The sequence below is a fragment of the Apteryx mantelli genome, chromosome 5 (genome assembly GCF_036417845.1).
Source record: "Apteryx mantelli isolate bAptMan1 chromosome 5, bAptMan1.hap1, whole genome shotgun sequence".
Taxonomy (NCBI): domain Eukaryota; kingdom Metazoa; phylum Chordata; class Aves; order Apterygiformes; family Apterygidae; genus Apteryx; species Apteryx mantelli.
The window spans coordinates 11,786,408-11,928,655 of NC_089982.1; the positions used below are offsets into that span (position 1 = coordinate 11,786,408).

The following is a 142,248-nucleotide window of genomic DNA, read 5'->3' on the forward strand; positions in this document are numbered from 1 at the left end:
CTGGCATAAGAAGGCATAAGCAGGAATATATCAGGAAGAATGATTTCTCTTAGAGCTGTTCACAGTGTTACACCACTGGCAATCTTATCAGGAGCACTGAGGTATTTAGTGTTTCCTTAAAGTCTCAGATTTCAGATTATTTATGACTGTGATTATGGAAGAATCCAACCTTCCATTTTCATTGAGGAAAGGGCAGAAAAACAAATGTCTAGCCCAGGTGGTTGCAGAGAGAACCTTAAAAAAGTGATCCTGTGGAATGAAAAAAATAGAATATGTAAATAAAATTTGGGATTATTAAAGGGTGAAACACAGATTATGATTTTGGGATATAACTGGTTTTTAAGGCTGAATTTTTTTTCAAGGCAGAAGTTAATACAAATGCTTCTGATGAGTATCTCTTCCTTTGAAGTAGTTGGTATTTGTTGCAAGTAGATACTGGTCCAAGAACACCTTTTCTCCATTATGTGTGATCTAACATAATAAAACAAGAACAAAACCAAAAATCCCTTCTGCTGTCAATATCGCAGGTTAATCTACCCCATAGTATCCCACTCTATTGTATTTAGTTTAAATGGTACCCACCTGTTTTTCTTTACAACAACAACAAACTGGAGCAATACTGCATTTTTAGTTTGTTATTTATTTATGCTGGCAGCAAGGTCTAATGTTTCATCTCTAACTCTTCCTGGTAATTGTGATACACGGCTCTTTATATGAAGTCTCATTCCTGTGGTTTTATCCAGTTCTTAAGAAGAAAAGAAAAAACCTCATTCATCAGTGGAATGACTTCCTGGTAGAATGAATGACACAATGATTTTTACCTGCCTTTGTAGGGGGCTAAGACAATTGATTAGCTAATGTTTGTCGAAGTCACATTTTAAGTGCTGTAAGATGCATGAGCTTGAATACTATTGTTCAGAAGAACAGATCTTTGCCTATGAGAAATTGCCATTTGACATTGAAACTAATGTACTGGTAAAAAGTCTGGGTAATATGTCTACATGTGCTGAATTACATGTCTGAGTTATGGCTCAATTACACTTTACCTGGCATAACTTGAAATAAGAGTAACTTCCGGAAGTGTGTGCACAATTTCACTTCTCAGAAAATGGCACCCCTGCAAATACTCAGCCCTTCCACTGACTGAATCAGTCTTAATCGATTCAGCTGCATTTTTTTGTTTCCGTGTAATGCTAGGGAAGGTGAAAGACTGAAGCGAGAGATCATACTTCTAATGTGCCACATGGTGTTATACTTAAGTGCGGGTGACATGATGATTGCTTACACAGGTTGCAGCTTCCGTTGAACATGGACTGCCAAGTGCTTTGAGTATCAGATTTTTGTGGTGGCAGGTTTTGTAATAAGAGCCATTTTGGTTGCACTTCAGTCTCCAGAAATTCAGGGTTCACAGTGCATTAACCCATGTATAACCTACTCTCTGCTAATACTCAGTATTACTGTGCTCATGTGCCTTTCCAAGGGTAGTGCACTAGTGCACAAGGGTGGGAGTCAGAGATTTTCTTGTCTTCTGCTTTGTCACTTGGCGCATCGCTGCTGGCACGCTGCTGGGGAATCAGTGTGCATGAAGGACCACACAATGGGCACGATGGACCATTCCAAACAGAAAGGAAAATGCCCTGAGATTCTCTTTGGCTTTGCCACTGCATAGCCTTGGGCAAGCTGCTTACCTTCTCATAAAATGAAAATAATTCTCTGCATTCTTTTATACCGTTCTTTGAAATCCTTAGCTGAAAAACACTACAGAGCTGCTGCATGCCATTAACTACATGCACCTATGTGCGTCTGCTCTACTGCTGGCCTGTAAGCAACAAGCTGTTGTTAATGAGCCAGCTAGATCATGAAGAGGAGCCTGAACAGAAAATCATACCAGGCTCTTCTAATCCAGGCTTTGTACTTGGACTTGTGCCTGGGTGCTCTTATCAGGAGATGTTCCATGACTGTTTTGCTGACTGCTAACGGTTTACTGCTTCCAAATACCAAAGACTTTTTAGGCTTATTCAAAACAAAACTTCTTGGCAGAACTCATTTGGCTGCCAAGCCCCAGCTTCTATCCATATGAAATGTAGGGGGAGGTAAGCACAGACCTTTCAGGAAGCTGGCTGGAAGAGGGAGGTGATGTTTCTTATTTGGAGAGCTGAGTTTTGATCTGGGAGACCTAGTTCCTTCAACAGAAGTTCATGTTCAGCTCTGCACATGACAGCCAAACTGTGGCAGGCATGTCCCAACATTTCTTTCTCCTCTCTTTCCTGTGTAGATCGAGGAGGGAGGTAAAGCGGACTCCCTGCCTTCCAAGCTGCAGGCTGGTGACGAGGTGGTGAACATCAACGAAGTGGAACTGAGCAGCTCCAGGAGAGAGGCCATCTCCCTGGTTAAAGGGTCCTACAAGAAACTGAAGCTAGTTGTCCGCAGGTAGGCAAGATGCAACACTCCCTTGCTCCCTCTTAGCCTGTAGAGTGTCACAGCCCCCCTCACATATCCTTCTGAAAGCCTATGACTTGGCCTCATCTAATGTTGGCAAGTAGCCTTGTTTTAAGCACACAAGCATAAGCCCAAGGGCAAACGTTTGTTCCTTTCAACCAACATTTCAATGATTCCTTTGTACTGCAAGGTCCAAGCATGTGAAATATTTATCTGACTCTCTTCCACTGCTCCCCTGCCACATGACGATCCAGGATTCATATTCAGTGATTTACAGGCAGCCCGTTCTTCCTTACAAGGGTTTGGGGCTCCCTGTGAGAGTGTGGCAGTTCTGTGCGTAGCTCCTACCTCACTGTTGGGTTTTATCACTGTCGCTCTGACAGCAGAAGGATTCCCACTGGCCTCAACAGGGTTTGGAGCCGTTTTATTCTCTGTAGTTGAGTGACAGAGTGACCATGCGGACAGAGAGTAGTCTGATCAATACTGGCCTTGGGGTGCGATCTCAGGGAAGAGCAGCCACTTCACCTGCATCTCTTGAGCAGCAGCCTCTGCGCTCGCACTGAGAGTGTGACCTGTGGTGCATTCTGTGTGTCCCCTCGCCAAGGTGCTCGAAGCCCTTCGTGCACATTTAAAGCTCAGCGGAAATGCACCTTGTAAACGGTAGTGAGTAATGAGGCCAGCATGCTGGGTCTCAGGCAGTGTATTGAGCTTGACTCAGCTATGCAAATTGTGCCCATCTCCTTTGGAGACACGCATGATAAAGAAATACGTTTGTCTTAGGGACAGGCCACAGAGCTTTAATCTTAATGCAGATTTTGAATCAGAGGTGTCTGCACCTGGAATTTCAAGGTTTTTGTAAGACCTTAATAGGGAGGCTTCTTGTATATTTTCTACTGTGGGTATGTCCAAACACTTTTTTCTGTGCCAGTTAGATGATAGCTAGTATCACCTTATGGAGTGCCCTGTCCTGAATTTCCACACTGAACCAGAGTGGAATCTGGGTCAAGATCAGCATAGCTGAGGAGCTGTTGCTAGCCAAGCAAAAGGCACCAGCTTGAGCCATTAAGTTGGAACAACTGGCTAACATCTGAGCGGTGATGTTCAAGTTGGGCAGGCATGAACAGCTCGGGCACCATCCTGCTTTCTCAGTTATATTTCATGCTCCTGCTGGCTACATTATGTTGCTTACCTAAAGTATCATTAGGTATTACAATGACCTTATGACAAATTCTGGATATTCATATATGGAACTGGTAGATGGTTTGTGTAGCCAGTAATTTTGAGTGTTTTCCAAAAATAAATCTCTTTTATTTAAGACCCATGTGAATTGTAACCTAACTGTACTGATTGAACAAAATGTTGAATTCAACCTAAAATAGGAAAATTGTGAAAATACAACCCTTCATCACATTTTAATTTCATTTTGCTGAGATGATCTAGTAAAATATCTGGTTTCGTTTGGCCTAAAGTGAAAAATGTCTTCAGGGTTGATCTATCCACCTAAAAGAGAAAAGAAAAGGAAAAAGCAATGGAAAGGCAAGAAAAATTAAGTATGCAAAGCCTGGAGTCCTACTGCAATCGTTTCATCCCCAGATTTTTCTTTCTGTCCACTCCACTTAGGTATTTTCATTAGCAGCATTTCTCTGGTGGGATCTAAAACCTCTGCTTGTGTTGTGGAAAGCCCTTTAGCATCCTACAGACTAGAACAAATACATTGGGCAAATGAGGCCCTGTGTGTCTCAAACAATACCAGAAGTGGATGAGTGCTTTCCCTCTCTCTATATATACATACACACATACATGTATGTACACACATGTGCACGTATATGTATATATGTGTATACATATATATCTGTTTACACACAGAAGTGATTTACTCAAGGTCGGCAGTGTCAGAGCCAGGCAAAAACTCAGCAGTTCCTAATATTTCTCTGAGAGATGCCTGAATTGCTGGGCCACATCTGTCACAAAAGCTTTGAGGCCTCTTTTTTCAAGTTGAAAGAGAAATTGAGGCACTTTCTCATTTCCTTGGCTGGTTTTTCACCTGCAGTAGGAATCAAGCAGAGCGATCTAAATGCACATTGATCACATTGTTCTTGTGAAAGTTGATGAGTTATTGAAAGCGGAGGTGATCCAGCTCTGAAAAAATTAACTGTTAGCCAGCAGTGTCCTGTATTCCAAAATTACACTTCAGAGTGTAACATAATAGTTTCTCTCTCCATTATTTTTAAGTTCCCAAGATCTTTTTACCCTTTCTTCTCTTTTTTAATGGGCATGGAAGGGTATTTCATGTTTTTCTGGGGGGAATGCCATGGTGAACTTGAAGAAAATTGCTTTAGAGCCTGTCATGGTTTCATTTCATCACCACTAGAAGATCAAGCACACTAACTCTAAGGGGTATTTTATTTGCATACTATCTCCTTGCCAAGGTACTTCAAGCCCTTGGTGCACATTTAAAGCTCTGTGACAATCCATGCACTTACAGCTGAAAGATTACAGTTAAGAGCTGAGAGCCCAACCCTCAGTTCAGGTAATTTGACACAGTCCCAGCTGGCCTTGCAGTGCTGGCGCGGGCTGAGGAAGTAGCAACAGAACAGAAATGTGAGGTCCTGGCTGCTTTGCGGGCAGTGGGTCAGAAGTTGTCCTAATTCTTCCGGTCCCCAGAGGTGGCACGACTCAGCTCTCTGGCCGGCTGGTGGCAAGGTAGAAGACAAAGATTTTGTCTCCAGTCCAATGGGGAAAGAGGGTAGGAGGGGATTAAAGAAGGACCCCAAGGGGTATGGTGGGAAAGAGGAAAGCAATGAAGGGAAAGTGAATTTCTACATTAAAAAAAAAAAAAAAGCTTCCAACAATATGGAGTGAAATGCAGCAAGATAAAAAAACAGACTAATTAAGGAAAACATCTCAATACACAGCCTGAGCTACGTGGAGCCTTCTTCTCAGGTAAGGGGATGCTGCTGGGGAGGCTGGTATCTATGTGATGAAATACAAACAAACGTTTGTAAACCAAATTCTGAGATAAAGCTACAGTGCCGAGGATATGCAGATTGTCTTTACCCCAGACCTAATGAGTTTAGCCATTAAGCCTGGCAAAGAAAGCCCTAGTGTGCTTCCCAGCTGGGGTTGTTCGTTATGTTACACGGACAAGAAGATGGTGTTTTGCAGTGCTCCATCAGCTGAAAGTAAAATGTTTTTGGAGTGCCTAAGAAGTTGATTTTTGTAAATTGGTCATAATGAGTTAATTCAAGTGGATCAGGGATGCTTGCTACAAACACCAGCTGTCTGAAAACTCACTGAACAGTCATTTAAATTTTAGGATGAGTTTTCAGTGATTTCAGTGTTCATGAAAGCGTTTGCCTGGGAAGTGACAAAAACTCACACTGCCATGGACTTTACCCCTTAAAAGTCACATGCAAATAATAGCAAAGTCTGCTTGGTGGCTGTGGTTTTGGTTTGTTCCAATGCATATTCAAGGTCAGCATGCTTTTGAAGGTTGGTTTGTTTGTTTTTCATATTAAAAGCTCAGGAGCTCTCTATAGCAGTATGATGATGCCATCAAAAATTATAGCGCAGAGAAAGCTGATATTTTATTCAGACATTTTATACAAAGAACATCAAATAGAGGGTCTACAGAATGTATTTGACCTTCTCCATATATTTGCATGGCCCCCATAGCATACTCAGATTTTTGTTTCATCTCAATTTTTATATCAGGATAAAGGTAAGTTTATAGTACCCACGGCAGTAGAGTAAGTAAGTCTGAGCTGTTGAAAGATGAATTGATACTTTCTGTATTGAAAGTCAATCAATTAGCAGAGAAGTGAGTAATGTAAATGCATAAATATATCTGTGACTCAAAAAAGGGCTGTGGAAAGGGTGACTAAAATCTGCCACTCTCAACTATAGAAAATAAGCCTGTAATCTCACTGTTGATTGTTGAATTTCTTTCTTATGGGGATAGTAACAAAACGCAATTCTGCTGCAGTTGTGCGATCTGGAAAATCAGTTGTGGCAAAACCCTTTTGATTAGGCTCCCTTAAACATCCTTGTGTCAGTATGTGTTAGTGGGACTCAGCTACTCCATCGCTAAAATGAAAGCCTGTGCAACCAGCACTGCCAGCTGTAGTTTTCCCAGGGGTATAAAACTGCTTGCCTTGATTTGCTCAATGTCAACCGTTTACAGTTTCGCTGTGTGTTATATGGTCATCAGATATATTGGTGGCCAGAGCTGGGCTGTTTTTGATTCCTATTTGAGCACATCCAGCTTCTTGGATTGTTATGAAAATGATTATTTTTGTTTTTATACAGTTTTGCAATGTAAAGGTCAACAGACTGGGCAGGCGTGGATTGGCATATGTGGAGCTGTCACATACTGAAGGAAATTAAAGTTAAGCAGTCAGAATAACTGTATTTCAGATGAGCTGCATCGCTTCCCATGAGCTGGGAAGGAGCCTTTTGTGCTAGTCTCTTTGCAAAGTTGCAATTTCTCATCTGGAGAGCTAACAACCTTAACAGCCAGAGAAGGTATAATTGGTCCCATTTACAGGTGAGAAACTGAGGCAGAGAATGACCGAATGATTTGCCTGAGACTGCCAGGTCTCTGCAGGAGTGGGAAGTGAAACCTTCTGTCAAATCCTGTGCCTAATCCCTAAAGCCCATCCTTATTTGGGAGACATCTGTTAATAAATGATTTTTCAAGGATGCTCCCTCGTTGCATTTGCTTTGTCTCACCCTCAGCTCTGGAGTCCTCCATAGCAGTTTGCAAGGGTGTTCAGCCTGCTGCGCTTCCATAACAGGGCTGCATGTATCTAACTTGTCTAAAAGTCTTTTCCTGAAGCCCATTCCTTCCTTTCAGCCCATTTCTTGTTTTCTCCCTATAGCCGTTAGGCCCATTTATTTCAAGGGCGCCAGAGTAAAAACTACTTTGCGTGTCAGGGAGTTACAGAGTCTTATCAAGTGTATCGTAGGTGCGCTTTCCACTCTCTGCTAAATCGAGTTATTTCCTGCCCCACATGCCCAGCCGCCAGGATCTCTTGTGTGCTTGCGCCTGGCAGTGGTGGATTCAGTTTGGTGGTCTAGTCTAGACCTTTTCCTGCCATCTGCTTCTTAACATGCTTAGCATTGCACAAGAAAATTACCTTCTTTCTCCTTCCCTTTCCTCCCTTTTTAATGCAGGGCTTTGCAGAGCTTTTAATTTTGTCGAAGGAGGCTTGCCTACCGTCCACAGCAAACTACCTTAGGAAAAGGTTTTTTGATACCCAGTTGATCTTTAACTAGATGGAGGAGGCTGAGTGTTTGACAGCTAAAGCTACAAGCCCTAAAAATAAGGCTCAGTTGTTTAACTGTGAAAGATGAATTTCACTGCCGTGCAAGGAAGACGATTCCTGTTATTTTTTCCAGCTTTGTTTCTTCCGTCACTTCTTCTCCAGCTGCAGCATTTGAGTAGGGCACAATTGAAAAAGACCCAGACCTTTTTTGTCATTTCAGTTGAATCCAATTGTGTTGCCCATGCTTACACCGGCTGAAGATAAGGCTCAAAATGCGTGCATTGCCTTGTCTGCATTACCACGACCACAGTGGCCTACAGCAGTTGCCAAAAATAGACTTTTCCACAGGTCACTAAACAAGAATGGCTGTCAGAGCGTCACACTGTTTACACAGTTTTACATTCAACATGTTCATAACAGCAGCAATTAGATCACTGAGGCATGATGGCAAATGTAGCCGTTCTGTGAATATCATGCTGAAGGCAACCAGAGTCACAGGGACAACAGCTCCCAGGCAGCCTTTCTGACACGGCCACTGTTGAACTACGGCCTCTTACAAGCCATTCCTGGGAGTTGCTGTGGCGTTCACTGTTGCCTGGCGCGGGGAGGGCTGAGGTGAAAACATGAAGTCAGTGTTGCTGAGACGTCCAGACATAGTGAAATGAACTTTCCACGGGCTGTTCGGTCCACATTCTTGGTGTGAGTGTAAACCAGCACAGCTCCGTTGACTTGAATGGACTTCAAATGAGTTACCTCAGGGCAGAATTTGGCCCTTTGGTTCTTTATTCTGGGACCTAGCATCAGTCTTGGTTAATGAGTGAAAAGCTCTATTAAAAGTTTGCTGGTGGAACAGCAAGACTTATCTGGGGAGAATTACCCATGTTTTAGGCCCTTACTCTGTACGCTCTGACATGCAGGAGTCCTGCAGAGCTCTTCGAGGGTTTTGCTCTTAGCGTGCAGGCCAGCACGTAGTTTCTGACCTGTGATGTGAGGGGCTTTGATGGTGACACTTGCATTTACAGAGCTGAGTCTGCATGAAACATAAATCTTGGAAGAGCAGCATCCTAAAGCAAAACCTATTGATAATTTCCAAGGTGTGTGTGCAACGTGTGTCTCTTCACATGTATCCTATCTCAGGGATATGAGCTGCCACAGGAAGCCCGTTCAGGTGTTATTTATGTAATGTATATAATATTATATCAAAGATGAAACACATTGAATTCCTGTAGCATATAGTTGCCCTAACATCTCGTTGCACTCTCGAGGCTCAGCGTAGGACCCAGTGGCACACAAGCATAGCGCTTCTGAGCTGCCTGCAGTAAAAGCCACCCATCAGCTTTGTTCTTCTCCAGGACAGCCCCTGAGTGACTCCTCTGCTAATGCAAATCAGCAACCGCTTGAATGGGGAGTTGGTGCCATGGGCTTGGCGCTAGCTTTCACTTCTGAGATAGATACTGCAATTAAAGTGCTTGGCTGCCGCTGCTCCTGATGCCTGCTAACAGCTTTACCTACCCCAAGGGTCTGCATTTGCCCCGTTCTCATAGTACACTTTATGTAGAGCGAAAGACATTTGACTGTATCATCTCTTGCTTTCTGGGGCAGCTCTCCAGTGAGATCTAAGTAAACATGGAGATTTTCAGTGTTAATGGTAAGTAGCTTGTGTCTGTCCCAAACTTAGTGGTGCCTGCAATTAGGCTGGGAATGGCTCCCTCAATATGTGATTAACTGAAGTGATCAAAAGCTGTACTTAGCTGGCCGAAGGGACAGTGAGCATGTTGACAGCCAATGGCTTTTTCACAAATTGTACTAGAATTCCAATCCCTCCTCTCTCTAGAGGGAGAACATGTTTTTTTATAGACTGATTCAGACCTTACTCAGCTCTCTGTTTAGTTTATCTTTCAGCTGTTCAGGGCTGGAAGATAAACTGGAAGGCTGAAGTGAATGCAAAATGAATTTCTGGACAATTTGAAATACAGAAACAGGCAATCCGAGAAATTTCAAACTTCTCAACCGAGGCAAATTGTTCTTTAATTTCAGCCAAGTGATGATAGTTTACACAGCTGAGAATCTGCCTTTGTGAAGCCAGTAGAAGGTTAACACAGGAACAGCAGAATGCCAGTGTAATGCAATGGGTATGGCATATTGTTATAATAGGAATTGTACGCGCCATGCCATAGATATATGTATGAAATCTAGAACGCGTGCAAGTTTGGCATGCACAGTTAGTGTTACTACCGTTAGTATTATTTCACTGCGTCACAGCAGTACACATAGGTCAGGGTAACATTGTACTAGGCACTGCACATTCATAGAACCAAAAGATGCTCTAAACCTGAAGGATTTAAACATGACTTTGTAATTAAAACCATACTCAGAAGTAATCTGTCACAGTGAACTGGTTTTCCTGAACAATCTCAGGTAAAACCACTTTGCCGTTTCTACAATTCTCTGTTCTTTTTGTACCACCAAAAGCTATTTTTTGAATACTCCAGATTATTTTTAAGATGTCTGTTAAAGATTTCTTTCTACATTTTTCCCGAGTAGATCCAGGCACCATAGCAGTTCTGAGTCAATGGTATTGTTTGTAAGGAACAATACCTGTAGAAGTGATGTAGGGAAAAAAATCACTGTTAAAGTTTGAGGTCTCAGGGTCTTACTCAGAAGCAAACAACACATAAGGCAGGTGGAAAATTGTGTAATTAGCAGAGGAAGGAAAAATTTTAGGTGAATTGATTTGTAAAGAGAAAAGCAGGTCTGTGATTCTGGGGATACCTAAAACTTTGGAGTAAGTGCTGTGAAAGAGATTAGGGGGCAAGTGACATGGAGAAAGATATGCCAAATCCCTTTGCTAAGTAGCTGGTTCCATACATTGCATGGAGTGCACCTGAGCAGTGAAATCTGAATTCTTTTGCTGCAGTATGCTACCTGGCATTGCCTGCCTCGGACACTTGCACAGAGAAAAGTTAGTGCTTATTTGAGGAATGGAACTAAATGTTTTGGGTTACTGTCCTAGGCCTAATCCGCTTGACTGTGCTGTCATTAGAAAAAAGCATTGTTCTGGGCAAAAGATAATTTTATGTGACTGAAAGTTAGGTCATGGAGATTGGATCTATAATGTTTATACTTGATTTCCTCATATGGTTTTAAAGAGTTGCCATTATGAAGTGTTTCATGTTTTAGTTTGAAGTGGTCTTAGATACTAGAAGGTAAAGTAATCCTGCTTTTTTAAGGCAAGTATGTCTTTGTGATGCAGGGGAATTAAATATATTTATTTATATAAACAACATATACATATATATGTGTGTCGGTATGTGTGTGTCTACATGTATAATTTTATTACCATGTTTTTCTGCATCCTTTTATTTTATATTCAGCTTTGAAGCCATATTCTAGAACTTTAAGTTCATATTCTTGCTTTTCCTGTCCAGCTACTTTGTTTTCAGTTCTGTAGAGTCATTTACTGTGCTTTTTCTTAGCTTATAAGGCTCAATGTGTTTCCTTTTATGGCTTAATAAGAAGAAATGAACTCTAGCTTATGCAGTTCACTCAGTAGTCTGATATGAGGGCTGTGGTGCTTGGCTGATTGCGTGTTTAGTAGCAGTGCAATCAGCTCATTTGTTCTCCTCTTCTGGCATATCATAAATGTGAACACAGTTCATCTCCTTTAGTTAATAAGTGCTGAAAAAGGTAATTGTTAATGACATGCTAAGAAGGGTGTAACACAGGGACAGAAATACTCTTATTCTCCCGAAAGTGATATTTCATATTTTTGCAAAGAATCGTATTACCTGTAGGTAAGGGGAGATTCCTCTTCCATATTTCTTTCTCAGTTACTGTTAGTGTTAAAGTAATGTCCCAGCATTACGATAGGCCCCAGCGGGAACTGAGATCATGCTGGGAGAGGCACGGTACACGTATATGTTCAGTGAGAAGCTATTTCTCTCTCCAAGAGCCTTGAGGCTAACAATACAAATCAGATAAAGGAGGGATTGGGGTAGAAAACATTATTCTTATTTTCCTGTTGTGCTGAAAACTGTACGAAAGGAAAAGATTAAGCTTATCCTTGGCTATAACTTTAATCTGCACGTTCATTTTTGTACTTCACTACAGATTCCCCATGCGACGTGGGTCACATGGTTTATTCTCTTGACACATCTGTGTCCCCATCCCCCCTTGCTGAGCAGTGATACTCTGGGGAGATGCTGGGAGGAGAAGCATTTCACAGCGCTCAGATGTGGTGACAAGCAGGCGTGTCAGTGGGAAGCTGCCTAATTCAGGACTGAGAGCCCAGGCAGGGCTGCACCCTTGCAAACACCAGCCCTGTGGCAGACGCTGACCTGCTGCTGAGTACCGGGATCGCCTCATGCTTACGCAGTCCCTGAGCTGCAAACTGCTGGGGGCCAGGAGGGTATTTGGCGTAAGGGTATATTTGTGCTGTTCTCCTCCTCCTCTCAAGGCTCCTGGTTGCTGGCAGGGAGAAGATGCTGGGCTACATGGGCCTTCGCTCTGCCCCAGCAAGGGCCAGCTGTACGTTCTCAGACAAATCTGGTCCTAAGCACCTCACTCAAAGACCTCTGTGGCAAAATCAGGAATTAAACCCAGACATCCTGAATACCTAGACCTGTGCCATAGTTACAAAGTTGTTCTTCTTTCAGCAACAAATTGCTATAGCTCAGGATTTTAAAAAAAAGGGGAGGGGGGAGTCTTCCACTCTGCCTGATAAATGACCACATTGAAGTAGGAAAGTGTGGGAGGAAGATGTCAGTAAGGCTCCTCCTTAGAACCGATTCAAGCCCACGGAAATCAGTGAAAAGATTCCCACGGACTCAAAAAGGCTTTGGCTCAGAGCCTCACTGAGCAGTGATTTCCCTCATTGACCGGGAGAAAATGAGCTGTTCCTAGAGAGAGGGGAAGCTGCTGGCATTTTTACAAAAAGCCAAGTGCCAGCACGATTCTTCAAAGAACTCTTTGGACTAATCCTTTCCTCTTATGACACTAGTGTAATTTTGTGTTGTATCTGACAGAGTGCCAAAAAATTACCTCAAATAATTCTAAGTTTTGTGAATGAAATTAATTAGAATAGGGCTTGCCTCAACTCCCCACTCTTTAGTACTGCAGCAGCATATTTCCAGAGAGCTGCTATCCAGTGTGGTTATTTTTTCTTCAGTGATGATGACTGAGGAACTGTAGAAAGGAAGGGTTGGTGCACATGGAAGTTTTAAGACTGACAGCTTGAGAGACCAAAGCTGGCATTAACAGTGTTTGAGGACTGAGGGTGGTCTTGTGACTAGCACTGTTGTAGGTTTGGTTGTGGACTCCACAGCTTTCTGGTGCGCCCTTGGTAATGTCTTCTTCTTGTCTCTTGGCTCCCTGTCTGCCAGGCATCACGAATGCTCTGCTGCCCCACCTCCCCCGTTGTGTAAGGTCTTTGGGCAGGGGATTTGCTTTTACTGGGCATCTTTCTAACATCCTAACAAAATGAGTCTTGATTTGGATTCTTAAGTGATTGCTAGAAATAACAAGATGGGTCCTCAGTGGATGTAAATGGGTCTGACTGCCAAAACCCATCAGGGTCCTGACACATTGTTTGTGCAGCTTCTCCAAGGTCTGTACAACACGTTTCTTGGTAAGTAGATGCTTTAAAATTTGTTTATGTGTAGGATCAAACTGGTAAGTCTCTAACTATCTCAAGTATCTGTATTTTCATTAGAGATGTTTTCTATGCAGTCATCAAAATGGTTGCAATTCCTGTCTCATTAGGAAAGACCAGTAATAAACATGGAGCAGACAGCTGAGGGAAGAACAGAACATAATTTTGAAATCATTGGCAACAGGCTTCCTGTCTTGGATATAATTAGCTGTAACTTAGGGCTGTCAGGCTTTTAAGGAATTTCCCACGGTGTCTGGTTAATGTGGAGAAGTAGATCTAGATATGACTTCTGAAAAAAGATTTAGGCCACAGCGTGGACAGTGTGAAAATGCCTTTGCTTTCTAAAATCAGATGCCAGCCACCATAATGTGTTATCCTGTATAGGGCCTGAAAGACTGACCCCTCATACAAGACTGTATTAGAAACACAGCAATTTCTAGCCACTGCCACTCTGCGGTAGCTGCTCAGTGCCACCAAGTGCTTCTGGAGTAGTTTGCCTTCTTCAGGCAATAGTCAAACTGTCAGCAAGAAACACTGGAGAAGCTGGGAAATCTCTGTGAGTGCTGTACAAAGTGCCCTTTAGGGTGTGAATCTCCCTCTTTTGGAATTTCCTGAGGATTAAGTTGGAGCTGGATCGGGATGCGATAGTATGAAAATCTGAACAACCAAGCCTGTGTTCCTGGGCTGGTCTGTGCCTCCTGTCTGTACCTGCGCCTGTGCCTGGCCTGACCCTTAGTCCAAAGGGCAAATACCTGGACTTGAGTGAGGTGCTGGTTGCCTGCACAGGTGCAAAGGGCTGCAGGATGACAGCTTCAAAGGGCAGCTGCAGGGGGAGCACTGGGAATAACTGGATTTCATCATCTTTATTGTAACGGTGCTCTAGTTGCATTGCTTTAATTTCAAGAGTCAACTATAAATATGATTGTTTTACAAGGGGTTTTCAGTTGCGTGACATTGATATGTCCTGATGTATACATATTCTTAGCTTGGTTAACTGTTTATTTTGCTCAGCTATCCTAATTACCCTTGAATATAAAACAATTTCTCCAGTACTTTCCATCACTTCGTGCTTGAGTCAAGGTTTCCTTTGGAAGGGAGATGAGGTCAGAAAAGGCTAATGAAAGCTAACGTAATCCTAGATTTACTTCAGTAAAACAGATGTTGGTGTGAAGCGGTCACTGTATCTACCTTCCTTTTTTTAATGAATGGGCTTGTATGGGTCACCCATATCCCATGGTGTTGTTTCTCCCTTGTGGCTGCATAAATGAAATATCTCAGTCAAAAGAATAATGAAGAACAGAAAGTGCACAGACAGTATCGAATGATCTTTTATATGCACAGGTCTTCTCGTTTGTAGCCAAAAGGCAGCCTAACTCACTCGCACAAATGCAGGTGGACAGAGAGTAGTTGTGTGTGTGAGCGTGGACAAAACATTGGCGACATCAATAGCTCTGGAATAAGGAACAATTTTTTCAAAAACTCCTCAACTTTCTGCCAGTTTTCACTTTGGCATTAGAAGGGAGACAGGGTTGGTCTTTGTTACATGTATGTAAATCATTTTCATGGAGGTTATACCTGCGTAAATAGACCAGAACTTACTTTTTTCTGTTCAAAAGTATGCCTACGCTAATTAAAATCAGTAATTTTGGTTAAAAAAATCATGTTTCAGAAGCTGGAAAGAGCCAGGCACCTCAGCTCGCAGTTACCTCTCCAGTCTTCTGTTTACCAGGCTTTTAAAAATGCCTGCTGCTCTGAGGTGAACTCAGGAGAGGAGAGGGGAGGTGGGAAGCCCCTCCAGCATGCCGGTGTTTTGCCTGGAGAACTGGCTTCAGTGGCTCAGAGCCTGGTGCTTTGGTGCAGGAGAAGAGGCAGTGGGAGCCACAGAGCTGCCGGGTGGGCAGAAGGGAACCATCGCAGGGGTCATTTGCAGCCCCTGAACCTGCGGTTGAATTACTGTGCCCCAACTCATGGGCTAGTGAGCAGCCGAGACCAATGGTCCTGCTACGCCTCTCCTCCATCACGAGTCTTTATCCCCACTCCTCACTCCCAGTTATTTTTTCCAGATGAAATTTGGGTGGTGAATTTCAGAAGAATCAGTAAATAAATTCTGGGTGACTGAAAACACTTCTTTATTAAATACAGTTTCTTTTTTCCTCCCTCTCCCTAAAGCCTAATATTAATTATAACAGAGGGCCAGCCACCCGTCTGCTGGAGCAGGAATACGTGAGGGTCATGAGAGAGCTGACTGGCACTTTCATTCAGCAAATTTCCCCTTTCCTCACGGTCTCTGCTCCTGTCTGTCAGGCCTGCTGACGACTGCTTGGTAGGAGGGCAGTAATCTGAGCTGCCTCCACTGAACAAACCTCCTGCTTTTTACTGCCAGATTAGTGCTGAGGTGCCTCTGCGCACAGCACCTGTATCTGCGACTTGTTATCTTAATCGCTGTGCTCCCGTTTCTCCGCTTCCCGAGGCGGTGCTGTCATTCCCTCCTCAGAGGACCGCGCTCGCCAAGTGGCAGGCTGCCCCCGCCGCGAGGATGGGAATACCTGAGACTCGCTCTGGTATCTCGTAAGGTAAGCGGCCTCTCGATGGCTACAGCAAAGCAAGCTGGGCACGGCTCTGTGCCTGCGGCAGCAGGCGGAGCTCGGGGCAGGGCTTTGGGAGAGGGGGAACAAGCGTCGTGTGGAGCCTGCTGGTCCTAAGTGGTGGGGGTCCTTCAGAGCAGACGGGTGTCTGGGCGATGCCGTGGGAGATTATTCAGCCACTGCTGTGAGCGAGCTCACTGCAAACGGGGAGCTCAGGTCCTGTTGCTGGGAAGGGTCTTGAGTTAGTCTAAGAAAATCTAGTTATTGGACTTTAGGCTTGAAGTGTGCCAGAAGCCCAACATGAACTTCTGCGAGCCTCCAGAGTTGTGCAGGATGTTAAAGCCTCTCCTCCCCTGATGTCAATGGGTATAAATAATACCATGCGCTTAGGATGCTGAATCTCCTGAGCAGAGAGTCTGACTTACATGCGCACGATGATGGGTAGTGTACGTTTTACAGTTTTACAATCTGGAATATATGCATTTTGCCTTTTTTTTTTTAATCTTTTATTAGTTGATTGAGAGTTGTTTAAGTTAAGTGTCAAACCAGGCCAACACTTTGCGTCAGTGTTTAATGCAGGGGGGCTAGCCATACAGACTAGGATATATTCTTACTGTTTGCTTAATACAGTAACAGTGCAGACAGTGGAAAGAGAATGTGACAGAGACTGATGCTTAAGAGATGGCAATCAGTATAGCTCTTGTACGGGCGTGAACCCGTTTATATTAGTTGGAGGCCTGTCATATATTATACACACCTATATGCCCTGTAGATTGTTTGTGGAAATCATAAAACTAAGTTCGTTGAACTTTGATTTTGATTATTTCCTGAGATATTAGCTCCTTTAGTAAACCAATTAACTAGTCTTTAAACTCATTACTTGCTTTATTACTGCCAGTGTATCTTTAACTTTGGGTTTTTTGTTTGTTTGTTTTGGCAAATATGGGCCAAATCTTTTGCTGGGCGCTTCCATCGTGGTTGTTTCTGTGCTGGTTTTTCACAAGGTGGTGAGCCAGTCCATCCGGTGAAGGTTGGCCGGGTGGCTAAGAGCAAGGTTGAGTGGTGCTAGTGAAATACCAGCGTCTGTTCCCTGACAGTGTAAGAAGGAGTTTTCTGCTGTAGGTTATCTACTAAAGAAAATCGCCCTGAAACACTCTGTCCTGAAGTCAGAGAAATGGCAGTGGTTTATGAGTACAGCGTGCTCTGCCTTGTCTAATACACACTCCTTAATGCAAATTTTAAAGGGCAAGGAGATTGTGACAGCAAAACTGGAAATGCTTGCAGTAGCAAATGCCCATTACTCCAGATAAGAGATTGCCCCAAATTTTCTCCTTTTGCCTTCCTTATAAGCCAGCTTTTATAATCAAATTCAAAGAAACATCTAGTCAGGGGAAAGAGTAACCATGCGCTGTCGGCTGCAGTGCTGGGAGCCCCCCTCTGCCCTCTCCCAGGCCGGCAGCCCAGCCTGAGGAAGACATGTGCCCGGAGAGAGCGGGCGCTCATGCCTGCGTGTGTGTGCCTGCTCTCAGGAGCACATTTGCTTAAGTACCTGCCCTCAGGAGCAAGCCTAGTCCGTCCGTGAGCAGCCCTAGTGATCCCCAAGGCCGGGGAACTGGCAGAGATCCACAGCAGGTAGAAAAGAGGCTATTTTACAGCGCTGATGCCATCACCCCAAGACATGCCCACAAGCCAGTGCTGGTGCACGAGGACCCTCCTGTCCTGGAGGACCCGTGTACACTAACCGCGAGGCGGCAGGAAGCTTGGCAAGGGAGGGGGGTCACATCTTCCTGGCTTGCGTCTCTCCAGTGCTGTGGCTCTCCCCAGGGAGGGGCTGCAGGCTTGCAGTACTGCAAGCCAAGCATTCGGCAAGAAATTAGTGTGGACAATCTTGTACGGGCAAAGGATTAGTTAGGGTCCTAATCTACTGCCCATGTGAGTCATTTGAAATCTCCTGTGGCCTTCCTATCCGGTCCTAGGTGAACCAGCCATATATTTCTCCTCTGTTCCCAGGAGTGATTCGAGTGGCATGATTGCATTAGGTACGTTGTACCTGAGATCTGAAGAGGTGCCTAAGTGACCTGAATTACAGAGACTTGGTGGTCACTTCCTTCAAGTAAATGGAAAAAATCATCTAGGGTTGAGACTACTGTTTTATCTGATACGTTTTGTAGTGTCTTAAAGATAAGTCTCTCTGAAGCCTTCAAAGGGTTAAAAGCAATACTTCATAAAAACACAAGTGGCTGAACAAATACCATATATTAACATTTACTTCAGTTGCCAAAGCTGGACGTTTCTTTCTGTTTTTTTAGAAATTACAGCCTGCGGGGACCATTTAACAATAAATCATAGCAACTTGGCTGTTATAGGGCAACCCATGTGCATAGGCACTCACAGGCTGTGCCAGCATCTCCTTTGTGCAATAAAAGTAACAGCAGGAATTTGATTAAACACTGATAGAAAAGAGAGGGAGAGAGAGAGAAACGTAGGAAGGATTAAAGAAAGAAAGAGCCACCTGGAAACTTCATTCCTCCTTTATTTCTAACTTAAGCTCATAAATACCAGATCTGAACCATTGTGTGTGTGTGAGAGAGGTAAAATTTCCTGCATGCCTGCACAGAAGAGACTGCGCACACAGTCCCACAAGCGGACTTCTAGCAAAAGTCACAAGTACTCTTTTCTCAAACGTCATGTTTGTTCCTTGTCTGCCTCAGAAAAAAAAAAAAAAAAAGAGTGAGAAAAAACCTTTATCCCCCGGTGCTTTGGCATGGCCGCGTTCAGGATGGTCAGGCGAGGCACGGCGGCGGCTTTTGGCTGGCCCTGCCGACGAGCGGAGTGAGCGCGTTTCCCAGGCTGCCCTGGCGCGGCCTTGCCGCTCGGCACAATGCGTGTGGCCAGCTGCACGCGTCCGGGGCCGCGCGTCGCCAGTAGCCTGCAGCATCTGCCACTTTGTCTCCTTCGTTGTTATAAACCCCCAAAAAGGGGGGGGGGGAAGTGACTCCAGCAGCCAAATGCAGATGAGCCCCAAAGAGCCCCCTTATGCGTGATCAGCAAGCGACAGGCAAATCACGGTCAAACTCCTCGCCTGTGAGCCAGGGTGCCGGCTGTTTGGGTTTAGGGGACCAGAACAGTGCAAGGAAGTGTCCGGTGTGCGTGCGAGAGCAACAGCCGACCGACTTGTTTGTTTGCCTCGTTTGGCCGGGAGCTGGCAAGGCTTTGCTGCCTGCTCGGAGGCACGCTTTCCTCCTTGTGCAGGCTTTCGCAGGGAGTGGAGGGGCAGGCTGGAGCCGCGAAACCTCCAGCAGCGGAGGTGGCAGCAGGTTTCGCTCCAGGGCCTGGCATGTTTTGGGTGCTTTGGCAAGTAACCTTGCCCGAGCCCAGGCTAGATGAAGCAGCAAGTGCAAGGCTGTGCCGGGGGTGCGTCACTGCTCGGACTCTCTCTGCCTCGCTCCTGTCTTACCCTCTCCAGCAGGCTGGAGGCCTGGGCCTCCGCTTAACAAATTGGAGAAGTAAATCACTTTCTCCCAGAGATTCAGACCCTCAAAAGAAAGTGCCAGCTCTGCAATCGGATAAGGCAACCCAGTTGTTACGTCTGCTGGGAAAAAGCGGGGCACAGGGAGGGCCGGCGAAAGGCAGAGGGGGCGGAAGGAGCGTCTGCCTGCTGCTTGAGTCGGGTCCCGCGGCGCGAGGCGGCTTGGCGCGGGCACCTCGAGGAGAGGCGCCGGCGAGCGTCGAGGGGGCTGGGCGGCCCTGCCCCGGCCAGAGGTATGCGAGGAATGCGAACGGTATGCTTGAGTGGACGGCTTCAGAGCGGGGCGCGGGGTGGCCCTCGCTGCCATCTGTTGTGAACCCTGCGGGCCCATGGCAACAGCGTCTCAGGAATGGGTTGGGGCTTTTTTTGTGTTTCTTCTTTTTTTTTATGAAGAAATTCTTCCCGGCCTTCTTCCCCGCTTCTGCACACGCATACTCATGAATAAGCGGGGTCGGGGCTCAGATTCCTGCTATGGTGATGCATGTTAAAGGAGGAGAGGGTCCTTTGGAGCTCAGCTTGCTTTTGGGTTGGGGAGGCGGTTTTCTTTCTGAGCCATGACATTCAAGGAACTTGAACTGATGGTTGTGATCTGTTGGCGGTTGCCAAAATGTCGTTTTGTTCAAATCAGTAGTAGGTCCATATTTGCCATGAGGTATTTTCAGGAAAGTCTATGGTGGGTGTATAGCCACCCAGTTTTCCTTCTTGGTCAAGCAGAGACTTCTTCTGCCTTATTATTACACATGCCAAGGTTATAACTTCTCTAGCTAACCCCTATTTATTTATTTATTTATTGTACCTGTCATTTTCCTTGGGCCCCACAAAAGTCCTGTTGTACCTGAGGGTTTTGCTGCAAAGTCTAGGGATGGGGCCAGATCCTCAGAGGTTATAAGCAGTGGGACTCCACCGGTGTCATTGAGAGATGCAGACTTTTTTGCCAGGAGAGCTTTTGCTGCTGTGTCTCCTAACAGTGTTTCAGTGGTGTGCTGCCTGGAAGGGTTAATGCTGAAAGAGCCTTTGTACAGGCAGCAGGGGCAAGAACAGGCTCCTCAGGCGGAGTGGATGGTTTTACCTCTTCCCTTCCCCGTGAAAATCGCTTCTCAAATGCAGACTTTTTTTTTCTTCTCACACCCTAACTTTTTTCCTGCTGTCAAGTAACTGTAGCCTCATTCCTGTAAATTGCTCAACCCCTTGCCCTGACTCAGCAAAGTGGCTTGTTTTTAAGCAAGTGTTTTAATTCCTGTAAAGCAGGGAATTATGTTGTAATTTTATGTAAGAGTTGCAAGAGGTATGAGGTGAGACTTAACTTGAGGGCTACTTAAGTTTTCCAAACAGCAGTATATTGATTTCTTTGGTGGTTCCTACTTCTACGTTTCTGTGCCTAACAGCCTGTAATAAATACAGAAATGTGCAGAGAAAACCCCTAGACAAAGCGAGGTCAGAGAACTGGCAGACTGAAAGAAAGCTCTCAGACATGTCATGCCACTCTGGAAGATCTCTTGCATGGGGAGAGGGAGGAAAAACATCGGAAAAAAAGAAAAAAAACCCTCCGCACACTAGACTGTGTTTGAAGTCAGGCACGCAGCTGTAGTGGCTTGATCAGGGGGAGGAGAGTATAATTTCAGTGAAAGCTGATAGGTACGTGGTGGGGGTGAATGTCTCCCTACAGGTATTCATTATCACTTGACAGCTGTCATTTTCCAGTAAGTGATTTGCCTTCCTGTCAGCTCTCTGAGAACTAGGTCTATTTGCCTAAGGTTGTAGAGAAGGGTAAAAATCCCGCTTTCAAGTGGGGGTATCATTTAACCATGATAAGAAGGCAGGTAAAGCATTTCTGCTGCAAGACGGCTGTGGAGAACAGGGAAGTAAAGTCTTTCTGGGCCTACTGAGATGGGAAAAACAAGTCATTAAAATCTGATACCTACCTGCCTTTAATGAGAGAAAGGTTGCTCTAAGAAATAATCCCAGCCCTATCACTGCAGAACTATCTTCAGGAGCCATTAGCCTTTCACCTACTCATGTTTTTCTTTTACTTTTGATCTCACTCAGACAAAATGGCTATGCTTCTGCAACAGGAGATTGGGCTGTAATCAGGAGCTCACTCAGTGAGAACCGCACTCTTGCACCCCTTCCTTTCAAGTAAAGGATCTGTCAAAGAACTTGGGGAGTAAGACGGGAAAAGCAGCAATAGTTGGAGGTGAAAAGTGTGTGAACTTCACTTCTTAGGTATTCCCGACTGAGCAGCGAGACGTGGATGACCTCTGCACTGGCCAAAGGATCAGTAGAAAAACTCCCTTTGCCCATGTTTGCTTGAATGTGGAGTACTGTAGGCCTGATCCCACAAGGTCCGTCGTGGCAATGAGAAGGCATGCACTGACTTCGGGGAGCTAGCTGTCCCGCTACGGATACAGTTAGTGTAGAGCTAGTGTAGCTCCTTTCCGCTGACTGCCCTTGCACAGAAGGGAGCTGGCTTAGAAGACAACACTTAAGGTTAAGCACTTGGTGTCCTTCATCATGCTTATTCTGCAGTGAGCCAATACAGATTTTTGGAGGGTTCTACAACGCTCACTTCATCTTTAGTCTCTCCCCATAAACTTTTTTTTCTAGCAGTTGGGGACCTTGGTCTCTTAGATGCAAGCTTGAACTGTAAGCAGAGTTGTTGAAGAAGCATGAGGCTGCTAATATTTCTGGCCTAGCTGGAAAAAGTGAGGATGTTATGAGCTGCATTGAGCAGAAACAAAATCCAGCTTAATTTAGAGTAAACTGCCAATCTTAACTATACCTTAGCATCTAGTTATCCCTTTCATCTCTTTGGTTTTGTGCATTCTCTGCTCGAAGGCTGTTGTAAGGTAAAACCAGATCCTTCATCCATGCATGGACGCTCCCATAATCCCTGCTGAAAGTAGAAGGGGTGTTGGGTTGTTTTATTTTTTGACAGTGGGATCATTAACGGAAGTGGGGGGATGATTAAACTCTGTTAAGGTCCAGTTTCGTTCTCTCTCTTCAATGTTTATTGCAGAGTTTTGCACTTTGCTCCATCTTGAGGAACATTTTAAAATCAAACCAGAAATGCAGGCTCGGTTCTTTGCTGAGACAGAGCACTGTTGCCCACTCACGTGACGTGTAATACTTGTTTTAAAGCTCCGGCTCCTGAGTCATCAGATTTGTGAAGCTATTGACTTTTATCAGCTTGAAGTTTCTAGCCCTCATGATTCAAAGCCCTGAAGACAAGTCAGCCCCCCCCCCCCCATACTACCTGTGAGAAGAGGTGACTTTTAACCTACGCATCACTGCTCCTGGAGCCACGGTACCCCTGAAAATCCAGCCCATGGCATAAAGAGAGCTTCCATCCATCTCAGTTTCACATGGGGCTGCTCCAGCTGAAATCTGTCTCTTTGCAATAGTACGGCATCATTTATCATTGCATTATAATAACTCCTTTGGGGATGAGGGAGGAAGGAAAATGAATTGCTTCCTTTGGCATCATTTCAGTACACTCCTCCATCCTGAAAAGCATCAAAGTTTCAGGAGTGAAGAGAAGTGTCTGCAACAGAATACCTGTCTAATGCAGCCTTCTGCCCAAGGGGTGGTTCTCCCTCACTGTCAGTCTGTCTTTGTTCATGCCACAAGGAGCTGGCCACGGAAGTAAAGGAATCTCGAGAAAAATTAAAGCCTCCTCTCTGCTCATTTCTAAGAACATCTATCGATAGGTTTGCACAGAAGTTGTCTCTTCCTTGCATATGACCTACTAGAAATGTTTCCCAGTGTCTAAGGAATTGGGAGGCACCATGTAGTATGGGGCTATCCTAATAGTTCACCTGATATGCGATCTCGTTTTGGCCAATGGTCAGCACAGGAGGTTCAGGAAATAGCACCTGCATATACCTCCTTGGACAAAACTATTGTGACGGGAAATGTCACGGCAGGACTGCAAGCGGAGGCTGGCTCCAGGGCAGGAGAACTGCTAGTGCAAACGGCCACGTCTGTCCTAGCTAGCACAGCTGGAGACGCTGGGGACAGGGATGGTCGGCAGTTCTGCCTTGCTGTTGCTGCTGAGGGCATCAGAGATTGTAAAGCTCACTCAGTCACCTCTACTTTTGGTTTCCTGGCACTCTAGGTAGTCTTCCTCTAGCAGCAGTCATCCCCCCATGCAAGAGTCTACCTACCATCTGTAATTAGATGCGACACTGTGCCTATGGCTTGTGACAGGAAGCCCAGCTGTCTGAATCGTCTTCCTCGTATTGCTCCATAGTCTGTTTCTCTACCTGACGTTTTGCTGCCATTGCTGCTGTTCCTGCACTACAACAGGCCTCCAAAGCTCCTTCTCTTCTTGAATGTTTTCCACCTCAGCCCTTGCATGCAACATTAGATGATCTTTGATGGTGATTCTTTTGTGCATTTGTTTAACTGAAACTGGGTTCTGTTTCAAATCCAACTCAGTTTTATTTCAAAAGCTCTTCATCCTCCAAGGTGGGGGAAATTTCTTTGCTAAAGACAAAGGAGTGAGAAAGGATGTGAGAAATAAAGTACAAGTGACATAAACTAGCATGTTTATTTCAGTATGCCAGTTGTCCATATCTCTTTCTTTCTCTTTCTTCCTTTTGTCTAAGGATATCAAAAAGCGAAAAATGCCAGGAATGTCACATCCTATTGAAGTTATCCTGACACTGTATTCAAAGCAACCCACAGCAACAGCTGTATTGCCCATCTATCTTCAAGCAGAAAATTGTACACGGTCTAGGACAATGCATCACATCTCAGACTGACACAAGGGCCACATTGCAGTCACGGTGGGAACCATCACTCGAGTCCCCTGGTTTGTTTGTGTGCACAAGAATCATGCTTATAATATTGCTGTAACATAGCACTTTGCATCTAATTTAAGCAATACTGTGGCTTTTGTTTGTCTTACAAGGTCTAACGAAAAGACAAAAGACATGGTCCAGCCTGAAGTTTATGAGACGTTACCAGACATTCATGTTCACACATACACGCTCCGTCAGAGGAATTTATGGCCATTACGATGTTCTCTAATGAGCACAAAATGAGACCGTTACATCTTCACTTAATTAGTTTGACAGATTTTCATTTAAATATAAAAAGACTTCTAGTCTTTAGAGAACAAAAGGAGGGCTTTGTTTCCAGTGCAGTTTTTGACTCTGCTTTGCTGGAGCAGGAGGTTGGGGGTAACAACTGAAGGGAGACGATTTAGTGTGAATAATTCTCATCTTTTGATTTCACGTTGCCATTTCATTGCTGCTTTTCCCGTTCCCCTGGAGCACCTTGAGGAGAGCGGAGTGATGTGGCTCTTTCAGCTGCAGCCAGGAAAGCCCAAGTGAGCACTTTGCTTTCTCAAAGCATGATGGATGCTTTGAGATTTGGGAGAGGGAGGTGGCTCTAAGAATACCAGAGAGCTGGTGTGAGCCCCAAGCGACCTTTTGTCTCCACACCTATTAGCTCTCTCTCTCTCTCTCTCTCTCTCTGTCTAGTCCTTTACATCATGCAGTATCAATGTAGAAGGCTCCTGCTTTTATAAAAGTTGGGGACTAGCATTATAAGCATGCTTGCAATTTTCTTAGCAGCTCCATGAGGAACAAAGAGTTCAGAGTACAGCGTGAGCCCTGATACGCAGCAAACAAGTAATGCTGGAACTTGGTTTATGTGGGAGCCTGTTTACTTCTGCTCTTTAATTGAAAATGTTGTCTCTAATGCCTGCTTTTGAAGATTAACTGATCCATGTCTCATAGGAGACAGCTCCCATAAGTTTAGTGCCATGGAGTAGCCTCTAGCATCTTTACTCATGTGTCTAGGCATTTCCTAGGCAGGATCAGAAAACACATTGGCAAAATATGTCACTGTCTGAGGGTGTGCTACTAATACAAACGGTGTCACACCTGGAGTTACCCACATGCTACAGGAACAGGAGACATTTAAAGAAAATGGGCTGCAAATACAGCTGCTTTCCATGTGGAGAAATTTTGATGTCTCAGCGGAAATCTCATTTTTAACCGGTTTTGGAAAGAGACGTGCATTTTATTTATGGTTATCAATAAAATGAGGGCTAGATTATAGGCTAAGAAGTGATGCATTTTCCTCTCCTTCTCTGCCTGTCTGTTCTATTCATTGCTGCCATTTCACTCCACAGAGCCTGGTCACACACAGGCTGGGGTATTGCAGTTCTGAGCGCTCGATAGCAGTGGGTGCCTCCAGGCACCTATTTCTTCCGCCACAGAAGGAAACTGCCTCTGAACTTAGCATAGAAAGTGTCTAACCCTCGCATTATGGGCTTGCAGATTTCCCCCTTGTCTCTTACTTACATGCAGGCATGAGAGCAAAAAAAAAGGCAGATAGCTGCTCAGGCACGCCCAGCTTTCTGCTTTTTATGGTGTTTCTTTAATCGGGCGGCCCTAGGAGTTCAAATTCTTCTGGGAGAAAAGCCCCTTTGATCATATGACTCTGCAGATTTCTGTAGGCTGAGTAAGCAGTTCTGGCCGGCTCACAGAAACTGCTCACAGAAAGGTCTGATCGGATTTCAAAGACAGGGGAGGTGCGCAGAAGCATGTTTAAGCCTCTCTCCTAGTGCGATCGCACTCCACATGATTTTTTTCATAAGGGTCAGCAGGACTGCATTCACGTTAGGAGCAGTCAGTGGGGTAAGGAACACACTCGGGTATCCCCTTGTAGCCTGTCTCCTGCAGAGGAGGCATGTTTGGGGCAGGGGGAAAAGGACATGGTGCGGGCATGCTAACGTGTGAGTGAGAGCAGCCCGAGGGACAGAGCGAGCCCGACGGTGGCTCATAGAGGCTGCTGCCCTGGTAGTCTCATGTTTCCTATACAGTGAGGAAAATGCCAGCAGGGGAAGTTATTCTCACGACTCCAAGGAATCATTGGAGCTTGGTGTAAGCTAGGAGCAAATGGTCCCTTTTCAGTGTTGTCACATTTCTGTGGGGGGCCACATTTGTGGGGTCACTTCATTAAAGAGGTGAGACTAGCCTCCGGAGATGACATAGTTCATGTATGCTTTTGCAGCACGTCACTTAGCAAAAATATAGAGTAGATGATCCTTGGTACCATGTTTTCATTGTCAGGAAGGGAGCTGATCATGTCCTTACTCCTAACGCTCAGCCAGTGCCGGATACTGCGGTAGTTGCTGGTGATGTTGATGACAGATTTTTTTCACCGTTAACTTTAACCACCAGGAGCAACAGCAGCTGAGCCACTGAAGCCATGCAGTGTATGAGCAGGACTCCTCAGAGCACCGACCACACTAACGCCTGCCCCGGGCTGCCCCTTGGTGTGCTCAGTGCAGGTAACAGCACCCTAAGGCACCTTCTCCGCCAGCAGTTCCTAGGCGAGCCCAGAGATACGCTTTACAGCGTCACACCAAACCAAGGGATGAATAGCCGCTTTTGTGATACCTTGGGTGTTATCGTGGAGCACCTTAAGATAGCGCTTAGTACCTCCTTTCCCAGGTCCCTTACTGCCTTTGTTTCTTCCCGGCATTGCAACTGGTTAATCTTGAACAACCTAGGGCTGGGCCTGGCTTCTGAAAAATGTCTTCCCTGAATTTGCATAACAGAGACAGTCTAAAACACAAACTGTTTTGAAGGTTACTAGTATTTTAGCAACATATGAATGACCCTTTCTAAAATGATCAATGTTCCTTTTAACCTAGTATTTTGTCTCTAGCATCAGTTAACAAAGGGAGCTTCAGAGTACATATAATTGCTTCTTTTCAGTAATGTACCTGGCAAATAATACACCCGGGAAACTGATTTTTTGAGCCTTATTTCAGTCTCACATTTTTTAAGACTTTTTTCCCCATAACACCCTGCAGCAGCAAGTTCTGTTTCTCAGATACTGCAAGATCAGAGGAAAAGAGATTTGTTTGTTTGTTTGTTTTTAATTTTAGCAATTTCTCTTCGGAAAGGTTAGCAGTAGCTATATCATCTCCTCCATCTCTAGTTATTTGTCCTTCAGTTTATTCATCTTATCTATTCTATACGCTCTGTTGGTATAACTCCAGCTGTATTTTTTTGTTCTAAATTGTTTGGCATATGCAGTTTTTTCTGTGACTCATAAAGGAATACGTGCTTGATTTTGCTCATGTTTTTAGAGGCTACATGTTGGCTTGGTCATCTCTGCATGAGGAGCACTAAACATGCCAACTTCCAAGGACATTTCTGTAGTGACTAGCAGCAATACTTAGAGGTCAACATGAGGTCTCCTCCAAAGACCCATGTGTACATCCAGCATAGCCAAAGCAAAACTCCTTGGATTATGGTAGATTTGGATCACTTCAGGCTTGGATTACACAACTCAGGTCTGCCATCTGGCACTATGGGTTAGTGCCGTTGGATGACCAGTTTATAAGTAAACGGTTTCTTTTGTTCATAACATACTATCTTTAGGCCACAAAACGCTCACCTTTATGTAACCAGCCTATATCCTTATCAGTGCTGAGAAAGTTTGTTCCTGCACAGGGGTTATGTGCTGGGAACCAGGGCTAAGGGTGCAGCTAGTTTATTTTCATGTCTAGGTGCCTCCTGTAACTTTGACGATGCTGGAAATCTGTTGACACTTCAGGTTCCCTGTGATATTTTAAAAACCAGCTTTCATGCTAGAAGATCTTGCACAAAATACCTACTGGCTCAGCCACTGGGACACTTCCCATGTTTCCCTTTAACCATTTAGAGCTTGTAGCCTAGTTGTTGCCTTTTGGCTTATTATGAATATCCCACCCTAGGATGTGCCTCCCATATAGCATGGCCAGCTGTGAACTGAGAGTAGAAAAAGCTTTATTCATGGGTCATGCTGCACACACTCTGGAAACAGAGCTGCTTTCTTACCATCACATAGAAGGGTATAGAGAGCACGAGGCACTTTGCTGGTTTTGTGTGTGCGAACAAGCTGTGCGGAAAGCTCAGCGGTGCCTGGCGTTTATCCTCAGCTGCTAGCGTACCTGAGAGCTCCCCCTGCCTTGTCCTTCCTAGGAGATTGCCAGGTTGGCTGCTGCATCATGGCCAATGTCAGGTAAGAGCTGGCCTTTTCCCCAGGTGAAAACAAACCTTTGGACAGATGCAGCGCTTTTCATAATCCGTTCAGGATCCAAGTGCTTTTATTCCATGTTGTTTAGCTCTATCTCCCTTGCCTGGCAAAGGCTTTTTAAATGATCTAATTAGAAGAAGTTTTGGCCTAACGGTGAGTTAGTACTAGTGGAATTTGAACCGTTCTTGTTTTTTCAAGTTATTCTTATCAGACCATCCATGCTTCTGGAAGATGAACAGAGGCGGTTCCTTTTAGTAAAGCTGACAAAGCAGGAAATGTTCAGCCAGCCTTGACAAAGTATCATAACCGAACATTTACTTTGAGCCACAGCGGGAGAGACCCAGACTCATATTTCAACCCATTAAGCCTTCAGACATACTTTTTTGGAACTTCCTCGGCATTTTTTTTCTTCTGCTGATAAGAAGTCTTTTAAGGGCACAAGCTCCTTGATACCATTAAGGACAAGAGCACCTGATACTGCTCCAGGCCTGCAGTCAAGGGAGGGAGTGACCCTCCCCCCATCCATTCCTCCCCCCCCCCCCGTAACAACATGGAAGGAGACACTGCTATTTCATAAAATTATCTCTTCTGTCAGAGATCTAACCTTCCTCGGATGATGACTATTTTCTAGGAGCAGCTAGTGGAGGTACTTTGCAAGGAGACAGCAACTCTTTGTGTGAATGTTCAGGGGCAAACAAAAATACAGACCATCGGCACTTAACATCAATTAAATTTGGGTGTAAGACAGCTAGTTTTATTCTTCAGTGTTTACCCAGCTCTAATCCCCTTGGAAGCTTAAGGAAAAAAATAATTAACCAGTATCTACTTAAAAAAAAATCAGCAGTATACCTCTTTCCCAATATAAAACATTAAAATAAAAGCCCGTAGTTACATTGTGCAAGGCCTGATTACTAGGTATACAGTTTCAGACTCGTGTTAGATTGCTGTAATGTTGGTAACTGCTTCCTCTTGGGGCAATTCTGTGCAACTAGGTGTTTGCTTAGTGCGGGCATCGGCTAGCAGCAAAGCGACCGGGCAGAGGTGGCTTAGCCATGCAAAGATGTGCCATTGGTCTGGTCTGCCTGTAACAGAGGGGATGGCAATCTTATGGCCCTGGTGAAGTGACGTCCATTTACCCCAGAGGAAAATACTGGTTGACATTCTTTCTTTCTCCCGTATTTTTAATTGAAATAATCCAGGAACATAGAGCTCAGAGAAAGCATTAAGCTATTTGGTATTTGTAAGAGTGTAAGAAACTGCCATGGGAGAAATATAAATGCTGGTTCCTTGAGAAAAAGGAAAATCTGTAAAAATGCCGTCACTTCCCAGTCAACTTCCATCGCTCTAAAAAGAAATCCATTGCTCAAAGAAGCACTTGCGTAGCCCATAAACAAGCTTATGACGATAAATAGGCCCTTGAGTTGCAGAGAAACCTCTATATTGTGAGAAACTGAGAGTCTCTTTCTCCCCACTGAACAGGTCTTGTATCAGTCTGAGCTTTGTGGCAACGTGTTCCTGATTGCTCTGCGTTCGGGCTGGAGCAGCCGTGGAGCCGAGGGGACAGCCTAGTGTCCGTGCCCCCAGCGCTCGGCCTCCGCGCTTGCCGTGCTGGCAGTTGGGAGAGCAGCAGAGCCGGAACCAGGCTGTAAGCCCTGAGCAGAAAAGAGTTTTCTCCTTTTCTTCAAAGGTGTCACAGAGAGATGAGCTCAATGTTAGGGGGCCAGGATGCCTTGGTTTCATTTCTGGCTGTGCCATGTATTCACCGTGAGATGCGAGGCAAGGTGTTTACTTTTGTGTATTTACATTTCTCCATCTGTGCAGCGCCTATGACTGTCCTTGCTACAGGTAAGGGCTGTTATGAGGCTTAATTACCATGTGCAAAGCACTTAGCAAAACATATTGCACTGCTGAAGGTATGCAATGGAAATTAAAAAGAAAAAAATAAGGCCTTTCTCTCTAATTTTCAGAGGAATGTCTTTGTACTTTGACCTGGTTGCTGTAACTGCAGCCCAGAAGATTTTCCTGCTAAATGGGTGGTTAGAACAACTGCTTCTTGGCAAAAGAGAAAATAGCACCTTCCTCAGCCCCAGTCACCCAAAATGGGCCTTTTGAGGCTAAAAACAGAAGCAGGTACTCCATCATCCTCCCTCCCATCCAGGTCCTGCCAGCCTGGCATTTCCATATCCCTGAGGATTCTGCAGCGCTTCGAGTCTAGCGGGGTTTCACAAGATATAAATAGCACAGCAGACAAGGCGCAGTCAGGGAGGGAAGCAGACTTGAAAATCCCGCTCCTTATAGGTGAGAAGGGCTTGTTAGGGACACGGGAGTTAGGAGCAAGAGTGCTTGCAGGGAGTCAAAAATGTGAGGTGAGGAAAGATCAGATGGTGTCTGAGAAAGGGAAAACCTTGTTTCTTTTTCTGTCTTCAGTTGTTCAAACGAGCAAGAGACTTGAGGTTTCTCCCAAGCTGCATGTAACCCAGGCTAGGCGATCAGGCCTCTGGAGGTTCCTCCATTCCTTGTACAGAATCAGAGCTGGGCCGTTTAAACATGATTATGGCCAAAACACAGTGGAGAAATCACCTGTAAATGGCCCTCGCATCACTGTTGGGATTGGCCGTTGGTGTGTGCGTTTTAACTAGTCAAAGTGAGAATAAAAGTGTGTTGAGCCCTCACCTGGGAGCACTGGCAGTGTTAGCCTGCTACTGGAAGGTAGAACAGTTCTGCCAGAGAGGAGATCTCCGGAAAACCAAGCTCTGTACCTTCCTGTTTCAGCCCAGCTGGTTTGAGGTTGAAGGAAAATCATAATGTGCAGGGCTGGAAGCCGTTTTACAGCTCATGGTGTGGGAATGGGTCTGTGTGTGGTGGGGGGGGTGCGTGCGCATTGCTTCAGAGTAAACCAAAAGCAAGCTGTATTTGTTTTGTGTGCTTGTTTGAGAAAACTCTGCTGAGCAAAGAAGCTGGCAGGAGCAACAGGGAGTTTGTTCTAGCTCTGCAAAGATGTCCAAATGTCCTTTTGGGGGGTTTGCACGTTTTACGTGGTTTACAGGTAAAAGGACAGCTGGTGACTAAAAGCAGGTTGCAGTGAAGCAAGAGCCTCTTCTTCTCCAGCGCGCTGTTGAAGGGGGCAGCAGTAAGTGCTGGACTGACTCAGTGAGCGTTGTGCAGGCTGAACAGGACTGGACAGCCTGAGCAGCGCATGGGGCTGTAATACTGAGTTGGGACAGCTCATAAAAACAGGCTTTCCTGTAATACATTTTTTACTCCCAGCCTCTCCTAGGGGTGTTTTTGTGTCTTTACAACCCCTGTGTGCACATACGTGGCGCCATGCTGCAGGATGACGTTGCTACGCAGCACATGCAGCCTGCAATGTGGGGGGACCAGCAGGAAAAGTTCTTTCTGAGGGCTTTTGCCTTACGGACAAGGGGAAATCCTAGAGGGAAAGAAAGAGGAAAAGCAAAGGGGTAGATTGGAAAGTGTGGAAAAGTCACAATGGAAGAAGGGGCTGCAAAAGCCCCGCCACGTATGTGTCAGCCCAGTTTCCATTCCTAAGGCCTCTTCTCCTCCTCCTGCAGGTTTGCATGGGCACCCCCTCCCCTCATGACTGCAGTGGGACTAATCAGAGACTAAGGGTTGCTCATGCGAGTGAAGCTCGCAGGCCACAGCTGGCAAGCACTGCCACGCGCATTGCTGCCCAGCCTGGACAGTGCCCTGCGAGATGGGCAGAGGAGCGCTCGCGCAGAGCCCTGAGATTTTCAGCTGCAGTCCCAAGGTCAATCTGAGCTCCCTTACGACCTTCTGACCCCCAGCGTGCTCTGGGGTGAAAGGTGCTTGCTTCTTTGTCCCCGTTCTGTGTGCGCCTCTAAGGAACGGGCAGTCTGAGGAGCTAACATGTGCGGCCAGACAATGCGGAAAGGTCCAGCAGTGTCAGCTTCGCTTGACCTTACAGACTGATCCTGAATTTGTGTTTTAGCAGACAGTAGGGTGGAGCAGCTCCTCTGCAGTTTCCTGTGTCTCTCTTTGCTATACCTCTGCATCAGATTCGTGACCGAGTGCCTATTCAATGGATGCTTTGGATCAAGTCTAGTCCTACAAAGCTTTGTTGGAAATGGGTAGCCAAAATGAGGGCACTAAGACAAAAAATTTTCGAATAACCACACAATCCCCTACACATGAGCTAGAGGCAGTAAGGTTTCCTGGATGCAGCGCTGGCCTTGGCATCAGGGCACTGCCTTGTGATTACTGTCAGTCATTATCTACACTGTTGTGTCCACTATGAGCCCTGCTCATGGGTTAGGAACCTGCAGTACTTGCTGCTGTAGAAGCAGAGCAAAAGGCAGTCTCTGGCCCTGAGGCAGTGGAAATCTCCAGGCCACCCCTGTGGTGTCAAGTAGTCCTCATCAGCCCAAAGGGCATTATGGCCATCGTTGTGGCCCCACGACTTTCAGATCCAATTCAGCAGGTCACATTCATTTGTGGTAGAAGTGTGTTGCCCGTGAAGTTACAGTGTGGAGTTATTTGGCCCAAATACATTTGTTTTACTATTGACATTTGGTGTGAAATGTTTGTGTTTGGAATTTGAAAAGCCCCGACTGGCATAGCAGCATTCATGATCCCAGAGCTGTTTTGAAAGAGGCCATTGCAGTCACGAACAGTTCAAGAGATTTGTCTTGTGAAATAGATGAGCTATACCAAATGTTTTCCATTCTCCGTAAGACTCTTTTCTTGCTCTTTCTCTTGTGTAAGAAGGAACAAATGTGATATTCAAGTGTTTTTTGTCCCCATCACACTTCTCGTGTTATCATTTCCAAAGAACTAATTCACAGATAAAGATAAGACATTTTAACAACCTCTTTAAGTAAAACTGTATTGCTGCAGCTCTTTTTTGAATGTATGATATCGCTTGTGCCTATTACGTATGTGAGGTTAGTTCTCAAAGCAACACGCAATAGCAGAAAGTCGTGTGGTTTCTTGTGCATTTATGCACTGAGCTGTGCTCTCTTAATCCCAACTACATCAGCCGACTGGTGTTATGGTGAAACAGTAATTTCTTTTGAGAAAGCATTCCCAGCAACAAGAAATGAAACAGCACAAGCTATTAGTGAGAACAGTTCTGAAAACTGAAATTTTGATATACGTGTTGTTGGGTAACAAACATTGGTAGCTACAGTTCTGTAATTTCTTAGGTAGTGTAACTAATCATTGCAGCTTTCCTCTGCTGTACAGTGATTATTCACCTTTCCATTAGGTTGGGACATGTGAGACCCCGCTCTGCTCCCAGCTCTGCTGCTCGTCTTCTGGGTGGCATTGGATGTGTCATTTTGCCCCTGTGTCTCAGCTTCTCCATCTGCAAAATTGGATTAGCCATGCTTTACCTTTCTGTAAAGAAAAGACCAGTGCAAGAGCTAAGCATTATTTTTTCGTAGTTAAAATGTAAGAGGATCTCACTTTAATTTTCAAAGGCATTAAAATACCTTCTGTCATGGAACTTACAGGCACATATATTTCATCCGATTTGCTCCTCTGTGTGTGTGCTTATGAAAGTTTGTAAGAAGCGGCTTTCTTTTAAAAATCACTAAGGGTTCATAGTTACCATAAGCTGCCTAAGAATTCTGAAGGATCTTATCTTTTTAATGAAAATTACTCCCCTGCAGACCTTCTGCCAGCTCGGGGTTCATGCTGTCGTGTTTCAGGTTCCTCACTCACATTTGCACTCAGGGACTAGCTTTCAAAGATGGAGTCACCAAGGAAAAAACTTGCTTGATGAGAAGATTTTTATTTTTCAGTGTTGCTGCCATTAGGCTCAGAATAATAGCTGTCGTGATTGCTCACTGGCTGAACCAAGCAAACTTTGTCCACGCTGGAGGGAGATGGTACCTCACTTTATGTTTCTGTAAGGCAGGAATGAGTAAAGTTTACAGGAGTATTCAAGGAAATGCAGTCACCAGTTTCACTGCAATGGTGTGCGGCTGTGCAGCCCTTCCTGGTTCCTGAGTTGGGCCACTGGCCCCAGTGACTCCCCCCTCTCCTCTAGGCAGGTACCCCATTTCCTGCTGGTTCCTCTGCTGGAGAAATCAAGGGGAATGGGGTGGGGGCTAGAAAGAGGGTCCTTGAGAATTGTCGCCACATCCCATGCCTCGGAAAGGGCTATCACTTGGTTGTGAGCCTGTGTGTTTTGAGGCAAAGCCAAGCAGGACTCCTGAAGTCTCAGGGACTAATGACCAAGAGCAGTATGTGTCGATCACCTGCCTTTCTCACCCGATACTTTGGCAGGACCAGAGGGACGAGTGGTGATGTCTGTTCCATGAAAGCAGGGGCAGGGTTTGTTTCTGAGGTCAAGGGACCAGCTCGCCTCTTTGCCAGGTTGGAAGCACAACCTTTCCAACCAGTTTGTCAGCTCAATTGTTTAGCAACCTGCTTTGTTTATGCTATAAAACTTGGCTCCTGCATTGCATGTGGCTTGCCAGAGGGCACAGGAACAACAGGGCGGGTTGCTTTAAGTCCTGTGCATAAACTACATCAAGCCTTAGAGACTTAAAGAGAAGGCTTCTCTCTAGCTGAGAGATTTATTCTCAGTCACATTCCTGTGACCCTGGTGCAGGAAACGGGCAAAGCAAATAGGGCAGAAGACAGCTCATGCAATTTGGTTAGAATAGCTGGAGCTCCAGAGTGGAGACCAGAACACACTCTGCACTGGTGGGGATCAAAGTTGTGCTGATAAACAATAGAGGCTTTAATTCCCTGCAGATCTTTCCCCTGACATTGTCTTTAAACTCCTTTGGACTCTGAAAGAAATGAAGGAGAATTAGACAGAGCATTTCCTTGAAACCCAAGCTACAGACTCCTGGGGTGTTAATACTCACCTTGGGCTCAGAGCTGCACAATGCTTTTCATGGCAAGTCCCAGGAAGTTCGGTGTGAGCTGCTGCAGGCCTGGAGGTCATGAGGTTTCTTTACTTTTTTAAGTACTGACATAGAGGCAGGCCAAAAATGCGTGGTTTACAGCTCGGTCTGGATTTGACCTGTCCCAGGGTTTGGAAATTACTCCAGTCATAATTTCGTTGCCTTTGTTGCTTACTGTAGGTTGAGGATACTTGTTGGGCTGCTCAAATAAAAGGGCATGTTGCTTGCTATAAGGAGTTTATAATGCAGTGCAAAGTGCAAGCAGATCAGTGCAGCAATGCCTTTTGCTTGCAGTGGTACTGTGAACATGATGAGACCCGACAGCAAGGCTCACTAAAAGAAATGGTTCCTGAGTGGCTCAGTCCCATGCAGTGCCAAATATTCTGGTTTGATCCAGCAAAGCTTTTAAGATCATGATCAGCTTTAAGAATGTGAGTAGTTGCACTGAAATGATCTGGATTACCCCCATGCTGGCTTGGGGACAGCATGTACAGCCCTGCAGCATCGAGCCCTCAGGCAGTGAGGCCGTGTCCTGGTGGAAATGAGAGAGGCGGCTACCGGCCCTCCTGTCACAGAGTAGCACCCTGGAATTCAGGGCAAAAACACATTGCGCTTCTTTGTTTAATGTCAATCCGTCTGAAGTCCCCCAACTGTGCAAACTAAGATCAACAAAGGAGACTAAAAACCTCTAACACCGGTTTCTTGTATTTGCTGACAACAGCATCAGTCACAAAATCAAATCCTTTGTAAGCGCCAGGTAAGTCGGAGACGGCAGAGTGCCCCAGAAGGGAATTCTTGAGGATTTATGTTCCATCAACAAGACGAGTGATAATTAAAGCCTGAACATTTCTGCTAAGCTGGGAAACAAAAAAAAGCCCCTCTTAATTCCTTAAATTCCTCATACCAGCCTGTAAAGAATATTCCATTCATGCCTGTGTCTTGCTGCTTGTTCTCTCTGTGTCTCTTTCTTTAGCACTCAGCCACCTGTTTGTAACCAGCGTTGTGCAGCATCTCGGGGAGGCTTTCTTCTCTGCTCCCTCTGCCCTTGGTCTTGTTGCTTTGACACTGAGGCCTTGTTGTCTGCGAGAGACAGTACATTAGAGCTCCCCGGCTTGCCCGGCTGCCTGCTTCGCTCCCATAACTTCATTCTTGGAAAGTTTCTGAGTTGCCCGGGTGATAAAACATGAGCAACATTTGCTCTGACCTGAATCATTTCTGAAGGCATTCAGCCCTGTTTTGTTATGAAGGTTACTCAGGGTGGGTGGTGGGGCATGAGAATTCCCCGTGATGGCGATTCCTGAAAAGTGTCAGAAAGTCGCTGCCTGCACCTTTCGCACCGTGGGATTGTTTCAATCAGTTTTTTAGGGTATGCTGAAAAATAAGTCCAACAGGCTGGAGAGTGAGAGGCACCAGCAGAACAAATCAGCTTGTTGCAAGATTGTCTGTCTCTGCCTTCCCCCAGCTCTCACCAAAAGAAAAAAAGAAAGAAAGAAAAAGGGAAAAAAATCCAGGCCCCAGCTCTGCGTATATAACAGCTATCACTACTATTATATATCAGGTTAGAATGATACAATAGTGGAGTGTTTGCTAGACTTGTAAAAACCTCAAGTTATTCCCTGGAGACAAGGCTTATGAATCAAGCAGGACAGTGTTTAGAATCGTTAAAATTCCATAAAATGACCAAAAAATACAGTAAATAACTCTGGAATGTTGTGGGCTGATTGCATGGTTCTTTTTCCTTAGCTCTGTGTTATTTATCCCTTTAAAATAAATATCATATGCATGATGGGTGGCTCGGGGCTTTACAGTGACCTAGACATAGAAAGTTTACTAACAACTCTCAAGCAATAACTTTGGAGTCTGATTCTGGTCACATTTATTCTGAAGTAAGTGGGAAATAATTGCGGTCTGCACTGCATGTGTATTTTCCTTAAAACAGTATTCGCTAGGAAACAATAAGACCTTGAATGTCTGTCCTTTGAAAAGGCCTCGAATTTGGTTCCAGAGATCTCGGCCACTCCAAATACTTTCCTGTTGATTTGGGGGGATTTTTTTTATTACATTTCTTGTGCAGAAAGAGATCTTCTGCCACCATCAATCAGTTGGCTTCAGTGATGATGTGTTGAATTTCTGCCCCCAACCCCAGCTCATAAGTCCATCATCATTTCCAGTAGAAATGAATAAGCTTCATATAGCAACCTCAGTTTTGAACTTTGGAAATAATTCAGTCAGGGGTCCAAACTTTGCAACCAACCTATTTCTTTAATGATCTGAACCAGAACCCTAGTTCTGAAAACCCTCAGACTTGGAAGTGGGCTGTTTTACTTGATGAGGCTCTGAGAACTTGCATTTTCACACACTTTTACTCGCGTTTGCATTATATACCTAGAACAAACAGTAAATCCACAGCAAACCAGCAAAGCCTGATATTGGTGGATCAGGTAGTCCAGAACCTGGCCAGCAAAACAAGGTACAACATGTGGATCTCTGTGGCAGACCTAGTGAAAACTGTCCCTTCAAACATTTTGGTAAAACATTTGGGAAAAAAAAGTTTTAAAAGGCATGGAATTTTGAAGACTAAAACTAAAAATATTTCCATTCTGGGTGACTCACCATCCCACTCTCTTTGAAGCCTGGGTTTCATGATAGGATGCTATGTCGCTTGTTCACCACGGTTTCTCTGTCTGGGGAGGAAAGGCAGGACATCAGGAGAGATGCCGGCTCATGCAGGAGTCTGAAGAGTGAGGGTAACTGAACAGGAGTCCTCACAAGGCAATGTGGTGTCATCTCCCAGCCCCAGGATCATGGCTGCAGGGCACTGGCTTGTTCATGAAAATAATCGGCATTTTCTGTTCAAAACAAAATATTTATTTTTTAGCTGGAAACTTCATTTCCTGTGAGAAACATGTGGAAGCTTCGGACCAGGGTCGTTCAGCAGCCATGCGCCTCTCCTACACGCTGCCTTTGCCTTTCATGAACCTTACCAGCATATTGTCCGCTCCTGCCAGCGTGGCTGAAGGTCATTCTGTGGCAGCTCTGCCATCAAGAAACGGGAAGGTTTATTGCTGTTGTGCCAAGATAACAGACAGGGTTTTCATGCAAAATCAGCTGTGTATGAATACTTGCAGAAGGAATCATGGTCCTGTTTTAAGCAAAGCTCTTGAGCTTGTAGTTCAGAATAAGCATAAATGCTTTCTTGAGTTGAATCTTAGAAGTGCTGAATGCCAGGTTGCCTCCTTTTTTCCCCAAACTTGTTTCAGAAATAAAAAAAGCATCTTATGGCTGTGGTGGGTAACTTGGAACCTTTTCCTGCATTTGCTGAAATGGCAGTAAGGCAAAAACAAGAAACCCACCAAAGGAAGCTTAGCAGGAGCGATTATTTACCATTTTTAAGTCATAGCTTGTGTTTCTGAATGCCACTGTTTTGATACCGGTATGATGTAGTGTAATTCTTGCTTACTCTTGTCACAGAGGCTAACTCTGACTTCAGTGCTGTACCAACATGTCCTATTCCTTGTGTGTACCCATCTCTTTTGTGTCTGTGTTGGGAAGGTGTGACAAGGGCTGAGCATGAATGAGAGGAAGAAAAGTAAATGACTGTTTAAACTAGTGAAGGACAGAAAAAGAGAGAATGAAAGGAAATTCAGAGGCAGGAGCTCTGTTAGTGAAGCTTCCCTTTTCATTATTAAAATTTTCCAAGAGAGGGAACTTGCAGTGATCTGTCAGTATCATTCTTTAAGCAAAATACATCATCCAGGTAGAGAGTTCTGCAGGAGAAAGATTGGTGTGAGGTCTAGTGACTAGAGAAAACTCTGGTTTTGGTCTCCTGAAAGAACAAGTTGCTGGCCACTGAGATGCCCTCCTTTCAGAAATCATTTTGCCTCTAAAGAAGCAGGGTTTTATTGTGCCACTGATGGAAGGAGAGAATGTTAGATGGGAACCTTTGTGCCCTCTCAGCAAACATTTGTTTTTCTTTTAGAAGGCAATATATGATTTTCCGGCTGATTGTGATTTGTGAGGCTGCCAAACCAAGTTTGTTGAGCAGATTCCTGCTTCGCAGTCTGTACAAGTAGCTTTGGGCCGTGGTCTTGTTCAGCATCTCATCAGAGAGACACCCCAGCCGCCTGCGTTCAAGGAAGCATGTAAGCCTTTCCGCCGCTCTGAGCCTGTGCGTGTGTCTCCTTATAGTGGACTTCAGATCGTGATGCAAACTAAGCACGTGCATGCAATGCAGGGATGTGCTTGACATGGCTTCAAGTACTCTCCCAAATTAGGGCTCAAAAGTAGAAGCTGATAGTACTTTCCATGTTCAGGGTGACAGGGTGTAGGAGGAAGTTGATAAGAAAAATCATACTCCTATCCTGTGCTGCACCAATGTTAGAAATGAGACTTATCTGCACAAGGATCCTGAGTGCTGGCACCAAAGTAAACTACTCTGCATGTAGAATAACTAATTAAAAAGCTGTATTTGAAGTATGTTGCCATGTGAAATGTTCTTAAGAAATTTTTTTTCTTTAGAAATACAGGGATTCTTCAGTGTCACAAGGTGCATAATTAGTTTCCCTCTAAGTTCTCTGTCTTCTGAGCCATCGAATCAGTATCTTAGGTGAAATCCTCCAAGACAAGCTGTTTCTGCAGTGACTCATATGGACGTGCAAATCCAGTGATCAAGGTGAAAAACATTTCTGAGCGACTTATGCCCAGCTGGAAGAGGCCGATGGCCCGGGATCTGTTTATCCCAGCTGGCTCTCAGTCTGCAGGCGCTGATCTGCCCTGTACTGAGTACACTTTTGCTTTAGGATTACAAGTAAAAGAGTGGCTGAAAGTAATGCAGCTTTATTTAGTAGCTAGCCAGTTTTTAGATACTTTGTGTCTTCTGTCCAGTCAGGTAAGTTGAATGCTGTCAGTATTTATAATAATCCATGCTTTTTCTGTAGAGCAACAGAACAGTTTCAGCTAGGTGTAAAATCCTGATAAAGATGTTCACTGATTTGTGTGCCTGAATAGGATATATTTCTAAAAAAGACATGTCGCAGGATTTATAATAGATTGTAGTCTCTTTTTCCTACCATGAGAAGTTTTTTGAATCAGAGCCTGTCCATGTTTTTGGCATGCAGAATAATTCAGATTAAGAATCTAAGCACAGCTTTTATGTGGTGATAAAATGAAGTTCACATTGTCTTAAAATATTCTGCTGACTTCCCTCCATTATTGCAGTGCTTTTGCCTCATTCATTGTTAACTGGCTTTATTTAATTCCTTGGAGTCACACAATGCATTTCCTTGTCATGTCCTGTGTACCGAGATCCAAACTTCATTTTCAAAATCATGATTAACTTTACAACTGCTTCTTACTTGACATCATAAGGGTTTTTCTGCTATAATAGAAATGATGGTTCGTTGACTTTGAAGAACAGCATGTGCTCAAAAATGCCCACTATTAGCGTCACCCTGCCCGCTTACCTGAACTGAAGCCAGTTGCAGAGGCAGATCCTGTCTTTCTGCCCCCACTTTATATGTGCTTGCAAACTCTGGGCCATGGAGCAGCAATTAGAGCACATTTCGCTTCGCTTTCTGGAGTCTTGTTGACAAGGTTCGTGCACAAGATATAAGGTGTGAACAAATACCCCATCATTTCTGCCCTGTCATGTTTTATTTTTTAATCGGACTGTGACATGGAGCCCCTCAGTAGGGTCTAATGACTGTGTGGATGGATGATATTAATCCAGTTTAGGCAAATCCCAAGGCAAAATCTGTAATTCCCACAGAGTTTGAGGAGAGCCAAGCCAGCAAGCCATCTTGTTGTGAATTATCAGCATGGCCCTAGCTGGCATCCACAGTGGTCTTTAATCCATGTATAGCTGCTCTTACCATTAATAGCTTCAGAGATATAAATGATGCAGAGGGAGGAACCATACCTGGATAATTTGATAGAGCATTTGGGCATGTGGCAGTCTAGTGACCAAATGTAATTAAAAACATTCCTGTCTCCAGCGTGAGGCTTGTGAATCTGTCCTGTAATTAGAGCTGTCAAGCAGGCGTGTTATTTTTTGAGTGGGATTATTGGTGCCTTGCTTGCATCTGGTCCTGCTGTCTCCTGGTAGCCTATTTTTATGACGTGCAGAGGAGTTCAGTATCAGAAGTGAGCCAGGAGGGAGCAGAGCAGGAAGCAGTGCGAGCAGGTTGAGGATCAAAGGAGGGCACTGCCCTGCTGGCTGGTGTACTCTTTAAGGAAAGTGTTTTGAATTTCAGCACCTCATTAGCTGAGCTCAGGCTGGGCTGATCTCCTGTTGCTGATACGGTGGGAAGATGTAGTCCACTTGCACGAGGAGGGGCAAAAAGAGTCATACATTCAGCAAATGCACAGTGTAGCAGGACAGCAAGAAGGCCAGGCAGAGCTCCCTTGGGAAAATGAGCACCCTCCCCCCGAGCACCCCCCTGGAGTGAGCACAGGTCTGGCGGATTAGGGTGAGCTCCTGCCCTGAGTGCAGTGTGCTCAAATGTGCTTGCACCTTCATTTTGCTCAGCCCGGTCTCCCATCCCAACTCTGACCTACAGGCCAAGCTTTCAATACAAAGCTATGCTCGTCTTCCCCTCCCCTGCCCAAACTCCTAAATGCCTGAGCAGGTCTCTTTGAAGTCAATGGGGTCTGCAGAGTGCTCTGCACTTTTGAAACGCAGGCGATGAATTTAGGCTTCTGGGGGTTTTTAAAGATCTTTATCTTAATTTGGCAATGGTTTAGCTTGCCTATCTGTAAGATAGGTCCCATAATTTGTACTTTCTTCAGGATCTGGAACAGGAGGAGTGGGCTGAAAACGTTCTGTAACCCTGGCTGCTTTACAGCAAAGTCTTATTTAACTTAATGTGGATGGTACCTGATGGACCTATCTGAGCCAGTAACCTTCAGAATATAATAAGGAATTAAATCCTTTCCATAAATGTTTTATTGTACCCCCTATGAGAAAATTATCAATTAAATTTGTTAGGATGGCACAAAATATGCACAGAAAGGTTATCATATGTGATTCAATAAGGTGACCTTTTCTCATAAGGACTCCCTTGTCTGCCTTTCTCTGGCTTTCTTATTCTCTGTGGTTTCTCTGGCATTTCTTTTTGGTTTCCCTTATTAATTTCATTTTCCAACATACAGCGTGCTCTAGGTCACCCAGCTTGAGCAGGGGGGTTGGACTAGATGATCTGCAGAGGTCCTTTCCAACCTCAACCGTTCTGTGATTCTGAGATCCTGCTCGCTGCCTTTTTCATCCCTTTTTCTTCCCTTGCTGGGCAGGTGAGAAGCAGCAGCTGAGAAGGAGGACGGGGACCCGTGTTACAACAGCCCTTCTCCAGTAGTCTGCACTGCGCTGTCCTTACATACAAGGAGGCAAAGGACTTTCTCAGGTCTGGTTCTCATTGCTGGATGAGGAAAGGCAGTGTCTAAGAAGGAAGGAATAAGACCTGGCGATTACCCAACCATGGCCTTTAGTTCCCAGCGCAAGGGCTGGGTTGAGAGCACCTATAGGTGTGGTTGTGAAACTGGCAGTAAAATTTGCTTCCGATCTCTCTTTGTGAGTGTTAGAGATCACAGGGGATGACTGATCAAAACCAGAAAAGATGTGATAACTGCTGGTCTTGCCTCTCTGTCTTTTTCTTATCATTTCCTCAGGAGTCCTGACTCCACTATGAAACTGAAGTCGGAGCTTTTAAGAATGAGTTACTTTTAAAGTAAGAAAGTTTTAGGCCTTGCAGAAAGTGCGAGTCTGGGGCTGGGATAACTCACTGTTCCCTTGTGCAAGTCGGCGGGGCTGTACTCGTCTGGTTGAGTACCAGGCAGCCCAGGATCGCTCCAACAAGGGGCTCTGCCTTTAGCTTCACAGAGGAGGGCAGTGCTTGTTCAAGGGCTAATACGTGAGTGAACTTCTCACTCTTAATCCCTTCTGCTTTTCCTTCCCTGTTTTAGTCACCTGGCTCTTCCTTGCGCTTGTCTCATCAGCTCAGTGCCTACAGCAGTGGCAATTACAGCAGTGTGAGCGTACAACAAGTTACAGCTGACTGGCTGCGAGCGACCGGAGCTCTGTCATTATTAGCGATCGCCTGTTAAAAGGGTGCGTGAGACCAGCTTCTGCTCCTGCTTCCTGCCCCTGGCCTCACCTTCCCCTTCACAGCCCGCTGTGCCGATGGTGCAGGCGCTTCGCCCTCCTCACAGAGCGCGCCATGCAGTTGAATCTGCAGGCGGTTAAGAAGATCCTGGCCTTCTGGAGCCCATCGCGACGGTGCGTACCTCAGCTCCGTGGGTCTGACGAGCAATTTTTGCAGCCTCTTTGGAATTTGATGCCCCACTTGGGTGCGCTGGCTCTTTCGCGGAGCGCTCCCTGGCAGGCCCTCGTGTTGCAGCTTCCTCGGCTGTCCCAGAAAGCTTTTGCTCCCATTGGTGTCCAGTGAAGGCAATTCACTGCTGCATCTGTCCTCTCTCTTTCTCTTGTTTTGTGGGGGATCAGACACTCAGAGGCATGGTGAGCTGAGCCTCTGAATTTTGCTGTCACCTTTCCTTCTGCTTCTTGTTTTTTACTTCTTCTTTTAAACGAGAACCTGTACCGATCAATGCAGTCTACTCTGAGACAGCTGGCTGTGCATGGGAAAGGCATTCTTCCGTTCCAGCCTACGCCAGGTCCACTACCAGCATCCTGTAAATAGTCTTGTCATTGTGCTAGTTTGCTTTCTCCCTTATCTCCTACACAGTCCCTTCAAAGACTGTATATGGTCTCCATAATTTGACTACGTGTGTTTCTATTGTTAGATTTATTCTTAGAGTTGATAAGAGGATCAGAATAGCATCATATCACATTGGGAGTTTAATCTCAGGTTGGCATTGTATCATTCAGACAAGTCCTGTGTTCACTTATTTTAAATGTTTGATCAGCCGTCATACAAAGTGCATAATATTTACTCCTTTTCTGTTGGTTTATTTATTCAGTGGCTGGGTATGAGATTCAATAGTGTGCTGAAGTACTAGAAACTGCAAAGAAATCTTTCTTCCAGACCTAGCACTGTGTTTGCAGTCTTTTGGATCAGTTCTAGAAAACAATCTTTGCCTTTTCATAGGTGCAGAAATGTCAGAGGAGGCACTGAATATGTCTGCCCAAAAGGAGTTAGGACCTAATACTACCAGGTGGGGGGCAGCCTGGCTTTAGGGCAACAACATAGCTTGTAATTTAAACTTGACTATTCACCTACCGTTTCTGCCAGGGCAGTTTGCCAGTGTCACCGTACTTAGTGCAAATTGCATAGTGGTATTTTGCAGGGTGGACACATTTTTCTGGGGAGTGGATTGACGGCATGGGCTCATTTTCAGTGGATACTGAGCAGCCATTAAATGGCCATTCTTTGGATGCTGTATTGTCACGTAATCTTGAATTACTGTGTTATTCCCAAAGGCATACAACACTTTCAACAACTCTGTTCAAGTACCTTACTTTCCTGTGGTCCAAGTGTTTAGGAATTAAATTGCAACTGGCCTAGCTTTTCAGAAATGCTTAGCATCTATGGTGGCAGTCCTAAGGAAAATCATCAGGAGTTGCAGCTTAGGCATATTTAAAATCAGGCATTGTTATTTAGATGTCTAAGGTTTTAGGTATTTTACCTGGCTCTGGATTAAGTTATTCTCTACCACTTATAGATCCAAGTGTTTCTTTTTTGCTGTTTACTTTAATGTTAAGTGTGAATTCCTCTGCTTGGCCCATTCCAATGTAAATAAACCACACTTTCTTTCAGCGATGGAAGCTAACGAGAGTTTAATTGCGTGACAGCACAGGGCGACTGTCATCACAGTAGCTGGTGGCATCAGGGTTGCGATGCCGAGCTGCTCCCCAGGCCTTCCCGCTGTCAGAGCTGTCAGGCTGCAGGGCTGAGTAGCGGAGATACGACACAGCAAGTGAGGTTGTCACTGTGCCGTTGCAAAACGTCTGCCAAAATCAATCAGCACAAAGTGGCGAGACCTCTGAATGTCTCCTAGAGATTGATGTTAAAGGAAACCAGTTTCCTTCCACAAAACTGAGCCTTTTGTGCGGGTTGTTAGCCACATCCTTATTATTTTCTTTCGGCAATTTTGAACTCACACCTCTCAGTACCACCTGTGGACAAAACAGCACAGGAAGGAGAGCTGCTCAGTGGAAGCCGTGTAATGCTGCACACCTGCACGGTGCTCAGAGCAGTGGGCCAGCTCTCCTACATGGCATCAGGGAAGAGGAAGAGCAGAAGGAAATTGTTTTCAGCCATGCCCTCTTGCATCAGCTGGGACAGCGCTGGTAGGAAGAAAGGGTCCGAGCCAGGCTTCACAAAGTAATGCTGACCTAATTAGGAGCGGGAACAAATCCTTAAATATCTGTGTTGCAGGTGACATTTGGCACAACAGGAGATCCCTCCATGTGGAGATGTAGCTGGACAAATTCTGTTCTCCATCATTTCAGCAACAGTGAAATCCATGCTACTCCAGCATGTAACCACAAGGAGATTTACGCTCGTGGCTGCATTCATAAGCACAAGGGAGGGTTTTTTAGACCTGTTAGCTTGCAAATAGTGACCTGGTTCATGCAGGAGAAGCAAAATTTATCCAGTTGTAAAAGGGAAGACAGGGACTTGAAATTTTAGTCTGGAGGTTTTGAGACTTTAAAAATATAGGTTAACCTAAGTGTGCTTTTACAGGTCTGGTAAGTGTAGTTCTCATCTCAGGAAGTAATTGGTAAGATGTCTCACAGAGGACTAATGGCAGGGTAGAGAGGAGAGAGTCATCGTTCCGTGAAATAGCTTTGTCTCCTCGGAGCGTGCATAAGCAGTAACTAGCAGCCGTGGATGACACAGACGGTACCAAAGGCTTTTCCTGTTTATTAGAAATGGGACAACCCACAGTATTCCTGTTTTGGGGAGAGAGTAAAAAGAGCTCATCCCATTCTGAGACGCAGCAAGAAGACTTTCCTAGGGGATCTCATAGGATAACAGAGGGCTGTAATCTCCAAGGTTATCATCTGTAGCCATCCACAACACTGCGCCACTCCGTGTCTCCAGCCATGGCTCCACAGCCAAGTTAGTGGGGTGTTTGCCCCATGCTGCTGAAAGGAGCCGTCTGCCTGGATGCTCTGCCCCCTCTTCTAGGCTGGCTATAATGTGTGTGCAGCCCTGTGGTGAGCTGAATCAGGACACAAAACTCCTTCTTCCCATCCAAATACTGTTGCTTTCCCTTTTTGGGTCTCTGTACGACTGCACAAACGCTTGAGCTAGCACAAGGGAAGAAGTGGGAATGAGCCACTGGAGGCAGGGAGAGATGGTGGGATGCCTCTTTTAGCAACAGCCTGGGTTTATTAGAGATTAAAGTAATCATGAAACTGCAGCCTCAGTTTCTTCACCTGTAAATTGGAGATAATTATAATACTGATCTCTGTAAAGAACATTAACAGCCTTGGTTGAAAAACGCTGTATAAGTTTAAAGAGCTGTTATGAACTTACATCAGAGTTGTGCAAGCTATATTTAATTGCAAGTTACATGGTGATAGGGGTAAGTGCTTCTCGCTTGGTCTTAAGTTAGATGTTTCTTAGTGTGTCTGATGGAGAAAGTGGGAGGGAGGGCAGCAGGCAAAAACATGCTTATAAAGTATAAGGTAGAACAGCTCTCAGGCGGAGAGAGGTTGAAGTCTCCCAACTTGTAGTCTGCAGGACACAAGCCCCAGGCTCGCAGAGGGGGGCGTAAGAGGCAGCTCTCCTTGTGGGTAGCTCACTCTGCGATTGCCCCAAACAAGCGGCTGCTACTGAAAACGGTTGCAGGCAGGTACTGCATTAGATGGGGCCGTTCTTGGACCCATATCTTCCATCGCCCTAAAGATATAAAAGGGCCACTGACTATCACTGCTGGCCTATGGGCGCACAGTGCCACCCTTGGCCAGTCAAGAGGGGCCAGGACTTGTACGTGGAGACAGGCTGTTACCCACAGCAGGGTGTTTGTCACCGGGGCATGCCGCTCTCATAGAAAGCTGAGACCAGGAGGGATACAGGGAGCCCTGGTTAAATTGTCCCCCCAGTCCATGGCTCGCTTGGGCTCTGCCAGGAGCGAAGGCAGAGCTGGGGCCTTTGCACTATCTCGAATGAGTCTTGAGGGAGGACTCCACAGCAAAGGCAGAGGGATGGGGCGTATTTTCTTTTATTCTGTGCTCTGGTGACTCTGCCTTTCTCCACTGGTTTCCCAGAACCTTGTCAGTAATTCAGTGTAATTTACCCCTCATTGAAACAGTGAGAATCTACGGAAAGCCACCTCCCATTGTGTTAGACTACTGGCTTGCACATGGGAATGGCAGCAAAAACTCCATGTGTTTCTTAAACCTTTATAAAACCGTTAATGTAGAAGTGACCACCGACCTAGAAATACGGCAGCTGCATCTCTGGCAATCACAAAAATAGCCTCTTGGTGACCTAGTTTCTTCTAGCAGTGAGCATCGCGCTGCACAAGCGTGAATCCTCCCTAGTAAACTCATCAACAAATGCTTCTTGCCACTGAGTTTTTGGAGAGGTTGCAAATGAAGTGGTAAAATGAGAGCAACATGATGCTTATAACTGGAAAAATCTGGCTTTAGATAAGCCTCAAAGGCAAGAATTGTTCCACTGCAAGTGAGGCTTTTCAGAAGCATCTGAGTGGCCGCTTCAGACCAGAAAGAGCAAATCCCAGTTTTCAGATGCAGCCCAAATCACACAGGAGCCCTTAAAACTGTGAACGCCTGAGCTGTTGGACGTCTTGGGAAGTGTGACTTTGTATCCGTAGAGCTCTGCCAACCATACCAATGTTGTGAGGGAGTGTGTACTGTCGGTGTTCAAGATGCAGCATCCAAATACAAAACTAATCTAAATTTCAGCCTCCAGGGCAATTTCTCAGTGTTTCCTCCCAGTTAGGCTGCAGGTTGCAGACGTGGTGGAGTGTGGAGTAGAGCAGCAGTTGCTAGCCTGCCTGCTGTGCGAGCCCTGTCTGTCTGTACACAGATGTGTCCTGCTTCCGTTCTAGCCTTTTTTAGCCTTGCTGATAGGCTTCCCTTTTGATACACAGATATTAACCTCGCCTCGTCCCGGTGGTTAGCTCTCTGGTGTGTTGGATGTGCACTCATGAAGGCCCTGAAGAAGCTATCCAGCCTAACCAGCAGACCGAGCTATTGAAAGTATTAAATGTAAGCCCCTGGGAACTCTCTCTTGTAAGCCCTTTTTGTTTTAATTATCTTTTTGCTTTCCATTCTGGTTTATATAGAGCAACAGTGACATCCATTGGCCTATTAAGCTAATCAGAAGTCCTGGACACACAATATGTATTTACTCAAGGTGGAGGGCTATACTGGAGGCCTCCAGCACTACAGTTTCTCACGTAAATACCAGCTGCTTGCTTTCCTAAACAACACCCTTTCTCTTCATATAGCACAGCCTGCTTACATCTTCATGGACTCTTCATCCCTATCAGGATGCTTAAAACTTAGTTTTAAGATGGAGCTTGAAACTACTATTCTGAGAGGTACTGAGACAGAGGATAAAATACAGTTGTCCTGGAAGCAGAAATGTGGCAGCTTGGAGCTGGTGCCATCACCTTTCTGTGTGTACCTTGCTGGTGAGAGAATATATAATGCTGAGTTGTTTGAGTACTTTCCAGCACTGCAGAACCAACACAGTCAGGAAAGAGTTAATGCTTTTCTGTTTCAGCTCATTCATCCACAATAATATTTGTTAACTTTAGATTGCAAAAAAAAAAAAAAAACCCAAAACAAAACAAAGAAAAAGAAGTTATTTCAACCTTCCTTGCAGACAAGAGGATTTAGGAGCAGCAGAGAAGAGAGAACTGGAAGACACAGGAATGTGCAGTGGGGTAACTGACAGCAGGAGGGTTGTCTAAAAAAAAAGTGAGTAAAAGACTCAAAGCCTGAAGTAGTTGGAGGATTCAGTGACAAAAAAAAAAAGAAAGAAAGAAAAAGCTATTCAACCAAGAGTGAGATCTGGAGGAGTCTGATTTCATTGCAAAAAAACTGAAAAAAGTTCAATTTATTTTTAACCTTCTAAGTAAATCAGTAGGTGTTTCCTGCAGACATTTCATTGAATTGAATGAGCAACTGTTGTAAATTTTTGACCAGCTATAGTTACAATCCCATTTTAAGGTCAAACAGCCAGTGACTGAAAAGGAGTGCATTTGAAAAGTAGGATTGAACTGATAAGCGTGTGGGCCCGTCCTCGTTGGCCTGTAGCACAGTGCGGCTCTTCTGGTTTGTATCTGCAAGGAGGTGCAGCCTCATCCTCATGACTGGGGCAGCTTGAACTTTACCCAGCCAGATCAGCACAGGGTTTTTCCCTTCCAGCATCACCAGCGACAGAATCAGAATGAAACTACACTGCTTAATGCAGTCTGATTTTTAGTCCCATCATACCTCTTCCTTAGAAAGGGAATTGCGCGTGTAAGTGCTTTGAGTTCTTCTTCAGAGCAGCCATAAACGAGAGGAGTCAGAGGTGCTCAGGTTAAGGTTTCCATTCATTTCAGCGGCTTTGGAGCAGGCGTCGTGTCTGCAGCCCCTTAGAAGACGGATCTCCTCTTTATTTAGGAGGCGATCGTTTCCTGTGGGAGAGCCCAGGAGACAGGTCTAGGTCAATGTATTGGAGAGCCTTCTGGCTGCGTATGCCATGGGCAGAAGGGAAACTCAGGCAGGAGCTTTGCCTCCTGTCCTCCAAAGTGCAGCGTGCCGGAAATGCTCTCTCCCAGCATATCTGACATTAGCCCGGAGAGTATCTTCCCTTTACCTGCATGTCTCTTGCATTGACATTTTCTGTAGTCTCACAGCTCTGCCTTTCTCATGCCCTTGCAAAGCTTTCTGCTGGATATTTTAGATACCATCTTCTTGTATAGCTTTCCACAGACGGTCTGTTCCCTTTGGTATCCTCTCTTCTCCCTGCCTGACTTCGGGGGCTTTGCTGTGGAGATTATCTGATGCTTTCCTTGCTTTCTCACCTCTCTCTGAGGTGTTTCTGTGCCTCTGCATGGATGCGTTTGTCTGTAGCTAAGGCTAGCACGCTTTCACTATTCTTTCACAGGCTGAAAGGGGAGCGTATCGCTTCTTTTATAAGCTCGTAGTCGTTCTCTGGCTGACTTCTCCCCCTCACACCCCTGCTTCGCACATCAGCTACGTACAGAGTTTGGGTTTGCAGGAGCCGATCTTCCCAAGCCATCACCAAACACTGGAGTTTCTCTGGCTGTTGACTTTTCGATGGCTGTCGAGTTCCTTTTCTCATTCCCGCAGTATGTGGTTTCACAGGGAGTGGCTGTCTGTTGGCTCAAGTTTCTTTGACTATACTTTGTATACATTTGCCATGAGCGGGAACCAAGACCAAGCGCCAGATAAAAAATCCTGCTGTTTGCGGATAACAACGGATAACATTGTCGTGCTAGCAGACATTTGCATAGGAGATATGAAAACAAGCCCATTCATACCCTTCTGCGACAGTGCTGGGTCGCTACAACCGCTTTGAAGTTTGAGGTGGGTTGTTGCTCGATTGCGTAAGGCAGCTGGCATTTCCGCAGCCTTGCGTGGACTGCAGGTGCGCTGGCTTTATCTGGCTGGGCTGAGCCTGCCAACAGCTGGGGGATAAGGCCAGCCTTCCTACCGCTGCTGCAAAGCTCCCGCTGGCCCCGGCGCACTGTGGACTGAGCTTGCAGGTGTCTCAGCTGCAGGATTCAAAAGACCGAAGGCAAAACTGCCTGTATGTGCTTCGGAGCAGGGCTAGCCCCATTCTCACCCATAGGTAGAGAGGATTTAAAACAAAATCCAAATGGTTTCTGGTAATGAATAAATCAAAAGGTGGTCTTCTTTCTAGAGAAAATATTGACATTTCATTGAAAAATTGAATAACCCAAAAGTGCAATTGCATATATGGCACCATACACAGCAAAGTCTGTACCAACCAGTTTTTATACCTATGAGACCTGCATTTATTCAGCTTTTCTGGTGAACAACAACAGGGTTATCATTCTCAAGTGTGTTTATAACCCAAAATGAATGGAAGCCTTTCCCAGTGCTGGAGAGGAACCAATGTTGATGCTCTGCTATCACATATGGACATTGTTCTGTCTGTTTGTTTCTAATTAATTACATCCTGTGCTGATTGCTGTTGTCATACAGTAGCTTCCAAACCTGCACGCCCAGGTGCTTTATTTTGCTTATGGTGCTACAGCCTGACTGACATGGATCTCATTACCTTCTTTTACTTGTGCACCATTTCTTACATTGCCTCCTTGGGAATTTTAACATAAATGGTAAAATTGTTTTAAGCTAAAGGACTCTGCATGGGCGTCACCCCAAATATTTTCTTAATCTCTCTCTGTATACACCCTGCATTTGTTCAAACCTACTTTTTTCTTTGTTTTTTTATTCTCCCTAAACACGTGGGAAGCACGAGAACCTTTGCCAATGAGAGTTGCTCTCTTCTGTCCTACAGCGGCAAGTATGACCCCTTGCTCTGAAGGCTGGGCAGGACTTCAGCTGTTACAAGTACTGTGTCCATTTGGGAGGCTCCCATCCCACGGAGACACTTGACTGGGGTGACTCCCATCATTTCTGGGGGGCACGTTACAGAGCTCCCTCCTCTGTTCCAGAGGAAGGGAAGCTGCTGGCGCTCTCCCAGCAGAGGTTTCAGTTTCACAGAGCGTGCTGGCTAACCCCGAGCATCCTAAGGTGTAAGGCTGTGATTCCTGTCCCTGAAACTCTCCTGAGCCGTTCCCACAACCCCTTCCTCCTCTGACTGCCAGGTGTATAAGCCAGCCCTCCCTTGAGCGTGCTTCGACCCCTTGGACCTGCAGCTTTCTCTGCTCCTCTTGCACAGGACATGGATGGGTTGCCTTCGCTCGTGGAGCTCCTGGGAGGAGCTGTCACCACTTGTGCTGTTCAGCAACTGCAATGTGGGCTATATCACAAACGTGAGCACTGCAGTTAGAGGGTAACCCTGGTCTGTATCTTGACGGAGAGGTGGACAGTCTCCAAAAGGACCATAGATGTTAAACTGCGTCTGAGTGGGTCTGGTTTCTTCAAGTCAGGCTGAATTGCAGAGATGATGAGGCTGCCTTTATCCTCCGTAACTTTACTGCTGCGTCTTTTCTTCCTTGGATTTGTCTAACTACATTTCACTTCCATGTCCTTCCTGTAGGAGATAAAAAAACCAGGAGCTGCTCCACTGCTGAATTTGCACACTGAGTCGGGCCTCTGCGGAGCGGGAGGGCAGGCACAGCCGTGGAAGCCGTACGGCTGTGATAATGCTGTGGGAAATGGAGAGGATAAAATTAAGAGTTATCTGGAATCTTTTGGAAAAGAACTTTTGTTGGAAAACAACGATTTGTGGAAATCCAAATTTTTCACAGAAGTTTTGTTGGTTTCAGCAAGGGTCTTGTCAGAGAGGTTTTTCTCGCCCATGCTGGAATTCCTAGTCAGCGGATGAGCCAGATTCAGAGCAGGGAGTGGACGATCAACTGCAGGCTGTGGGTTATTTTAGGGGTCGGCTTTTCACAATGATTCTACCCAGAAATCCCAGTTCAGACCTATGCTGCTTTCTAAAAGTGTAGTCAAGATCAGCAGGAAGGTAAGTTAGGCAAGGCAGGGAACTTGGGCCTGTGAGTTCAAAGACCTCCTAACTCACGGCTGTTCTGCAGAGGAGTGTGTGCTGTTCGCTTGTCCTTTTCCCCAAGAAAAATCAAACTGCCTCAAATTTGTTCTAATTCCAAAAGACACAAAATGCCAAAACTTAGAAAGTGCTTCCTGGGTGTGGATTCTGTTGAGGCTCTGCTGAAGCCTCCCTGAGAGTGTGAGACGTCACATGAATGTGTACATCAGCGCCGCACCAGGAGAACGGAGAGGGCAGGGTTGCTTTTTTCAGATGTGCCTCAGTAGGTTGTACCATCTCTAAGGCTGAGCCTGTCTTCTGCGATATGTATCAAGTGCTTAGCACAACCCGGTGGAGAGCTTTTACACATTACTAAGGTACAAGTAATGATGTCGAAATCAGACCTCAGGATCTGCTTTCAGCCACGTTGAACTGGCAAAATACTCTAGATGTGAGGCAGTAAGGAGGCTTTAATTTATTTTAGACAGTCGTTGCCTACATAGGAGCCTGGCGTACCCCCGTGGCTGTGGTAGGGATGAGTTCCTGCTGTGGACTTTGATGGCCCTGCTGTAGTGGAGCGGACAGAAGGACAACCAGATGTTTTCTCTTCCACTGAGCTGCCAGTGTTTCCGTGCCCTCGCTCACGGGAGCTGTTTGCATGTTTTCAGCAAACAGTGCTTTATTACTGTCTTGGTGAAAGGAGGAAGGCAAAATTAAAAAAAAAAGAGGGAACATCTTGTGAACCTGCTGTTCTCAGATCTCCTCCGATAAGGACAGTTCCAAGTGCGTGAGAAGTTTCCTACTCTGAGATTTATTTACTTCTCAAAGAAAAGCCACCTTCATCTCATTATTTTATTTTCAATACAGGTTTTAATTTGGTGAGAAAATATCTTCCCCATAAAGAACCTATTCTGCCTCATTAACTCCTATAAAAAGCATCCCCCACAAGCTTGAAATGTTAAAAGAAGCATAAATTAAGGCTAAGTTTGTTGTTTGCCGCTTTAATCAACAAACAACCTTAAAAAGCACCCACAAAAGGTTCTGTAAATTAAATTTATTAGTGAGCACGAAAGCAGGCCTTCAGCTGCAGCTCCCTCCCCTTCCCAGCCCCGTGAATTTGGAGGGAACTGGGTTTTTGGAGCGACTGGTTTTGTTTACAGTGTCTTACTCTCCTAGGCAGGTTGTTGTGGTCCCATGGATCTCTGTCAGACTTTTGTAATGCAGCTGAACTGAAGCGACTGGGGACAGAGTCTGTTAATTAGGTCTTCAAAAGCCTCCTCCTTTTTTCTTCAGTGTGCAAATGTCCTTTTTTATTTCTTCTTTTCCCTAAATCTGCTTGTCAGTAGCTCAGGAGGAAAGAGGAGCTTTTTCACAGGGAGAGAAAACTGCCGTTCTGTCTGCCCTCCTTTCACCTCTCCAGGATGCTAGAAGAAAAGCTAGAGGCACGTCTGGTTTTTCCCCCTTTTCTTCTCCTTCATGTGTTTAAGAAGCCTTCCTCTATTTCCTCTCTGTGCTATCATTATTATCATCATTCGTACCTTTGGGATATCTCCACTCACACAGAGGGTTTTTAGCCAAGATGGGTGCTCATGGTGACTGCCGTACAAAGATCCTGGTAGAAGATTATGTCCCTAATCTGTAAAGTTTCAGTACAGAGGACAGAACAGTTGGACAAAAACGTTAAGAATTAGCTTTCCTGAGCCATGTGAAAATACAATTTCTTTCCAAATTCCCCTTCACATAACAACTGACTTCCTTACCAACCTCTGGCATTCAGATTCCTTTCAAACTTAAACAGATTTCTCACTGTTTTTATTCTGGGAGAAGAGTCCATGAGAAAACTTAATGATAGATTTTTCCCATTGCTGCTTTGCATTTCTTCAGTTCTTAATTCTTTTCACAGCTATCTCATTTTGACTCTGAGATATGCAGTGCAAGGAGAGATCCAAGAAAAATCACTTTTGTGCACTGGAAAAAAATTGCCTTGACCCATTAGAGAGCAGTTTCTGACATTTATCTGAACACCTCTTCACCTTCCAGGAGTTAATTTGAATTGGAGATGAGCCAAAAGGGGGAGTTTCTCTGAACTTCCCCAAGCTTTATGGGCTTGGATTCAAATGGTCCTGGCTCTAAATGACTTTTCGTTCAGGTTTGCAAAATCCAAAGGCAACTGGGCAAGTTTTGCAAAACCTGAACCTCCCACAGGGTTTTGCTTTCCTCTGATTGATAGCCCTGGCTCCAGCCCCTCCTTGCTCCCACTCTTCATGGTCTGTGGATAAGTCAGAATTGCAAACAGCTCCTCAAAGGAAATCATCCTTCTTAAATGCAGCCCATGTCTTATTTCAAAAACTAATTTCCTCCCATCCATCCCACTCCTTCCCTTCCTCCACCGACAAACGTGACACAGGTCTCACATTTCACACCAGCTGCCGAGCAAATGCATGAACTGGTCCAAATTTACTGTAGCCTGGCATCTGCGTTGACCAGAAAGCTCCTGACATAAATTACAGGCGCAAGACAGTTTCCTTTTGGGGCATTTGACATTGTGCTTTCATCCTTCAGCTAAAATCTTTTTTCCATTTATGTGAACCAACTGTAACCCAGATCTGCGTCCAGCAGCTTCTGTTGGGAGAAACAAGAGGAAGGGGAGCGCGGAGGAGGGGGACAGCTGGACTCGGGGTCTGTGTGCCGTCGCCACACCGTGCTGCTCTCCCAGTGTCGCTGCCAGGGCACCCGCCGCACAGCACTCCCCCACCTCTTCTTGTCTTTATTTAAACAGGAAGGAGGAAGTTTTCTCAGTTACCCAACTCCCTTAGAGCACGCTGTTCCCTGAGCCTGGCAGTACCTGGCATCCGGGTGCCAGGAGCCTGGGCCAGAGACACGGCGGCGACGGGAGCCCTGGGTCCTGCTTGCCCTAGGGCTGCTGAGCGTCGCTGAGGTGCAGCACCTTGGTGCTTCGGGGTGTCAGGGCAAATACAGCTTATGCTCTTGGCATTCATGTTCTCTGTAACACCTGGGCTTTCTCATTAGGCCAGATATCCTATATTTTTCTTTATCTCTAATTTGTTACTGAACCTCTGGCAAGACTCTTCTAATATTTACTTCCCTTTGGACTTTTTGCTATTGAATTGGGGCTTTGCATTTTTGAGGTGGTTTTGGTTTTTTGGTGGCCATTAGAAAAAAGCAAAAGAGAAAAAACTCTCAGACGAATGTCTAAGTCCTTTGTTTCCCTACAGCACAGTCATTTCTGTCTTCTCTGGTTAAATGTATGGGAATAGGGACGTATGTGGGGTTATTCATGACATTAAATTGAAGAATGTGTTTGAGTGCTTTGCAGGTCTAGGGCAGCTGTACGCACTTACCTCACGCATGCGTTGATGCTGCTAATATTCAGCAGCCTCAGCTCGAGGAAACACACTGTGTTTATTCCTCTGTCTCCATTACAAAGTCCATCAGTGACTCAAACTGAAGCGCTAATAGCTTGAAAGCCCTCTGAAATGGCCTACTGTGTATTTGACAAGTCGTGCAGTTTATGATGGGTGATCTGCTGACCAGAATACTAGATTTGATTTCAGAGTGGCTGCTGAGAGTGAACAGATTGATGGCATGTGAGGTGGGCTGCTCTTGAGTCATCGCGGGCATGGGTCGACACTCCTTTTACCATCCCGAGCTCTCCTTCTGATGGCTCCTGAAACTAGTTCCCAACAATTATTTGCAAGATTGGTGCAAACACAGCCTTAGGGCGTCTTCACCTACTCCCAAAGGCAAACACGGCAAACGCACATCAAGGTGGTGTGTACACAAATTTTTCTTAGGCTATCTTCCCCCTGCTCCAGATCCAGCTGGCAAGCTCCAGGGCTGATGACAGCAATGTATGCGCTAGCTGTTCACAGTGACGTGGGAGTAAAAAAAGAGATTGCCTGCCTGCTTTCGATCTGACTCCCACCATCGCTGGGCGGGCAGGGGCAGCGAGGTGCGCGAGATCTTCAGTGCGCTCGCTGAACGCTGTCAGTCATATCCATCTCTGCCACATTTCACTCAGCTTCTAATTCAACTTGCAACACATATGAGAAACGCATCAGAAAGCCAGCTGGGCACTGGAGAGTCCAGCTGTAGTTTCTTCATTTTCTCTTTTGATTTTAAGTCAAAGGACATACATTTTCAAAGGTGGTGAAAACACCAGCAGAACTGAGGAAAATTCACCGTACTAATGATTGCAGTTTGTTGAGGGAGATAGTATAACATCTACTCTTGTGCTTAAGTAGGATTAAACTGCCATCAGAAGCAAGCACCAAACAAGAAGCCAAAACCCTGCAAAAAATGTTAAAAACAACCCCTTGAATCCTCCCCAATTCTCACTCTTTGCAGAATACATCATTTCATACTAGTGTCACCAGAGTCATCCGGTGGAGAAATCGTTGCTATACCCTATTCTTTCATTTGTTTGTATGGAGGGCCTTGTTTTTTCAGAATAAGCTGGGCAGATTGCGTGCTGGCCCACATGCAGATGCTGGCCCACAGTGCAGTAGCTGTTTAAGCGCTTACAGGAAGACAGTGTGGCCTGCAAGGCCGCTCCAGATAAATGGTGAAAAATAACTTTTCTGTTGAAGCAAAATCAGAAGAGAATTGCACAGAGGCAAAGTGCAGCTTTGCAGGCTGGCGCTTGGCAAGAGGACCAGGTTATTGCCCAACAACCTGAACATGGGAACCTGTCCTAGCTAAGACACCACGAGTACCACTCAGCGGGGCACCCGTCCAGAGGTGATCCGGGGGGGTCAGCACTTTCCCCTGCAGCCTGGCTTCCTCCTGCAAGAGGATGGTCTGGGAATTTTAGAAAGATACTGCCATCCAGCCCAAAATAGTAGTAGCATCATTGATTTAGGAGAGATGCAAGGTAGAGATGCAAAGGAGCTGTGGATGCTGAGCATCTCCTAGATGTGGCTCTAAGTCGCCACCAGCTCCCTGCAGTGCTTCATCTCCCCAGTCTGGATACTTGCCTGGCCCATGCTTGCTTAGTCGAGAGGGGAAGCTGTGGTCATTGCTCCAGGGCAATATAGCTGCAAGTTTTGCTGAAGGTTTCCTGTGTCGGTCTTAGGTGCTTGTTACAATCCCTCTGGTTAATTCCCCCTTGGACTAGCTGCCTGTCACCTGCCTCAGGGCGGGTACCTGCGCTATCATAGATACATAATGCTTAAATAAATACTCCCAGGTTATGGGAAGCCTCGGGTTTCTGCTGCGGGTGGTATTTTTTGTTTTTTATCACAGAAGGACAAATGTTCATGAGCTTTTATGATCATATCCCCAAAAAGGACTTTGTTTCATGGCCTGGTGAACTTCTGGGACACTGTTTACCACTTCAGTATCTCTCAGAATTGCAGGCCAGATTGCAAAGTGTATTTGAAGTGTTTAAAATCTCAATAAAACAATTTGGAATCATTTTATGAAGCAAATTCTCATGCACCCATCTGGCTTCTAATGGAGTGAGCCTGAACAGGTGATGCATACTGTCTATATTGGTGTGGAAAAATATAGCGTTCCACGTAGCTTTCCTGCAAGAGAGAGAACCTAGTGCTCAGGAGAGGTGATAGCAGAAGTCGTGTTGTTAACAGAATGACTTTTGTAGGCAAGAGCTCTGCTAGAAGGAAGTATTCATTCCTGCTGCTGGAGACCGTGATGGGCTTTTTAGCTGGAACCCTTGCCCAGAAAGCTAGCAGAGGGGCAGGTTTCACGGTAATCTTTTCCCACTGCCCTCACCTTTATTACCAGGTCGTTTATTCTTGCTTCCCTTAAAGCCAAAAGCTCACCTACCATGGCTAAGACAGCTATTTGGGGCTGTCAGAATTATTAACCCATTTTGATGGCACACCCCCTTAGGCATATGCTTGTGAGGAGCTATTTTGATGTTCCTGGCTGGTAATCTGGGTTTGATGGTCATGCTAACTGTATAGCATGCCCAAAGGCCTAATGAACTGGTGCTGTATCCAGGCAAGTGATGGCATGCCAGATTTTGTAGAGGAAAGTATTTTTCACTAAGAAGCATAGGCATACAGAATATGAGAAATGACCCTGCTGCTGTGACAGGCACCAGCTTCAGACGATGGGTTTCATAATTAAGACTCACAGCAAAACGCTTATTGCCTTTATAGCATCACCTGAAGTGTTTCTTCCATATCTTGCATTCTGGTTTGTCACAGGCTCTTTGGTTTATGTCTCTTGTTAAACATTAAGCATCTCGGGCTGGTGACATGATTTAGGAGATAGAGGAAGAGATGTTAGCATGAATAGTGGCACTGGCTGACCATAATTTAACCTGCCATCAAGGCACCCATGCAAAAGGCCATTAAGCCAGTTTTACTATATTTTGAGAGTGGAATATTTTAATTCAAGACAGACAGGAACCATTTTAAGCTAAGATAAAATAAGTTACTTATGAACGGAAATAAAACTATCTATGTAGCCTTTTATAGTAGCTTAATGGTAGGTGAATAAATGGCTACAGTGAAGCCAGTGGCTCTTTCTTATGAAGACCACATCAGGGACTTGGATCCTTTCGCTGCTCTTCCACAGACTTGCTGCATGAATTAAAGGCACATCCCTGCATCATTTCCCCCCGCTGTAAAATAGAGACACGTTTGGAAGGCCCTTAGACATCCTTGGATAAAAGATCCATTACAGGCCAGCTACTCACATGGTGAAGAAAAGGAGAGCTTTTCCAGCATCGCCTTCAGTCACCTGTTTGGGGCCAAAAAAGTGTTTTCTTTCCTTCAGTGAATGCACCTTGCGTTCCCCCCGCTGACTTAGTCTTCCTCCTGCCCAGCATCTCTGGCGCTGCTGGCAGCCAGCAAAGGAGTAGGAGTTAAGTGGTGTTAAAGGTCATGGTGTCGGGAGCAGACGCCGTATTCATGCCCTTGTGCAAAACTAAAGAACGACAGCGAACGCTCAACAGCCTTTCAGAGCAGAACAACGGCCAGCCAGAAAAAGGAGCCTTAACGGAGGAGAGAGGGCAAAAAGGGAGAGGTAGGTGTTAGGCAGCGAAAGGCCGGGAAGGCGGGTGACAAACGGCAGGGAGGAAAAATCAGAAACTGATTTCATTGCACCTGCAAAATCTGTCAGCGCAGGAAGAACGCAAAGGGGAAGTCTTGGAGGCTTGAGCACGTTTATTCCTAGCTGTAAACCAGCTCGGCTCTGTAGGAGCACCGTGCTCATTCGGTACCGGCTAAGAACAGGGCATTAGAAGCAAAAGCTCCTGTTTTCAGGAATCCTGGTTTTTATTTTAATTGTTCACTGCAAGTATGAAAAATGGGAAGGGTTTATTTATCTTGTCTCCTTGCAATGTAGCCCAACAGCCTCAGTTTTAAACGCGTATTTAGATTGGACTTGATTTCACCTTGATGGCTCAGGGAAGCTATGAGGGCGCCTTGGAGGGAGCCCAGGTCAGCGGCCCGTGCCCCACGCGCACCTCCCAGGCTGGTCGGGCGCTGGCGGTGAGCTCGTGCTGCTGGCGCGAAGGCAGCTGCGCCTGGAGGGGCAGGGAGGCAGCGCTTGGTACCCAGCGGCCATTTACCGCACGCTAGTGCCGGTTTTCTGCCCACCCCTCGCGGGCCTCACTTCCCGGTGGTGTAATCTGGAAGGCGCTTTGCTGAGCACCGGTGCAGGTTTCCACGGCGCCTGGCCCGGCAGGGATCCGCTCAGGCGGCCGCAGGCCGCGCGGTGCAGCCCCTCCCGGCCCCGCAGGCGGGGGGCGCCGCCGGTGCTGGGGGGCCGCGCCGCGGGTGCTGGGGGCGGAGCGGGGCCCCTTCCCGCGGCCGGGGGCGGCGCCGGGGGCGGGCTGCCGCCGCGGCACCTGCCGGGCTCCGGCGTCCTCGCCCGGGGCTCCGAGCGCGGGAGGCGCCGCCGGGAGCTGCCGGCGCCCCGGGGCGCGGTGAGTGCGGGCGCCGGGGCAGGGGGCACCGGGCCGGGGGGCACCGGGCCGGGCGCGGGCGGGCGGGCGGGCGGGAGCGCGCCGGGCGGCGGCTAACAAAGGGCGGCGGCCGCGGGCCCGGCGGTGCCGCCGCGGAGCCGGCGGGCGGCGGGCGGCTTCGGGGCTGGTCTCGTCCGGGTGCCGGGCGGCTGCGAGGGGGCGTTAAGGGCGCCGCCGGGCCGCTCTCTGCTGAGGGAGACCCCTCCCGAGGCGGCGGGCACCTGGCGGTGAGAGGCAGGGATGTAAGCTGAGAAACTTTCCGACCGCGTTGCACTTGCGGACTCCGAGAATGGCTCAGAACAGAAATATATTTGAGTGTAACGTTAGCAGCCAACCTCCTCCTATGCAGATTTGAGGAATGCGACTCACAGACCTTGTTTTGCCCGTGTAGCTTTGCTCCAGCTTTTCTTTCATGCTGCGAATGAAGTTGTATCTTTGTTCTTTCTTCCCCTCCTTGTTCCCACCTTCTGCTTAAATCCCGTCTTCCTATCTCCGCATTATATCTCTGCGATCTCTTCTGCTTCTCCGGCCCGGAAGGTCAAAGGTCCCTTTTGCTCATTCACTGTCATAATGCCTTTTTAAAAGACATCTCTGTGTGTTCTCCTGCCTACACCCCGCATTAAATTTCCTGTCAGCTCAGTGCTCCCTGCCTGCACAGTCACACCAGCAGCACCCATTTGAGCAAGTGCATTTTGCTCCAGACCTCGACTGTGCGCTCACCCGAACCTGCGGGCCCAGCCTTTCGCCCACGGGAGCCTCTAAGCTGTGGACACCTTCTCGCACACGTGTTCCCAGCACTGCATGCCACTTCTGGGCTCGTTGCCACCACCTTCACGCCTGTCTGCTGTTACCTTTGCTCTCTAGTTGATTGCGAATCTGTCCTATGGCCACTCTGTGTCCTGTCCTGTCTCCTCCAGCTGCTTTTTTCTCCAGTCTGTTTCCTGCTCTTGGAAAGGAGTCAGCAGTCCCAGGCAGCTCACTTACCTGCTCTCCAGTCTCCTTGTTTTGCCAAGAAAGTGTTTGGGTGAGTCTTCCCAGCCTTGTATATTTTATCAGCAGTGAAGGCCTGACTCACGTTCTGCACCCGATTTTCACTGATTTCAGCAGGAGCAATGTTGAGGAAAAGTCATTGCCCTAAACCTCCGTTGGCTAAGAAAGGTGAAGTCCAGGGCAGCCTATGCCAGGGAAGCAGAGGTGTGTTCCTGCGGATCCATAACATGAGAGTTTAGAGGATTGAGAGATTGTTGGCCCATATTGAATGGCATTTAGTATCTGGGGGGGTTATGGGAAAGCGGGAATTTCAATGTGATTGAAATGCAGATTACTATGATTTTTATGGGGAAATTCAAGCTGTCAGTTTAATATTTGCAGAGGCTTTTCTTCCAGAGACCAGCATGCCACAAGTTTAGATATAAAACATTCTAAGAAGCCAACAACTAAGTCTGCAGTAAATTCAGCTCTGGCTTCCTTGGCATAGCTCTGCAAAGAGGGCTGCTAAGGCAGCAGGTGGGAGTCCTGCCTCTGGATGACAGGGCAAGCTGCAATGCTGTGGCAGCCAAAAGCCTCCACCAAATGTCCCAGTATTCAGCCGGTCGCAAACAAACCAGCCTTGGATTTTTGATCAGAAGAAAGTGCTGTGATTTAGAGCCCTTCTCCCTTTGCATAGTGGCCCGGCTCTTGGCAGCAGCGGGAGGAAGGCTGGAGTCCTTGCGGAAGGATGCTGTCAGCATCTGTGAGTGGATGGACTCGAGAAGTGTGTGAGGTGAACAACAACGGCGAGGAAAACATCCCTCCTGTGTCTGTTTAGTCAGGGAGGACTCCACTTCGGCGGTCAGCCCTCGAGGTCAGCAGTCATCTTTCACCTCTGTGTTGGCAGAGCATGGGGCACTGTGGGGCCTGGTCCATTCCTGGGGTTCCTCACCTCAGTGATAATATAAATAGATAAATAAGCAGGATATGGCATCAAATGGCATTTTTTAAAATGCCACTATTTCCTTGCCCTGTTTTATTTCCTCCAGCATTTTTTGCTTGACTAGCACTTGTTTATTCCCCATGCAGTACAAAGAGTCGGTCCTGGCTATGTCGGGTATTTGGTAACCGTGGCTGAGCGTCTGGCCTTTGGACATCCTGCTGAGGATGGTGGTATCTCTGTTTTGGGAACTGAGTAAAGGATGTGGGAGAAAGGGCGAAGGCTGAACATGCTTGATTTTAAGCCTGGAGGTAGACTGACTCGGGCCTTGAAATAGGTTTCAGTAGAACCGGTGTGATCAGTCCTTGGTGCTCACGGTGGGAGGCTGGCTGACTTTAATTAATAGATGTGGGAGTAGAGACAGGCTTATGGTCTGCAGGATCAGACCCACGGCAGCCTCACTGTGTGTAATCTCAGCATATCAGATGCTTTAAGCTCTAGGAAGGAAATCAGTTATCAGCATGGAAATGGAACGAGGCCAGTTTCTGCTGGCTACAGACTTGGCCCCAAATCCGTGACAGGCCAGACATCTGAAATAAGTATTAATTGCCTGTTACAAATGCTTATTCATGAATGTCCCCAAGTGGAAGCTTATTTCTGTTCTGGATTCCTGTAACAGTGCAGTTGGAGCCTTGCGTCTCACCAGACAAAGACTACCTTTATATCGCCGGGCGTATAAGCAAGCTGCACAGTGGGGATAAAGCGTCCTGCCCTCAATTAACAATACGTAGAGCTCAGCTAAACTTCTGTAAACCAGGGGAGAGACAATGTCAGTGTTTCCCTCGTTCTTGTACCGGTTTTAGACAAGGCCTGACTCCACTCCAAAAGCGGGGTTTCGCAGAGTCCTGCTTTTTCTGCCATCCTCTTTGAGAGCATCCACAGAGCTGTAGGTTGGGATTGTTCTATACAAAGGACCCAAAGTTGCAAGATAATATAGATACCTAAAACTTTGTGATAGCCAACTGGAAAGAACAGACGCATGAGAAGAGATTCTGTATGTTTGAAAGCAGTGATTTAGGGGGATTGTTACCAAGTTGAACTTGAGGAAAAGCTTGGTTAACCATGATGTGATGCATGTTTGTCTGTATTCAGATGAGAGCAACTTCTCTAATCCTTTATATTCTAGTTGCACTGGTGCTTATCTGGTGGCGCAATCCTTTAGGTTTAAAGAAGCATTAAGAATTTCGATCATCGGTTGTTTTCGCTGGTAAGAGAAGGGGCTTTTTGCTGTAGCAGTAACTGCTGCATTGGGAGGCTGTGGCTCAGTTCTGGTGGAAGGGGAAGGATCAGAAAGGTAAATTTATGTTGTCGGAAGAGGAATCTGATGAAAATGAAAGCAGCCCACTTCACCCTGATTAGATTTCATCATGTTGTGACTTCAGAATGCCTTCAGCATCCTGGCGACAAGGGGAAAGATTTGAGAATGTCTGAAAGATAGAGGGATGCAATTTCTATGGATTATCAGTGTATCTGTTTAAAAAAAACAAAACAAAACTAATCTTTACTATTCTTTGAGCAACTTAAAGAGAGTGTCGAAGAAGAGTATTCAGCCAGACAATAAAAATAGCCAGGCCAAGTGCTCTCCAGCAGTGACCTGATCCTGTCTGGTGTGTTACGGAGGGCACAGATTCCTTTGCAGTTACAAACAGGCTCCAGGCTGGAGACAGACTCCATTTCAGACTAATTTAAGTAAAGTACACAGTGATACTGATGGCTAACACGCAATACAGTTATAAGGGGGACAGGGCCCCATGTGCAACATGGCTGTGTCCGAAGAGTGCTATGACAGCTTATGTTTCTATGGATAGATACGAACAAGTCTGTGTTGTAAGTCGTTGCTCTAAAAGCTATGCTATAGTCCTGATGAAAAAGATCAAGCCTAGAGTGTGTTTGTCTTGGTATTGTGTTATGCTATCTAGGCAGGGAGAACAGAACCACATGGTTAGACAGCTCACAAATTTTTCGTGAGTGGATTTCCCAACATTTGTATTCCGGTCTGTTAATATATATTAACATATATTGGGCATATATTCATCCTGGCTGTTTCAGACAGATTATTAGATCCCGGATGCGAAGGACGAGGAATATGGTAGCAAGCATTAAAGAGAAAGAAGAAAACACATGGGTAAAACAAGGCCTAGCAGCGAGCATATAAAGAAAAACAAAATCTTGCCTCTACCTCTTGTGGTGCTCAAGTGAGGGGCAAATATAAATCCAAATAGCTTTACTGAGATACATTGGTTGAAAGATCTGGCCCAGACACTGTATTTCACCCAACTTGAACTCCTTTTTGTGGTCAAGGTATCTTGGAAAGCTGGCTCTGACACAGGTGTCTTCAGCCAAGTCATCTGGGTTAATTTGTTCTGGGCTGGTTCCCTTCTCTGGTCGCAGTGTGGCTGCACGTGTGGCGGTGGTAGCACACTCGAGGAGAAGGCATATACCACCACCCAGGGCAGGAATCATCCACAGAGAGAAGGAGAAGCCACAATATTTAAAGTGGCTCTTGTGGCCAAGGAGTTTGCCTCATGAAACCCTGGTCTTATTTGTCTGTCTTCTTGTGTAGATGTCTTTGGTCTAGGGACGCTGGGATCCAGATCTCTGTATAGTGCTGTCGTGCGTCATGGAAGAGAGCAGTTAAGCCAACAAAGTGTATCTGGATCTCTGGACCACAGAGACGATGGTGTTGAGAGGTAGATTGAAAGGAAAAGATTTTATGGGGCCCGGTAGCTTTGCTGTGAAGGATGGCAAACCTTCAGGCTGGAACTGTTGGGCTATCACTGTATGAAGTACAAAAGGAGCTTAGTTTCTAAGTGGCTAATGAGTTTACTACCTTGTTTCTGTCAAGGGTTATGCCGGGGTGGTGCTGATTAATGTGTCGTGCCTTTTCCCCAAGCCTGTCCTGTAGCTCTTCCATCTCACCGGGCTCTGTGTGACACCATTTATTAGGCTACTTGTCCCTGAGTTGTGAGGAACAAATATTGACACTGATGGCTGCCTTAATAAGGATTTGTTTTTGCTGTTCTGCGAGTTTGGCACTTCTGACTCAAATGAAAATCTGTGTTTGGGACCAGCTTCACCAAGACTTAATTTTGGAGGGATTTTTTTTTTTTTAAACGAGGGTTAGATTTGTTAGTCCCAGCTAGACTATGACTGCAGATCACTGAATGTCCATAACAAGGATATGGCTTCCTTTGAGAGGGTGCTGATGTTCACTTTGTGGAATAGCAATTTTGATGGGAGTCGTCTTTTGTTAACTAGCTTGTAAACGGCTTCCTCTTGTTTGACTGTGGAAGGGTGCATCAGACAGGGGTCTCTAGCCTAAAGACCTCAAGTCAATCTGCGAATTGGTACTGGCCTGCGTGATCAGTCTCCCCAGCACTTTCTTAATGTGATTGGGAGATGCTTTGAGGAAAAGTGCTTTAAGTTTTTTTAAATGTGTTTTAAGAGACTTGTGAACTTGAGACTTGAGACTCCCATTAAAAGCCAGTAACCAGCTGTGCTTAATGTGCATGGATGGGGACGTTGCCATGGTCTAAAGAGGCTCTTGTACTCTTAAAAAGGGTTCCCAGCGCTTCTACTATTATGCATGTTGAAGAAATGTTTCCTTTCCCATACATGGAAGTCAGTGGCAAAAATAATTTCAGCATACGCAGAGTTGATTTCAGTCGCCTTTTGAATTTTACTCACAAAACACCAGATGGCTGGAGGTTTCTACTATATCTTGAATTTTTTTCCCTCCACTGTCAAAGCATCATGCTGGTCTGTAGTGTAATTTCTTCTAGTCGTTCCTTGAGGTAATTTGCCCTGTTGTTTCTCAAGGGCAACATCACTGGGGAAGACCGTGATCTGTGCCCTCCTTTGGTGACTCATCCACGTAAGGTCCTTGAGCTTACCTGCAGCTTCCAGAGATGGTAATTCAGTACTGCAGCGCATGCTGTAGAGCATCCATAGTCCCTGCTTCAAATCTTGCTTTGTGCCCAAGGAATGACCTGAGTCTGGAGTCAAGATCACTGAAACCAAAACATGAGAGGCAAGATGATGAGGAAGAATTTTCCAGTTTGCAGTGCACACGGAAGCACTCTCACACACAGGGCTGTGTACAGTAAAGATACTTGAAGTATTTTGCTGGCAGGAGGAATTTAGAGGTCTCTTTATGCTGCATAACAATTGAGCTAGTCCTAAATAATCTGAAATACCTACATTTCCCAGTCCTGTGATTAAAAGAAAAATGCTTGTGGCATTTTTACTCTTAGCATGAAATTGCATTGTATGTGCATCAGTCATAATATTACTAATCCTGTTTCTATATGTAGATGGTATAAGACTTCATAACGCAGAGACAGCCAAGCTAACCCTTGAGTTAACTGTGCTTTGTGAAGTAGGGCAGTATCCCGGAGCACCCGTCCCTTCCTGGGGCTGAGGTCTGGCTGCTGGCAACTGTGAAAGTTTTTGTGGCTGCTGCATTGGTTCCTCGTCCATCTCTGTTTGGTGCTAATCAGGAGACTTGAGCCCACTTGTCCTTTCCGCAGCTACAATGCTTCCCCAGCCTGTTGAAACGGGAATAATTCCTTTATTGTCGCTTAGGGTCCTCCCTATTCTTCGCCTCCCTCCTGCTTCCTCTTTTAAAATTAGCTGCTTTGTGCAAGTCCCCCAAGCGTGCCCCTGGCTGCCGGCAGCAGCAGCGCGAGCTGGGGCGGCGGGCTGCCTTCCCACGGTGCTGGGAGCCGGCCCGGCGTGGCCAGCCCCCGCTGCCGCGCACCTGAGCCCCCTTTGTGGGCTAAGGGCAGGTGACAGGTCCTTTCCTTTGTTTGGCGAGCTGCAGGTGCTGGACGCAAGTGACGTCGGGTAGGCCTTCTCCTCCTCTGGGGTGCGTTGCGGGAGCGTGCCGGGCAGGAGAGGCCGGGGGCTCCTCTCTCATCCGCCATATCCGATCACGGCTGCAGACTTCATCCCATGGCAGACTGTTGTCAGATAGCTCTCATCTGTGCAGGAATGGCAGATGGTAAAAATAATTTGAGTGAAAAATTGATTGGGGAATGCCCCAAGATGTGGGGGGTGGTTTTTTTTGGGGGGGGGGGGTGTTTGTTTTTTGTTTTTTGGGTGATTTTTTTTTTTTGAGCTTAGCAGCCAGCATTTCTGTATTTTGTCTTAGACACTACGATAAAAAGTCATAGAGAATCGCAAAATGCTCAGAGGTGAGATCCTTAGCTTTGGCACACCATTGTAACTCAAATGGCTTCACTTCTATGGGCTTCACTGCCCACGTTGATTTATAGCTGGGTTTATGGCAGAAGGTATAGAAAAGCTGTGGTATCAGTGATGCAGGAGGACAGTAACCGCAGCAAACTCAGTGTGCTTTTTAAAAATAAAAATGCAAGGAGATGATCAGCTGGATTCCAGCTCTGCTGTATTCAACAGGATGCTCGGCTTTAGTTTCCTCTGTGCTTATACCACCCTCAGGGAACGGTATGTACCTGAAAAGCTCAGTCCTTTCTGTTTCTGCCAGGCTAATTTGTGCCCTCCCTGGGCCAGTACATTGGTTTTCCACTGGACCCATCCAGTTAACATACTGTGGAGGAGATATGATGCACCAACAACAGCATTTCTTGCCTCAGGAATGGATGGAAAACTAAGCAACATTACTGTGATCTATAATAATCATTGTTATTCTCTTTGCTTTTCTGTACTACGGTACCAGAGGGCTGCAGGTCTCTGAACTCTGTGCCAAATGCTGCTGGGAGGCTTTTTAGAAGTCTTTTATGGTATGTGAGTTGCTGTGAAATACATTTTAAACAAATGAGAGCACAGCGTGCCGTTCCTTCTGGAGTTCAGATGTTGCAAACACTAAAAGGTGTGCCAGGCGGCCGGCTTTCCCTTTCTGCTCCTTTTTCGACACCTGCTGGGTTACCCAAGTTAGACTCTCCACGGTGCCCAGCCATGCCAGCAGCAGCCCAGAGGGAATGGAGGGAATAATAGCTCCCCTGTAGTAAATGAGGAAAAGCTCAGCACTCTGCGCCACACAAAGGAAGGTGTAAGCAAGTCGCAGTTGCTCTCCAAAAGGGGATCACGGAGCAATTCCTGCCTGTTTCTAGCCTAGGTGGTCAGTATTCTTGTAGGTCCTGGAGAGATTCTGCATTTTGTAAAGCAGCTGACCAAATCCTTAGCTCCTTACTCAGTTTTTCCCTCATTTCTCACTTGAGCAAATCTCCTGCTGAAATCCTGAGGAAATAAATGGATGCTGTGTTGAGTAAGGGACTCAGGAGTTGGTCCAGGAAACCTGCGTGAGTATGATGGAGAAATAGCTCTTATCATAGGGATTAGGCATTGCCTGAGAGGAGGTGCTCTTAAGTTGTTACACCTGTGAAGGTGATTTAGCCCTGTAAAATGCACTCCACCCCTCAAGTTATTGCAATTAAAATCTGGCATAACAGGAAGCACTGCAAAGATGTAGCCAGGTTAGAGTGCAGAGAGAAAATTCACCTGCAGACCTGAGTCAGTTCTTGATTCTGAACATCCACCGCACCTTGTGGCAAATGTGAATATGAGGTTTTCATCTGTCCACGCTGAAGAGATGCCCAGGCTGTCACATGTTCCCTATCAAGCACTGGGATGAAATTTTCAAAAAAACCCAGCTCAGCTGCCATTCTAGCGCTTCAGTAACATCCATATTTTCAAGGGAGAGCTGCCAGTGTAAAATTTAAGGCTAGGTTTCCTTAAAGCACTCACCATGCAATGTGTATGCAAGCCAGGAAGAGAGATCCAGCTGTGCTGGCAGAAGAGTTTAATGCCCTCGCTTGCTCATCAGTGCCAGAGATCTCATCCATCTGCCAGTGGAGCAATTCAAGTAAGCACTCCCTAATCTTTTGCTTTAAACCGTTTAAATTGTTGGTCTCAACTGACCTAGTTTGTTTTGCCTTTAACATATTAGGAAATGCTCACGCAAACCACTGCACCAGCAGATCGAGCCTTCCTCCAGCACAGCTGCATCTGGCCCCAGCTCCCGTGCGCTGTGCGAAAAGGTTCCCGGTGAGGGCTAGTCTTGCCTTTCAGACCCAGGCTCTGCACCCTGTCACCAGACCCCCGGTGGGACACATCCTGTCCGGCATTCAGACCCCTCTCTAGTAGGAATTCTGGAAAATTATTTTCCGGTTCTTGAATCTCTCTCTGTAAACCTAACAGAGTATCTTCAGCACTTGGACCCAGCTCTTATGGTGTTTTCCCATGGAGCTGGTTGACTTTTGTAACTGATCCTAAAGTGGAAATGGCTTCTTACTGTACCTGAGTGTGACTTTTGTTTCCTTCTCATGGTTGTCTTTTTTTGTATGAGTTGACATTTTTTTTTCTTTACAGCCAGTTGTGCTTTGTTTCGTGTTATGTAAGAAAAGCTAAGTGTTACAATTTATATTGAATGACCTTTGATCAGCACGATTCAGCATCAGAATGTCCCAGATCACGTACAGATAACTTTATTGTTTTATCTGTGTGCTGTAATCATGGTATATAAAGGGCTGGTATATCATTTTCACTTGAGGCTTCTGGCTTCACTTCTGGCTAACCGATCTAAGCACTTCTGCACCTCAGAGGGAGTTGATCCCAATTTTTATGGCCAGGTTCGCGGGGTTGTTCCTAATTGCTTCTTGGTCCTGAGCAGCCCATGAACAGGGGCGAAGCTCTGATTCCCCAGGCGAATCCCACAGCTTCCCCAAAGGCTAACATGACTTGCTGTCCCCAAAAATCTCTGAGTCGTTCGGAGTGGTCAAGAGCAAGTTTGTGGATGCTTGTGTGAATATTGGGGGTAGAAGAGAGCAAAAATGTCAGCTCTTGGTATTTTTACTTCTTCTTTTTTTGACACAGTAAATGGATGGACCTGTTTTCTAAAGTGGTTAAAACCCATGAGTGCGAGGTGCAGGAAGGGATTTCACTTTGGAGTCTGGGTGCAGGGCACATTGCGCTCACCTTTTGTGGTTGCCATCGTGATACCATTTGACAGGCCATGACAGGAGCGACCTCTCTTGCCTGGTGCACTCAGGTCTCACCTCCGGAAAAGGTGAGGTCTCCCCTGAACTGGCAGAGTGCGGCTTGAGTCAGTACTGATTTGCACCAGCTTCAAGCCAGGGCACTGTACTTCCACTGAGCTATATCCCAAATTGCTACGTTGCAGAATTAAGCCGTGATCCTAGAAAGATTGGGGTCAGAGCCGCATAAAGTGCACTTCAGCGGCGTGGGAACACCAGTAAACTGTAAGGGCAGAGGGCTCTGTATCCGGACTGGTAGAGCAAAGTCATGGCCAGCGATGAACCCAGCGTGAGCGCAGCAAGCCACAGCAGTGGAAGCCTGGCTCTGCGCAGAGTTGGTGCTGGGCGTTTGCTAGTGCCAGATAGCAATATGGGGCCGTACTGGGGCACCCTCTGCCACTGCGGTGTCGTGCAGGCGTGCTCTCAGGCCCCAGTTTATCTTCAACTGTCAGGTCGTTCCCCTGGCATTAGTGCACCTGTTAGTGGGCTTACAGTGGAGGACAAACGTGTTCGAATATTTGCAGGATCTGGTGTCCAGGAGGGATTTTCCTCTAGATCAACAGTGTGAATCCAGTGCAGGTCGCTAGTGAATGGCCCCTGTAACCTACCTGCGGTGGTGGCATTATTGTGAAGTTTGGTTCAGATGGAGACTGGGAGATTTTAGAATTTAAACGTGAGCAGATCAGAATGCAGAAACATGAATCTTAATATTGAACTGTCAGGGTTATTTTAACTGCAAGCTCTTGGGGAGGAAGGCATGTGATTTTGTTGCATGGTGGTGTGTACAGCCCCAGGCATGGCAGGCTCCCGTGCCTGAGCAGGCTCTCTGGGTGGTACTGTGACACAAATAGTACGCTATAATTGAGTATAACTGTAAACCTGTATTATAAAAAGCCAGGAATTGACTAGGGATAAAAACAAATTTCTCAGCCCTCCAGGTTATTCCTTCCAGCTAGGGTTCAGGTCTTTTTGGCAGAGCCATGTAGGGAACCGTGTGCTCCGACAGCCAGCCCTGCAGCACAAGAAAAGACTTGAGCTTTCAGGGCGGCGTGCCCAGCTGCCGGGCTGCACGCTCAATTCACACGCGCTGTCTGAAGCAGAACTACTAATGCAAAGCAGGGGAAGAGAAAGCGGCGATTTAGGGTGCCTCTAAAAGGGTGGCAATCGCCGGGGTCGAGGTCTGGGTGCAGTGGAATGCCTATTATCTAACCCAGAGACCAAAATGAACGCTGCATATTGTGGACCCAAATGCAACTGGCATGGACCAAAAATGTGCATGTGAGTGCCTTTCTAAGTACCCCGTAATCCTCCAGGGCAAAACGAGGATTAGGTCTCTCTCACAGACAAAGAGGGAGTTCATTTTCTCAAAGATTCCTTGGCCAATACCAAATTAAGTGAGGAACCCAAATGAATGCGAATACTCCATTCAGTGCTGTGCTTGCAAACAGGTACAGTGGAGAAGCGGCTTTTTTGTGTGTGTTTGTGTGGGCCTGTGCAAACACAGTGTGGCCTGACTGTGGGATTGAGGTCAGGTCAAATAAAACCCATCCAATCTTAGAGAAAAGAGAAAGCCAAAAAAAACACTGGACAAGTAGGACTAGATGGTATTGCGTAGTCAAAATCCAGGCTCCATTCTCCAGATTTTTCCCTTGTGGACCTGAAGGTCAGCGCTTATCCTCTGCTGTTGATTTGTAGGGTTACTGTTCACAAAAGAGTAGTTCAGAGTTACTTAAGAGCCCTTCCTAGAAGGAAAACTACAAGTCTGAATTCATCTCAGGTGACCTGTCTGCCTCTGTTTTTCCTTGCCCTGAAATACCGTGTGCTCAGCATGACCAGTTAGGAGCCAGTAGATTGAATGTGGTGTATGCTTGAACTGGAGATGTGTTAATCTAAAAATTCCCATCCCAAGAGAGCTCAGTGATCTCTTTGCCCTTTAGGTTGTCTTCAGCAGTGGTCTGTGCGTTTAGAAAAGCACATGTTCCGTCTCTGGTCTGCACTGTTCCTGGAAAATTTTTTTCCCTTTTGGTGTTTGGCTTATGGCATGAAGATCAGCTCTAATAATCCTCTTTTAACAGATGTGGGCACAGATGTGCCTGTGATGGATACAAAAATGTGTAGTAAATATTCCTGATTCCTGGAATTTGCTTTCATCTGTCTCTCTCCTCTCTGAACAGAGTGCCAGCAGCCCTCTGAATGGATTGGGGTTGTTTGTTTTTTCCTGAACTCCACTGTCCCCATCTAAATCCAAGATGTGGAAGTTACTGTTTCTACTTAAGACTTAGGTATTGTTGCAGAACTCTGGGAAAAATCCCTAATTCGGTCCCAAGATTTCTGTGCTCTGTAAGCCTTACTGAGATCTGAAAACCTGTCCTGCTCTGCATTAGGTTGAAGGGTTTTAATACGCGGAACCTGTTGCATTTTGAGGTGTCCATGCAACAGCCTTGAACTCCTTACCTGCCTGAATAGACCATGGACTTGAACCTGGGTCTTCCACACTGTAGGTGAGTGTCCTAAGTGTCAGATTAGAGATTTCCCTCAGGGCCTGGAAAGTCATTTCCCAGCTATAGCGCAAACTGCACGGACTCAGAGGAAAAGTTTCAGTTCAGCATACGAGAGTTTTTCTGATGCAAGAGCGTTCTGTCTGCGTATCCCTCACTGGCTCTAGCTCTGCGTCTGACTCCGAGGTCCCCTGGGCACAGGCTGCTGGACCGGCGCAGCCCTTGCTGCTGCTGGCTAAGCCCTACGTGTGCCCTCTCCAGGAGAGGACTGGGGCCCTTGTGCTCTGCCCCGCTGGGCGCTTCCACTTCAGCTAAAGGAGATTCTCTAAGCGTGACAGATAGGTGGATTATGGGCTATTTCTGGACCAGCCACAGGAGGTAACAAAATCAGAAATACGTAAGCTGTCTGGTCTTTTCCCCTCAGGCAGAGCATCAGGACCTGCAAAGCAGCATGCCCACTGCAGAGCGAAAGGTCAGTGCCCGGCATTAGCGCGGTCTCTCAACCCTCCTGCAGCACCACCCAGGGGAGCCCCCCTTTTAGCAGCAAAGAGGAGGCGGAAAGGCTTCCTCTTTGCCAAGAGACAGGGGTTGTCCCGGAGGCAGCGTTTCCATTCACAAGGAGACCTAATTGCAACTCGTCAGCTGATGAGCGCTTGCCTGCAGGCTGCAGGATGAGGATAGCCAGAGGTGAAGTTGCCGAACTGTCCTTATCTCACTCGGCCGAGCTTAGGCTGATTGCGCAGGGATCTCGAGGCGACCTGTGGCATTACATAATGCGGACTCCAGTGCCATAAGGATAAAACATGAGCCTTAACCCTTTTGTTTCCCTTCTTGCAGGGTTGTCAGAGCTGAGGTCTGCTTTGTTGCTGCTTCTCCTTATTTTTGTGCTTGTGCTGTGCTGTTTGCTGTTTCGATGGTGGAGGAGGGTTGCCTCTTAGATTCTGGTTTAAGACAAAGGGAAAAACACTAGGAAATGCCTAAAGGGTGCTGTAGAACTTGGAAGGGGAGTTCCTGTCTTTAATCCCAATTTGAGATGCTCCAATTTGAGATGCTCTAGAAAAGGTTTTAATTCTGATACTGGTTATAAACACTCCGGTCAATCCCAAATGATTTAAAAAACAGAACTTAAGCTCCATCCTCTCATCTAGGAATAACCTTTGGCTTAGCAATAATGAGACATTAAAAACTACTAAACCTCTTAATATTTGCGGTTTTGATCCTGTAGGACTTAGGTCTTCTTTTACAGTGGCAGGAAACCTGGCATTATTGTAAAGTAAGTAATCGTGACTCCAGGAGGTGGGACCATTAGAAAAATACCCATTACGAAGAGATTAAAAAAACCTTTAGCAATTTAACATAGTTCCAGGTGCTGTTAATAGGTGATCTCAGCCCTATCCTAGACTCATACCGGGAACTGCAGATAGGTAAGTAGTAAAGCAGAGTGCAGGACGTTAATCCAGATAGAAGAAATGTAAGGAAAGTTCGCTAGAAAGCAAATGCTCTGAGCAGAAGTAGCTCAGAAGTCTGCTTTTCTGGGGCTCTCCTATGCAAAATCTTTCTCCTCTTTGGGGGTTTAGTCAGATGGCTGAGCTCGCACTGCACCTTTTCCTCAGTGAGAGCAATGATTTATGTTGCCTCCCTTACTGCAGTAACTATTTTTATGAAACGTGGAGTTTAATTCTTCTATGAAGCCTGCCTGTTTTGGTCAACAGCTTCAGACATTCCTGGTGGGGGATGTGATGGGCAGACGCATGTCCCACACCTATGGGCTAGGCCTTGAATTAGGAAAATGGTCTTTACGGCTGCAGTGCCAAGGAGTGCGCAGATGGCAAATGCCCTCGTTTGCAGGAGGGCAAGCGTTATAGCCCGACCGGTGTATGACGTCTGGCAAAGAGGCTTGGAGAGGTGCTAAGCGCGTTAAGACAGCAGTGCAAAGCAGAAACGTAAAACATCAGAAACATAAGAAACAGCAGGATGGAATGTGGAGAGTATAAATAACGATAAGGGAAACAGAAAAAGGTGAGAAAGAAGAGCAGAGTGCCCAAAAGGTTAAGATAAATGGGTAGAAATGTTTCAAGTATGCAGGTAACGGGAGGTCAGCACAGGAGGCAGATAAGGCTGCCAGAGGGGGGCAGGGTAATTTATGGTCCGAAGCAAAAGGATCTCCCTAAAATGTTAGCTGAGTTTTGTAGGGATAGTGGTGGCCGGGGAAGGACACGGGGCTTCAGGTGACAGCAGCAGACGAACAAGGCTTAGAGGGAGTTGATTAAGGAGTCATATAAAGTAAGGCCACGCGTGCTTCCTTGGAGAGCTTTGAGGAGGGTAGTGAAAGATAGGGAAACCCTTGGCAGATGTGTTGTTTAGAAAAGCAGGAGGCAGCACAAGAATTGCAGAGGAGACACCGCAGTGTGCGTTGAGAGATGCTGCTTCTTCCTCCTAAAGCCGGAGCTGTGTGCGTGATGCACAAGCGACTGAAGCTGCGAAACGGTGGAAGCTTTTGAAGACCAGGCTACTTCCTCTGGCCCTTAGTATTGGACTTTAGCTGACTGTAGGTTCCTCTTAAAAATACGGCTTTAATCTGTGGTGCTGGATTCTTTCGCTGTTGGTCAAGCAAGCATCAAGACAAAAACAGGCCATATTTTCAGATGTGGGAAAAGCTGAGCAGAGTGCCTTTGTACGGCTAGCCGTTAACATGTGTGGCGTTAAATACCAGAGGCACCGTGGAAGCAGCAAGAAGTATAAATAACATTTCATAATTAAACAAGAACTTTGCAGAAAAGGAAGGATTTCAGAGGCAGCTGCCAGCTTCAGGTGGGAGGCTAAAGAGTTTTAAATAGACTGCACTAGGTTTCCTGTCTCCCGTTTGTGAACTTCAGAAATAATATGATAACAAAAAGAACAACTGCAGGCCACTCCTTGCCAGGGATACTTTTTAGCTATGCAACTGTGAGGCACCCCACAACATCCCTAAATAAAACGCGGCCCTGACCTTAAGGTCGAGCCCAGGGGGGCTGAGTGGAGCTGCAGAGAACGGCGCATGCCGTGCCGAGCTGTGGAGAGCTCCGGGTTGGGGAGGAAGATTGCGCTCAAGGAAAAGTGTGAGTAGTGACAGTCAAGACATAAGGTAGGCTCTGACATCTGCTCCGCACTGAGCGGCTGTTTCCTTTTCAAAGCTGAAGAAATTATATCTTTTTAGAGGCTGTTACACTCCTGACTATTGGACTGATCTGTCTTTGAAAATAATTTAGAAATGGCTTAGAAAATCCTCCAGGATAAACAGTCAGGTCACTCGACTGAGCGTGAGGCGGCAAGTCGTGAGTGGAGGGAAGAGGCTGGACTTGTTGGGCCCTGTTGTTGGGGGACCTCTCCAGCTCTGTGGCTGCTGTGCGGTGGGGGCCCGAGGTGTTGTCCCGGCCCCTCGTCCAGGCAGCAGAGCTCTCCTGGGGGCACACCTGGGTGGCGTGTCTCCTTCAGGCAAAGTGCCCGCCAGTGGCCACTGCCCAACGCCTGCTGGGTTCCCTCCCTGAGGTGTGCATGCTTTACTGGCGGAAGCATCCTTGTCTCGCGCGTTCCCTGCCAGGCTCGGTTAGTGGTGGTATTAGAGACCGTCTTACGAGTTTTCGAGGTTTTATTGAGCCCCTTCGTTCCACATGGAGCTCAGCCATTGTAGTTTTTGAAGAGCTTCAGAAAAACTCCTTCGCGTTTCCTTTTTACCCCAAAACAACAGCCCTAGAGCCCCTGCAGGCACTAATTAGCGTTTCTTTGTTTCTGGGGGTAAACCCCAAAGCTATGCACGCTGGCAGGCAGGGTTTTTCCCCGTGGGAGGAGGAACACCCAAGCTGCTTACCCTCCTGCTGCTTTCAGCCGCTGACTGGGAAGTTTGGATCAGTGTGGATCCGTACGGGAATGCTTGGAAATGACATGTTCAGAAAGCTCTGCTCACGGCAGAATTTTGCCTGTGTTGCCTTTTGCTTTCTTAAGATGTTTGAAAAGCTGTTTAACAAAAAAAAGACCCTAAGTGCTGCAAGATCACTAGGTTGCGGTGATGAGGGAGCCATGTGCGCTTACTCCTTTGCATCAGTTTCTCAGGCTGCTGATTGTTCTTTTTGATGCATTTGGCACAGGGGTAATTTCCCAGTCCTAAATATTGTACGTGTTACTTTTGAGCCAGCTGACTGGAGGGAAGACGAGAGCAGCTTTCCTCCGCTGTGGGAGTGCACCTATTCTGTAGACTGGGAGAGCCCAAGCCTGCCACTTAGGGAAAGAACAGGGAGGTTAGGACTGAGCACTGCTGTCGATGTGTTAGGAAAGCTCGGTGCTGATCCCGAGCCATCTCCTATGAACGTGAAAAAAATACCCTTCTACTGCACCAGTTACCTGCTCTTAAACAGGATCTTAGTTCCCTGCAGGGGAAGCGGAGCCTGAGCAGGGAGGTCAGGATTTGCCCTGGAGGTAAGAGAAGTGCCTCTGCGGAAATTGTTTCCCTGCAACGGGATCCTGCCGCGACACTGTCGGTGGGACCCCTCGTTAGGCTTCAGCGTGATCCGCAGCAGCCTCACCGCTGATTGGAGCTGTGCTTCAGTGCTCCCGGGGGCTTCCGGGGGCCTCTTGTCACGGCAGTCTCTCACGAGCTGCGCTGTAGGGGCAGGAGCACAGTTCTCTGGGGCTGGGACCATCTTGGCTGTGTTTTGGCGCGATGCCTTACACTGTGGAGCTTTGTCCTCTGAACACTACAGCAGTAACATAATTTACTTAAACAACTGTATACATGTTTGGATATGCCAACTGTGTGTGTGTAATCTTTCTAAGTCTCCTTTTATCTGCAGCAGCTCTCCCATCTCTTCTCTGTCTTGCAATGAAATCTGCTTCTCTAAAAATTAGAAATTTTTCATGATGAACTTTGTAAGAGAAGAGAACTGGAGCCATTTCTGGTGTTGGCACTTGACAGGAGCGGCTGAAGGGAGGTTCTGCTTCTTATACAGTGAGACTGGTGCTGGGGCAGGGAGGGGGATCTTTTTAGTTTGGTGAGCGGCTTCATGTGATTTTTGTAGCTGCAGGTAGTGAGCGTGGGATGGCTTGCTGTCCAAATCCCTGACTCATTCCTTTCAGTTCAACAGATCCAGGGAACCCGGGTCAGAATCCCTCCAGGTGGCACCTAGCAAGGTTTGCCCAGAGAGGAGAGGGGGCGGCAGAGACAAAGCAGAATGGGATTTGGTGTATGGAAAGAAAAGGCGTCTAAGGGGGGATTTGGGGTCAAATTTGGATGAAGATAAGCAGGGCGAGCGAAAAGGCTGTTCCGGACCAGTCCATTTCCCTAATCTAGGTGAAAGTGCTGCTGTGCTTCCCTGGTATATCTCATCCACAACGTGAGGCTTAACATTCCTGCCTGGCACGTGGGTTCTTGGGGAGGGAGCGTGGGGGAGGACTGAGCCGGACACAAAGACAGCCAGCCTCTCACCGGAATGGCATCCAAGCCATCTCAGCTATCCAAAGCCCCCGACGCTGGCATGCGCGCTCAGCCTGCAGCCCGCTAAGCACACAACAAGAGGCAATTGCAGCGCACCTCGCACCACAGCCCGCTGTGGGCTGAGAGGCCTGGAGGGGTCCTTTCGTACCCGCTTTTGTGCAGCCTGGGGGCTCCTTTAACTAGCAGAGATTTCGAATCTGTCCCCTGTTTCGATGCTAAAAATGGTAGCAAAGGAGAATAGTGGATAGTCTGAGGCTCTCCTGTGCCTGCGGGAAGGAAGGAGCTGAAGCCATAGTTACACGACATCTGGGTGACTTCCTCACGCCTGTGATAAAGCAGGGTAAATACTTGTTTGCTAACTTTGTGAAGTACCGGTGAAGGGGGGAATAGACTTCTTGTTCTTGCTATCACTGTGTGAACAGGCGTTGCCTGGCAGCGTAAGGTCACTCGCTTCACGGTGGCATGAGTCGTTCCTTTTGTCTTGCAGCCTTGACGCGGTGGGAACCGTGTTTCTTTGGGTTTAGGGCTCCCGCGGGGAACAGGTTTCCTGATCCCGTTATGTTCAAGAGCCTTGCCTCAGAAATAAGGGAGCACGTCAGCCCTCGGCTGTAACACAGCCTCCCGAGTTGACTGGGATCAGTCACTTTCCCTTCTGAGGCCTCAGTTTCGCATCTGGAGATGCAGACAGCCTTGCCTTTCTCTCAGCTTTTCCCTCGTCCGTTCAGAGTATTCTCTAAGCTCTCATAAGATGATTATGTGGGGATAGGGCACATCCTGCAGTGCAGCCCCTGAACTCAACTCTGAGGGATTTTGAGTCCCAGAATACAGATTTGGGTAATGAATTTTATGTCACGGATGCTGCAGCTGATCTCTTTCCTGCATGCTGAAAATCAGGGCTGTGGTATTGTGCGGCTCCTCTAAAATGGTTATGAGGGGCACTCTGAAGGGCTGAGCACTGCCCAGGTATAAAGGAGAGCAAAATCTCACTCTTTTAGCCTGCTTGGGCAGTGATAGAGAAGAGAGACGCAAGTGGCTTTCCGTGACATTTTCTTTACTCATTTTAAATACAAGACTGATGCCCCTGCCTTGTCTCCTGGGTCTGTATATTGCCTTATTATTTCTTAAAATGCTTTTTAAACATGGACTAAAAACATTAAACATACAGGACTGTTTTGTGTGTTGATGTTGACATGGCTTTTGTTTCTTTTGACAGGGACACATACGCAGCAAAGGGATGCACTGACCTTCTGTCTTCCAACCCGCTCAGCCCAGACTGCGTGACCTCTGACTTTCAGCCCAGCAAAGCCCCATGGTTGGGAGGAGTTAAGTTTCGGCTGAAGACCAGGTGAGAACTTGTGTATTTGTGTCTCCGTCAGCACTGTGTGTCCTGTGGCTGCTGTTCTTGGAGAGCAGCTGGCAAATGCCACTTCCCTCTTGCGAGGGCAGCAGCATTATCAGTTCTGGAGCGCTGTGAATCCCTAGCACCTGTGGCATCAGGAGGTGGAAGTGGTTTGGGACAATTTCACAGCCTCACACTCCCCCTTCTCATGGTTTGCTTGCCTCTGGCATGGTGCCAGGGAAATGAAAGGAACTGACCTCTTGGGCCTGAAATCAAGCTTCAACTTTGCTGGATGTCATCGCGTTTACATAGGGCTGTGTGTAAACAAGTTGTTGCTCTGGCTGCAGGTGAGGGTGACTCACTGAGAAGGGGTCCTGGAAGAGGTGTCCTTTCTCCTCAAAAACTATGTCAGCTGTGGTAAAGGTTGTCATCAGTGATGTGGGACCAAAATATCTCCACAGCAGTCATGTAAGCCTGGAGTGGCTTCCCCAGTTTAGCTGCTTGGCTCTCCAAAACTGCATGGCTTCTTTTGATTCTGAGTTCCAGTGGGAGTTTGGCAGTCGTGACAATCCTGCTGAGTGCCTGCCTGCGTTTTTAAATGCTTAAATGCTTTCAGAAGTTGGCTCCCGAGTTGCACTGGGTTGACCAGGGTTGTGGCAGAGCCTGATTTCCTTCTCCTATGTGTGCAGTTCAGGGCCAAATCCTACAGCGTTTACTCAGGCAAAGCTTTTGCTGGCATCAGAAGAGCATCTCACATCAGTCAGATGGTAATCTGGATGACTGTGTAGGTTTTTCTGTCTCAGTCTTCTGGGAGTTGCACCAAGGAGTCTTAAGCGGTGACTTTTATGGACGTAATTGCATTCAGGCCAGACCTTGACTTACATGAAGTCAAGAAGCTACCTTGATTTCCGATAGCCAGAGGAAATCTGGCCCAACCTCTATCGCCAAGCAGCTGAGAAAAGGGCGTGCGGGACACGTGAAGTCCTGTTCTGATCTAATCAGCAAGGGTGAACTTCTGAAGTAAACCCACTGCCCTTGGTGGAGTTGCTCTAGCTTTTAGCCACTGCAGGCAGTTACAGGTGCTGTCCCTCAGCAGCAGGGATGGCTGCAAAAGGAGAGGGAAAAGGCTCAGCTCTTCAGCACATGTTCATTTGTATAACCTAGCTGAGTTTGTATTGCTTTCCTCCAGCTGAGGATTTGCATTATAAATGATCTTCTCCCAAGATGGAGCAGATTGTATCGCTGAATTCTCCCATCAAGCTAGCTTTATCAGGGAGAGATTTATCTGTGACTGGGGTGTGGGACTGTGCAGTTCCCGGAGGATGTGATGCACAGTGAATTTGAGAAGGAGGCTCCCCTGAATCCGCCACCTTTTTATAGCAATAATTTATTCAGGATATGCCTGCTGTAAGCCCTGCGTCCTGCAGATCTAACAACAGATCTGTGCAGAAGCTCTGAAGTTCAGCATTTCATTTGGATTAATTTGTCTTTGGATGCAGAGCCAATGTTTTGCTTCACTTGTCCGGCAGTGTTGGAGGCTGTGTCTGCCTATCTCAGTGGTTTAACTTGGGTTGAAGCTTTGGTTACAAACAGGAAGTCGCCTTAATGTATAAGAATTCGAGTGTGGGAGGTTATTTCAGACACAGCAGCCTTTGCTTTGGCTGTACTACTGGGTGCAATTCCCGTGCTTGTTTACTTTCTGTAAACGCGCCCAAGGTGACGAAGGTGATGAGTTGTCAGTTGTCCTGATCAGTCTCTGAAATTCAGGGTGGTTAACGAACATCCTCAGTCAAAGGGGAAAGCCAGACCTTGGGATTGGTGTCTCAGATGTTGCAACTGAGCATCTGTGGCAAGGAGCGGCACTACACCAGAGTTGGGCTTAGCCCCCGAGCGTGCAGTCAGCAGTTACTCCCTGAAGCTTGCCTCATTTCCTCGCCTGGGCAAAATAAACAAGGCAAGGGCGGTGTTGCCAGCCAGTGCAGCCGCGCGTTGTTACAGCTCTGCCTGGCTGGAAAGGGCGGTCTGAGATGAGAAGCAGAGAAGAATTGGGTCTAGAAATCCAGATGCAGGGGTGTCCTTTACCAAAATGATTACTACTGAAATGATTAAAAGCTTCTGTGAGGGAGAAGACAGGTTTGTTAGAGGGTCTGTGGTTGGAATTGTGCTAGATCACTGCAGATTTCAGGTTTGCTGTTTCACTTTCTCCACCGGTGTAAGTCCCGGTGAGATGCACAAGAACTGCCACCTATCACCCCTGCTCCCTGTTGGGAACACGGGAAGTAAATTAGAAGTTTGCCTGACTATTTGCAGATTCGAATTCCTCTTGGTACCATTTACCTTTTCTTTCTTGAGGTACTTTAGGAAGCAGGCTGATTCAGAACAGACCCCCCCCCATACGAACATATGTGTGTATACACATACAACAGATGCACCCAATGGACCTCATTCTTCTCGTCTGTTTATCATTTCTATATGAATGTTTTTGTGCTGAGTTTATTAGAGTTGCCTTTGATTTGTGTCCCTGTGATTCAGAGGAGAACCCAGCTACCGTCTGAAACACTTGCCCTGAAAATCCCCTTGGTTACCTGCCGCGACTCATTGTCCATGTTGCATTTGGATAATCAGGCTTACAGGGTAGTGTTGCTGCTGCCAGCCACCAAGTTCCTTCTAAGCACTGAGCAAGGCTGGGAAAACACATTCCTTCCATTGTTTCGAAGTCTCTCCTGTTGCAAGTTGCTGTGTGTTTGATGTCGGGGTGCGAAAGAATCCAAGCTATGCTTGTTTTTCTATCTTTTTAACTAATTTACTGACTGACGAAGAATGAGAAAAAATTATTTGAATTAAGTCCATTGGGCCACTTCGTCAATGGGATAAATCAATGCAACTCTGCGACTTCTACGAATCCACGGGCAGGTTAAGCCACCTGAGGGTCTGGCCGGTGGACTTTTCTGCCCATGGTCTGAGAGATGATGGGAATGTCTGGAAAAGACAGGAAATAGCTGGGTCCCTTTCAAAGATAAAAGCTGAAGCAATCTGTAAGATACAGTCAGCTGTCTCTTTTCCATATCTATTCTTTCTTCTTTTTCCAATAAAGGAAGCAGAGTAAAACTGTAGCAAGAAGAGGAATGTTGCAGAGGGTCTTTAATCCAGTGCTCCCCAGCTTCTCATTCTAGCCTCCGTGTGCTCTTAGGACCAGCCAGGAGTCTGCCTGCACTCCCAGCTGTCAAAGCCACAGTCCGGTGTGGAAGGTGCAGCTAGACTGTCCTGACAGCAAGTACTTTTTCAAAATGGATATCTGAAATACCCTTTATATCACAATTTACATCACACTTACTCTGTTACTTAGTATAGCTTTCATTAAAAAAGAAACCTGCCAGAAGATCCCAGTAGAATGAAGTCCTTGAATCTAGTAATCAGCAAGAATGAAGGTTGTATACATCACCTCTCACACTAACAACCAAAGTTCTGCTGTGTCTGTTCAAGCCTGATGTCTGGTTAGTATCAGGGAATGTCCGGGGGACTCTTTTACTGTGCAGAGCCAAGTCCTCAATCTAAATATTGCCTGTCAGGCCTAGGCTCAGGCAAATGGAAAACTGAGTAGCAGCGCATGGCGCAGTTCCTAGCACTGCGCTCTGCGGTAGGCCTGTTGGGTGATTTTATGCAAGTCACTTCACCTCTCCAGCCCTTTGTTTCCTTTACTGGAAAATGGGATAAATGCCCCTTGCTTGGATAAGACAGCCTAAAGGTTACCAAAGAAATGTGATAACACAGAGGTGTGATGTGCAAGACCAATAATCATTAATTACAATGTTTGACTGTTCATGAGTTCAACCAAGGAGCGACTTGCTCACAGCTGCCATCACCTCTGAGTGTTCCCAGCACTTCCTTCCGCAGCTGGAGGACAGCGCTTCTTGCAAAGAAAAGCCATCTTCACTCTCCTGCAAACTCTGGCAAATTTTGCTGCGGGGCTTGAAGCTTTAATGTACCCACAGCCACCCACCCCCCATCCCTCACCAGAGTCAGCAGGACAAATGCAGCTGGGCCCTTGGTCATCCCAGTGTCCAAACAGGTGCCTTAGTTTAACCACCAAATAATCTCTGCATGATTTTTCTTTGCCTTCTTTTGGGGCCAGAGGAGAAGAGGAGGAAGAGGGACAGGCTGCTTCCTGCACGTGTAGCTGAGAGGAACGGTAGAAAACAAATAAATGTACCTCTATGTATGTGGCTGTCATCTCTGCTTTCATCCAGGGCTTTTCTTCACTGTGGCCCAGTGGGGAGTTTATCAAGACTTTTTCCTCCAGGACTGGTGATGGTAACATCATGAAATCTGAGCAGAAGCCTCTGATTATTTGCTTCCTTGCCCCAGAGAGACTTTGGGGAGCTCTGTACCTGTCTCTCTGTTCTGCTGCAGCTCTGACGTGGCATTCAATGCCTGGTCTGATGCAATCCAGACATCCCAAATGATGGTTGTCAAAGGAAGTAAACAAATAGAGACTGAACACATCAGCTGGAAACCAAAAGCCAATGCCACTGGGAAGGGGGCCTGAAAGAGAAATGAGACCAGGCTGATCTGGGGTAGAGCGCTGAACTCGGTCAGGGTATTTTACTGGGCTTTTTTGGTTCAAAACTGAAACTGCTAAAAGCTGTGTTCACACATCTGACCTAAGCTTTCTGAAGTGGGTTTTCTTTGCAGCGTTTTTTTACTTAGGGAGAGTTTAATCTGAGTATAGGAGTGTGGAGGAGGATGACAACTCACTTTTTGGGTGAGGAAATATTATTGTCCCAGGTCCATGACATGAAATAACATTTCACAAACTTAATATCTTCCTAGCAAGTCCTCCTTCTTTTTGGTCAAAAATGTGAAGGAACAGAGCTTATTCCAGATCTCTCCTGCCCCAGAATTTACCGGAAGGGCTCTGTGAGCCGAAAAAGACAGAATCAGTGAAAGACACATCAAGCTGATGCCGTTATGGTCCGAATTCTTTCTAATTGGCCTCGTCTGTTATGCTTATTTTTAGAACCATGACTGAACCTTAATTAAGAGCGACATTGCTTTGAGTAGATTGTGGCCAGGCTCTGTAGAAATCCTAATAGGCTTCTGAGTGCTTTATTTTTTTGTTCATCTCCCGCTTAATAGCTTGGCGTAGGGACTGCAGAAACACGTAGGATGTCTGTAGAAGGTATCTGTGTTATGCTAGCACTCCTTTTGGATGTGGCCATCTTGGAGACAGGTCCTCAGCAGTGGAAAATCAGACCCTTTTCATGCTTTCTGTTTAAGCAGATAACACAGTTCCCCTGGGAAGGGGGGCACAGGGGACAGCACAGGGTGACCCTCTCGTCCTTATATCTCGTCTCTGTTTCTTCCCGTCTTCCTTGGAAGCATTAACACCAGCAGCTGGTCAAAACTGTCCCTGCAGCTCATGGGGAATGTCCCTGAGGCCACCACGCCTGCCCACAGCTGCAGATTGGTGCTGTTTGTTGGGAAGAGATGCTTTTCTAGAAAGGTTTTACTACTTTCCTCTCCCTTCTCTTTGCTGTGGAGTATTTTGAAGCTTTCTGGGACAGGGGAAAAAGAGCACAAGATCGGTGGTGGAAGAATTATTCAAAAACGGTCTCTGTTCTTTTGTCTCGGATGATGCATTTGCCAGATGTGAGACTGAGGGAAACTGAACTCCCCACAAGCTCCTTGGGTACATCACAGTAAAAATAGAAAGGTCAGTTTATTGGGGCAGCGACAACTCTGTCCGAGTTGCTAATCAGTCGGCCACAACATCCTCTCCTTGGCTTGCACTCATTAGTTTTCTAAAAGGCTGAGTTACATCCCCTTATTGTCTGCAAGGATAAAATTCAGTCAGTCTGTGTTTCTGAAGAGAGGTGCTGTCCTTGTGAAATCCTTCTCTTCAGCATCAGCAGCTTGCTTTGCTTCTGTCCAGCAACCGTACTGAGGGGAGAGCTCAACTCTGGAGCTTCCCCCGGAGAGAAGAGAGGGGGAGCAGGCAACGTAGCAGTGGTATGAACTAGCCTTTCCTCTCCTCAGCATCTACCTTAGCTCGTGTTTGGAGCGTGTCTCTGCCCATAGGCTAGGTACTTCACTGTGCTCCAGACTGTCCTTTCACTGCCCAGTCATGCTCAGAGGCACTTTGCACAGGACGGTGCTGCTCGCTGGTCCTGGGATGCGCTGGGGCAATAGCTCTGAGGAATGTGCTCAGTTTAACTTTCTTCTCCTAAGCCTAACTTCAACCTTTCATTTAATTCACTGACTCGGCAAAGCGTAGACTGAGGGCAGATTTAATCCCAGGCGGAAGTAAAACACTTGCTAAATTGATTTGGTGCTTAGGTTTGCCAGTGAAGTTAAGCATGTGCTGAAGTACTGTCATGAGGCAGAGCCAAGCTTAATGAAGTGTTTTAAAATCACGTGAAAAGTATTTTAAAATCATGTTTAGATCTCTAGCAAAACAGGGCAGTGCACTTGGACAGGACTGTGGAATGATTTTTCCTGGCTGTAAAGTTAGGCAGAATAAGAGGTGAAGAAACCTGTTATTTGAAGGAAAAATAAGTTGAACATAGTGAGGGCTTTCTTATTTAGGCTTTTGGCTGAAGGCAGGGGTTCTGGGGTGGTGGAGCAGTCCCTTGCGTTTGCAGGTGAGCAGTAGGGTGTACCCCTATGTGCAGGCACAGGGCAAAGTGCCTCCTGTATACAACTGGGATCTGGCTAGAGGACTGCTGTCAAAAATGCTGGTGTTTGCAGCAAAGTAACTTCTCCGTTGAGAATTATTTTCTCTGTCCTCACATTTTGTATGTTACCATTCTGTGTGTGATGGGACTCCATTCCCGTTGTTCTGCACCCTCTGTCAGCTTTACTCCCACTTTGTCTGTACCAATCAAAAGGTAAAGGAAAATCGGTACCACTGACTGGCGTGGTGACTAGAAGCGGGTGCAAAGACGCATGTCCTGGCTTCTGATGCTTGCTTCTGCGATTTACTTGGCAGCGAGGTGCAGACGATGAGAAGATGATGGTGAACAGCTCTCTTACCTGTAGGTCCTTACCTGTTTGGATCCCCAGCAGTGGTAGCTGGGCTCTGCCAGTGTACCCAAGCTGAGAACCTAGCCTGCACGTAATGCTTGAAAACTCCCTGCCTGGGGTACGTGCAACTTTTTTCCACTCATCCATGTATTTCTGGTGGTTTTCATTATTAAAGGTTGTGTTGTCTCCCAGTGTGCCATATACCATAGTCCGTATCTTCCCAAGCTTCTTAAAACTTCCTGCACAGGCACATCATTAGCTGTGTCAGACAGTCAGGGAAATCCTTGCTTCTTGTTGAATATGAAATGTTTATGCCTGATTTACAATATAGGAAACCTGCCCATTGCACATACCCCACTGCGCAGTGCCACAGCGAGGGGTTCCACTTAGTCCAGGCGGTCAATACAACACGAACAAAGTTGAAGACAAATATCTTGAGTATTCTAAAGAATGATCTTTTTTTCCATTTTCCCTTCCCTTTTTTTTCCTATTTGGTTTTAAGGTGGCAAAGTCACAGTGTTTGTGGGGACAGGGGAGGAACTGGGTCTGTTTGATATCTCTTCTTGAAATTAGAAAGTCATTCATTTAGTATTAATTCCCTTTTGGTGGCCAGTCAAGTCAGACCCTTCTTTCATTTAATGGGCCAGGCTCAGTGGTGTGCTTAAGTTGCCTTTTGCTGTTCTGCTCATGATAATCTGACTCAGATCAGCTTGGCCAAAGAGCTAAAGTGGATTTGGTTTAAGGTGATTTGTGTATGCAGTGAAGCTCAAAATAGGGAGCTTTCTAACCTGTGCCAGCAATCTGGCCCAACAGCAGCAGCGGTCGATACTGCCGTGTTGCTGTGCTCCTCGGCCTCAGCCAAAGCATGCAGCTAGTGATGATGGCTGCTGCTGGAGTCAGCCTGGATGCTGCCTTCGGAAACCTAGAGCAGAGGAGTCTGCTGGCTAGCGCAGGGGTTATCTGACCATCTTACTGTCCTTTTCTTTTTTTGCAAAGCCTCTCTGCTTGGAGGGTTATGAAAAGGGAAACCTTTCTGGGCAAACATGAAGAAAAAAAAAAGAAAATGGCAATTTAAAGAAGTTGGGGTGCTTTGCTTGACTGAAGGTGGACATTTTTACACAGAGGTATATGTGTGCTCTCAGAGGACTCTGAGCTGGAGTATATTTGCATTGCAAAGCGTTCTGGTTGCGCACACGCTGTGGCTTTGGTGAGGAACAGAAATTAGACTGGACACACTGGTATGGCGTTAGTTTGTAACCGTGGGGAAAAGATAATTCCACCTTTCTGTTATGCTGTGAAGAAGACTTCAAATGGCTTTTCTTTAGGTGCTGATTCATTTGCAGAGTTAGTGCCAAGATACCTTATAAAGTTTGCAGTTCCATGTCTGTTTTGCATACAAAGCATAAAAATAATCTCTTTTACTCATGAAAAACGCACTCTGTAGTCCCTCCTAATAAAAGAGAGCTACGGAGCTGTTAATGGTCAAGGGCCTCAGCAATGTCAGTGTAGTCCCTGCAGCCTGGACTGCCTCAAGCCCTTGCCAGACTGTGTCAGAGGAGACTGCTAATGCGACGGTCACGTTTCTGTCTGAAAATGTTGGAACTGGTATAGTTACAAGGAGCGCCCAGATAACAGCAAGCAGACAAGATTAAAGACTTCTCTTTTCCCTTCAGTTTTCCCGCGGACTGTGTGAATTTGGCAGTATCTGGTATGTAATCAGTGTTAGAGCCTCTGTTGAACCTATTAGGTTCCAGCATTGCACCGGGGTCCGACGGCTTCTCCCGGCGTCCTCGCGCCTCGGCGTTTGTCGAGGTGCCAGCCTGACCTGGATGACCAGTTTATCTGATTGCCGGACGTGTCGGTGAGGAACTGAGGGTCTCCTTCCTAACCTTGGCATTTACAACAGAGGGATCACTTTCTCCATTATCTAAAGCGGAGAATTTTTTGGTAATAAAATTGTCTGAACGCTTCAACACGTGTGGTGCAGGTGCGGCCCTTGAGAAACTGGTGTAAAGGATTAGGGGAGGGGTTGGTTTGGAAGGGATTACAATTCTGCGTTTTGAAATCCTTCAGCTTCCTGGAACAAAGTGTCAGCTGCTGCTCCTGGTTTCGTTGAAGGCAACTGAGCTCTACCAAATTTTTACCTGTTAAAGATCTAATGATTTATTTGCCTTCACTCCAGTCAGGAATTAGCTGCTTAGAAATTTGCAGCTTTTATTGCTCAGCCAGTTTGTCTGGGATGGATCGTGATCGGGCTTTACAAAAGCATTTCTGCCCCACTTGCCAAAAAGTTGAATCTTGCAGCCGTTTTAATTGGTTTCTGAAAGTTGTGCTCTAGAGTAACGCAAGTGTAACCAAAAGCTGTTGCAGAACTGGCAGGTGAAATGTGTTCAGCTGCCCGCAGATCTGTAATTGGAGATAGCTGTTCTCCCACAGACACAGTGGTGCTCGCAGTCGTATTACGTTCTGGTTTCAGTCCTTTTCCCTATTTGGCCAACAGTAATTGCAAATAAAACTTAAGGAAGTAGCATGAAGCCAGGCGCTTTTTTCGGGTGTTGCAGAAAGCTGAGGCTAGGAACTTTTTGGCTTTCCCCTGAGCATGCGCATGCACACACACAGGCACAGGCAGCATCAGCTGTGCCTTTCTTTACAGCCTCCGAGCTCCACGTCACGGAGAGTCTGTCAGTCGATTCGGTGGGGACTGAATCAGGCCCTTGGTCCCTGCCGTTTGGTGTGTGCGTGTGCACGCCAGCCTGCGACACCTCCACCTAGCCTCTTCCTCGGCGATCACCCGCGTGAGCCTACAGCACAAGCCGGAGGCCGGGCAGGCCGGGGCCCTTCCTCTCCTGCCTTACGCTCAGCTAAGATTCAGTTACCCCTAATCCACATTTCCAGGATCAGATAGGTGCGGAAATAACGCGAGGTTATCCCATGCTGAGCTGGTACGGCTTGTTTTCTGACTTAAATTCATAGTTTCGCTGTCCACATGTTGTATTTTTACAAGGTTATTGGCCAAAATGCCTTTCAAGTATCTGTGGCTCAGAAGACTGGCTATGTAGCGCTCTTGCAGCTTCTTACTGATCAAATCAAGGGGTAACATGTTTGTTTGTGATCAGACAGGATGTTTTCCCAAGCAAGAAATTAAAATGTTGGGTGTTCATTCTACCCCAAAGTACAAAGAGAGTCTTTAAATTCCTGCAATGGATATTTTAGGACTAAGAGAAAGCAAGAATATGGGTTATTCTTAGTAAAAAGGGTTCCGCCAACTCCCCGTCCTACAGTGTTCAGCTTCCTTGTTTCGTTGGGCAAGGAGCGTAACAAAAGAGCCCTGTTTTAAACACACCTACACATAAAATGGTAAAATGGTGCTTGGCTCAGCTCACTCTCTATAAACCTGCAGTTCAACTCTTATTAGTATAATCCTGTCCTAACAGATGTTAAAAGGAAAAAATAATCTTTTTTTAACTGACTATCAGAGAATGATCTGTGCTCAAACCTGTAGCAAAGGGCTAGCAGAACATACTGGTGAAACGGTACTGCTTCCTGCTGCCTGCCAGCACTTCCCCACTGAATGGGACATGTGGCCCTATCATCGGCTGGTGCAAATGTCCACTTGTGCCAGTTAAGGATCTGACCCTAACAATCCTTCTTTGCCTGTTGTATTTTCCTTTACCCTATCTTTTCACAATTTCGGGCAGTAATAGCAGAGCCCTCTTTAAGTGTCTCTCTTATATCTACAGAGGATGTTTTAATCTATTTACTGATTTATTCAAGACATGCTGTGCCATGAAAATTTGAGCGAGACCAAGATTGAAGATGTTATATCCTCCTCTTGCTGTTAAACTTTGTAGGTAGGCAAGGTTTGCAGAGCCTGCAGGCTGTCACATTTGGGACTGCAGCAGTGCGCAGATCCTGCGCTGCTCCTCGTTCTCGGTTCGAAATTGTGGACATGAGTACTAGAGAGCAGAGGAGAGAGGCCCTGCAGAAAGCACAGGGACGGGCCCACAAGCTGGGGTGAAGGCGAGTCTGTGCAGCATATTGAGAGCACGTTATTGCTACTACCCTGCATTGATTTTCCATTGCACCATTCCATGCTTTGCATAAGGTTGTTGGTTTGTTGTTTTCTTTTTTTCCCCTTAGAGCAGTTGGAGCCCTTCCTTAGCACTGGTGACTGAAGCAACTGCAAGCCCACCATGCTGTGCCGTGCCTGGGGACGCACCCAGGCTCGCACGCCGCCACAGGACGGCTGGCTGGCTGAAAGGCCCCGGGGACGCGAAGGACACGCATTGCTGGCACTTGGTTGTCATGTCTCTTCCTGCGTTTTTAGAAGCATTGAGGAGAGATCAAAACAGCATTGGGGAGGCTTCCACCCCCTCGTGGTATTGGATTCTTTAGATGACTTTGCCAGCTGGTGCTTTAAAATGAAGGGAACCTTTAGAAAAGTGCTCGTTCAGCATCTGTAAGAATCAAATGCAGCTGCCCTGCTCGATGCATGGTGTGGGAGTCCACGCCCAGCCCCAGGCTGTAAATTGGTCCACATGAATGGGCCTCAGGGCTCATCCCCAAGGGGCAAGGCTGTGAGGTAGAGAGGAAGACCTCCTGCACTCAGTGAGGACAGTGACTGTCTGCCCATGGCTGTTGCCTTGCAAACGTGCAGGGGAGCGTGTTGCATGAATGCCAGACAAGGTGCCTAATTTCTTGATTCACTTGGAAAAGGCAAGAATGTAGCAGTGAAACAGAAATGAGCAGGACCAATTTTAAATGCATTTGTCAGTGTCTCTTCACATGCATTGTCCTTGGAGGAGCCAGCCTGGTGCTGATGTGCAAAATCCTTCTGCTTTTGCCTAGGCGGAGTGAAACTCTGGGCCGACCGCACTCCTGGCATTCAACCAAGTTTGCAGAGAACCACCCCGATCTCAGCATGATGCAAATATCTCAGGGTATGCTTGGCACCCCTTGGCATCAGTCCTACCACTCCAGGTAAGCACCACACACCTTTGGTCATGTGCTGCAGAGGCAGAGATGTAAAGCAGTCTGCTGCACTTTCCCCTAGTTTGTCAATTCAAAAAAAACCATTTTCTGCTCATCTGTAAAGGAATACTTTTTCTGCAGCCTTTCAGCAGTCACCCCGGCTCGGTAGCACATCGCTTCGATTACCAAGCTCATGGCCTTGCTAGCTGTTGTGTCCTGTGACCTTTACAGGGGCCAGACTGCTTCTGACACCCCTGGGATTGTGCCCAGGTGAAGACAGTAATGACAGCTATTAAAATGCACATTGATTTTTCTTAGATATGAGCTCTAGATTGGGCCATGAGAACAGACTGGCAATATTTGGTTGCCATTTTAGTTTTAGTATCATTTGTCCAGTGCTGAAGTATCTCCCACAGGTACCTGTGTGTAGAGAATCAGTCTCCCAAGCTAATGTGCTTCTAACCTAGGTCCCCTGATCCTTCCGCCTTCCTTGTTTCCAGCGTAATGCTGGCTTCAGGGAGGCTCTGCCTCCTGCCCGAGGCTCTGTCTTGATGGTGCTAACTGCAAGATTAGGGCCTAAATCTAGAGCACAGAAATGAAGGAAGGGGACAAAGGATTTGTGGGCAAAATATTCCCAGTCACCTCCGTACAGCTGGTGGGTTTACAAACAGCCACGGTTAAGATAGGGCTTTGCAGGACTTTCGGTTCCTGTTTGGTTACCTGGACAGAGTTGCCATGTTCCCTCACTAAGATGCTCTGCAAAGCGGTGAAGATCTTGGCAACTAATTGCTTTAAAAATCCCCCTGCCCCAGACAGGAGCCCCGTGTCAGGACATTAAGGCAGCTCTCTACAGATCCGGTTGCAGGAGCTGGCATCCTCCTCTGCCCCCCTGGCAGACTGCCCCCACGTAGAAATGCAACGTGGTCTTTGGGGCTGCGCAGTCCAGGGTGAGCAGATGTGACACCAGACAAACCATTCCTGGAGAGCTGCCTGACGTGGAAACCAGGTGCCTTATGACCTCCATTCCCACTTTTATGTTTGGGATGAAATTGAGGTCTTAAAAACTCCAGGCTCGCTCAGGGTAGGCACTGCCTATTAAATCCGTGTCTGTCAAAATCTCCTCAGAAGTAGATTCAGCGTGCCTGATTTTTCCTCCTTTCAAGGCTGCTGGCAAGACCCACTGAGGGACAAAAAACTCACAGGTGTTCTCCACCTTGCCTCCCTTCCCAGCCAAAGAAAAAAAATCTAAAATCAAAATAAGCCTATTAAAAAAAAAAAAAAAAAAAGGGGGGGTGTAGGCAGCAGGATATCTGTGCCCATCAGGAAAACCAAGGCCCTCGCAGGAGCAGCCAGCAGTATTGCATCACTGACCATACTCCCAGGGTGAGAAGTTCAGCTAGGGATTTCCTGGTTTTGGCAATTGCTTTCTGCACAGGTCAGCTTTATCATAACTGCGTGCATGTGTGTTTCTCTAAGGAGTTAGTGCAGTGGTTTGTCTAAGCTAGTAGTGTTAGTGCTGTTAAAAGAAGATGGTGCAAGACACCTGGTTTCGGCAGTGAACTGTGGCAGAGGCAGATTGGAGTCGGCGGTGTGGTCCCAGCGAGCTGGGCTGCTCCTGCGAGCCTGTGCAGCAGGGCAGAGCGGACTGCAGGCAGGAGGGCTGCTTGGGGCACACGTACCCCTCGGGTCCTCCAGGCAGCCCCCAAGGGCCCCCCCAAACCCTGGGGGCAGCATGAGGGGGACAAATTTAAATTCTCTCCTAGGAGGATTTTCCCTGGAAAGGCAGAAGGGTTTCAGGAGGAGGAAATGTCCCCATAGCCACTGGGATTTAAACTTCATTTCTTCTACAGGCGAGAGCGAGCCTTGGCAGGGAGGAGGAAAGAGAAAACAGGGCATAAAAGAACAATGTGAGGGGAGAATTGCAGGAGCAATGTGTGTTCCTCTCCAGCCTTCAGCACAGCTCATCCGCAGCCTGTTCGTTTCCCACCAAGAGGCTTTGCTTCAGCTGCAGCTCCTGGCAGAGCCTTTGGCTGGCACAGGCAGACAGCGTGGCTGTGTCTCCTGGGCGGCTGAAGAGGAGCACGGGGAACATCTAGTGGTCAGTCAGCCAGCGCTACACTGGGCATTGCCAGGGAGGTTTTTTTTTTATTATTAAAATAAAGATTGATGCATCTTAATGAGCAAACCAGATTTATCCTAAGTTTTGCCTGTCTCTGTGTTCCTCTGCATCTCTCTGCAGTGCTGCTTCCTTCTTCCCCTTGCAGGCAGGCTCCCCTTTGCCTTTCCTTGTGCTTAGCAGCCTTTTCCCTCCATGTCTGTCCTTTGGGCTTGTGGGTGTTAGTCCAGGAAGGGGGAAGCGACTGCAATTGGGATATGATCCCAAGACAAGGCTCTTCAGCAGGCACTTGTTAGCAAGGGGGCTGTTTTCAAATGCACCAACTGCCTCCCAGAAACAGCACCTTGCTTCCTGGAGCTGCTGTGCATCTCCAGCTCCCCCGCTGAGCGAAGCAGCTTTGGTTTCGTTATCCCTGTGGGGTGAAGCATGCAGAAGTGAAGCATGCCCTTCCCACTGTGCAGCCAGCCCCCGTGCCCACTGAGGCTGAGGCCTGCTCCCGGGCTGGGCTTGCTGCTCCTGCATGCGGCTCTGAGCCTTGCCCTGCCACCCTTGCGTGGGACAGCAGGCTCTCCTTTCCTGGTGCTTCCCTGGGGCTCTGCCAGGACAGCACCTGGGAACCAGCAAAAGCCATATCCAGGGGAAGGGACTTGGCAACAGGGGAAAAGGGAAGTGAAATCCTCAGGGTACACTCGCGAGTCCTCAGTGTATCTGCAGGAGCCCAGGAGGAGAGATTAGCACAGGGGAACTGGACAGCAATTTTTGGTGTCACCATGGGAGGTATAAAAGAACTGTGGCCGGCACAAAGGAGCTCCCTTTCAGCTGATAGATCTCCAAATATCTTTCTTTATGAGCACGCCTCTGGAGGCCACAAGTCCTCTGTCAACTCATGTTGACAAGTGTCATGATGCACCCGTGTCTGCTAAGCTACATCGTGAGGAGGCTTTAAAGACTTCCTGGGGCTTTCCCAAAGTGGTAGTATGGTTGCACCCCCCACTTGCCTCCACACACAAGCACACGCATCTCTTCTGTCTTGTCTGTTTAGTTTTCTTGCAGCAAACAAACTGTCTAGTGGACAGCTGAATTTCCAGGAAGCCTGCCAGGGCATAGCCTTCATCTCCATAAAAAGAAATGGGAAAAAAAGAAAGAGATTACGTTCCCCCCAGAATGCCTCTTGCGCTCCTCTCCTCCTCCTCAGTGGCGTCGGCACTCATTCAGCTTTCCAAGTGCTTTGGATAGGTTTGATGGGTGGGGTTGATCTTCCCTGGCTCCAGAGATGCGCTGGGTTTCTGTCTGTATTTCCCTCCCACCCCGCTATGGTAAATAAGAGCCATGTGTTGCAATGTCAAGCAGTTCCTCTTTGTGAAGTGGGATGACTGCAAAGAGGGGATGGAGTAGGCCCAAATATGGGTTTTAATCTGCACTCCTCAAAACTAAACATTTTGTTTCTGAGCTCACTTATAAGTTGTTGTGCCTCTCCTCTGCTAACAGTTGGTTTTTACTCTTCTCTCGCTCTTCTCCAGCTCCTCCACCAGCGATCTCTCCGGTTACAAGCATGGCTATCTGAGGAGAAGTCCTGACCAGTACAGTTCCCGGGGGAGCATGGAGAGCTTGGACCACTCCTCCCCTGGCTACCACCCTTGTCACCTTTCCCCAGCCAAGTCCACCAACAGCATTGACCAGCTCTCCCACCTCCACAGCAAGAGAGACTCAGCCTACAGCTCCTTCTCCACCAACTCCAGCATCCCTGAGTACCCCGCTCCTCTGTTCAGCAAGGAGCACTCCTGCTCCATGGACAACATGCACTCCCGAGGTGGCCTGCAGGAGGGGATGAGGCAGGCTGACATCAGGTACGTCAAGACAGTCTACGATGCCCAGCGAGGGATCTCCGAGGAGTACGAGGTGAAGTCCTCTGCTTTGCTTCCGAGCTGTGAGGGCCGGACCCTGGCAGATGGTCGCAGCCACGGCAGGCTCCATGGCTTGAGCCGGCACAACACAGCTCCCTCCTGGGCACAGCCAGGCCAGAGCTCCTCAGACAGTGAGAGCCAGCCCCCCAAGGGACCTCCCTTGCCACCTGCTCGCAGTGACAGCTACACAGCCATCAGGCATCATGAGAAGCCCGGCTTGTGCTCTGGCCTCGATCCAAACAAGCCTGGTCGAACCCAGCCGAAGGGGGCCTGGCCTCCACTTGTCAGCAGCTTCTCCCAGGGGCCGCTGCTGAAGACCCCCTTCGGAGAAGGGCATCTGCACACCGTGGTGGAAAAGAGCCCAGAGAGCAGCCCCACTGTGAAGCCCAAGCAGAGCTATTCCCAGTCAGCCCAGCCCGGGCAGCCCTTGCTGCCTACTGGTGTCTACCCAGTACCTTCCCCAGAGCCACACTACGCCCAGATGCCCCAGCCTTCTGCAAGCAATAACGGGACGCTTTATCCAGCTCTGGCCAAAGAAAGCGGGTACCCTCCACCTCTTCCAGTCACATGTGACAAAGCTGTAGCCAGCAACCCCCTGGACTTTGATGAGAACGGAAACCAAAGCACTACAAACAGGTCGACTGTTTTTTACCAGCCTCCAGCCACTGAGAGAAAGCAGGATGCTGCAGCAAAACTTGCGCAGTATAAATCTCCTAACGCTGCAGGCCCAGAAGTCTACTTGACCACATCGAGAAAGGAGGAGTCGTTTCCCCCTCACAAGGCAGTGCACACTGTCCGAGAGACCACAAGTACTGCACAGCCCTCCAAGCACGGTTTTCAAGCCCCACAGCCCCAGCTGAGGGAGGCCAGTGAGAGAAAAACACGTTACCCGCCTAAAGAGGACTGGGCAGACGAATCCCAGGAGGACAAAAATGGCAACCCGCAGAAAAACGAGAGAGACGCTGCAGCTCACCGCCACTGGGGTCAGAGCGAGGCCAAGCAGTATGGCTTCTCCTCCTTGCAGAACATCCCAGGGAGTTCCAGGAGGCAAAGCAGCTCTGAGCTGAAAGAGATGCCACCAGGTGAGGGTTGTTCCAGCACCAAACTGTCCTTTTTGAACAGCAGTGGTAAAGAGGAGAAGGATCACAGGGGACAGGGGCACAAGCAGTGCAGTGATGTGGACCCGCAGGCCTTTGCAAGGCAGGTGGATTTGGGCACGAGCACGACCCCGTTCCATGCTGCTGAGTCAAAGGACGAAGAGCCCCCTTCTCCACAGCACCCAAAGACCTCAGATTTTGGGAGGAGCCGCCTCAGCTCTAGCAGCACCCAAAGTTTTCCCTATGGCAAAGCAGACCCCAGCAAGCTCCGCTGCTCTGTGCTGGAGAAGGTCAGCAAGTTTGAGCAGCGAGAGCAAAGTACTCAGCGGCTCCAAAGCGCTGGCGTTCCCACCTTTGGCCAGCATTACGGGCCGAGCAGGTCGAGCCAGCCCTCCGGCACCGTGTGCTCTCTGAACAGCCTTGAGGACACGCGGGGCAAGCTCGGCTCCCGGGAGTCCAGCCAGCTGCCCAGTGAGCTGGGCAGGGTCTCCAGCCCCTCTGGCAGGAGCGGGAAGCCTGAAGAGGCTGACTGGCGCCCCGTGGAGCTGCAGATGGCAACCTCAGCGAAGCAGCCCAGACCAAGTGAATACTACAACGCGTGTCCTGAAAATGAGACGCAAATAAGGACTGCTCAGCTCCCAAGGAGCAAAAGCACCTTCCAGCTGGGAGGGGAGCCTGAGAAGGAGGTTCTCTGGAAGGATAACATCCAGGATGCCCATGGGTCACAGCTGGATACACCGTTCAACAGGGCTTACAGGAACAGCATTAAAGATGCTCAGTCCAGGGTGCTGAGGGCTACATCCTTCCGGCGCATCACCCCCCCATTTGGGAGTGCCCCCAAGAGGGTGACCCAGAGGCCTGCCTCAGCCCACGTGGGGATGAGGAGCACAGCATCGTCTCCTCACACCCCGAAGGAGAGGCACAGCGTCACGCCGACAGAAGGCAGCCTCTCCGCCCTGGACTATGCCAAGACGCAGCACATCTCACGCATCGGGGGCCGGAAGCGGCTGACAGCAGAACAGAAGAAGAGGTCTTACTCGGAGCCGGAGAAGATGAATGAAGTGGGCATCTCTGATGGCGAGCCGTCACCTTTTTCACTCCAGAAAAAAGGCCTCCATTTTGTCTTCCCGGAGAATACGGTGGCTGACCGGCGTAAGATCTTCGAAAGGGATGGCAAAGCTTCCTCCACAGCCAGCCTCTCCAAGCCGGAGCTCAAGCAACTCCAGCAGAACGCCCTTGCTGACTACATTGAGCGCAAAACGGGGAGACGGCCGTCCTCTCAAGACGTGGGGCTGCTGAGGGAACGCTCTCACAGCTCCTATCTGCAGGCTGGTGGCCCAGACAGCCAGAGCCTTTCCTCTGCCTCCAGCATGAACTCCCTCCAGGACCACAACCTTTACCGCCGGAGAGAATCTCTGGAGCAGATATCCAGGATGGGGCGGATATCTTCAACCCTTCCTCCTGGCTTGATGGGTTGCTTTGACCTGAGTGGAGATGAGCAGAAGAAAGGGCGCCATGACAGCTCAATCACAAGCCGACCAAAAACGGACAGGTGCTGGGGTTACAGAGCCAAAACGGAGCTCACCAAAGGCACACAGACACATGCTCTCGGCTCGCAGGGCCAGCCTCGCTATGGGAAACAGGAGCAGGTCTTCGAAATACCCTCCTCTGCCAGGAAATCGGGGAAATCGGTGTCTGTGGAAGATTTGCTTGATAGATACGACAATCAGACAGTCACTGTGCATATACGTTCAAGGTCGTCTCCCACTCCCACAGCAGAAAAGAAACACCAGGTATGTGGAAAGCAGATCATACTCTCAGGCAAGCGGGGCTCTCTGAACCAGGAAAAGGGGGAGGATGCTGAACAGACTGATGTTCAGTCATGGCAGTTGCTTGATTGGTTATAGAGAGGTTAAATGCATGCTGTGATACAGACCGTTTATTGCAATTGAATTAGCATTATGCTATTTTAAATGCTTGCTGGTGGGGTACTGCTTCTGTTCTGCTTTCTTACTGCTGGAGCTATTCCAGGGGGAGATGCTGTGATTTTGTTGCACAGGCTGGTAACGTACATGTGTTCTTGCTGCTCCTGACACCTCATCCAAGGGTCTTAGCCTTGCCTGTTAGCATCACTGGAGAAGCACGGAGTACGTTTCTGGTGGGGTGCGTTAACGTGGTTATATGCTGCTGCTGCTGTCCTGCACAAGCTTGGCATTAGACCACCTCCCTGATGCAAAGCAGAGAAGCCTAAGGGCTGCCTGAAATTGCACTGGCTCCCACTGGCCCCCACAGCTGGGGAGCTGGGAGGTGCTCAGCAGAGACACTGCCAAGTAACCGCTATGTTTTGCCTCCAGCACTGGAGGAAAACGTTGCAGAGAAAGCTTAGCGGAGAGCCCGGCTGCTCTTTCCATGTCCCGTCCCCCCCTTGGTTGTTGGGAACATTAGGCTGATGTCACAGACAGGGAATTCGACTGACTCTGATGACAGTAAATAGTAGAAACGGGCAAACTTCTTGGAGAACAAATGCCCAGGCCAGCTCTTCAGCTGGTTCAAATCTCTTCAGACCTGTTTAGGTAACTGCAACTGGTTGAGCCACGCTGATTTACAGCAGTGGCAGGTCTGCTCCCCCTGCCCATTTTTACACCAGGCTCCATTCATCATGGGGAGAGGGAGGAAAAACCAAAACGTGGGCAGGCTCCTTGCTCCAAACATTCTCAAAGTGTTTGGCCAGTCCCACAGACTTAAAGGGCAGCTGAGATCCAGAATGCCTCCTTCAACTCTTATACTTGCTATCAGCCTAGGTGCGATGAAGTAGCACTCAGCGGAGTAACATAAAGGAAATTATAGAGAGAGTGTGCTGCTGTGCCCTCGGCAGCATCTCAGAAACGGGCCAAATGGAGGCAGGGGGAAGGAGCCGTCTCCCCAGATCCATTGTGTGCTTCATTCTAAATAACCTCCCTCAAAAGACCTCAGATCCCACACTACACTTGAAAATAGAATTAAAAAAGTAGCTTGTGACTATCAAGTGACCGGAATGCATTTCCATCACCACTGCTCTCTCATGCCATCATCATTTTTTTTCCACACCAGCCAGGCAACAGGCTCATCCGTGCCACTTTGTCACACTTGCCAATCATGAAGTCTTTTGTGTTTGGTAAAAGGACAGTCCTTAAAAAAGAGTTAGGGTGAAAGCCAAGCTGCAAATTTTTTTCTGCCTACCAGTACAGCCAGAGCAGCAAGAAAATTAAACAGGCTTCCAGAGAGAGGGGAGTCACTAAAATGTACTTTTCAGTGACAGGTTGGACAGCGAACAGCCCTAGTTCATGTTTATCTGCTGTCTTGGTCAGGGGACAAACTGGGAGGTTTTTGAGATCCCTTTTTTCCCCTTGTTGGCTCATTTTTGATCTTCCATACCTGCAGCAGACAAACAGGAGCTTCTGCCTGTTGGGAGCTGACTCAAGGAAGATGATGAGCAGCAGTGCAGACCTACTCACAGGGTCTTGGCTCAAGTCCAGAAGAAGGGAGCATCCTTACTGCTGTTTTCTGGAGTGGCTTAGCTGTATTCACTTCTGTAGTGAGGACTTACTCTTGTAGATAGCATGGCACTTCTGAAAATCCTGTTCTTAAATTCCGATTGAGGAAAGCGTGTTTGACTTCAAACATGTACACCAATCCGTAATTGTCTTTTTGAAAGGGAAGATATGTTTAAATGCTTTCTTGATTAGGTTTGCTTCTGAACTGTCTCCAATACAAAACCAATACTATAAAAGTAGGGGCTGCAGCCAAAACAGCAGGGCAATTTTTTTTTGGCCTTTTCAGATCTTTTGTGGGAAACATGTATTTGCATTTTAGCAGCAGTCTTCACTGCCTCACTGTATATTTTTCAGGGTCTTGTATACAATACGTAGAGTTCTTTGCAGGCTGCATATAAATCACATTGCAGTGTCACTGTAGGAATTTGTTTAAAGATATACGGAAATTGATAGCCATGTGGAATTATTAGCTATCAGTCTTCAGAACGCATTCTCTGCCTTCTTCCCCCCTGCTTTTTCAGTCTGTCTCAGCCTGCATATCTCCCAACTCCCTGACTCCTAAATCAAGATCAGCGCTTACCCTCCCTCTGCAGCAATGCTGACAAAAAAAGCAAACAAGTAGGGGCGTGGGGAAGGGGGCACTGAAGAGCTCTGCGCCAAAAGATCATATGTGAGAAAATACCAACCTCTTCAAAAGCATGCTTAGCATTTGCTTTCAAGTCTTGTGATAGTCTGGTGTCTTATGGTGGGAGCTCTAGGGGAGGGAGAGTCAGATTTACAAAGGTATTTCAGCTCCTAAATTTCTCTGGTTTCAGATGAATTAAATGCCTAAAGAGGAGGTAGATCCTGAGACCTTTGTGCATCTGTGCTTAGGTTTTCAAAAGAGCCAAGTGCCAGACTCGCTGGTGTTTTTCAGCACCTCCACTTGTGGCTAGAGTTTCAAACCTTGGTGGCAATCAGCCTCTCTCTCTGCTTGGGGACAGATGGTTTGGTGTTCAGCTTTCCCAGTTAAGGCCGTTTCGAAGATGGCTCAGCTTCTTACTTGCATATAAAACAACGGTGAACACACAGGTCCCATGGACACCCTTGGGTACATTTTCAGAAGAGGCAAGGACTTGCTGAGAGCTTTTTAAAATCCATCTCTCTGGAAAAGCCTGGGAAAGGCAGATGGGCCCTCTAAGTAGGAGCAGGGAGCTGGAGGGGGGTATGCCATGCTCGAGTTTCCTGGCATGCTGGTGAAAAGGGAGCATGTTATAGCTCAAGCTCCTCCAGGAGAAGGCTGAGTTGCCATGCTGTACCACTGCTCTTCTGGGGACCCTCACGGAGAAATACTGCCAGGCTGGGACAGAGCTTTGGTGGATGGATGAATCCATTGAATTTAACCAATATGTAAAAGCCCCAGAGATGCCTGGTTTCCCTCTGGTCACTGGAGCATCTGTACCTATTTTTCCTCCCATCCATAAATCGCACACGCAGTGGTTTCTTACCAGGAGGCATCAGTGTTTTGTTGTTTTATTTTCTGCTTGCTGCTAATTCTGTCTTTGTGCTCCAGGACCTGCTGAGAAGGGAAGGCAGTGAATTTGGCCCCATGGTGAGAGATCCTTTCTACGTGATCAGTGCAGGCGCCAGGTAGGTATATGTTAATATCTCCTCTGTCACTGCAGGGTTAGCTCTTGTCATTCTGCTGCCAATAACAGCTGTCATATGTTGTCTGTGGAAATGGCTGGATCGTGACGAACTAGAGAAAACGTCTACCTGGATGCAGTTTTGGGTGTGCTATGCCCAGTAGAACTAGAAGGAGTAAGCTGCTCTGAGCAATTTTTTTCACTGCAGACATTCATTCACTGTAAATTTCTCCTCTCCGATCATGTCGCCTTGGAGCACATTTCTGCAGCAATAGTCAAATTACATGCCTTCCAAAACGCGTTTGATCTGCTGTTAGGAGTCACATCCAGAGGTTATCATAACTGAAGGGTCCTAAAAGGAAAAAAATACCGTGATGTTTCACTCTGTCTGGTTTTCCCCAGTCCAGTGTGCTGCCTCCTCAAAAGCAAGTGAGCGTTTGCATGGGCTAACACTGGGAGATCTCCAGTATCTTGCTGAATGGGGGCTTTGCATTTAGGCTGCTTTCTGTTGTGCAACTAGGATATTTTGCTCAGCAACAGGGGAGAGAGAAATGTTTTTAAAAATAGAAGAGTGTAGTCATAAAGCTCAGAATATTAGAGCATATGTAACTATGAAACTACTTAGCAGTGGATTATTTTGAAATTAACTAGAACTGAAGTTGATCTGGTTGTATTTACATATAAATAATAAATAGATGCCTGCCTTAAGCTGCTAAGTGCCCAAACAGCTAACTCCTGTTACAGTAAAAGAGGAACTGAAATAATTATTCACAAAGGAGCTCTGTTTCTCAGAAAACTGCAGTAAATGTCTTCCTACTCTGTTGTCACACTGGGAGTTAACACTGTGGGCTCCAAAGGTTTCAATAGGCAGCACTGGGCCAGGGGGTGACAGCTAGAAATATAGGCAGGCTCCTAGTCTAGCTGGATCTTAGTTCAGACTCTGGCTGGCAATTTTTGTGCCTAGGATGACATAAATGTCATTCTGGAGGGACTAATTTTGCCTCCAGGCATGCCCTTTTATGACTATTTAAAACACACCCTTTTTCTTAGGTTTGGAATAACTTTCCATTTTTTTCCTAAGAGAAAGACACAGCTGTTTTGGTTCATTCTGCCTCTCCATTTCTTCTAAAACTGGCATTTCATCATTCTTCTAAATAACTACTTGTTATTTCCTTTTCTTCCCAACCTATTTTTCAAGTAACTGGACTAACCACCCCACCTGAGAACAAGTTTGTGGTAGCATGAACTGTGGGTTTCTCCTTTACATGCTTTACTGCATAAAGACTGTTGCTGTTACCTTAGCAGCTTTATGACTTTTGTGCTGCATAGGCATCTTGTATGCTATGGGAGCACATTTCTCCTAGGAGGTGTGGGATCACATTCCCTTCTTGATCAGAATACTTTCCTGTTTTTTCCAAAAGATACCACAAAAGGACAGGGAAAGACAGGAAAACTCTCTTGACTCTTAGGACACAGTCCCAGCACGTAGCCTGCAAACCACTCCCTACCAGCCAGTAGAAGTTTTGCAGTTAACTCCCAATGGGAACAAGATTTGGATCCTCCACAGACCAAAAAAGGGCAGGTAGAGCAGGACCTTACAAGAAGTCCCACTTTTAGGATGCTGCTGAACCTTCCTCCACCCCAGTGTGAGGGAGTACAGCACAGTCGGGCTCGTATAGATGGTTCGGGCCTGTGAGAGTGTCACGGCATGAGGTAGCATCCTCAGTCCATCTCTTAAGAGATGCAGTCTTTGCCTGTCCTGTGATTGCCGGCCAGATTAACTGGTTTTCTAGCGAGTCCTCTGACATACAACCAACCCCACCCCATCCCATCCCTGGCTGCAGCGTACTCCATGCACGGGTCCTTCAGGGGAGGCAACAGCGGGCTGCAGGAGTTATGCTTATTGGTCCCCCTGGGCCTCTGCCGTTCGATGTGCTGGAGAGGATGTGGAAACACCCCTCGTGCCTCTCTTGTTAGAGGAGGAAATTCCATCCAATGGTGAAATTACACAAGTCCTGGTAGCGGTCATTTTGTCCAGTCACTTATGCTCCGTGACTTAATGTGCTACGCTCTTACATTGTTCCCCAGGTGACGTACAATAGATGTCTCATAAGTGCTGTTGGAAACGGTTGTTGTTCCACCAGTTTTAGACTCAGCAATTGCCTCCACAGTAGGAGAGGTCTTTAAATTAGAGAATTACCATCTGGCTTTTCTGACAAATGCTGAGTATCTGAAAAGAACACACATTGCCACTGTCCAGGAACCACAGACAATACCAATAGCCGTCTGTCTGGAAAGTGTCCCCACCCCCAGGCAAAGGCTGCCAAATTCTATTCTCAGTTACACCAGAATAAAGCCAGAACAACCCATGTCATTGACAAAATTATTCTTATTTTGTACCAGTACATTTTAGAGCAAATTTGGGCCCCAAGTCTCAAACATCATGGATAGACAGTGTTAGATTATTTGAACAATGAATCTTGCGAACAGCAAGTATTTTGGCAGTACTGCTTTATTGTATTTTATTGTTTTACAGTATGGCCTCATGTTTTTAAGCTGTCTTCTCTTAGATTTGCTAGCACTATTGTTATGGCTCATTTTGTTTGCCAGCTCAATAGCTACACAGGCGAGTAAGGTTGGCTACATGTTCTAAGCAGGAGCCTCGCTTAGACCAGCCACTCTTTCTCGGATTCACATAAGAACATCTTAAAAGAGATGGAAAGAATAATTTAATCCATTGAATTTGCAGCCTTCGTATCCTGTTGCAGTTCATATGTATTGGCCTTGTTCTTTGTAACACCAGCCTGTCTGAAGGGAGCTCTTTTTTCTAAGAGGATCCCAAGGTTTTAAGAATTTTTTTCTTCTTTTCAGCAATCAAAATAATGCAGTTTTTGCCTCACTTTGTCCTTGAAGTTCACTGAATCATTTTAATGGCAGCTTTCCCCAAGGAACAAACAGCATGATGGGAAGTTTTGGCCCATAAAGCTCAAGTTGTCAAAATTATCAGTAATTGAGAATGGAGTCTGATGGTAGATAATGTCAAATAGTCTTCCTTACAGCAATCACTACCTGCCCTATCTGTAGTAAACAAAATTCAAAGTGAGGCTGGAAAATAATCCAGGCACTTAGGTTTTCCCTGTATAGATGGCAGCCTAGTTCCTGTGCTACCAGAGAAACTCTGAACTTTGTAGGTGGGTCAAAAGAAGATTCATTAATCTTGGATCTGTAGAAATACATTCATTTTCCCTGGAGTCCAAAATTATATTGTTCACACTGTTATTCATATATTTGACAGCCGAGCCTTGAAACAATAACCAGAGAATAAGTGTTTTTTTCTACTGAGTATTTCTGTGATGCTCACCACATGTGTGCCTATGTGTGTGTGTGATCTAACACGCACTGGAAGTGATGGGAGATGGATGAGTGGGAATGGATTTAGCTCTGTGTCCCTAGGATTAGTAGACTGGATTTACTTCTAGTTTCAGCAGCACAACTGCACTGTGCCTGGCTTAGCAGGCGCTGACCCAGGCCTCCAGTGTGGTTGCATAATTTGCCTTTTAAGGGGCTGTACAGTAGCTTGGCCTGCTCACTGATTGTTACCCTTATCATGGTCTGTCTCTTGGTTTTCAGGTCTGTCAGCAAGAAGGAAAGAAGCCACTCAGAAAAAATGACATTCACAAGTTATTATCCCCATCCTCAGCACAGCAGCGAGGCTGGTGGCAGTTCTTCCGCACTAGCCAAGAGCCACAAGGGCTCAGAGCTTTCCAGGCAAGATAGCAGAACTTCTGCATATGTCCCATCCCCAACAGAGGCGAGGAGTCACTACCCTGAACAAAAGCAGGGCTTTAAACCCCTGTTTCTTGACTTTATTCCTTCTGGATCTGGCCAGTCCACACCTAATATGCCCACCCAGATCGCTTCAGACTTGCAGGCTGCAGGAGATTGCCAGGCTCTGAGACAGCATCATGACAAACGAGATGCCGTTCCCCCTGAGGGCAGCAGTAATATTCAGGCACAGTCTTTGGATGCGGTCCAGGATAGATCCCCTGAGACTCCCACAGAAGAAATGATGTGGAGAAGGAAAGCTGGGCTGCCTCACAGATCCCTGCCTCCCAAAGTGACATGGGCTCATTCGGTCAAGGATGGCAGCTTCCCGAGGGCTATGGTGTCTCCTCCAGCAGCTGGGCCAAAGCTCTCCCAGAGGTGGCAGTCCCTGCCAACACAGAGCAGCACTTCCTCTGACCCAGAGACTCCTTCTCCCCATGGGACAACCCATCTCCGGATCTCAGAGTCGTGCCTGCAGCTTACTCCCCCACCATTGCTGCAGGACGATGAAGATGATGAGGTGTTTGTCACTCCTTCCCAGCCTGGTGTCATTGCTCAACCCTTCTCATCCCCACTGCCACCCCATCCTCTTCCTGAGCTGAGCTCTTGCGCTTCAGCAAATGGCACAGAGGAATTCCCACCTCCTCCCCCACCAGCGGCACTTGAGGGGAATGGGGCAGCTGGAGACAAATTCACCAGGATCTCAGAAGAGGCCAAAGTGAGGTAAGGGGGGAGCTGTAACATGGTGCGTCAGGCATTGTAGGGCCATATAGAGTAAGATATGCAGGGCTCCAGCCAAATGCGACTGACCTCCACAGCTCTGCATGCCCCGGTGACCCACCCACAGCTGCTAGCTGAGCGTGAAGCTTGTGGAGGAGTGCACACGTTATAAGGGGAGAGGGACAGCCAGACAGACTCGCTGACACTAGGCTTTGCTGGCTGCCAAGAGCATTGTCAGATGGTGTGGCCGGGGCAGGCCCTAAAGCAAGAAGACAAAAAGCTCTGTGGTCCTCCAACAGATGTACTGACAGGTGCTTAGCAGGCAAGGCAAAAGGGGTTATGAGTGAGAAACTACCCTGGGCTCATTCCCCCTGCAGTTACCCTATGGATTTCAGTGGGATTTCTTCTTACTCATTCCAGCATGAATAGTTAAAGTGGTTGCTGACTCCTTCCAGTTACTGGGTTTTGAGAAAGTACTATCCCATAATGAACACTCATGTTTTTCCAAACCGTTAGAGTTTCCCAGAATACATTGCAGACCTGGCACCAAATAATCCTGTTATGAAACAATGACTATATGCCAAGAAATGACAAGGCAAATATGCCACAGTAACATTGTATAGGGGATTTTTCCTGAAGGATAGGAGTTTGGGCTAGATGCCCAGCTGGTTTAACTCAGCACAGCTTCCCTCACTTCCAGGGAACTGCTCTGATTTGCATTAGGGAAGAATCTGGCCGAGGCTGTGGTAGTGATTTGCTTTTCCAACGTGAAAAGGACAAATGAGCGGAGACTGCTCAGATGGGCACTCCCAAGGGGTGAGACTCCATGTCCCCTGCCCCTGAGCAGAAAACTGACTGACTGAACTGTGTCCCTGCTATCTCTTGTGTCTGAACACGCTCCATGATTCTGACTCAAGGACCTCCTGCTTTAATGCACAAGGTAGTGGGTCACTCACTAGTTCTTTCTGTGTTGGAATGACAAAACAGCAGTGCCCAGGGAATGAAATGCTTCTGGTGCCTTTAGCTTCACAGTGTAGGCTTTTCTGTGTTGAAATGCAAAGAGACGAAAATGGGCGAGAGGAGGAAAACTTACCTGTGTTAGGCCTTCACCATGTGTTCACAAAGATCCTACGCAGTAAGTTTTTCTTCATCTCACAGAATTTTTCTGTCCATAGCAACTTCCGAAGTTTTCCCAAAGCCCTGGTCGAGAGGGAGACAGCAGGACTGGGCACCAATATCAGTGAAAATAATTGGCCTGCGTCAAAGAGGACTAGCTCTCCATCTGCTGTGGATAAGCAGCACCAGTTAGTTGCTTCTTCTGAAGGGCCTCAAAGCTCTCATAAACAGGCCACAACTCAACCCAAAGGCAAAAACAGAGAGCCAGCGGTCATTGCTGGAGAGTCGGAAAATGGCAGCCTGGACTCCAGGACACTCAGCACAGCTCCTCCGGTGAAGACAAAGAAAAAGACCCCAGAGGATATCAAGTCAGAGGCTCTAGCAAAAGAAATCGTCCATAAAGATAAGTCTTTGGCCGATATCCTCGATCCAGATTCCAAAATGAAGACGACCATGGACTTAATGGAAGGGCTTTTCCCCAGTGGAACCAGCTTGCTGAAGGAGAACAATATGAAAAGGAAGATGTCACAGAAAAAAGCTATCAGGACAGCATCTGAAGATGACAAGTAAGCACTGTTTGTTTGGGTTGTTGGCTCATGTCGCAGAAGAACTTGCTGCTTGCTTGCTTTTAAGGACAAGCAAGAATTCTGTGCCGAATTTTTCTGCATCACTATAGACGGGCACTGGTGGAGAGTGAGTTTCTCAGTCCCCTGACATGAGGCTGACAGGGCATTTCTGAATGCTGTTTCTCTTTAGCTTGGCTGTTTGTGCTCTTAGAGCGCACCTCTCGAGACTGTGTAGAAGATGATTCTCAGCCTGGTAGGGAGGCAGGAAATGAACCATCTCTGGAGATATATTTTTGATTTTGCTCTCTTAACCTTTGTAATCTGAAGCAGTTCAGTCCAAGCCAAGGTAACAGATGTGAGAGTAAAATCAAGCCCAAACCAGTGGCTTGCAGACAGATAATGAGAGTCCCAGGTCTGGAGGGAGAGGTGGGGGGTGCCTGCTCACTACCGTGGGGTGCAAAGGTCAGCCCAGGTCCTGCAGTGTTCTAAGACAGGGGACCATAAGTGATAGCTGGAGAACCATATTGAAATAAGTTGTGCAGATGCAGTGTGAAATGCATTATGCAGGTAAAAGGGTCAATCTAGCCATCGCCAGCAGAGCTATGCTGATTTACCTCCATGGAGAAATCTCCTGTTGACTGTTGGTAACTAGTCAACATTTGAACAATAGAGCAGCTGTGCTGCTTTTTTGCACAGTGGAGAGATTTGAAAGCAGCTGACATGCACCCTCTGATGGCGAGAATTGGCCTTTTCCTTTGTGGTTAATAACATTGAGAAGGTATCAAAGAGTAGGTGCTGGAAAAGCATGGATGCAGGCAGAGGAAAAAGTGAAACTAACACTGAACTCGTCCTTTTTCTTTACTGTCCTAGGAGAGAAGAAAAGGAAGTGCCTGTAACTCTGGTCCCCTGCCCTGCTTATTATAACGTTTCAGCACCCAAAGCAGAACTGCTGAATAAAATCAAGGACTTGCCAGAAGAAGCAGGTGAGGAAGAGGAGCTGCTGGACATCAATGAAAAAAAGGTAAATTTAGAGCACGCATCACCACTTTCTGGTTACTTTCTTGAAATAATAATAAGTCTGAAAGTAAAGAAGTGCATTTCTATTTGATGTCAGCATTTGGATGTCACACTTGCACATTGCACAGGAGCTGGGTGCATTTAGGCCACATATGAAGCTTCATTAGGGCGACCTAGATCATACCTTCACATGTCTGTGAGTGGAGAGTGCTTCTCTGAGTGCTCATTGCAAATCTAGCACGAGCCTCAGGTTGACCTGTATTGTGCCACATGCTGAGCGTATAGGTTGTAAGAGGCCGTCCCTGCCCCAAAGCAAGGAAGAAACCGGGAGAGGAAAACTGACTTGAGCAAGGACACATCAGACCAGAGACAGGAACGGAATCTAGCCGGTGACTGCACTGTCTCAGTGCATGAGGTTTTACCCTATGATTTTTCTCCTTAGTGAGGCCAATTTGCCCATTTTACCTGCTGTCCCTACTCACTGCCACCAAAGAAACAATTTTTACTTTTTTTTTCCCCATCCTTTATTGTTTCATGATGAAAGCGATGTTCACCTCAGTCTGCACAATTGGGGGTGTGATGACTTGTCATGGGATGGGGAGGAGAAGGAGAGCAGGGCAGGAGAGGAGGAAACTTTTTCCTCTCATACTGTAGCTAAATTGCACTGAGGAATATCCCCTGCAGTTCTTGCTGGAGGCCTGGGTGCTCTGTCTTCCATGACTTTCTGCCTCCCTTCACTCACCTACTACTTTCATGTCCAAAGCAGCCATGCCGGCCTGTAAATTTAGAACATCCTACATTGCACTGGCCAGAGTAACACAGCCCATATTTTATTCTGTTAGTGCAACAACAGAGTTTAAGCATACCAAAGGACACAAATATTTGTGCAAGTCCCATATGTTGTAAACAGAGTAGCCCCATTTTGTGTGAGGCACGGGTAGGACGGTGTCTCTAGGGAGCTGTCATACCATGGCACTGGCGTGGGCTAGCTACACTCACAGTCCCTGACATCTCTCATATCTGTGGTCCTAGATAGTTTCTGCATAGCAAGTCTACACCAAATAGATTGTGCGCGTGTAGCTAATCAAATGCATTCGACTAAGGCCTTTGGCTGCAGTTTTAATTAGCTGGCCTAAGCCATTGGTTGTAGAGCACACAGCTTCAAAGGTAATCAATCACAGGGCCTGCTGTGTCTATAGCACTTTTGGGGGTTCTGTTCAATTCAAAAACAACTGCCTGCTTATACCAACATGAAAGGTGGGGCGTGATTAAACAAGACAAGGGTGCTGCTGCAAGGAGTCACTGGGCATGCTGCAGGCATCTGACAAGCTTGCAAGTAGGTGTGAGCCTGCTACTGGGGGACAAGTCCCAGGCCTCAAAGGTTACATTTGCATGGAAAAACAGAAATAGATCGGAGTGATTAGGCCCAGACAGAGAGATTGCCTTGGCATGTTTGTTCATGGTCTGTGTGAAATAACATTTGCATAGGCATTATCTGAGAAGGCAGCTACTCTGAGGATCATTTGGGTAAACCAAACTCATTTCCATTGTAAATATGCAAAGGAACTATGTCGGTTGGCATTTGGGATCACAGGAGAGTCGCTGATTAATCAACATAAAGCAAGTGTTTTACGGTCCCCTTCCAAATCACAGGCCTTCAGAACAAAAGTGCTTCACTCCCTGCAGCCCAGTAGCCTCCTGCAAAAGAGGGCTGGAGGGCAACCTGCGCCTCCTGCAAAGCATCTGGAGCAGGGAGGAGCAGCCAGCAGCTCTGAGCAGCTTGGGCCTCATGAAAACCTGCTTTTTGGACATGGCTTTAGCATCACAGGCAAAGGGGGGGAATGTTGCTTCTTGTCCCTGGATGCTACCTGTCCTATTGAGGAGAGAATCTAGGTAAAGGAGTTTGGGCTGTCCCTTATCCTAGCAAGTGGGGTCTAGTTTTATCTTTGCTGTCATCTCCCCCTGAGCTACCCTGCTAAAAAATGGTATGGCTTGGCAGTCATTCCAGCATAAGCCTAGTAGTTTATATTAGCATAAGCCTGACGTTTGTTTTAAGAGCATATTATTCACTTTTTATTCAGCCTCTGCACTTATGCAGAAGCTGCTGATGGATTGTAGTGCAGCCAGAAAACCCTGCACTCCAGAGGATGCACGCAAAGTGTACCATCTAGTGGTGTCTGGCTAAACAGTGCTGTTCACTTCCCGACTCCGAAACCTACCTTTCAAACACCACTCAGGCAGGCAACCCCTGGTCATAAGGGCCAATTCAGAGCAACCTTCAGCCTGACCTATGTTTGAAGATCCTCTTTCTTTTGAGGTACAACACCTTCCTACTTGAAATTACCAGCAACTTTGATGGAAAGAAGACTATGTTCATAAACTTTGAGAGAATCTTTCCAGGCAACCTTGTGATTTACTCCCATTTCATGCTGCAGTGTTTGTATGCAGAGTCAATTAACATGCGTGTAATGATGGCTCATCAGTGCACAAACTGAAAAGAAAAGACCAAACATACATACCCAACCCTTGTATCAAGAGACTGCTTTCTGTGTTCTCACTTAGGACTAAATGGAAGCAAGAATTGCAAGCCCCAGGCCACAGATTTCTGCATTTGCCTCTGTCTTTCCCATAAATCCTAACAGATATTAGGATCTCCAGCATTTGTGCAATACGGCTAGTTCTGGAGTCACTAAACCCTGGGGGCTTCTTTTTCTTTGGCAGTTAAATAGTTGTCAGCATTTTCACAAAATGAGTGTGTGCTCTCCATGTCTTTGCTCAGTGTCTTAAGTAAATTTAGAGCATCTTTGGTGTAAATGCTTGCTTGATGCATCTCTATATGAGGCAGAGTCTGCACAGTCAGTGAACATTGGTAATATCTCCTTGGTCACAGCTGAATTGGAGACTTGCACCTCAACACTGAGATGGCCAAGAAAGGAGCAGTCAGTACTTCAGTGTACTGTAAAAGGGGGGAAATTAAATGTGTCAATTCCTTCTTTCTTGCTAAGGCATATGTAATTAGCAAGTTCTAACTCAGTCACTTATCACACAGTTAATAAGAAATCTTAAATTCTTTTTTTCCACTAGTTATTTCATACAGTTGGGGGTAACATAGAATGTAACATCCGGACAATAACTCTGAGGCTGTGTTAGGGAGCAGGGACGATGCAGGAGATGTAGCTCTCGTATGGCTCTTTTCAGCCAGAGGCTTGAAAACAACTTATGAAGAAAGATGCATATGATTATTCTCTTGCTAATGTATGTAGCTGGGTGTCAGAATATGACACACCAAACTGGACGTGTCTTTTGAAAATACTGACTGATGGTAGAACAAAAATGACTGATGGTAGAACAAAAATATCTCCATGTTATTTGATGAGGCATTCAGGTTTTCAGCTCGTGTTGAATTTCAGTCTTCTCTTTTCCCTCCTTGATGTCTCCTTCATCAGCTGTTGCTGAATGGATCCTGCTTCTCAGTGACAGCAGCCATATCTTCTTGTTGCCGTCATCCACATGACCAGTGTGATCATGATAATGACCAGTGGCAATGTGTTTCTCTTCTGACAGGCTGAGCTCATCAGGAGCTTGACCAACAAACTGGAAATCCTGAAGGAAGCCAAGGAAGGCCTGCTTGCAGACATTAAGATGAATAATGCTCTCGGAGAGGAGGTGGAGCTGTTGATCAGTGACCTATGCAAACCTAACGAGTTTGACAAATACAAGATGTTCATTGGTGATTTGGATAAGGTGGTGAACCTCTTGCTCTCCCTCTCGGGACGCCTGGCCCGGGTAGAGAACGTTTTGAATAGTCTAGGGGAAAATGCCAACAGTGAAGAACGGGTACGTATCTACATAACTGTAGCGTCTTGGCCTTTCTCGGGGTGCTGGACAGCAGCAGTCAGACAAATGTGCTTGTATAAGCTAGGACTTCCAAAGGCGCTCAGGGATGCAGGTGCCTTACTCAGGCATCCAACTCTGGGGACCATGAAGGGGTCTGAGCAATACCTTTGATGGCAGCATTCAGAGTGATGGGCAACAGTAGTTTGCTATGTTCAGCATGTATAAGCTTTAGTAAATGCGGTTCTTTCCCTGGGAATCTTGATCCCAATTTGTATAAATGTCTCTTGTCTAAACAAAACGGCTGTGTTCTGGACAGCATGTCAGTGACCAGCAGGTGGAGGAAAGGCTGTGTCGTGTTGCGTGTCATGCAACAACCTGCTGCCTCTTGATTCAGCTGAAGGCAATTTTAACATTCTTTGGGTGGCTGCAGGAGACAAAGCCATGCTGTGCTAGTAGCCGTGGCTTTTGAGCCCATTTTACTGGCTTTCTCGGGGCCTTTTCTGCCCCATGTTGACTAGAGCATGCAGTGTCTGATTCAGTGGGATTCGTGTTCGATCCACAGTGAGATGTTCATCCTCTTCCCCCAGGCTGGCTGCGTGTCTGGGAGCAGAGCAGCCATCCCGCCTCCCTGCGAGGTGGCAAACATAGCATCGGGGGGCTGGAGAGGGGTGATTAGCGAGGTTGATGCTGCTGATACTGAAGCGCTCTCTCTGGTGTGTACAGAGCTCTCTGAATGAGAAGAGGAAACTGCTGGCTGGCCAGCACGAAGATGCCCGGGAACTCAAGGAAAACCTTGACCGGCGAGAACGTGTGGTCTTGGACATCCTGTGCAACTACCTCTCTGAGGAACAGCTCCAGGACTACCAGCACTTTGTAAAGATGAAGTCTGCACTTCTTATAGAACAACGAGAGCTAGACGATAAGATCAAACTGGGTCAGGAACAGCTCAAGTGCCTGATGGAAAGCCTCCCCGCAGACTTCACGCCCAGGGACGCAACAGCAGCAGCTGCCCTAGCTGCAGCACTTGCTACCTCTGCCGGAGTCGGTGGTAAAACACCTCCAGTGATCTCATCCTCTCTCTAACCTTTTCCAGATGGACCTGTGGTAAAATCCTCCTGCTTGAGTCTATTTAATCCAAGTACTTTGCAGAAGGTTCTCTACAATGACAATGAATGGAGACAGGTTTAAAACAAGCTTTCAATGAAGGAAAAAAATCACAATAATAAAGTTTTTATTTCCCTTTCCTTCCACCCCTGCTTTCTGGAAACTTAAATCAATCTGGAGGGGACTAAACTATTTCTCCTCCTGCCAGAGATGAGGAAGAGTCTCATGAGAAATAAACACATTACCTTTAAAAAAGAACATGACCTCCTTTCTCCCCTCCCTTTCCTGCCTGCCTGGCACCTCGCTAAATAATGAAGGATCTAAAAGAATGAAGCCTTAAAAATAAAACCAACCCATCCTCCTAAACATTATTGATATTTATATTTTTTAAAGGACAAGGCAGAATGTGTAAGTTTTTGTACATATTCTAATCAGTTACCTGATTCTACTTTGTTCTGTATGTAGAAAAGACATTTAATTTTGTATTTTGTGAAAACCTTAACAAAAAGAGGGAACCGCAAAGATAGTCATGCATTAGCTTGGAACAACTCCCGGTGTTTGTTGTTGTTGTTGTTGGTTTTTTTAATATAATAAAGAGCTACCAGAAGAAGCCTCAGCCTGTTTCAACACATGCTGAATATACCAGTAAGTGTCCTTGCAAAGGAGATTTTGACCAGGAAAACGTAACCTTTCCTCTTCTGGATCTTGTGTTGAAATCATTCTGGAGTTTAAAGTTATGAGAACCTGCATCTCAGAAGTCCAAGTTAGCATGAAGTAATGAATCCAACTCTGGACTGACTGTAGGAGCGAGTCTATCTATCTGTTTTAAATAATCAAAGTCATGATGTGTTGCTGTTGCAGCCTAAAATCATTTTAGTGAGATGTGGGAAGGGTCTTTAATGATGTTATTTATAGGCTATTTTTCTGAAAGGATGATGTACGCTAGGACTTTTTATACAGCAGTACCTCATTTGTCTGAACCCACTTCATCAGAAATTATCTTACATGCCAGAAGTCATGCATATCTAATGATGATGTCCTCTGCCCTGGTTAGGTAGGTAGAAGCCTACTGTAAGGGCTATTGGATTATTTCCTAGTCGGCCCAACCTGGAGTAACTAAATTTGCCCAACCAAACTTTACTTTATCAACTTGCCAAATGCTGGAGGATTGCTGCCAGCTTGCAGTCAGCAAAGCAGATTGGGTCAGACTCCCTTTTGCTGTGTGAGAAGTACTGTCCTCTCGAAGATGCTGCATCACCATTTAAAGGAAGTGGCCAGGAGCTGCGTGAATAGATTACCACCACGACTCATGAGCCAGATTCGGGTCATCTCGCTTCTGACTTTGTAGAGATTTCCTCCTGCGGCAACTGTTTGCACTTCTCCTTTCTCCAGGGCATTGCTTTGTTCATCCCATCCTATCTTGCCACCAGGACAGGAGCAGAGGTTTTAATGACATCATTTTTAACTCCATTCATTATGAATTTCAGCTAGCACATGACTGAAAATTACAACATCCATTGCCTTCTGTGCTGGTGTTAAAACTCCCCCCTCCCCCCTCCCTTTTTTTTTTTGAAATAAATGCACTGGACAGATTTCTCACATAGGTCTTCCTTAGACAGCTTGGCAGACTGAGAAAAGACTAATGCCTTCTCTCATATCAAGCATCAATTCTCCAATTCCCCAAAGAAAATCTACTTGGTGTTTTAATGCTTTTTGAAGCACCAAACTTGTTATATGTGATGACAGCAAATGTATCCTTTTCATTATTTCTGAGCTTGAACACTGTTCAGGTCTGTATAGCATTTCATGAACCCTAAGCCAAACTAGCTGGGGAACTGGTTCTTATGCCTTAATAGCTGAATCAAAAACAAAACCAGAGAAAAACCTATTTTGGGGGGGTGACCCCCCCCCCAAAAAAAAGGGGGAGGTACTGTTTCCAAGCCAATCAAAGCATTTAATTTGTCCTAAAAAAAAAACACAAAAAAAACACCACACATGATTTCAGTTTAGCTTAGGATTTTTCAAAGTTTTTTTTTTTTAATATAGTTTTTTTACAGCCACCCTTTCACCTTACATTTACCAAAATAAATCAAAACTACTTGGCAAATCTGGCATGCTTTTGTGAATAGTTTGGGACCAGCCAACCCTGCATTTTCCAGTTAGTTAGGCAGTCCTACAGTCCTACCCTCAGCTCTCAGGCAGGAAGAGCTTCCCGTCCGAGCAGGGTCTGCTGTTTTGTTCCGTAGGCCAGGGTAAACCAGCACCGGATTTCAGGGCCAGTGCCCCGGACTGTGCCACCCAAGGGATCATGCCACCCTCACCTGCATGTGCTGCGTGCAGTGACACCAGTCTTCTTAAACTCTCTGTACTGGAGTTATGCTGCAAGTCAAGCGCTTCCAAGCAGCAGCAGTCAGCCAGCTTTGTGGCAGTGGTATATAAGGCTTTACTAAATAGTCTGTAAAACTGTTTCTTTTGTAAGATTTCCAGCTAAAAAGCTTGAGGTTATGGGTTCATGGTGGTTTGCAAGAAATTCAGACCTTTGGCACAGCTCTGCAGTCCACAAAGTTCAGGGATTTCTGCTAGAAGTCCTACGTGTGCTAATGAGGCAAGTGATAGTCATTTACATTTTTATTACAGCTTAGCTCTTCAGGTGAAAAATTATTTAAAGCCTCTATTTCTGTTGTAAGATATGTTAAGTTTATCATTAGGGAAACAGTCTTTGCATAGCTTTGTTCAAAAATTGCTCCTGCAGGGAGCAGGACCACAGGGTTTGCCAAGTTGGGAGGAAGCACATGTGACAGGTATTTGACAGAAACTAAACATTGACCAAGCCAGTAGATTTAATTCTAAGTGCCTTCGGCAAAGAGGGAAACCTATTGATTGCTTATCTTACCTTGCTTTTCTGTTGTATTCTTAGAGCTAGTGTATAACATCACAGAGAGATGACATGCTTTCATGGGACAGTAGCACCATGGGCAGAATTTTACAGTTATTGCCTATAAATTGTTAACTTACTGGAACAAATCTGAATTTTAGGTCTAGATACAGGAGCTTTTTAGACCTGAAACTATAGTTAAGGGGCTGCAGTGAAGAAATCCAGTAGGTTAGATGCAGCAAGCATGATTTGCATTGGTGCCTCTTCCCCAGCATGCACTGCCTAATGTATCCAGAGCCAGGGCATTTCCCTTTGCAACTGCAGCAGGGGCTAAAAATCAGAGCATGTAAAGAACAAATGAATCAAAATACATCTTGCCACAAACAGGGGTTCTCACTGAACATGTTTGCTAAAAATGAGCATTTTCATAATGAAAACATCTGTTGGGGATACTGGAACAGAGGAGAATTGAGAACAAGGCTCAACATGTTAAAGGTTTGTTAATTTTGTTAAATAGTAATATTCATACATGCCTAGAGCAATTTTAGGAGCTGAAGGGCAAATTTTATTCTGACACCAGTAAGCAGCCCTATTAGCTACAAGTGCTGACCTCACTGCCCAGAGGCAGCAGTGTCTAGCTGTCCTTTCCCCCACCCTGTTGTAATGCATTTCCCACTGCGTAGCCTGGAGAAGCACTAAGTGCTGTGTATTTGGGGGCTGGCAAGAGGAGAGCAGAGTGACAGGCAAACCTCCATACGTCTAGTGCCGGCTCTGTTTGCAGGCAGGAGATGCAGCTGGCCTTTCCCTGGTGGCTTGTGAAGTTTCCTCCTCCTCCCCCCTACCAGCATATTTTTGCACACAGACATATATATGCAAGGCTGCTTTATTTCTGCTGATGTGCTTCCTTGGGTGATTTTTCCCAAGAAAGATGGGAGGAGCCATTAACAAAAATACAGATGGCGAGAAGGCGGTGTACAGGAGGAGAGGCACTGAGCTGACTGGCTTCCGTTTGGGAAGGTGGCTCTGCACTGAAGCACCTTCGGTGACAGCCCTGAAGGGGTTTGAGCTGCCTGGTCTGTGCTACCTCATGCCCGGCTGCACAGGGAAAGGTTTAGGGAAGAGACGCAGCATGCAATGCCTTCACACAGGGTGAAGTGCAGTGTCTGGCTTCGCTAGCCCCAGGAAAATCCTAGTAAGGACAAAGCAGTTACACTTTTGAGATAGATACATTACCAGTTTAAGGTAAGTGCTAGTTGCACAAAAAGCAACAGGGTGCCTCATACCCTACGGCATCACATTGTGTCCCAGCGTGACAGCACGCTCCAGGTAAGCCCACAGCGTTTTCCCCAGCGCCGTCTCACTTAGCAGGCAATCTGAGTCGCTCCCTTTCCCTGCTTATTTCTTCTTTTGGGGCTCTCTGGCTCAGGATGCCAGTCTCTCAAGGGTGTTACTGTGCTATCGCCTTCCCCATCCTGTCCCTTCTCACTCTCAGTTACCGTCTCACTTACTGGGGGGGGAACTCCCAGTGTGCCCAGTGCTAACTGGTTTTTCCCCTTGAGATCAACCAGAAAAGTGATGGGAAAAGAGCGGGACATCACTTTCCCTGAGGCAGTGTTCCTAAAAGCATTGCCTTCAATGGTCAGCCAATTTGTGAGGATCCTCTCTGGACCAAAAGCTGGTTGAAAACAGTGCTGTGCCCCTGACTTTGCTCCGGCTGTAGCCGTGGCACCAGGGCGCTGGGTTACCGTGTGGCTGGGCTTTGCAAGTAATCCAACCGCGTTGCTGTCACAGCACCCGAACCCGGCACTGCAAAAAGACAGAGGGACCCTCTGTGCTGCACAAGGCAAATTAAACCAGGTCTTTTAAGCGTAGCTCTCAGTAAGTGCTCACATACTTTTAACAACATGCCACTTTTATGTCCTGCTCAGCCGTGCCCGTCCATGTGACATGAGCGCCGTGTAAAGCTAGTCATCCAATTTGCTTTTTTTAAACACCGCCCTTGGGCAGTGGATGGTCACAAGGAATGTGCGTCAGATGCTTTTCTCGGGACTAAAGCTAGCGAGGAGCCTTTCCCTGCTAGGGTTGGTTGGCCATAAGCTTAAACACGAGATCTTTTGGAAAAGTTACCTATAAAACCTGTCTGAGACAGGCTTGCCCGGCTTTTCTACAGCATGTTGTATGCGAGTACTTAGCAAGAGTCTCCTGCTTTCCCTTGGCCTATTGCACCACGTTCAGCTTTTTTGCAAGCTGAAGCCATGCCTTTACGGGGCAGTTGCTTGAGGTTTCTCACAAAAGCCACCATTCTCCTGCAGCATCATCTATAGTGATGACTTGAAATATATATTTATTTCTTGACACGTAAAAACCACTTACCTGGTACTGACGACAAAATACGTGGCCATCAGATGCTCTGCCAGGTGATATCCTTTGGATGAAACAGGAGAAGCTGGTAGCACTTTTTCCCTTCGGGTTTGTCCTAGTGCTGAAGGAAATGTTAGAGCCAAAATGCAAAAAGCCTGGCAAGACTCACAAGGTATTCACTTTTGCAAAGCAGCTTGTTTCACCAAAACAGTTCAAGGTGTTTTGCTGGGCCAGAATAAAATTGCAATTAAAAAAAACCAAAAAAAAAACCCAAACCACACACACCACAGATTCGGCAAGCTTAGAAAGGACACTATTTGCAAAAGGAAGGCCGTCGAAGGGGACTTTGAATGCCCCAGTGGCTTTTTGTGAGCTGTCTCTTTGCCTCAGAAAAAGGCGGGAAAAACGAGGCGCCATTTTAGAAAGGCAGGAAGAGCCAGGTGCCATTTTACCCTTCACACCTGTGAGGTAACTGCAGCTAACGAGGCACCACTGCCTGTGGAGAGCCCCAGGAGGGCTCCTCAGCCCACCGCCTGCCCAAAAGCGGTAAGTATATGCCATTTCATGCCTTTTTCACCCCGGGGAGAAAGCTGTCCAGCAGCTGAAGAGACAAACTGCCCCTGTTCGCTCAGCAGGACGGGCCCAGCACAGGGGGAAGCGCGCAGTGGGGGTTCTGGGGCTCAGCACCAGAAAGGGGATCACAGATACTGCAGCTTATGGTTTGAGGCTGACTTTCTGAATTATGAGTTGCAGAAGCTTCTGCCAGCTTGTGAAGGGCAAGGCTGGGGGCAAGGGAGGGAGAGGTGGGCAGGCGCAGGAGGGACATGGCTGTCAGCACACTGAGTGCTGCTGCGCAGGTCACCTTTCCATTTTGCATAGCAGAAGATGCCAGGTGCTTTCTTGCAAATCTGTTGCTGGAAAGAAATACTCTTGCACCCCTTTTGCTGGGAAACATGGGACTCATGGGAAGGGACCCATCTGTCTTCCTGTGCCCCACCAAAACCCAGATTGCCTGTCAGCTTCCCCAGTGCTTTCCCCCTGCACGCTGTGGACACTCACCCCATGCACAGTTTCTGGGCTCCACCATGTCCCACAACCATCCTTTGAGTTCACCCTGAATGCTGTCACACACATGCTGGTGTAGGTACAGAGTCACTTGGATGGCCTCTTTCTGTCATGTGAAGTTAATGTGCATTGCTGAGGGAGAGGTTATTTTGGAGAAGATGAAGCTGTTGGTCTTTCTTGCCCATCACAACTCTATCAGGTCCTGCACGGGATTTTAATTCTTCAGTCACATCTACTGTTTTCAAATTCATCTCTTCTGCAGTTGGCATTTGTTCTCCTCTCTGTAGACTTGGGGCAATAAAAACACCCTTTATTTGCGTTCATGTTGTAACATGAAGCCTCCCAAATGTTTTCCAGGGTCTTCCAGCTATGATATTACAGGGCAAGGAAGTGGTGCAGCTTTGATTCTGGGTGAATTGCCAGGGACAGGGGCTACAGTTGCAGAGGCAAACTGCTTGACAGGAATTTTTTTTTTTTTCCCTTCCCCTCCTTCATGTCCAGGCTCAGACAACTAAAGGACAGATTAAGTTTTTGACAGCTGTTGGGGCATGTTGCTGGACTGAGGGACTGAATGTAGACTTGGCATGGGGGGGGACAGGGAGAATACCTTAAGCCATGCTAGCTGTGATGCTTTTCTGCACCTCCTCTAGAGTGAAGAAGGCTTAGGTTCCCCCCAAGGCTACTGGAAAGCCGAGTTCACCAAGTGTTTCCAGGAGGAGAGCATACTTAGCAAGGGCCAACCCTGCTTTTACATTCAGGGTGACCCTTTGCCTGCAGCAGGGCATAGCATTCTCCCTTTCCTGATCTCTCTAGCAGAAGTTAAGTCTTAGCATTGCTCTAGGAGCCAGTCACAGTACTCTGCCTTTACTCTGCCTGTTTACCAGTGTCACTTAAAGGAACAGGAGTATTTATAGCTCCGGGACATGAGAGAACAAAACTCCAGAGGCAGGTAGCACTGGCAAAGGCATGCTTCCTTCCTACCCTTTCTCCTGTTGCTGCCTCCTTAGTGGTAGCTGCCAGTGTTGGAGAGCAGGACAAGCCTAATGAACTGCTGTGGAAAGGATAAGAAGGGGAGCAGCTCCCATGAAGGCAGTACTTGTGTCCTGAGCACAGTGGACAGAAACATTTGTGACTAACCTACCTGGAAATGAGGAATGCAGGCTTAACTAGGGCTTTGGGGGAAAGGGAGGAGAAGAAAAAAAAGAAAAAACTCACTGTTGTGAGTACTGACAAACACATACCTAGTCTGATGAGACCAGCCAATAACAGATGGCAGAGGGACAAGCTATAAGCTCCCCTGTCCCTCTGCAACACAAAGGCTTTGTACTTCTCTAGGAGCTTGAATGGTGTAGCATTTCATTTACCTTTAGCCAGGTATAAAAATATAGGGACCAAGCAGAGTTATTCAGAAGCCATCCTCTCCCATCTCCCCCCCACACACACACCCCCCAACAAGCAAGTAGCCTTCCATAAAGCTTAGGGCTGTTACTTGATAACAAAGTATAACCAGGACTTGTCTTACCCCCTGCTTGGATCCTGTAAATAACCCAGTACGCACAGGGCAGGAGTTAAAAGCCAGCATCAGCCACCAGCTCATAGCTGCAAGCTAGGCTAGATGTGTTTAGCAGTCCTGAGCTTCCAGGCGAAGAGGCAAGTGACCAGTTCCCTTGCGGAGAGAGCTCTCCCCCAGAGCAGCAGAGACAGGTTGGGCAATCCTCCCCACTGCAGGACAAACTGAGCCCGCAGTCACATCCCCCTCCACACACACAGGCACCTTATGAACTCTCAGCCTAGCTTCTGGCCCCTACATCAAATGAGGTAACCCAGCAGCATGCCCCGACTCCTGGGATGCATGACCTGTGCTCTTTGCCCTAGTCTCAATCTGGGCAACTCCAGGCATCTGACCCTGTAAGGAAAGGTGGCCAGACTCCACACAGCTCCCTGCTCCCAACACCTGGCATCTGAGACACATTGCAGCATACAGCCACTGCTCACTCAGGCCAGCAGGGCTTGAATTACCTCCCTGGCATCCTGAAGAGGCTGTAGAAAGAGTAACAGTGGAAGGATATGAACAGGGCTGAGGAGACCCATCTTTCAGAACTGCTTGCAGAGCTCAGGCATGCAAAAAGGAGAAGTGTCACCAACAGAGATATGGACTAAGTAGTCATAAAGAAGCTGCAGACACTGAGCAGCACCTTCTCCAAGCCTTCATCCATTCCCAAGAATCCTGCCAGAGCAAGCAGCTCTCTGCTTTGCTCCCTACCTGCTTGGTGTTGCCCAGGGTTTCCTTGCCCTGGTTCCCCCCATGGGATGGGTTTACAGCAACCCTTTCCCCACCTCCCCAGTAGATGCAGGGAGGGGGATGCACATATGAACTGTGGAGACTTTTGCTGAACTCCAACACTAAAGCAGACACCCCCCCCCATGTTTCCCAGACACACATACTGCCCCTGAGAGACATACCTTGACAGCCTCATGCTCATTTGTGTAAAGCCATCACTACCATTAACTTTAAGAAAACGCACTCACTCCGGAGAGTAGATAGGGGGAGCCCTGTCTATTCCCAGTCACCATGCCCGGGCCTACAGGGCTCCTGGCAAAACACAGCCAGAACTCAAGCCCTTCTGGCAGAGCTGAACAACCACCTCTGTAACAGGGGTTACCAGAAAGAAGGGCTTGAGTAAAGCAGGTCCACCTCCAGGGCAGGTGCCCCATCACTCCCAGGCACTGTGCCAGTTCCAAGGTAACTGGTGCAGTACAGACCTAGACACTGTTACTGCCATGCAGCACTTCTTGTAGGCATGAGGGCAGCAGGCCTGTGGACTCTCCCTAAAAGGGCCATCAAATGGACGGAAGTGCTCTGCAGAGGAATATTCCCCTACCCCAGCAGCCGGCCCAGCTACTCAGCTGTTCAGAGGACTAGCAAATGCAGCCCTGGCCCCTAACAGCCCTGCTGCAAGAGATTAGCCAGGGGAGTCAAATTCCACCAGCTCAGCAGCATTTGGCCAAGGTGAGGCCTTACACCAGAGCAGTCCCTTGCCAGCTGAGCTGCACTGGGGCAGGAGTGCCACAGCTATCAAGGCCCCAGCCCCACACCCCAGGAAGCCTGCCTGCAGCACTCCACCAAGGGTAAGATTTCATTACCTTTTGAGGTCCTCAAATGCTGCAGCAGTCCCAGTTCAATCTCTCATGGGTAGCCGTGGCTGGCAGGCAGCTTGGGAACAGCAGTAGCAGACACACCAAGGCATTGCATAAGCAGAGCAAAGAGGTGTAGGTAGAAGAGACCATTTGCTAGGCTTTTTTCTCTTCTCTGCTTAACTGCAGCTAGCTGTACTTGGTGCTTTCAGGATTTGATACCTCTACTTCCACTGTTAAATATAGCCCTCAGGATGCATCTGGAGCTTAACAGCCAAGTGCTAGGAAACTGCAATCTGAAGCAGAAGAGACAGCGTGGATGCTCTTACAAGACCATACTGAGGGCCCCCCCCCCCAGTCCCACTCCAGGATTCACCTTTCACTTCCTGTTTCTTCCCCTGGCAAGGGCAGTTAACCTGACTCACCTGCTCTTTGTCTGCTCCAGAAGTGCACTCATGCCAGCCTGCAAGAGAGCCACCTGCCACGCACATTCCCAGAGACCAAAGCTGCTTGTGAGAGCCCAAGCCATGCCCTGCGCTGTGTCAGTCCCCCCAGAAAGGGGGGGGGGTGAGCAATGCCCCTTGGACAGAGGTGGCACAACACACTTCCTTAAGCCTCTCCACCACAGCTGAGTGGCTGGGACTAGTCCCAGAGTTAAGAGACCAAACAGCCAGGGACCACTTCCTGCAGGAAGCAGGGTCAAGAGAGCACCTACTGCTAAGGTAACTTGAGTCACAATAATTTGTGCTTTGCATGGCATGTGATCAACCCAAATTCAGTACCAGCTGCAGTTTAAATAGGGACATAGGGGGATCCTTCCCCCTTCCCACTGTAGCGCATGTGCACACACACACAGGAGCAAGCAGATTAGTGCAGGAAATAGCAGAGGGAGCAGCCATGGCCAGTTTGGGTTTATTTCATTGTGCAGGAGGAGACAGGAAGAAAACAAAACAAGCCACAGCAGTTAACTAAACTTGATGGCTTTGACTTGAAAGTCACCCTCCACAGCCAGGTATTCAATTTTCTCCATGCCCAGACGATTGGGGAACTGGAACTCTGTTTCAGCCACCTTCACCATAGCCTCTGCTGCATCGAAAGAGATGCACATCTGTAGAGAATGATGACAAGCAAGACCAACATATCACCACTGACAAGCTCCCCACTCCCTCCAGGCTGGGCACAGGGTGAGGGCAGATGAGGTAGCCACAGGTGGTTAAGCCAGTGCCTGCCAGCTCCCTCTCCTCCCTACCCAGCAGAAGCACCAAGGAGAGGAAGCTGGTTTGCTCTGCCCAAGGGCAACCCCAAGCTTCTGCAGTGAAGGGATGAGACTGACCCAGCTGGAATCACAGGCCAGTGTTTTAGTTGCTCTTAATGTTGTGGCTTGCAAAGGAAGGCCAGAGTGGACAGCTTGTCACACCTGAGCTGCTGAGCACTGACTCAGGCAGAGCAGGGCTAGACCCTCTGTCAGCTCAGCTGCCAGACTCTTGCCCTGTTGCCCAGCTCTCTTCCCATGCCTGCCCCCTTCTCCATCTCAGAGATATGAGGCAGCATTAAAAGCTCCACCCTTGCAGCATCAGTGCTGCGGTCTGTGCCAGGACCTGCACACATCCCCAGGGCCTCACCTCAATCTTGTCACCATGCTGGAAGGGGAAGTCAGCCTTTCTGTCCTCCTCACCCCATGTGCCATCTTCCTTGGCATTGCACACAACAGTGTTGACATCCCCCTTGCAGTCAAAGCGGGGGTTGAAATGCAGCATGAGGGTGCTGCTGTCCTTCCCTACGTTCACAGCAAACCTGGGGAGACAGCAAGAGCTGCAGCAAGGTAGCACAAAGGAGCCCCCCGACACAGCAGCTCCAGCCACAGCTGCTCCGTGCAAAGAGGCTGAGCCCTGCAGGAGCTCAGTCACCCTCCAGGGGAGGCAAGAGCCCACGTGGTCCCTCCCAGTGCCACATCCAGCCATTCCCCTATCTCCCCACTCACCCTTTAGCATCTGACAGGATTTTCCCTTTGACCTTGATGCACTCTCCAGGCTGGACATCCAGCTGAGTGACCACCAGTCCCTGCAGGACCAAGCCATAGGAGTTAGCCCACCCACCCTGCTTGGATCAAGACAGGGCAGAAGCTAGGTCTGGCAGACCCAAGGACATTTGAAACTGAGAGCTACAGCAAGGGTTTTGAGCCATCCCAGCTGCCTCTAACCCTTCTGCCAGGGAATCGTGCCTCACAACCATCACCCCAGTGGTGGCACCCACCCTGGGTAGCAGTCCAAGCTGGGGAGGAGGTAGTTCAAGCAAGTATCACAAGGCCTGGGTGCAGGCACTCATTTAGCAGCTGCTATGAGGGACACTCTCGCAAGCAGGCTTGTACCTTGAAGTCAGCAGTGACAAGAGCCCTTAGCACAGAAGTAATTAAGCAACCTTCATTACACTTCATGCCCTTCCCCCTCCCTAAGGGGGGGGGGGTCCTCCAAGCAACAAGGGCCACAAAAAAAACACTTGGTGGCTTGACTTATAGCCACTGGCGCAGAGAGTAGGGCCAACAGAGCCCACTTCTAGCTGCAGGCCAGTAAAGCAAAATACAGACACCTCTAGGGAGGCTTGGGCCACAAATAAGAGGGCTTGTTCAGCTTGTTCCTTTTCTGAGAGTCACATTATTCTCTCCCTCAGCTGCATATCCCAAAAATGGCACTTAACATTACCAGAGTACCTCCACTAGAAGGAGGGTGCTCTTTGGCCAGATCAGACAGCACAACTCAGGCCCAGGCACATTGGTGCTGAGCTCCACATATTCATATGATGGGTAGGGCAGGGGGCTAAATCCAGATCAGTTACATCAAATAGTTGGGCTCATCCTCCTTTCCTGGCTTGGGGAAGCACATGCCCAGCAGCCATGGGCAGCTCTGGAGCACAGTGCTCCCCTAGGGCTGCCACCCTGCCCAAAGCAGGGCTCACCTGCATGTCTACTCCCTGCTCTGCCCACAGCTGAGACTGCTGAGGTCAGATTCCCCCAGTCACTAAACTGCTTATCACCATGGCACTAAGGGCACCTACTAATACTGCCTTCCAGCTCTTCTTAATTGTGCTGCTCAAGTACAACCTGACACGCAGGCTCAATGCTGAGGGGGGCCCTTCAAGGCAAGGAGAGCTAGGAGGCCGGGGCAGATGGAGCCATCCTGGATTCCTTTGCTGTTGAGGGTTAGCCCAGACCTGTGCCTAAAAGGCATTTTTCCCAGAAGGAAAGTACAAAGTTTAAGGATAAACATATTCAGATATTGTAAACTACAAACAGTCCTAAACTTTTAGGGCATTAAAAGATGTAGTTATCCATTAAAACAGCCTCCCCCCTTAGGTAACATACACAAGAGAAAGGCAAGGGGAAGAAGAAAAGTGGCTGATCAGCCCTAACCATTCCTCCCACAGCCACATACCAGCCCAGCATTTCCTCTCAGCTAATCCTTTTCTTCTTCTTCCTCTGGCACCAAGCCCAAAACCTACACGTACCAAACCCTAGTCCTGCTTGGCACACCAGCCCAGCTAGAAGAGGACACTCACTTGCGGCATGCTGTAGACACCAGCCCCTCCAGGCAGGACACCCCACAGCCCCTGCTCCGCAGCCCAGCGTGACTCAGCACTGGGCTCCGGCAGCTTAAATCACTTGGGCAGGACTATCACATGATTGGGGGGGGGGGGGGGAGGTGAAGAAGGGGATCAATTGCAGCTGTTTGGGGGCTGGAGCGTTCCCAGCCATTTAAAGTAGGCAGCAGGAGGGCTGGGTTAGATCTGTGTTGATATTGGGTTTTGCTGGCACAATGTGCATGATTTTTAAAGCTAGTGATTATTTGCTTCTGTGTGATCCTAGAAATCCTTGCTGTAAGCTCTCCTCGCTGCTGCTATGCAGTGTGTGCTGGCGCTTCTCCCAGGAGCCCAAGTGTGGCTCTGTGCCTGCAGTGAGGCGGCTGCTTTTTGTTAAGTGATCCCTGGCTAAAATCAGGGTCGGATTCCTCACGTTACCGCTGCAAAGTGACTGCCTCTGAGAATGCATATGTACTCGTCCTTCCAGCCCAGCCTCATGCCTGCAAGGGGACTGGACTGACAGGAGCCCTTGGGTATAAAGCATTACTGCTCGCATTTAAATAAAAACCCCCATTCAATGCCAGAATTTAAAAAGTGTCTAAAAGTTAAGGCTATTTGTGTGGGATACTAGTACACATGAGAAATTAGGCTGCAGCTTTTGAAAAGTAGCGTGATCTTACTGGTTCGATTCCAGTTGCAAAAGACTCCAGCGGGAAAAGAGAAATGCTTTGTTAGCGGAGGAAGGGGCCGGGCAGGGCTGAGTGCAGCTGGCAAGAAAGGAGGCTGTTTTCCCAGCTAGTCCCTAGCGCCTGCTCTTCCCCTGTACTGTGTCTCTTGAAGCACTTAATGTCACTGCCCCAAGGGGCTCTGCAGAGCAGGGAGGGGAAGGTGGCAGCAGATGAGATGCTACACGGGTCTGTGGGAGGGGGCCAGCTGGCACTGCTCTTAGCTTTGGACTGGCCTTTGGAGGGTCCTTAGGCCTCCGTGCCTCAGTTTCCCCCATGCTTGAAGTGACAGTAGTGACATGCAACTTCACAGTCCCACTATGAGGTTAATAAAGGCTTTTTAAAACTTCACTGGGAGCTACTTTGTAAATGCAGCATGTTACTTGTTGGTTAAGCCATGGCTAGCCTGTGAGATAGATACCTGCTGATAACATTGAAACCGAGGATAGGAATTTATGGCTAGGTAGCAGAAGGAAACGTGCTACCGTGCAGTAGCCTGCTAAAACTTCAGCAGGCTCTGCTTGCTGCTATACGAACAGTGTCCTGACTCCTGATACCATCCCTTGCCCCAAATATCCTGCGCACCCAATTCTGACATTCACGAGGCATTTCAGCATCACATACAACTTTGGGTAAATCAAGCCTGAGCTGCGTTTGAACTGCAAAGTCACAAGTGTGATTGGAGTCCTGTGACTGGGGGTGTTTAAAACAGGGCCAAATGCTGACTGGAAGTACTGCAGGGCAAATCCTGCATGTGCTCTGGCCTCCAACTAACCCGCTGACCATCCTCTGCATATGCAAAAGGCATTCTGAAGCCAGAAGTTAACTGCAGGAGCAGACCTGGCGCTCATAGCAAATGCCACTGAGAACAGGTCCCTCCATGGACGGTTCGGAGAAAGCCCAAGAAATTCCACCTTAAGTTTGCCCCCGTCCCTCGCATGTTAGCTGGGATCATGTGTTGCAGATAGGCTTTAGGCGCCTGCTTTCTGTGCGCCTGAGTTACTGTGCAGTTGTTCCCCTTCTCACTGCCACATGTGAGGGGTTGAGCAAATTCCATTTGGTTGGTTGGGTTTTTGTATTTGTTTTCCATTCAGCTCTATGAAACCCCTGGAAACCTCTCTTTTCAGTGCTGCCGTGTTTCCGGAGGCAGTGCCGCTGGCAAGGGGGGTTGTGGTGCCATGGACTTAACATACTGGCTGCTCTGATTCCCCTTCTGAAACGCGCATTTCTTGTGAGCTGCTTTTCTGGCCTGCTGTCTCCTCCTCGACCCTTTCCTTCAGACAGGGAGATATCTTTCTAATTGTACTTGGAGACTGTGCTGTTTGTTTTCCGTGAGTGCTCTGCCCTAACAGCCAAGCTGGGTTAGCAGAAAACCCTCTGGTCCTGCCCTGATTTAATGCTCCTGATCCTACACCCAGTGGAATTAGCAGTGATTAGTGTCAGACAAGAGTCCTGAGATGCCAAACTGCCCTCCTTTGCTCCCCACGGTGGAGAGCCAGAAGAAGCAACATCTTCCCTTTCGCAGCCTCCAGTGGGAAAACAAGGGAGAAAATTCCCTGGTGGGTCTCCTTCCCTTCCAGCAGGCTCTTAGAAGGGAACGGGCTGCAAAGCAAGGCCACGCTGCCCTGCCCCATCCTGCCAAGGGTGACCCCAGATTCTCAGTGCCATGTGAGGGAGAGGACACCTCACACTGCCTGCAGGGAAAGAACTGAGCCCTGACACACTCAGCTTCCCGGGACAGGGGCTTTGCTCCTGGGACAAAACGTGCAAGCCCACAGCAAGCAGGCAGGCAGAGGATTAGGGTCCCCGCTTGAGGCCAGGAGGGGAATGGAGGGAGCTGCTGCTCCATACAAGCTGCTCCTGTGACCCAGGGCTGGCAGGTGCTGCTCCAAGAGGAAAGCCCGGGCAGAAGCCAAGTTGTAGAGGACATCCAGAATTAGCTGCATCTGTAGCATGGGCTCCCAACACACACAGGCCCTGAGAGAGCGGAGCTGGGGTGCACATACTGTGTACGTTCCCAGTTCCAGGAGTTATTGCTCACAGACGTGCTTTCAGGGAGAGTGTTGCACCTGCCGGGCAACTCTGGCAGGAACTGGGAGAGAGGAGTCATCCCCTGCTTCTCCAGGGGGTGATGCCCAAGGGAATTAAGGGTGCCCTCCCACCTGGCCCTGCAGGCTTGCTCCTGGGGACAGGAGGCACCGCCCAGCATCAGGTCCCTGGCCTGAGCTCTTAGTACATCTCTTGATTTGTACAGGCTAAAGGCAGGCCATTGACTGCTCTGATTTTCTTCTAACAGTCTGTAGAAATGCCTTGAATTAGGTTTTGAAAAGGTAAATGCCAGAAGAATGTAGCTTGATTATTACTCTTTTTTAATTTCCTGTGAGAGAAAATCTATCCCAGCCCTTGGTGAGCTGTATCCCTGGCTAATGACTCCTGTCATTAGAAATGGCTTACTCCTGGTTTTGGAAGGACTGAGCATACGCCTCCACTACAGGCAAGCTCTAGGGTGATGGTGTCCAGGTGACATGGGGTCCAGGTGACTGCTGATAGTGCCTTAAGGGTGCTGCAGCTCTTCAGTGTCTGTGCTTGGCTTTGTCTTGCACTGAACCTGCGTGCCCTGATATTTATTGATGCTTCATACCCTAAATTATTCATTTCTGTAGCTGAGAAAAAGGCTCCACTTCTTGCTAAAAGCGCTGATAGCAGCTTTCTCCTTTGGCTGTCACTTCACATCTTTTCATTCATGACTTGCAGGCTGCCTCCTTTCACAGATGGTGCATAAAGGGATGGCAGCCCCCTCAGTGCTCCTCTGAACCAGAGCTGTGAAGGAAGCTCTGCTTCTCCCAGGGCACACTGGATGCTGAGAAAAAGCAGTCATGCTCCCTGGCAGGGCCCACGGAGCGGACGCAGGGAAAGCCTGTGGGAGGAGAGCTGGCCTCTCTCCTAGCAGTCCTATGCACTTGCGTCCCTGGGAGGGCACCACCGCTACAACCACAGTAGCTCACTCATGAGGTGGCACCCACGCAGCACCATGCCGTTGCTCTGGTGGAAACATGCTTGCACCAGGGTGGCCTGTGCTGGCCAGGGCAGGGGAAAAAACTGCTTTGGTACATTTCCACCAGCGCAGCCACATCGTGCCCAAGGACTATACTGGTGTGACAATGATTACAGAGAGAAAAAGAGCCTTCACTTTTCCAGTGTGAGCAAAGCCTTAAGTTTCTCTGTGTCCCAGTTCCCCATTTGTCCGGTCAAGACAGGACCTGTTTCTTACACTTTCTTTAAGGAAGATTTGTGCTTTCGGAGTATCTGTGTGGATGGGATCCTGGTCTCCATTATAGCCCTTGGTTGCTCTTGCAACCTAAATATTTGTACTAGAATGGAAACTTTAATTGCATAGCTGTTATCCACCTTCTAAGGTTATCTGGGCACTTTCTCTTAAGTAATTCTGTGCAACTGCTGTTGGCTGTGCCACTGGCTCTTCCCATGGCATGTTAGCTTGTGCTCAGGTTCTCCCTCAGGAAAGCTTTGTGGCTTTTTGGTTGTTGTGTAGTTTTAAGTCCCTGATGAGGAACTTTGTTGCCCATGTGCTCTCCGGACCCTTCTGTGCTGAAGGTCTCTTGCATGGCTGGTTGTGATGGTGCTGTCAGTGCCGTGGTAACTTCCAATTGTATGTTATCCATGGTGGAAACTTAGGGGTGGCTCTGGAGACCCCAGAGGAAACAGAGCCAGAGCCCCAAGAAAAAGCCCTTTACCTACTCTTTAAAGACAAATGATGACTCAAGAACCACACTCCCATTTGGCAGGAGGCCAAGAGGCCCTCCCAAAGCCTGTGGGTATCCAGCATATCAAAGCACTGCTTCAGAGTTTTGTGCCAGGAGAAGGGGCCAAAAGCCCAGGTCACTCTGCAGATGCCAGCTGGGTTGCATGGTCACATGTCAGTGCAGCATTTTTATCCCAGAAGGTTTCCCAATTACAGCTGCCCCCTGTATTATAAGGAAGGTGCCTCTATTCTAGGTTTATAATTCACTTACTTGATAATTAAGCACTTCTTGCACTATCACACCAAGTGATGAAAGGAGTTTGCTGTTCCCTTCAGTGAAATTTAAATTATGTCTCATCTTTTTTTCCTCCCTCATTAACATTGACCCAAGCTGACAATCCCTGTGCTCCTCTCCTCTCTGTGGATTGGATTGAACTGGAGCAAATGGATAGCAGCCCAGCAGAACTGGGGCTTCATTATTATTTTGGTTTCATTTCACTTTAGCACTTCTCCACATACCTTGTAAATTTGCAGGTGGCAAACACCTCCTCAGAGTTTATTTTTGCATCTCCAAAGAGCTGTTGGCATTTGTTCCTTGCTTGAAGTCCCTGTTCTTCTGAACAGAATTCACAGTCCAGGTGCATCCTTTCCTCTTCTTTGCAGTGTACCAGGCAGCAGGAAAACAACCCCCCCTCCAAAGCATGCCTTGTCACAGTGCTTACAGGGAAGCAGTGAGGAAACCATGTGCCACCCCATTGCTGGTAACACTGCCAGGCTGCACCTCCACCTGCCTAGGCCACCCCTTTCTCTATTTCCTACCCCGTGGTAATCTGAGACCCAGGCCATCTGGAATGGACCTGCCTTTGGTCCCCTGCAACATGGTGCCCTGCACACTGGGGTCTTACTCTGGAGCTGGAGGCTGTAGCTGCTACTACGCTATAAAATAGCAGAGACTGCCCAGGGACTTGCAGGCAAGGCAGATAACCCTTTCCCTATCCTTAACTAGCTGCATAAGTTATACAAGCCTTGATGTTGTTTAAGGCATCCAGGACATGGGAAGAGCTGGAAAGTAATGACTGCATGTGCATTGCCCTCCAAGGTACCTGGGCAGCAGAGCTTGTTAGCTGGGTCTGGACCCTGCAAGTGGAATAAGAGGAGGAAGGTTGCAAATAACTTGCTCTGGTAAAAATAAAAGTAGGGGTGTCTTATGGAGAGGAAGCATTGCTGGAGCATGCCTTATAGTAGCTCTTTTCTTGCACTATGGTGACTGTGTACAGGTTGGGGTCTAACCTTTGTTTGAACTATTTACAAGTCGCTTCGGTCACTGAGTGCCAGCTGTAAAGCTAAAGCTCCTGGGTTTTGCCAGGAAACCTGGGATGCTTTCTGAAAAGCAGAAAGATGCTTTTCAGAAAGACAGCTAGACTTGCCAAATTCCCACCCCAAGGACAGGATCTGTCTTGTGACAGCAGACACGGCAGGAAGCGTTACTTCCTCTCTTACTGTCTGTGGCATAGGTGCGGTTTCAGCAGGGCTGGATGACAGTCACAGCCCCCCTAGTTGATATTGCAGGGTTAGCTCAGGTTGGAAATCCATTCCTTAGTCCTGCTGAAGTCAGCAGAAGGGAACGCAAGAGCTGGATGTCCCTGGAGCAGGTCTGGCAGCTGCTCCGCTGGCAAAACCCACCAAGGGGCCTGCAAATGCAACCCCCCCTCTGGGAAGAGAGGGCCTTTCCCAAGCCACTTGCCTGGTAGAGCAGTGACCCGTGGTAGAGGCTGGCATCTCTCACCTGCCCTCTCACACAGCAGCGAGGCATGCTGTGCTCAGAGCTGAAGAGCCATCTGCTCTGCAGTGGCATTGCCAGGGCTGCTCATCCTCAAGTCTCCACGAGAGCTGCAGGGAAACTCAGACAAAGCACAGCCCGGATTACTGATAAGAGCAGCAGTAGGAAAGTCACCCTTTTGGCATCCTCCATTTATCAGGCCTGCACAACAGGCACAGGCTATATCTTTGTTTTCCCTCTGCAGCTGACAAAAGGGGCTGTTTGTTGGTCCTTGCACAGACTTTCTCCTTACTAATTTTTTTAAGGCTTGATTTCCCCTCTATCACACTAGGTAGCTATGCTAATTCTGTAAAATCCAAAAGGCAGGAGTCTCCCCTGTGCTGAAGATAGTCGGATACAGTTTCCTGGTTTGGGGCTTTGCTCCTGTTCCATACAGGCTAATGGGGGGGACTCACACTGACTTTGAATAGAGTGGGACCAAGCCTGCTGCACCAGCCCAGTGCTCACAAAAGCACTTCAGCATCCTTAAGACAGACTGATTTAGTAGAGCTCTCCTCCAGCCTGGCAAGTAGCACACATGATGCTGGGGTGGTTTAGAAACCCAGGCCATCTGGAGTTCTTCCTCCCAAAAGCAGTTGTGTGCCAGGGTTGGTCTCCTTTGAACCACCCACACAGTGAGAAGGGATTGTATTATATCTGGCTCAGATTTTTCAAGTTCAATTCTCAAAGGAAAATCATCAATAAGTATTTGGAAAATGCCTTGGAAAGAGGAAGCTGATTAAAAATGTAGCAACAAACTCTGAAGAACTCTGACATGATCCTTTCTGAGCTCAGAGATGGCAAGGTCTTCCAAATGATGGTACTTTGGGTGAAGTTTCTTCCCCTTCCTGCTTTCTTCTACCTACATGTTTTTTCAATCAGATTTAAGGTTTACCTGAAACAGACTTGGGTCACAAGAGCTCTCTTAAAAAGCTGATTTTCTCTAGCTACTGAAACGCAACAGACAATGAAGATGCACCCAGGTTTTTCAAAGCCAATGTTACTGGATTCCTTCAATGCAATGGTTTCATCAGCCAATCGTGAAATCAAGTTAACACAAGGAAACATAAGAGGAGCTTTAGAAAAGCCTATTGACATCATAAAACATAACAGCTAATGCCCTTATGTAAGGGCCTGCGATGTGGGAGCACCAGCCCCCTGGGGCCACTTAACAGCTCTGACAGAGGGCTGCCAAGGGTTGCTGTCATGCAAGGCATTGCCACAAGAAACAAGACATTTAAACAGCTGCTGGAAAGGATTTGGGGATTCTGGCAAAAAGCCATGACATTCAGGAGGTCATAAATAAGCTGACAGGGAGTTTTGCTTGGAGGCCACCTGAAAGCCTTGATTAAAACCAGCCTCACCAAAGCACGGTGGCTGGCAGAGCCACCCCCACTGATGCACAGAGTGACTCACATAGGGGTTTCCAGCAGTGACATATGGCCATATTACCCAGGCACCTCCACCAGCCACCCTCCCCCAGGAGCCGCTCCAGCCATTCATTCGGGGTCAGAAGCAGCAGCGCCAGAGCCAGTAGGTGGAAGATGAGACTGAGGGCGATGCTCTCCTGCACAGGCAGGGAACGCCAACCAGCAGCGAGGATGCGCCCAGGCAGCATTAGAGAGCGTGTCACAGGCCCGGGTGCTCCTTGGCCAGCAGGCATCTCCCATGGAACAAGAGCAGCCAGACCAGATGCTTCAGCTGCTGTGGGGATACAAGCATTTCTGCACAATTGCTGCCAGCCCCTCACTGATGCCAACAGGCTGCTTGTCTCCGAGCGGCCTGCTCCCAGCAGGGTGAGCACCAGCACATCAGTGCCAGAGGAGTTGCAGTGGGACCTAGGGAGCATGTGGGAAAGTGAACAAAAATACCTATCTAATGACAGCACATCAACCTACTCTGCAGGGGAGTGACAGCCAGGGCAGCAGGAGGGGCTGCACATATTTCTTGCAGAAAACCTCTTTGGTGCTTGGAGGCCAGGACGCTCATTGCAATGCTAGACTTGAACCCTGGGCTGAGGCACCGCCACAGTGACAGAGGCCCAGATGGCTGCAACAGCACAGGCTCAGAAGATGTTGGCTATGTATTTGGGGGGCTGCAAGGCAGTGCTGCTATTGGTGTGCAGCTTGTTCAGTTCTGTCCTCCATGTTTCTCACCCATCTGATTGCAACATCTGAAATACCTGTGTGAGCAGCCCCTCCTCACAGGGAGCCCTGAGCTGGGCAATCATTAACCAAGACAGCATATTTCAGCCCACTCCACACCACTGCTGTTCGCTCAGCCCACCAAGCCTGACTGCACTTGCTCAGTGCCCTGGTGCAGGACAGAGCACGCAGTTTGCTAAGAACCAGGCTGAGGCAGGGCTACCTGCCTTACAACTCTGAACAACGGGTTTCATACATGCTGCTAAAACAGTTTTAGCTCCTCCTCAAGTTTTAGACAGCTGAGACTACCGCTTTAGCTCCAGCAATGGCAAACCTGTGGTCTTGACAGCTACTGGCATTTTAAGGATTACCCTGAAGCAGGCTGGCTTTAGAGGCCATTACAACTAGTAAGAAACAGGGAGAGTTTGGCCTTTTGTTGAAAATATTCCAGGTAGGTGCTGGACCTTTTTATGCAAAGGCAGAGTTGACTCAGACTTTAAATCAGTATCAAATGCAGCTGGATTATTTGGCTGTTTTCCATTATTGATAACAGACCATTTCTCAGAGGGCTGGAAGGTGATAGCTCAGCTGACAGCTGAAGAGGAATGTCTGCTAGAAATACACACGTATATCCCACACACTCAGTGACCTTGAGGAATACAGCTGGAAACATCAGTAGAATAAGTTCTGCTTGGAAGCTGAAAGGCATCGTTGCAGAGCGCTGTGGGCCGATGAGGAACCCTGCTTCCTAAATCCCCCGAGGGCTCTGGTGCATTTCCCTTCAACCTCTTGGGTGGGCCCGTAGAAAGGTTCTGGCCAGCGAAATGCAGCAGTGGTGCCCTGAGCACAGTAGGATGTCAGGAAGGAGGGCAGGCAGGATTTCTCACACTGGCAGGAAGCAGGAAATTGAGAGAGCATGAGTCATGCCGAGAGCCTCAGCCATGACTCATGACAAGTTGCGGCATGCCCCCAAGTGCCATCTGAGAGTGCAAATGCAACCAGCTACCTTAATGCAGCCGCCACCGTGTTAGTCAGCAGAAGGCAGAAGACTCCACTGAAGCATACTCTGAGGTGCTGCCCTCGCATGGTACGCGACAGCTTGCAGTGCAGCGTGCTCAGCATCAGAGAGGAAAGCCAGCCAGCTGTTTGACAGGCGCTGAGCACACGTTATCCCACAGCAGCTTTGGAAACCTCAGCCCCATGTCAGACAAGCTGCCCACCTGCAAAATCTGCAAGATGCCAGAACCTGTGGGAAGCACCACTCTAACCACCTTTCCCTTCTGCCACAAGCAGGAGGAACAGGACTTGAGCAGATGTCACCTCCACATGCATGGGTTTTTTTTCCCCCAAGTACCAACCCCCTGGTGTCAGGAAGGGCCTGACCAAGCCCACCAGCACAAGGAACAGCTACGCTCTGCCTGCGCAAGGCCTATTTGCCAGCCTCCTTGCCTAGGCAAGGCCACTCCATACCAGTGGGGGTCTGGAGCAGTTTCTTTGAAGAGTAGCAGCTTCCACAAAGTGCCTGGCACTGCACAAGCCTCAGAGGAGAGAGTGCCCCTAGGGAAGAAACAGCGCAGCACTATGAACCCCAGTGCCTGCGCTGGCAGAGATCCCACTGGATTTTGCAGCCAGCGCCAAAGTCTGCGACTGGCTCCGCTCTGTTAGTCACCACCAAGGCAGAGGCCAGGCACTCTGACACCTTGCCAAGGGCGTCGCTTTGTGCAAGTGGGCTGCAGTACCTGTCAGGTCACTCACTGCCCAGCAGGGCTGGAATAGGTCCAGTTCCCATCTCCAGACACATCCCTCTCCTCAATGAAAGATCCCTGGCGTGTGCTTGTCTCAGTCTCAGACAGCAGGAGCAGGTTGTTGCATCAGCAGAGGTGCTGCAGGCACCACTGACTGCTGCCCATCTGCAGCACAGCATCCTGCAGCATCCAAAAAGCTGCCCAACATGAAATCGATATGCAAGTGCCATCAGGAAGAGCTACCTTGGGCTTCACGTGAGGCAGCAGCAAGAAACCAAGCAGAGGGGAGAGCTGCAAGTTCTTTGCTCTACCCATCTAGTCAGTATGTATAGAGCAGAAATACAAAAAAGCAGAGAACTCCTGAACAGAAAGACCTACACTTCCCTTGAGCATGCCGTGCAGCAAGTGACTAAACCAGTCCTGTGGTTTATGCAGACAAAACTGTGCAACTTCCCTTGGCTACGTCCGTCTGCCTGTCTTAGTCCGGAGGCAATACTGTCAGGTTTACTGACCCCTGCTGGATGGCAGTTATTAAAGCTCTTGGCCTAGGAGCTGCCGTGCAGCCTGCCCCAAGGAAAGCACTGCGTTATTTTTGTATCACTCGAGCCACATCTCCTCAGGGAGCTATAACTTTGCATGGTGCCACATGGTTGCTCATCTTTTTCTGAGAGTATGTTTTGACATATATACACTATGTGTTGTGAAACTGGATGTTGTTCATCCCCCTCTCCCCGGAAAGGACTCTGTGTAGGGATTTGTCGGTTGTCAGCCTCTCCTGCTTGCTGTGAAGTAACATCTCTTGCCCAAAACTTTCCTTGTCCTTGCCAGTGGACTATAATGACGTAAGCAGCAGGGCTCAGATGGAGGGAGCAAACACAAGATAACAGGCTTGTGGCATATGAACCTCCAGCAAAAATATGCTAAAACAAGATTCAGACTTCACCTGCTTTGTCACTAATGCTATGACTCACAAGCAGAGCTGGGAATTCAGCTGACAATCTATCTTAAAGCAAGAGGTTGTCTAGGAAGGGAAGGAGTAGGACTAATTTCTAATGCAGTTGAGCTGTTTTATGCGTGTTTGCTCATAAGAAAACCTTTCCCCTTTCAGTGTTTGTGGGGGGTGGCATTTTAATTGCTCTTCAGCAATACTCAGCAGGTACCAAGTGCAGGTCTCCTTGCCTTCGGGGTGACATGGTGCTGCTCCGCATGAGCGCAGACGCCCAGGAGAGGGAAGGTGCCTCCTTCACCTCTGAGGGCAGGACATAATGCTGGCTAGGGGGCCAAGTCAGGGCCACAGCATGGGGTCAGCACAGGGATCAGCCCTCATCCACACAAGCCCTTTCCCTGCCAGTCCCCTCAGCCAGCTTGTAAAGGGGGACTGCAGCCCAGCTGCAGCCTCTCCCCACCCCAAAGCGGGCAACAGCCGCCAACTTGAGCAAACGCCACAGGGCAGAGTAGACAAGGGCAGAGATGCCCCACTGACATAGGCCTTGCTAATGCTGCATGCCGCCAGATCTGGGGCTGGATGGAAGTGAGCAACACCTCCTATCACCATGGCAGGGCCCTCAAAGAGGCTCTTAAGAAACAAGATCTCCTGAGATGTCCTGGCTGATGAGCAGGCTTAATCTTATATTACCTTGTATTAACAACTCATCATAGTTACTAGCCCCAACTTAGGGAGCTCATTCATCACTAGCTGAGGAAAGCACTCTTCCACAGGAGCATTTCATGGGGGGGAAGAAGGCAAGGCTCAGCCCTGCTACCTGACCTTGTTTAAGCTACAGCAGCACGGGGAGCTGGGGATTCGCTTGCTGGCTCTGGCACTGAACAGGTACCTTCACCATCTCATATGTGGGCAGTTACAGAAGAGCACAGCCTGCCCACAGGGAGCAGGGGACATCCCAAACTTGAATGACCCCAGGAGGACTGGGGGAAAAGCATGGTCCAGCTGCATAGCCCCTGGAGATGCTGCACTGACACTGAAGCATTGCAGAGCCTGGCACACCCTGGGAGGGCCACAACTTCAGGGTGCTCCGAGGCCTGCAGGCCCTCAGGGGATTTGCAGAATTGCCTCTGGTATTTGCAGAAGTTGCACTGGAAAACTGTAGTTATGTGATTAAGTCAGAGCCTGACTTGACAGTCAGGATGGGAGCCTCCAACTTGGGGAAGACATTTCAGCTCTCTACAATATTATTCTTGCCTTGTAGGGTCCTAACCAAGGTCTCAGCCCCCCGGCAGCTTTTCCTAGTGCTCTCAGGAGGGAGGGCATTGCCAGACCTGCCTTGGCTGCCCAGCCTATGTACAGCCACATGGATGCCTGTGTGGGCTCAGCCAGAGGCACTGGCATAGCCAGGCAGGGGTTGCCAAGCAAGCCAGCGACTAACAGGCAGGCTTTTCCTTGGGGGAAGGCACAGGGAGACTCAAGCTGCAAAAGGGGAAGCCAGCGATGGCCCTGGGGAATGAGCAAGGGAAAGAGGGTATGTGACACGAATGCACCTTCAACCTAGTGCTGAAAAAGGCCTCTGTGCAAAATGCACCATCCAGCCCAAAGCTGAGAACTGGCCAAGTCACTCAAGGAGCATGCAGGCCTCCGTGGGGAAAGGCCAATTCCAATATGAGCTGCTCCTTGCCCATCCTTCCACCTGCTGCTGACAGCCCCTGCCCTGAAGCACCTGCCTGTGTGGCTGCCCCTGAGCTCTGCCTGGCCTCCACTGAAGCCCTAGAGGCTGCAAGCAAGCAGTGACATTTGCTTGTCCCTTGGGCTCATTCAGGTGCATTTTGCTCTGAGGGTCTGCTCTGCACAGGCTTGCAGAAGGCCTGACTCCGAGGACAAATCCTGCCCTCATCCTTCTCGGGTCACCATTTCGCTTTCAGGCCCAGGAGAAGGGACATGCCAGAGGAGTAAGTACTGTGTTCCTAGTGGCCAAGGGCAGGGTGCCAAAACTCCCAAGGCTGCAGGATCAGCCCTTGGGACCAAGGCTGGAGCGCCATACACCCATTTACCTCTGATAAGAGAGCAGCCCAAATCCTTGCGCTGCCAATACCATCGCAATGCAGTGCGAGAAACACCAGGCAGATAAGGAGGGCAAGGTGCTTGTTAGTGGAGGGAGTGCAGCTCTGTCTGGGTGGCAATAACACACTCCCTGTTAAAGCCTGAGAAATATTTCCTGTCCTTCCTGTAAACGAGGCTCAAGACCTTCCCACTTCCCCTAAACAACTCTTTCTGTTTACCCATTGGCATGAAACTGCTGTGCGGACTTTGGACAACCTGTGATAACATCTCTGTGCTTGGCTGTGCAAAGCTATTTGTCCCCTGCTGGGTTATTATGGGATTCCCAGCCCGAGACACATGCTTCTGCAAATCCATCTACTTCTCTCCTTTAATGAAATACTCTGGGCCACATGAAAGACCATAAAATTCATTGCTTATTATCAGGTTCATCAGTTTATTCCTCAGGGCTACAGCTGTGCAGCCCCAGGGAAACCAAAAGGAAAACTTTCACCAATAACCAACTTGCCAAAGGCCCGGCTGTGAATGACAGCTACAGTGACACACCTTGAAGGATTTTGGTCACCATTTCCCATGGCAGCATTACAAATACAAAGTGTCCCCACAGAAGAGGATGTTTATGGGTGGAATAATTTGGGATGGGGTCTTGATTGCTTGAGGTCCCTGACCATACTCAGTGCATCTGCCTAGGAAACACCATCACGTAAAGGCAAGAGGACAGGAAATCTTCATCAGACCTCTCTGCACCCAGGGATTGTGTGTTTCCATTTGATGCTGTCCCAGTTAAAAAAAGCACTAATAAGCAGGCAAGAGGTGTATTTAAGGATTATAGCTTTTCTTGTTTTGCTCGCTTTTGGATTGTGTGGGCAGGCAGTACCATAGGGCACTCCTGAGCCTTAAGGAACATTTAGCATTAAAACATGTTGACCCTGCCCAGATCCTGTGTAGGTATAAAGTGCTGTGTCCTTGGGCTTATTTAAACCATGCAGAAGCAGGTGTGTTGCACTAGATCAGCTTAATTGCTCCCCCAAAGGGAGTACAAGAGGGGTATTCACTCAGGGTCACCCCTCTTTGCTTACAGCCGTGCTATTGCACTCACAGTTGCCAGAGTGGGTTAGGTGGTTCCCACCATGGTGCCCTGGCACCAGACCTCATGTCCATAGCACTTTGCACACTGAGCCAACTAGAAAGCTACATAAGGCAGTGGTACTTCTACTAAAACTAGCTGAAAGAGTGTCTTGGGTAGCTCAAGGAGCTACATTTTTTTCCCTCTAT

General features: G+C 47.5%; 2 protein-coding genes across 2 annotated transcripts; one reads left to right on the forward strand and one right to left on the reverse strand.

The window, feature by feature from the left end:
* Window positions 1-891: 891 nt before the first annotated feature.
* Window positions 892-115,371, forward strand: SHROOM3 (shroom family member 3). Its single transcript, XM_067297007.1, has 11 exons — window positions 892-975; window positions 2,276-2,430; window positions 80,182-80,313; window positions 92,179-92,310; window positions 95,938-99,211; window positions 102,504-102,580; window positions 106,207-107,124; window positions 108,297-108,803; window positions 109,674-109,824; window positions 113,385-113,657; window positions 114,381-115,371. The coding sequence occupies exons 1-11, from the start codon at window positions 892-894 to the stop codon at window positions 114,738-114,740; spliced, it is 6,063 nt and encodes a 2,020-aa protein (XP_067153108.1). The 3' UTR covers window positions 114,741-115,371.
* A 9,722-nt stretch (window positions 115,372-125,093) lies between these two features.
* Window positions 125,094-127,826, reverse strand: LOC106491813 (16 kDa beta-galactoside-binding lectin). The gene is made up of 4 exons (XM_013951504.2): window positions 127,750-127,826; window positions 126,179-126,258; window positions 125,820-125,991; window positions 125,094-125,305 (listed from the first exon to the last, which is right to left on the reverse strand). The coding sequence occupies exons 1-4, from the start codon at window positions 127,756-127,758 to the stop codon at window positions 125,162-125,164; spliced, it is 405 nt and encodes a 134-aa protein (XP_013806958.2). The 5' UTR covers window positions 127,759-127,826; the 3' UTR covers window positions 125,094-125,161.
* Window positions 127,827-142,248: the final 14,422 nt, after the last annotated feature.

Coding starts and splice junctions, on each gene's coding strand:
- SHROOM3 (XM_067297007.1), top strand. CDS start 892: ATGCATGAGCTTGAATACTATTGTTCAGAAGAACAGATCTTTGCCTAT. Junction 109,825..113,384: donor TGGACATCAATGAAAAAAAG/GTAAATTTAGAG, acceptor CTCTTCTGACAG/GCTGAGCTCATCAGGAGCTT. Junction 113,658..114,380: donor ATGCCAACAGTGAAGAACGG/GTACGTATCTAC, acceptor TGGTGTGTACAG/AGCTCTCTGAATGAGAAGAG.
- LOC106491813 (XM_013951504.2), bottom strand. Junction 125,992..126,178: donor ATCCTGTCAGATGCTAAAGG/GTGAGTGGGGAG, acceptor CTGTCTCCCCAG/GTTTGCTGTGAACGTAGGGA. Junction 125,306..125,819: donor AGCATGGTGACAAGATTGAG/GTGAGGCCCTGG, acceptor CATTCTCTACAG/ATGTGCATCTCTTTCGATGC.